Source organism: Globicephala melas, chromosome 1 (assembly GCF_963455315.2).
Source record: "Globicephala melas chromosome 1, mGloMel1.2, whole genome shotgun sequence".
In the NCBI taxonomy this organism is placed as follows: domain Eukaryota; kingdom Metazoa; phylum Chordata; class Mammalia; order Artiodactyla; family Delphinidae; genus Globicephala; species Globicephala melas.
The window spans coordinates 78,425,371-78,569,549 of record NC_083314.1 but is presented as its reverse complement, the minus strand read 5'-3'; the positions used below and the strand labels follow the sequence as shown (position 1 = coordinate 78,569,549).

Sequence of the window (144,179 nt, the reverse complement as noted above, 5' to 3'; positions counted from 1 at the left end):
GGCTCTGGTTATGCTGTAGTTTGTCAACTCCTCTCATAAAGCTGGCACTCAGAACTCATTAGTCACATTAATTCATGTTTATTTATTCAACAAACATTTATGCGAGCTTGCTCTGTGCTGAGTCCTGGGCACGTGTCTGGGGGATGTAAGGTCAGATTCAGTTCCTGACCGTGGTGCTGATCAATTTAATAATCAAGTAATCAGACTCATTCTCTCACTTCCAGTCTGTCTGTCTCACCCCCTTTTCTTCTCTTTGAGGAAGACGCAGGCAGAGACAGGCCAAAGTTGCACAAAAAGAGTCTTGGCAAAGGCTCTGGAGGAGTTTTGAGGCACATCTCTCTAGACTCAGCCAGTTCTGGGGAATGTCTGGGCGGCCGTTTTTCACAGATGTCACGGGGTGCCCCTCAGTTCCCTCTAATGTCTTTCCTGGCCCCAGAGCATCAGTTTGAACCAAGGCGGGATCAGTTGTCCCAGGCTGGCCCACTGGCTGAGTCTCAGAGTTCTGGCTCCACTGTGGTTGGAGATGGTGCAGGTCAGTGTGGCCCCTCTTGCCAGCCTCAGTGTAGTGACAGCTCGGGTGCAGACCGCATGGCAGTAGCGAAGGAGGCTTTGCTCCGTGGAAACTTGGGCTCCTCCCCTGGGCTCATAAATAACAAAAGAGGCCAACTGATAACAGTATTATTGTTACTCTTTTTTTTTTTTTACCTGAGTGGCACCTTTATTGCACTTGGTGAACCTACATTGACATGTCATTATCACCCAAGGTCCATAGTTTACATTAGTGATTATTGTTACTCTTGTTGCTCATGTTTCATTATTGTTATTACTGTGCACTCATTGTTCTGATCATGAAAAATCTAATGAGGAGTTTCATCTCAGCCAGACACCCTGGGGCCTGGTAGTTCACCCAGGTCAGAAGAAGCCAGAGGGCATTCTGAAAGGGCCATACCTGAAGAGTATGCCCCCCCTCCCCCAGGTGACAGAGCTGGAGCTGGAGCTGGAGCTGGTGGCAGGGTTCTGACTTTACAGAGGATGAGGCACATTGGGATGAGAAGACTGAACGGCCCCTTAGTCAGACTTGAAAGGAGTTTAATTTCAACCTATCTCCCACATGGTAGGTCAGGCAGCATGGGGCCCACCCCCAATGTTCCTTCCTGCCCGAAGCACTGAAGACCGGGATTTGGACTGTGACCCAGTTATTAGAAGGGAAGTGGGTTATAAGGTCAAAAGAGCTCAAGATCGAGGCCAAAATTAATAGGCACAGAAAGTCTGGAAGATAATAAAAGGTAGAGGGACGGTGATATGATGGAGTCTTAGGTTCCTCCTGGGCCTTGGATTCTTGCTTTGAAATCTGTTTGTCCTCCTAGCCCTGGAGCACTTTGGAGCTGGGGTTGAGCACTAATCAGCCACTCAACCCTGGGTTCTAGTGCAGAGTCCTTCACTGCCAGACCATCTGCCCTTGGGCTAATTATTACCTCTCTGTTCCAGCTTCCACTTTTGTTGACTCAGGAGCCATAGAGGGGAAGTATGAGTGTCTATAGACACCTGGTGAAAGTTCAGAGGAATTAAAGCCACTGCCGTCAGGGAACAGAGCCCTGTATACATTGCTCAGGTGTGTTTCACGTGCCCCAAAGCACAGCCTGGGTTTGGAAGCTAAGTTAGTCAATCTGATATTTGTCTGAGGAGTTCATCCTGGGAAGATGGTCCTGTTTTCTAATTCAGGTTTGTCTAGAAATTTATCCTTGTTCCTGGCTCAAACGTTCACATTTGGTTTGATTTTACTATTCTCAAGACTTCTGCAAAACACTTCCTTTCTTGGTCCCACAGATTTTATTCTAGAGATAAAATGCTTGTGGATCTGGGACTAACACAGCATGTGAAACATACCAGAAGTATTATGGTGTTTAGCAAGTCTTTTGAGTTCCTATTATCATCCCCATTTTATAGATGAAAAAACTGCGGAACAGAGGTTAAATGACCTACCCAAGGTCACATAGCTAGTCATGGAGAGGGAGAGGATTTGAACACAAACGGTATACTCTAAATCTCTACTTTTTTTTTTTTTTTTTTTGCGGTACACGGGCTTCTCACTGTTGTGGCCTCTCCTGTTGCGGAGCACAGGCTCCGGACGCGCAGGCTCAGCGGCCATGGCTCATGGGCCCAGCTGCTCCGTGGCATGTGGGATCTTCCCGGACCGGGGCACGAACCCGTGTCCCCTGCATCGGCAGGCGGACTCTCAACCACTGCGCCACCAGGGAAGCCCCTAAATCTCTACTTTTAACTTTGAATAAACCACTGACTGATTGACAGTCATGTATGTTTCCTGAGGGATCCCGGAAAAGGTCTTACTCCAATATATGTTTTCCATCAAGGGTGTATAATTGTATAGTGTTTACCATCAAGCTTTGCCCCTTCTCAGTTTCTTATAGTACCTATGAAGGGTTACATCAATCCATGAAAGAGAATTTATTCATTAGATGTCTTCATCGTCTTATTGAATGGAAGTGGTAGAGGGGCTAGAAGGAATTGTTGCACTGTACAACGAAATGTCAATAAATCGCATCCTACCCCCTGCTCTATTTCTGAACAGGGTTGGAAAATTAAACAGGAAGAAAGTGTGGTAGCCAGAATGCCACTTTCTTGCTGATAGACATTCAGTTATAGGCTGTGGCTCAAGGTCTGTTGTTAGGGCTTGCTCATGGTAGACCCCATGGTTAGGCAGAGTTACCCACCTAATGCCAGCCCTGGGCTGGGGCAGGCCTCCCTGCACAGATGTAGGTCCCTGTTATGGCATGGAGGATCTCTGCAGCTCCCAGTAGAAGAAGGGCAGACCTGACGCTTACAAAATTTAGCAATCAGTTAAGTCTTTCTACCATTTCGGGGGCAAAGACAAGAAAGGGGTGGAAAGAGGTCAGGCGTGGGGAAAGGCACTCACATCCTGCAGAGACCTTAGACCTTCTAGTCATGCCCTCTTATCCTACAGATACAACAGAATTCCAGGGAAGGGAAAAGACTCTGATAAGCAAGTGCTGCAAGGTCATCAGGGAGAGGAGCTAGGAAACTAGATATCCTAAACTGGGGACAGAATCCACCTACTTTGCATTACTTAGTTCTCCAGGAAGAATGAGCAGTGGGAATGCCCCAAGACCTGGTGTGCAAGGGCCCTGGTGGGAAGGGGAAAGAGGACAGAAGCAGTGAAACCGGGGTGAGTGTGCCTACAGAATAGGGCATAGAGTGACCCCTCAGCACTTCAGAGCATCGGGTATTGGAGTCAAACTTTCTCTCCCCTGCTGTCCTCCTCACAGCTCCACCTAGTGTCAGTGTGGAAGCTGGAAGGACTGCTTGAGATGACCCACTCTATTGGTCAGAGTTCTCCAGACAGACAGAACGAGTAGGATGTGTATATATGTAGGAAAAGGTTTATTGTAAGAAATTGGTTCATGCAGTTATGGAGGCAGCCAAGTCCAAAATCTGCAGCTTGGAGACCCAGGAAATCCCATGGTACAGATGAAGTCTGAAGGCATTCCACTGGAGAATTCCCTCTTGCTCAGGTTGGTGGCTCTTTTTATTCTATTCAGACCTTTAGCTGATTGGATGACACCCACTCAAAGTGCACTGATTTAAATGCTAATGTCAGGCAAAAACTCCCTGCAAGTTGACGCATAAAATTAACCATCACACCCACGTATTCCCCTCATCGTCCTTGTAGGGCTGATAGTTTTCCCGGATTTACGTCATTTGAGTACCACTACCATGATTTTTTAGTGCAACATCTGTTTATTTTTTATTCAATATCTCCTTTAAACCAATGTTAACCACTCACTTTAAAAAAGTTAGCCTCATAGCAAAATAATATTCAAGAAAAGGGGTTGTTGTACTCGTAATTTCTTTCTAAAACACCCAAGAGTAAATAAGTCAAGCATTTCAAAAAAGCGTACTTAGCACCTAAAACCATCTTGCATCCTCCTTTTGGGAAACACTGTAATCAGGGCTGCAGTTGAGGAAAGAGCTCGAGGCCCCGCCTGACCACCAGGGGACGCAGTTGTTCGCCTTCCCGGAAGCCCGGGCTTTTATCCCACCTGGGGGTCTCCCCCACACCCCTCGGGGCGCTGTGCTCTCTGCCCTGGAGTGGCTGCCCCGGAGCGCCCAGACCCGGGCCTCCTGAGAGGCCCAGAGCTGAGCCCTGCGGCGCCAATGGGGAGGGGCTGCTGGGGCTTGTCGGGGTGGTCAGGCCTGGACTAAGCGCGGCGTCCTCCGAGATGCGGAGGATCCTCGGAGCAGGGGCCTCCCCGCGTCGGAGGTGGAGCGTGCGGGGTGGGCGGGCAGCCCGGCGGCCTCCTGCGTAGCCCTTCGCCCGCTCGGTGGTGCGCCTGGAAACTGCGAGAGGCCATGCCTCAGGCATCCGCCCTCAAAAGCGCTGGTGCCCGTGGCGTCCCCCGGCCTGGCCTGGCCTCGTCTCGGAGGAAGTAGAGGAAGCTGCTTCTGGGAAGAGGGATTGCACTTCTGGAGAGGGGGCGGGGCCCACCCTCTCAGCTGAGAAAGGCAGGTGGGAGCGTCTGAGGCCTGGAAACAGCTTACATGGCCTTCTGGGGAGCGTCCTCCTTCTTCTCTGAGGTGAGCAGGATGAACCGGGCGGCCCTGGGAGCCAGAGCCCAGGACTGAGGTCGTGCCTGGCTTGGGGGGTGGGCTGGTTGGTCTGGCACACCTGCCGGCACAGGTACGCTAGGCCTCCCCAAGCGCCGCGTGCACATCACGTCTTGGTTTTTCTTATCAATATTTTAATTTAGATGGGTTCACTGTTTTACTTAAACGAAAACATTTATTTTAAAAACAAACTTTCTGGGACTTCACTGGTGGCGCAGTGGTTAAGAATCCACCTGCCAATGCAGGGGACACGGGTTCGAGCCCACGTGGCACATCTGCTGAAGCCCGTGTGCCTAGAGCCCGTGCTCTGCAACAGAAGAAGCCACCGCATTGAGAAGCCCGCGCACCACAACGAAGAGTAGCCCGCTCGCTGCAACTAGAGAAAGACCACGCTCAGCAACGAAGACCCAACGCAGCCAAAAATAAATTAATAAAAAACTTTCTTCAGTTATAAAATGGTAGTAATGGTATGAGCGTCAACGGCTTGATGACGTTTAACAGATTAAACAGAATAGTACATGAAAGTTCTTTAAACAGTGCCTGACACATAAGAGCTTAGTAAGTAGTACTTACTGTTATTATCGTAAGTGGAAAGAAGTTCTGGGAAACACTGGGACATATGGTCCTTCAGAGAAATTTTAACTCTTTCTTCCAGAAACTTGGATGCTCCTGATTTGTAGTCTAGCTTTCTTCTTCCTTTTTTTTAAAAAATAAATTTATTTATTTTTGGCTGCACTGGGTCTTTGTTGCTGCACGTGGGCCTTCTCTAGTTGCAGCAAGCAGGGGCTACTCTTGGTTGCAGTGCGTGGGCTTCTCACTGTGGTGGCTTCTGTTGCAGAGCACGGACTCTAGGCGCGCAGGCTTCAGTAGTTGTGGCACCCGGGCTCAGTAGTTATGTCTCACAGGCTTTAGAGCACAGGCTCAGTAGTTGTAGCGCACGGGCTTAGTTGCCCCGTGGCATCCCAGATCAGGGCTTGAACCCGTGTCCCCTGCATTGGCAGGCGGATTCTTAACCACTGCGCCACCAGGGAAGCCCTTTCCTTTCTTTTTTATCTGTAGCCTGAGTGTGCTCAGTGGCTGAAGGCAGACGTTCCCTGCAACTCCATACTCCACTGGAAATTCCTGTCAGTTTAATTGCTGAGGTAGCTACTAGGTAGAGCTGCCAGCAGATGGCCCCAGAGCACTGTGGACGTGTTTGCCTTTTTGGGTTCCCTCAAGAGGGTATTAAGGAATTTTAGGGATGCTTGAGGATGTGGGCAGATTTGTTATTGTAGTTTTTTTATTTCACAAGATTTTGGCCTTTAATTGATTTGTTCATATATTCATTCTTCAAATATTTATTGGATGCCTACGCTGTCCCAGGTGCTATTCAGAGACTTGATAATATCAGTGAACTAGAACAGACAAAGATCCTTGCTGTCATGGGGCTTACACTCTAGCAGGCAGCAATAAAGACAATAGATAAATTATATAGTGTGTTAGAAGTGTTATGGAAAAGAAAAGTGTAAACCAGAGTGTGTGTGGGTGGGGTGTTGGCATGGGCTGGTTGCAGTATTGAATAGGGTGGCTAGGATAGGCCTCATTAGGGATGCAGGATTTGATCAGAGATTAAAAAAAAAAAATGAAGTTAGCCAAGCAGAGAACTGGGTGAAGAGTGTTTTAGATACCATGAAAAATTTGAAGCAATTACATTTGCCCTCTTATAGATGGGGTAATTGTGGCTCAGAGAAGTGAAGTGACTTGTCTAAGGTCTTACAGGAGGTTGCTGGCAAAGTTGGTGTAGTTTCCCCTCATTTCTAGCCCCATCTTCCTTCACCACATCACATTACTGCTCTGTGTTTGCCACGGTGATGGAGGTTTCTTGTAAACCTGCAAAAATACATAGCTTGCTTAAGTGATGACTCAGGTTGGCTTGGCTTATTTCCTCAACTGGGTGACACCAGACTCTCTGTGATCTTCCTTTTTTATGTAATCAATAAATATGTATTTGCTAAGTGCTGTGGAGGATAGAATTGAGGCTTGGGCCCTGCACCCGGGGGACTAGTAATCTATCCATGGACATTTTTGGCCTTCATTTCTTCTCTTTCATCTACTTTCTGTACTTTCCCCAAACAAGTCCACTGATGATCTCCACCTACAGCTTAAACTTTGAATTGAGCCAGATTATCAAATTTAGTCACCCAGTCTTGGTGTCTAGGTTCCTGAATTCTCCCCCAGATTCCTTTTGTTGCCAGTTGATATGTGGTGCCCCTGGTTATCCCCCGGTCACAAGTCTGTGCTCCCTCTAGCCTGTGTTGGACCAGGTCTGTGAGACCAGGCTTATGCTTTATCCTCTACTCCTAGGCTTTGATTACATACCCCACCTGGCCTTTTAGTCTCCCCCTAGAACTGTCTCCTTGCCACCTGTATTCACAACTATAGAGATCTCTCCACTTGATTGGAGACTCTGTGTCTTGCTATTTGGAAATTGTGCTTCTTGGACACTGATATGTGGACTTGTGGACTTGGACACTGTTCTTGGTCCCCTCGAGCTGCTTTTCTGAGCCTGAGTCCATTCTCTCAGCCTCTGGCTCTGAGAACTCTGGACGTATACCGAATCCCCTTCCCTTCCTGCCCACACTTGTTGCAAGGAGATGGTGGTTAGGGTCTGTGTTAAAGTCCTTGGTTATGGTGCTTGTGAAACAGCAGTTAAAGACAGCAGGCTTTATTTGGAGGTAATTGTTTGCAAACTAGTAGTGTAGAGGAGAGGGAAGCTTGGTAAGCCTGTAGTGGATAAAAATGAGGAAGCCTGGTCTTGAAGGGTGGGTAGAATTAATAGGTGAAGGGAGAGAACAGGGTGGGTGAACGTGAGGTGTTGCGGGACAGTGAGACATTAGCCTAAATGGAATGGAGAGGGTGTGTTCGGAAGTGGTGGTGGGAAGAGGTAGGTAGGTAGGTCGGGGCTGCAGCAGGGCCTGGAGCACCAGGTCAAGAAGTTTGCATTACAGTGTCCTAAAGTATTCTTAGGGAAGTTCCTGGGAAGTTGGCATAAAGTCATAAAGTGGGGCATGTCATTAGGACCTATATATCCACCTCCCAGTCTTTGAGGATCTCAAATTTACTATTTACATTTCTGAACGCCCGTATAAAAGAGGTTCCCTGGGTTATTTTGTCATGGCATCCTGGTTCTTACGTACTGTTTGCTTGTTTTTTCTCAGTCTCCTCTAGCATATCCTGCAAGGAATGCTGCCAGACTCTGGTTCCCTGTTGTGTCCCCAGATTCCCCCACAGTGTCAGATACTCAATGCTCTGAAAATACTTGTTGACTGAATAAACTAAACTAAATATCTGTTTCTCCAAACCTGCTCTGCCCTCTGAATGCCTGAATCTGTTAGTGCTGACATTGTCTCTCTGGTCTGCAAAGTTGGAAACTTGGAGTCACTCTTGGTGAAGACATGAGCACATGACCTGACTGCTCCTGAACTTGGCATGGGGACGGTACTCCCACTGAGATCTTGTTTTCTACTCCATTATGACAAGATAAAACTACATACCCTGTTGCATTTTAGATGTGAAGCCTGAAAGCCTCAAACGTAAACATTGAAAGGAGTGAAAACTCATTGGGAGGCAGGGCTGCAAATTGTAGATTACATATTTCTCAACGTAACAATCATATTAGCTGTTCTGAATTCCTCCAAAGGGCAGAATCACACAGTGGGTAAGAGTATGGGCTCTGGAATCAGGTTGCCTGGGCTGAAATCCTTGTTGGGACACTTACTAGCAGTATGTCTTTGGGAAAGCTGCTTAACCTCTCCATGGTGTAGTTTTCTTGTGTGTGAAATATGGGTGAAGATAATACTTCCCTCACACAGTTAGAGTGATTGAGTTCTCAGAGCAGTGCTACCATGTATTAGTGCTCAACAAGGCTTGACTATAATTACTAGTTCTGGGTATTTAATGGGCCATTGAGACAACCTCTGTTCTCTTGCCATTTGGGGGCTGCTGCTCAGAGACAGGCAGCCTGGCTTCATCACGATGTGGCCAAGGGTGTGGTAGGAAGGGATGTTGGAATTTGTTGAGTGAGGGGTGAGCTCCTGCAGGAGATGACAGTGGCCTCAGAGGGAGGCCCCAGGTGCAGACAGGATTATTTCAGGTGGAATATACACATAATTCCCTGACACAGTGAAGGACGTGTTACTGCCTAGCTCTGTATACGCAAGGCTGCACAGAGACAGAAAGATCTGTGCTTCTGCCCTGGGTTTGCTTTGTAGGAGGATAAGGCAGCCAAGTCTGAAGACTGAGTGTTAGGTCTCATCGCAGTCCTGGTCTACTTCCCCATCCTCTCCTTCCTCAAATGACGCTCCCCAGCTCAGTGAGTATAGCTGGACAAGAATGGTGCTGTTGTCAAGGTGGCCCAGGAGGGTTTGGTGCTTTCACCAAACTGGTGAACCATGAAAAGTTACTTGTCACCACTGGGTCCTAGTTCCCCACCATATCAGGCATTTAATTCTCTTACTACTTCCCTCTACAAACAGAGCAAAGATGGATTTGATAACCAGTTATTTTACACTATAGAGTGGTTTTATTGTGCTGACTTTTGAAATACTTGGAAGTGAAACATTTTATAGGTACAGAAACATCCATGTAGTAATAATGAGGTCTTTCCCAGCTCCCTGTGGGCTTCACAAAGTGTACTCTGAGGGCCCCTCAGCCCAAACTAAAGGACCTGAGGAAGAAGACATCAGCATTCCTCTCTTCTAAATGCAAAAGGCAAGGTGCAGGTGTGAGACATTCAAATTTGAAAGAAGATGCTATTGCAAGGAACCTATATATTTTTTTCTACTCTACCTCTATGCAGAATAGAAAAAAGACTGCCTAAACAGGGATGGAGGGGAGTTGGAGAAAAATAAAGAGGAGGATGCAGCATGTGGGTCTGTGCTCTTCCTCTGCCCCAGAGTGAGTGTGATGAATTTTTTTCTTTTTTAACAGAAAGGCATCAGTGTATTTTGTGAATAAGGTCTTGATCAAGGTAAACAGTTCTTTTTTTTTTTTTTTTTTTTGCGGTACGCGGCCCTCTCACTGTTGTGGCCTCTCCCGTTGCGGAGCACAGGCTCCGGACGCGCAGGCTCAGCGGCCATGGCACACGGGCCCAGCCGCTCCGCGACATGTGGGATCTTCCCGGACCGGGGCACGAACCCCTGTCGCCTGCATCGGCAGGCGGACTCTCAACCACTGTGCCACCAGGGAAGCCCAAACAGTTCTTTTTTAGCACATTGTACTCTGCCCAGAAATAAAGGAGTCTCTTTGAATGAACATTTCCAGTGACAATGAACAGTCCCCTCTCTCTAAGTGTGGGCATCCTAGAGCTGAGGGGACATGGGCCTCCATTAGTGTCTCCAAGGTGAGGCCCTTCAGTGCTGGGGAGGACAAACATGGTTTGGTATGCCTTGGCATGCATGAGGGGACTGACTTTCTCCTAGCCCAAAAGTGGCATCAGGGGACATCTGCAAGTTCCATCCAATTATTCCTGTTTCCTTCCTGGCTACTTGCCTGTCTTCCTCTTCACCATTCTGACCTAGTCACTCTTTTATTCTATCTTGAAAAGATTTAATTCTTAGGATATGGTTTTACCTTGTCTGTATGGGTCCATCTGGACTCTCAACCTCACATCCCTTCACGTGTGGGCCCCTCTCTCCATTCATCCCTTGACACTTTCCCAGAGCTGTTTCCAGAGCCAGAACCACTTCCTGAGCCAGAGTCATCTCTTCATTGACAATATTCTGAAATATCTCTATCTGCTCCCTCAGGTCATTTCACTCATTCAGTGCCAACTTGATTTCCCAGGACTGAGTAGTTTACTGCCCGTTTGGCCTTTGCTTTGTGATAATCTCCTTCAGCCTTCTGTGCTCCTTGATGCAGTTGGCAGCTTGATTTCCCAGTATAAGGTGTCCCTAGCTCTTTTTTGTTGGTAACATCAACCACTCCTCTCTGACTGAACCCATAGTTTTGGATCAATGAATTAGAAAGGTAGAGTCGGTAGAATTTTTGAGGTAACTACCTCCTCACCTGAACTGAAACCAGACTTTTCCTGAGTGACATGACTTTCCAGCAGTTCCGGTGCAGGGTGCTCATTCTCTCTCATTGTGTTGTGGCTGGAGATGGGCTGAGCTTGCCTTCGCTCACCACCCTGGCTTCTTTCAACGACTACTCCCCCCATTGATGCATACGTACTCCACCCTCTTTCCAACCTCATTTTTCCGTTGACTAATCTTGCCCTATAACCGTATTCAATAAGGACTTTGGCTCCTTTCCATTGCACATCAGCCACCCATTCAAATGGCCACACCCTGAACCTTGCATTCACCCATAACTACTCCACCTCTTGGGAAGCCAGGACTCCCAGAGTTTCGCATAGCCTTCTTACTCTTCTATTCCTTAGGTTCCTACTAAGCCCATTCTTAAAAACTAATCTTTATTTTTATTTTGAGTAATTGCATGCCTGTCACCCAGAATTGATAGTGACAAATATTTTGTCACGTTTGCTTCAAGGCTTATTAAAAGGAATAAAATATTACAGGTACATTTAAGTCTCCTATGCTCTTCCCCAAGTTATGATCTCCTCCCCTTCTCAGAAGCAATCACCAACACAAAGTTGGTGAATCTGTGTATGTGTGTGTGTGTGTGTTTATAAAATGTAATCTTTCTGGGTTTTAAAATTTACATAGTATACTGTATATAATTTACAGCTTGATTCACTCAATGTTATATTTAAATAATCAATATATATATAACAAGTAGTTCATTCCTTTTTAAGTGTTCCATAGCATTCCAGTATAAGTATATTGTGCAGTTTATCCATTTCCACATTCATCGCTACAAGCAGTGCCTCATCAAACAGCCTCATAAATATCTTCCCACGCAAAATAGTGTGGTGCTGTGGCAGGTAGGTAGGACCACAGCTAGACTCTGGCACCTTTGTGTGAGTTAGAAAGGCTTCCTCTTTGCATGGGCCTAGTCCTCTGGACACATAGCTTGGCAAATGGAGGGTCCCTGGGGAAAAGGAAAAAGTACTCACATGGCTGTAGCGTTGTGCTAAGGATATGTGGGTTGTTACGTGGACATGCATTGGATTTCTTGGACTTGCTCCCTGTGGGCGTCTCTGGACAGTGGACAGATTTCATAGCCATGGTTGGTGCCTTATGTTAAGAAGAAAAACTTTAGAGTCACACCACTGGGGTTCAAATGCTAGCTATGGTGACCATAGCCAATTGTGCAATTGCTGTGCCTCACTGTCCTCATCAGTGAAATGGGAATATGGAATTATCGCTCTCATGGGGTAATTGAGAGGGTTGCATATAATATAGTAACATATAATAAGTTTGACTTATACTAAGTTTTATATGAATGTTAGATATTATTATTGTCATATATGTACACCTTCTTTTAAGATACAAGACTAGGAGTGGAACTGCTGGTTGGTTGGGTGTGCATTTTAAATAAACTTATTCTTTATTCTGTCTCTATTTGTTCAGCCTGCCAGTCTCCGTCTTGCCTTCTTTCATATCTGTCCTGGATTCCATAATCACACTTTTGAAAGTGTAGGCCTCAGTTATGTTATAATGCATCGTGAGTTTGTCAGCAGTGGGTAAGCATCTCAAAGAGGCACAAATCTGGTCACCCAGATTGCTCCCAAAGTGGGCAGAAGAAAAGGACTGGATTAAGGGTGCAATGAGATCAGCTCCTCCTGCTAGGCTCAGTGACTCCTCATCTAGACAGGGCCTCCACCTCCACTGAGAGATGTCACAGATAATGATCATGATGGGCTGAGCTTGTTTTCTTCCTCTCCCTTCCTTCTCCTCCCTGTGTCCTCCCCCTCACGTCCTCCAAATACATACGCCTTCAACCAGCAATCTGATATACAATCTACAGCTACTTGTTGCCTGTTACTTGCTTTCCTCCCTCTGGTAATTCTCCTACATTTTTCTTCTTTCATTTTCTTTAGTTCTGTTGCCAAGAAAGGTCCCTATATCCTTAATTCTTCCTTGAAAGACTCCCTGCAACCCCGTATTCTATCAGACATCTGGTTTTCTATGATGCTGTTTCCCTTTACTCTGTGGAGTGGAGCCTGCTGCTCCTGAAGTTAGTGTGGGCTAGTGGATTGAGAACGAGTTTTGTGGTTGGTCCCTTCTGCCCTACATCATGACTGATCTGTGTGTCCTTGGACTCATGTTTAACTTCTAAGAACCCCAGTTTGCACACTGAAAAGCTTAAGGATCTCTGCTCCAAAGAGTTGTGAGGTTAAAAAGGGATACGTGGCCTGGCATTGATACATAGGTCCTAGTATATTCCATATCGTTATTTACCTTTACCTGAAAAGCTGCTGCTGCTAGGAAGGCCCATCTTTACTACATTGGGGGAAATTTGACTGTAAGATTATCCCTCCCTTCACACACACAGTTGGGGCCCAGGAGAGATACTGTAAGATGTCTCTTTCTCCCATACTTGTAACCCTCACTAGGGGTCGTTCAGTGCCTTGGACCCTTCACTTGTCCTCACACCTACCCTGCTGATTTCATATCTGCCATTTTCTTTGCTTATTCTGCCAGGCTGTTGGGTGTTGGCGATATCACGTGCTGTGGTGCATTCGCTTCTCTCTACACCTTTGTGATTTTTCCACCTTATCTAATCTCTGAATCCTACCTGACAGTCTTTCCTCATTCCTAGTTGATGCCCTTCCCAGACCCCTCAACAGGTGCTTCACTCCTTTCCCACTCCTTTCAAGCCTCCCTCCCTCCCTATATGCCTTTTAGCAGATCACTTCACTTCCTTCTTTGTTAAGATGGTGGAGTGTCTAAAAAACCATTAGGAGTCCAGTCTTGAGAAGAATGTTTCTTTGAATAAATGACAGAGACATTTAAAGGAAAAAAAAAATCATGCGGTTACCAAGGTTACAGTTGGTCCTTTCTTGTGGGTAAAAATCAGTGATTTCCCCATGTGATTGATTATCATACTTGCAGATGTCAGTATGACGAAAGTCAGGGAGAAACATTTTTCATGAGGGAGTCAGCAGTTTACAGGAAAGAGCTCAAGTCTTCATTGACTTGGGGACACTAATTTTAGGTAGAATCTTCTTCCATATTTTCAGGTTATCTCAGGGCATAAAGATTTTTTTCCCTCTGCAACAGTTGGATCTGTTGTACTTAGTCATAATAGTGATGGGCAAGGGGTCAATTTTGCTTTCTCCATAGGGGCAACAGATGTGAATTCTCCTAACTTCCATTCTTCTCAAAGGAATCCAACAGATCATTTAAATGCAGGTTGCTGGATCCCATCTCCTAGAAATTCTGACTCAGTGGGTCTGGGGGGGAGTCCAAGAATTAGCTTTCTGAATAAGTACCTCAGGTGATAATTCTCACCCTAGGCACCTCTTTTAGTAACACTGAGATAATAATATCTTCACTCATTTTTACCTCCTTTTACCCTCAAGCATATAAGGAATCCTATTCCTTTCTAGGGCTGATTTTGCTATATGTGCTCTTGCTTCCATTTCTGTCATTTCTTCCAGATCCTTGAGCCAGCAATGAACCCCCTTTTTGGTATCAAGCATCTCTTTCTTTTCAGTCTCCTTCTCCTTAGCTTACAAATATTATTCACTCATTTAGTAAACTTTATTGGGTGCCTCCTAGGTTTTCAACCCATACTTTAATTTCGTTCTTCGTAAAGGCTTCTTCTGTCTTCCTTGCTTACTCTCCTACTTCTCTTTCCTACCAAACTTCTTGAAAGAATCTGTCCTTTCCATACTGATTTGGAATAATGATAACAGCAACAGCAGCAGCAGCAACAACAAATAATAATAAGGGTAGCCACTAACATTTACCAGAGGATGTCTGTGGATTAGGCACGTCTCCAAGTGCTTTACATATGTTGAGTATGTAGCAGACACTCCATGTGTCCTTTAAAAAAATACATATATATGTATATATATTTCTGGACTGTTTATTCAGATATATCGATCTATTTGTTTACTCTTCTGCCAGTTCTCTCTGGTTTTATTTATTGTAACTTTTAAAAATACCTTTTATATTCATGCCTGTTACTTACCGGAGTTCTCTTTTTTGGCTTCTGGAACAGCAGTTTCCCCTGCTTCTCCTCCTACTTTGATTCATCTTTATCAGTGTTCTTCCCTGACTTTTCTTTTCTGTGTACCTCACAGTCCACTTAAGCCTTTCCCGACTAGCTTTTCCAGGCGCAGTTCCTGATACTCTTTGCCTACATGCTTCAGCCAAAGACATCTACTCTTTGGTCCCTGAACATATTACTTCTTTGATGTCTTTGCACATGGAGTTTCGTTCTCTGCCTGTTGCAGTCTGGGAGTATTGCAAGGCAAATTTGTCATAGCTGTGTCTCAGATTACCTGATGATATAATATCTTCAACATCTGGAATGTGCTCTGACTAGGACTTGTAGATAAGGACCAAGCAGGAGCCGGGAGGGCTGCTCAGGGATCTTTCATATATGGGGTAGAGAGTACAGAGTGAGGGAGTCAGAGGGCACAGGAGTGGGTGATGCGGGCAGGGCAGAGACAGGGAATTCTGGCTGTTGGGGGAATTGATGTAGGATCTTTGTTTTTAAAGAGTGCTAGACTGTGGGAGGTTGTTGATAAGTAGTCCCTAGTGAACCTCAAATAAGGCATGCACTAGGGAGGACTAGGTCAGAAATGCCACCCTCTGGAATTGAACCTAATGAGAAGCATTAAATGTGATCAGATAAATAAAATGTGAGGAGATGAGTTATCTGCCGCAGGGCCCTCCCTTAAAATTTTTCTTATGTATGTTGCTAATGAGCAAGGGTGTTTCTCAAGTGTCCCTCAAGGACATTATCTTTGCATGGAGGGTAGGAAAAGGAGAGTCAGAGGATGAGTACCAGATGGTGTGTCTCCAGCGGTGTCCAGACGAGGGGGCTGCTCTGGTCCTAGAAGTTTGACTGTAGTTGTTTAAAGAGAAATATTACTAGGGTGGAAGACATATGGTAACTTCACATGTGTTTTTGAGTCAGACTGGTTTGGGTCTAAATCCTGTCTCTACTAACGTAAGCAAGTCACTTGACCTTTCAGAGTCTCAGTTTCCTCTTCAATAAAATGAGTGTAGCTCCTCTAGTTGCAGGGTTGCTATGAGAGTGAAATTAAGCAATAAATAATATTATTAAATAATATATGTACAGCACATAATTTAGTATTCCCAGTTCATAGAGAACTCAATAAAAATGTTAGTTTCATACTCTTTCCCTTTTAAGACAAATTGTTAAATCATGATAGGGCAACACTTTGAGAATCAAACTCCTTTGCTCTAAAGGTCATCGAAGAAGCTCTGATATTTCTTAAATGAATCTATCCAGTGGGAAGGAAGTTCCCATGATAGACAACTGGTTTCTGTTCTCAATGCATATCTATCTTTTGTTAAAAATTGGACTGTTAAGACTTTGCTTAGTATGAATCTGTCTCCCAGAGATTAATTGCATATTGAGTGCACAAAAAAAAAAATTGACTTTCTTTATTTTCTGAATTGGGATCCAGACCCTGGATAAGTTATTAAGATCCTGTAAGATCCTGCCCCAAACAGTTAGTCTACCCCTCTCTCTTAGGTGAAACACTATGGTTCTTAGATTTTGGAGTCATAACAAGGAGAAGAGGAATACTATGAAAAACTTGGCTTATCTGTACAACGAGGCATTTATTTGAATTTCTTTTTGCTTTATCTTAATTTTCTTTCTCCTGAACCCTGAAATTTGGAAGAGGCAAAAAGTAAGGTTGAGTTATTGCCTGGTAAAAGGGTTAGAGTTTGGTCCTCATCCTTGTAGACTCAGATGTACACTGATATCAGTGTCTCAGAGATGATTAGACTTAGGAAAGCTGTTTCTTTGTAACTAAACTAACCAGGGTGTGAAGCATGAAAACTAGAATGCCAGCTTATTAATTTCCAATCAGAAATGTGCTGTCAGAAATACTAGGTGTCTTTATTAATCTGGCTAGTGAATGCTTTGGCCTTTTGGGAAAATTATAGGAAGCCAACATTTCAGAAGGTTCTCTGGTAAGTTTCAGGTCTGAACCAGGCGGTTGTGTGATTCAGTTGATGAATCTTATCAGGCATTGAGCTGCTGATACGTTTATTTCAACTCCCGGGACACGCTGGACCATGTATGTCAGTGGAGTAGCTTGTCAGAACACTTTCTCCCTTGAGCGGTCCTTGATGGCATGCTCACATTGATCTTTGTGTCCTCCTTTTGTGAAATAATTATGGTTTACAAATAAGTGTAGGGAATAATATAATAAACATCAACTGGCTTAAGAAAACTTTTGGCCTCATTTATTCTTTCAGTCCCATTTTCTCCCCTCTCTCCAGAGGTAACCGCTATCCTGAATCTGGTGTTTAACATTCCCATAAAGATTTTTATATTTCCCAAGTATGTGTTAACTACAAATAATATATGGTATTATGATGTATATTGTAACACTTTATAAAGGATAACACACAACGTATACATGCTTTACAATTTTTTCACTTTATATTTTGGGGACTTCTCCCTATTGAGATACATCGACAGTCCCTGACTTACAGTGGTTTGGCTTACACTTTTTCAACTTTGTGATGGTTTGAAAATGATAAGCATTCAGTGGAAACTGTACTTTGAATTTCGAATTTCGATCTTTTCCTAGGCTAGTGACATGTGGTACAGTTCTTTCTCTTGATGCTGGCCAGTGGCAGCGAGCCACAGCTCCCAGTCATCTATGCAATCACGAGGGTAAACAACTGATGCACTTACAACCATTCTGTTTTTCACTTTCAGTACAGTATTCAATAAATTACATGAGATGTACTACAGTTTGTTATAAAATAGGCTTTGTTTTAAATGGTTTTGCCCAACTAAAGGCTAATATAAGTGTTCTGAGCATATTTAAAGTAGGCTAGACTAAGCTATGATGTTTGGTAGGTTAGGTATATTAAATTCATTTTCAAGTTAAGATATTTTAACCTTCCAGGTTTTATTGGGATATAACTCCCATGATAAGTTGAGGAAGATCTGAATATACTTAGGGGCAGAAAACTTTTCTCTTCTTTCCTTCTAGGTTCTTTGGCTAGTCTAATAGTTAAATTGATGTAAGACAGATTAACTTGAGAAAAACAAATTTAATTTCATACATATGAGAGTACCATAAAAATATGAGACTCAAAGGCAGTCAGGCAATTGAGGTTTATATACCATTCTGAACAAAGGAGAAGGGGGTAGGGGTCCTCAAAGGGAGGAAGAAAAATCACAGGAAGTTGAGAAGAGCAAATGTTTGGTAAACAAATGTTTTCCAGGCCATGTAGGTAAGTCTTTCTGATACAAAAAGTTATCTCTGCTAATAGCTCTGGTCCTGGTATAGGCCCCCTACCTAAACCCTTTTAGACAGTTAAGGGAGAGGCAAAAACAAACAAACCTCTGAAACAAAACTCTTCCTAAGTCTGCTAGGCCTTGATTGCCTTCAACTCAAAACAATCTACATGCCAGCGTGGAATATTTTTTGGTGTTGTATTCTGTAGTCCCCTCCCCTCCACCCCAGGTATATCTCATTAATTTTAACTGTTGTATAGCATTCTAGTATATGGATATGTCACAATTTATTTATCCATTCTTCTGTTGAACTTTTAAGTTATTTGCAACATTGTCTGACTCCTGTGTCATTGCCAGATTGCTTCCTAAATGGTTACCAATGTAGACCTTCATTGCTCCAGTCCTCCCCAATGCTAGATATCGCCAGAATTTAGTTCTTTCTAACCTGATCTGTATGAAATGGTATTTCATTGTATGTTAATTTTATGTTTCCCTAAGCATTGTTTTTAAAATGTCACTTGGCTGTTCGAATTTCTATTTTGGTAAACTTTCTTTTTGTAAGTTTTGCCATTTTTTCCTAATTTGATATTTATAAGTTCTATGTACAGTCTAGCTATTAATTACTTGTTTATAGGCCTTGCAGAAGTTTTATCCTCATCGATGGCTTGTCTTTTTTACTTTTTGAGAATGTCTTTTGATTTATGGGCATTTATAACTTAATTGGGTCTGTTCTGGATGTTCCATTGCTTTTTTTAAAAAAAAATTTATTTATTTATTTTGGCTGTGCTGGGTCTTAGTTGCGGCATGCGGGATCATCACTGCAGCATGCGGATCTTTAGTTGTGGCATATAGACTTCTTAGTTGCTAGCATGTGGACTTCTGAGTTGCGGCATGCAGACTCTTAGTTGCGGCATGCATAAGGGATCTAGTTCCCCAAACAGGAATTGAACACTGGCCCCCTGAATTGGGAGCGCGGAGTCTTACCCATTGGACCACCAGGGAAGTCCCTCCATTGCTTTATATGTCTGTTTTTACAACAATTCCACATTGTCTTAGATAATATAACTTTGTAACATAGTTTGATATCTGTTAAGGTGACATTCCTCCTCCTTATTTATCTTATAAATTGCCCTGGCTATTTTTGATTCTTTGATCTTCTATATAAATTTTAGAATTAGTGTATCAAGTTTCACAAAAAGCCATGTGGAGATTTTAAACAAAATTAACTTTATTGTGGTATTGAAATACACCATTTTAAGTATACTATTTTATGAGTTTTGATGTAAATATATATCAATGTAGAATAAGTCCATCACCCTGGACTGTTCCGTTGGGTTCCTCTTTCCAGCTAATTCATAAGTTCATAAGTTCTGTTCCCTGCCCTAGACAACCACTGGTCTACTTTCTATGTTTTGTATTTTAAAATTTGTCTTTAATAGTTCCCTATAAATGGAATCATATAACATGTACTTTTAAAAAAATTAATTAATTAATTTTTTGGCTGCGTTGGGTCTTTGTTGCTGTGCGCGCGCTTTCTCTAGTTGCGGCGAGCGGGGGCTACTCTTCATTGTGGTGTGCGGGCTTCTCATTATGGTGGCTTCTCTTTGTTGTGGAGCACAAGCTTTAGGCATGAGGGGTGCAGTAGTTGTGACACACGGGCTCAGTAGTTGTGGTTCTCGGGCTCTAGAGCGCAGGCTCAGTAGTTGTGCCACACGAGCTTCGTTGCTCCACGGCACATGGGATCTTCCTGGACCAGGGCTCGAACCCATGTCCCCTGTATTGGCAGGTGGATTCTTAACCACTGCACCACCAGGGAAGTCCGTATGCACTTTTTTTGTGTCTGGATTCTTTTGATCAGTATAATGTTTTTGAGGTTCATCCATGTCATGTATATGAGCAGTTCATTCTTTTCTCTTTGCTAAATAGTGTTTCATTGGATGGCTATACAATTTGTTTATCTGTTCATCAGTTGTGCACATTTTGGTTGTTTTAAGTTTTGGGTATTATTATTAAAGCTGTCGTGAACATTCATGTAAAAATCTTCACGTGGACATGTATTCATTTCACCTAGGAGTAGAATTGCTGGGTCATATACTCGTGTATATTTAACTTTATAAGACATTGCCACGCTATTTTTCAAAGTGAATATATCATTTTACTTTCTTCTTTTTTTAAAAAATATCTTTATTGGAGTATAATTGCTTTACAATGTTGTGTTAGTTTCTGCTGTACAACAAAGTGAATCAGCTATATGTATACATATATCTCCATATGGCCTCCCTCTTGAGCCTCCTTCCACCCTCCCTATCCCACCCCTCTGGGTCTAGGTCATCACAAAGCATTATCATTTTACTATCCACCAGTAATACCAACACTTGGTATTGCCCGTATTTTTAATTTTGGCCATTCTAATGTGTGTGTAGTAGTATCTCATTATGTTTTTGTTGTTGTTGTTGTTGTTGTTTTTGTGGTACGCGGGCCTCTCACTGTTGTGGCCTCTCTGGTTGCGAAGCACAGGCTCCGGACGCGCAGGCTCAGCGGCCATGGCCCATGGGCCCAGCCGCTCCGCGGCACGTGGGATCCTCCCGGACCGGGGCACGAACCTGCGTCCCCTGCTTCGGCAGGCAGACCCCCAACCACTGCGCCACCAGGGAAGCCCCTCATTATTTTTCAATTAGCGTTTCTCTGATGACTAAGGACATTGAGCGTCTTTTCAGGTGCTTATTGGCCATTTGTACATCTTGCTTGGTTAAGTGTCCAAACAGATCTTTTGCTCATTTTAAGATTGAGTTGTCTTGTTTTTGAATTTAAAAAATTATTTACATATTCTGGGTTATCTGTGAAGGACAGGGCCTTGGAAAATAACTATTTAAGTTAGTTTTTAGTCTGACCACCTGTGTGTGAGAGTGAATTGAAGCAGAGATGAGACAAACCTCAGTATTTGATCACCATTATTTATTGTCAGTTTTAATGCAGTCCAGTTATTTGAATCCAAAGACTTGAAACAAATATGCGACAGTCAAACTAAGAAACTATGAAGCAGTGGCTGACAGTGTTTTGTTCAATCGCTGTATAAATGGTATTGTCCTATGAGGCAGGCCAGTGAACTACAGAAGTAGTTTAGAGCCATTGTATTTTCACGCTATTGCTCTTATAAATTTTTTTTAACCTGGAGAAAATTCTTAGTAGTAGGGGTCAAGATCTCTCTTGCTGAAACCAGGTCAGAGCCCACATTTGTTTTTTTTTTGTTTTTTTTTTTGGCTGTGTTGGGTCTTTGTTGCTGTGCACCGACTTTCTCTAGTTGTGGCGAGCGGGGGCTACTCTTCGTTGCGGTGCGTGTGCTTCTCATTGCGGTGGCTTCTCTAGGTGCGCAGACTTCAGTAGTTGTGGCATGTGGGGTCAGTTATTGTGGCTCGTGGCCTCCAGAGCATAGGCTCAGTAGTTGTGGTTCATGGACTTAGTTGCTCCGCGGCATGTGGGATCTTCCCAGACCAGGGATCGAACCCCTGGCCCCTGCATTGGTAGGCAGATTCTTAACCACTCCGCCACCAGGGAAGTCCCAGAGCCCACATTTGGATCTTTTAATCCTGACCTGATTCATCCCTGCCCTTTAAGAAAAAATTGCTCTCACTCACAGGTTAGGGAGAAGCACCTGGTGCCACTTTTTAATGCCTCTTGTTAGTTTACTCATTAAAGATGCAGCTAAGAATAGGGGCTTGGTGGTTTTGATAAGCAAAGACACTATCAATGCTGTGTCTTTGCTTTTAGGGTCTTCTTTTTTCTGCTGTCATCCATTGTGGGGCACACAAAAAATTATGGTCCATGTTACTATAAGAGAAGCTTTGGCTCCAGAACTGGTAACACATTTATAATTTTTTGCTCTTTAGAGATGAAACATTAGTTTTGGCATCATATGGTGAGTAAGGAGCTCTCAAAAAGACACCTCAACTGAACCCCAGGCTCCTCAAATGCTTTGCCTTATTCTTCCAAATTTATTCCCACACATTATTTATTCAACTCAGTATTTCCTAACTAAGTAGCCCCCATACTGTACATTCTTTGGAAGGAACCCAATAACAAGCAATTGAGTACAGTTACATGTTTAAAAGGCAAAGACAGAAATAGATACATCCAGTGTTAGAAAGAAGTTTCATAATGAATTGCTTGTATATAAGTTTCATATTTCTTAAACTACTACTTGAGTTAATTTCACTTCTATTTATTATTCATTCCTTGAATTAGCACTTCTGCTCTTGGACATATTCAGAGAGTGGAGTGCTGCTATGGAAATTGTGGGAATTTGAGTTTGTATCTCCCCCTTCATAGTTACCTCCTTCTCTCTGGTAATAATAGCCACCTTGTCTATTATCCTCCTTGCAAATTAACAATGTATTGGTAGTGTTGGATCTAGACTGTCCATAGGAGGGTGTAAACTGTCTAAAGCCACAACTTGAGGAGCTTTCATCTTGTCTATAACTGCTTCCTGTTTGCCCTTCATTACAATTTGAATGGCTACAGCCGGATTCCCTTTGACCCAGGCTCTGTCCTTGGCTTTGTTGCCTACATGTTCTTGATTGTCCATGAATACTCTCATATCCATTCGACTTGCTACTTAATGGGCTACAACTCCTACTTCTTTCTTTCTGGCTGTACCCTGACCATTCCTGGCTGTTTCTTCTTGACTGATTGGGGGTTGAGCCTATTTGGGGTCTACTATACCCTTCATGAGTTCCACTTGAACTTGACCTACATCTCCCTTGTAATTCACGTTGCTCATAGCTAGAACACTGACCAAATCCAGAACCACCTTGTTCAGAGCAAGATGAGTGGCACGAGCCGGACCCATATTGTCCAGAGCTAGAACACTGACCAGATCAAGAACCATATTGTCCAGGGCTAGATGAGTGACATAAGCCAGGGCCGTATTGTTCAGAACTGGGACACTGATCAAAGCCAGATCCATGTTGACTCTGGGTAGAACACTGACCCATGGAAGATTTGTGTTGACCATAGCTAGAAGACTGACTCCATCCAGATCCAAACTGGCCATGGCTAGAGGACTGACTTGAGCCAGAGTCACATTGGACATGGCCAGAAGACTGTTCTGATCCAGACCTCTGTGGATTATAGCTAGAAGATTGACCTAATCCAGACCCACAATGGCCATAGCTAGAAGACTGGCATGATCCAGATGTATGTTGACCACAGCTTCATGATTGTCTTGAAGCAGAACCATGTTGTCTATAGTCAGAGGATTGACCATATCTAGATTCACGCTATCCAGAGCTTAATGATTGATCTAAGCTAGATCCGTGCTCAAAGGCAGAAGATTCTCCTGAGCTAGACCCATGTTGCCCAAAGCTAGACTGACCTGATCTGGGCCCATAACGGTCATACCTAGAGGACTGACTAGAGCCAAACCTATGTTGGCTGTAGCTAGAAGATTGGCTTGCTCCAGACCTAGGTTGGCCATAGCTAGAGGACACACCTGAGCTAGACTCATATTGGCCATAGCTTGAAGACTGTCTTGAACTAGATCCATGCTGGCCACAACTAGAAGACTGACCTGAGCCAGACCTGTGTTGGCCATAGCTAGATTGACCTGATCCAGACCGTTTTTGTCCAAAGCTGGAGGACTGACCTGAAGCAGAACCATGTTTTCCATGCCTAGAAGATTGACCATATTCAGATTGGTATTGTCCATAGCTTGATGACTGACCTAAGCCAGATCCATGCTGACCAAAGCCAAATGACTCTTTTAAGCTAGAACCATGCTGACCAAAGCTAGAAAACTGCCCTGAGCCAGATCCATGTTGGCTGTGGCCAGAAGACTGACTTGAGCCACATTGACTTGAGCCACGTTAACCATAGCTGGAAGACTGACCTAAGTTAGATCCGTGTTGGCCACGGCTTGGTGACTGTCCTGAAGTAGAACCATGTTGTTCATAGCTAGAGGATTGACCTAAGCCAGATCTATGCTGACCAAAGCCAGATGACTCTCTTGAGCTACAACAATGCTGACCAAATGTAGATGACTGACCTGAGCCAGATCCATGTTGACTACAGCTTGGTGACTGTCTTGAAGTAGAACTATGCTGTTCATAGCTAGAGGATTGACCTATGCCAGATCCATGCTGCCTAAAGCCAGAAGACTGACCTGAGCCAGATCTGTGTTGTCTGTAGCCAGAGGATTGACCTGATCCAGACCCACATTGGATAGAGCTAGAAGACCATCCTGAGTCTGACCTGTGTTGGCCATAACTGGATACCTCACTCGAACTAGAAGTAGAACAGTATCCTTGTTCTTCACAGGTTCCTGATTGATATCCTTCATTTGATTCATGCCATCTCTGTTGAGAGGGCTGGTCTGAGCCACAGCCATGACCACAACCAGTGGTCTCATTTGAATTTGACCAGTGGTCTTGTCCTCCACAACTCCTTGTGATGACTCCACGATGCTGCTTACTAAGTGAATGGCATGATTTTTTCTTATGTTGTCTCTTCCCTAAAGATTCATTTGAGTCAGACCAGTGTTGGTCAGAACTGGAAGACTGATCCTCTGTGTGGCACACGTGCCCTTGTTCTCCATAAGTACCTGACTGATTTGCTGAGTTTGATCTTGTGCTACAGTTCCTTGAATGAGTATAACCAGCTTATTCACTCCTAGACCTTTTGTGCTGTTGAGAACCATGCTTATTTTTCTTACTATTCTTGAAGTAGCCTGAACTTGACTCTTTCTTTCCCCAGAGCTTTGCCTGTGCCCAGAACTAGACAAGCCTCCTTGATGCCCAGTTCTTCTGGAGCTGGACCCAGACCTGTGTTTAATGCTGCCCCTGGAGCCTCTGGAGTAAGAATCATGTTTTCCTTCACTCCAACTTGAATACTAGAAGACAGTTCTTGCCCTTCATCCTCCTTTTCTGTTTCACTCTGTTCCTCTTGGTGCTGGTGACTGTGATCTTTTTGCTTTGACCCTGAAGCTTGGCAGTAGTCTTTGCCGACGATTTTATTACAAGCCTGAGCCAGCTTGAACATCATCAGAGGGTACTCAGTAAATTCTATCTTCTTGTTATGGTCTCAATCCAGATTTTGCATGATGGTATCTACAGTGTCTGGGTCATCTGGATTCTGTATAGGAACAAGGTACAAAAGGAAGCTCTGTGAGTATGCAGCGCACACTGAGCTAACCAATTGAAGGAAGGCTGTAGAAATATGAATGTTTAGCTTACTTAGGTGGAGCTCAGCCTCATAGTCCTTTAGGCTGGACTGCCCTATCTCATGCAGAAAGAGAAAAAGGAATATGCAATGAATAGCTAGAAGAGGGTGCAACTGGAAGATGACAGGGAACAGGGAATTGATTATTTTTTAAGGAATGGGTCAAATATATATGACTAGCTAATTTATAAACAATAATTTTGGATAACTGCTTTAATTCTATATGGCTTTTCTTTATTTGTCCAGCTTTTAATTAATTAACTACTTAATTAACTCAACAACAAACATTTATTGTGCACCTACTATCTGCCTAGCATTGAGTGAGGTTCAGGGATAAAGCAGTGAACAAGTTTGGTTCCTGACAAAATGGAACTTAACGTTTACTGGGCAAGACACACAAACTTAAAAGTTCCATGTATGGTGATAATTTCACGTGAAACATTATACCAGAGGACAACCACTGGGGGTTCAAGGATGGTTAATGAGAGAAAGTGGTGTGTTTTGAATTATGGGTTGGAATTAGCCAAATAAAGGGGTATGGAAAGAGCATGAGGGGCAAAAGATTGTTGCAGGCAGAGGGAACAATATGAACAGAGAGCCAGAGGTGAGGGGAAGCATGGCTCATACAAGGAACTGAGAGATTCAGGATTGCTAAATATAGAGTCTAACAGTCAAGAGATATGGCTAGAAAGATAAATAGGGACGAGACCATGCCTTTTTTTTTTAAAGATTTTTTTTTAAATTAAATTTATTTATTTATTTATTTTTGGCTGTGTTGGGTCTTCATTGCTGTGTGTGGCCTTTCTCTAGTTGTGGCGAGCGGGGGGCTACTCTTCGTTGCGATGCACGGGCTTCTCATTGCGCTGGCTTCTCTTGTTGCAGAGCACGGGCTCTAGGTGTGCGGGCTTCAGTAGTTGCAGCACGTGGGTTCAGTAGTTATGGCTCACAGGGTCTAGAGCGCAGGCTCAGTAGTTGTGGTGCACAGGCTTAGTTGTTCCGTGGCATGTGGGATCTTCCTGGACCAGTGCTCGAACCCGTGTCCCCTGCATTGGCAGGCGGATTCTTCACCACTGCGCCACCAGGGAAGCCCCAGATCATACCTTTTAAGTTGTGTTAAGGAACTTGAAGTTTAAGAGCTGGGAACTGTTGAAGGATTTTGAGTTGAGTTGTGAAATGATTAGATTTGCATATAATGTTGAGATTGGAAGTGGAAGGTGGCCTGACCCCAAAGACTAGCAATAGTGATGGAGAGAAATGGGCTGTTTTGAGAGACTGTTGGTGAATTTGATAGAAGTTGGAGGGTGGAGGATCCTGCTGAGAGAGGAAATCAAGAATGGCACCAGATTATGCCTTGGTCGGAAGAGGAGGAGGGTTATTTAAAGGGGAAGATGATGAGTTTCGCATCCGACGCTGAATTTAAGGCATCCATAGAAACCCAAATAAAACTATTCAGTAGACAGCTTGATTTAATGAATTGAAGATCAAGAGCTAGATCTAAGCTTATGAATATTTATTTCCTGAGCTAACATTTTAGGGTGGTAGTCACTCTATTTTATGATTTAGGAGTAAGATGCTAATTTCCTGAACTCAGAGGCCTTATAGTGCCAGAATCTCAGTAATGGACAGTGGTCAGGATGTTCTGGGTCGAAGAAAGACAAAGGGAAGAAGATGCATTTCATCTATTTTGCGGTTTTTCTGAGAACCAGCTCATTTTCTTTCCAGAAGAATTACTCGCATAGGACATTATTTAATCTGTGGATTTTCCCCTGTTGTTTAGTAGGATCACTTCCCTTGGTCATGTTATGGAAACATTATGGGTCAACTTTTTTTTTTTTTGTGGTACTTGGGCCTCTCACTGTTGTGGCCTCTCCCATTGCGGAGCACAGGCTCCGGACGTGCAGGATCAGCGGCCATGGCTCACGGGCCCAGCCGCTCCGTGGCATGTGGGATCTTCTTGGACCGGGGCACGAACCCGCGTCCCCTGCATCGGCAGGTGGACTCTCAACCACTGCACCACCAGGGAAGCCCATGGGTCAACTTTTGACTTTATTTCAAGCCCTTTTTTAAACACTGTTCTCTACAACCAAGTAGGGAAAGTTCTCCAGGAATTTGACGTATGCGACAAAAAGGTAGAAAGAGGTGACGAAAAGAATTGCAGCTGTCTTCAGTCCAGACGTGGAGTTCTTACCTTCAGAATTTGATCAAACTCATTTTCCAAAAGTTCTTTCAGTTCTGCCTTGTTCAACATGTCACACTCCCCATCCTGGGTGGCATATTGGTAGAAAAGATTGATAATAGTGACAGTGCTTTGTAGGAGTTTAGGCATCTTTCTGTAAATTCAGTTAACCTAGAGGGGAAAAAAAGACAGAGACCCACCTATTATTATTCTTTTTTCTTTCTTAAATAGATAAATAGTTTGAGTCATTTGTAATAATTGTTCATTAATTAGCCATGATTAATTTCATTCTGTTGTAATCAAGAACCAATCCAGAGTTGAATGAGTTGTTCAAGCCATGTAGCAAGAAAGTGATGTAATTTGGAACAGAATCTATTGATATATCTCTTCTTTCCATTCCTGAATGAATGGAGCAACAATGACTTTCTGTTCTGGGCTCCCTGCCTCTACCAGGGATAATTTTCATAGCTTTGTTTGGGAGCGGTAGGAATCCTGAGTGCGCCAATCCATCCACTTCCTCAGTTTCGCTCTAGGTCCCAACCCTCAAACTAGGGAGGGACAGGTCTGTTCACATGCATGCCTGACTCCAGCTGGGAGGCACCAGGGCTCACCTGGATGCTCAAGACTGTGGGCCAGAGAAAGTAGACAAAGTGGGCAAAGCCAGCCATAGGCCTATGTGATATGGAGCCAGGGACAGCTGCTATGAGGCTCAGCTTCTGTTTTCATTCTTTTTTTTTTTTTCCTTTTTTTTTTTTTTTCTGCGGTATGCGGGCCTCTCACTGCTGTGGCCTCTCCTGTTGCGGAGCACAGGCCCCGGACGCACAGGCTCAGCGGCCACGGCTCACGGGTCCAGCCGCTCCGCGGCATGTGGGATCTTACCGGACTGGGACACGAACCCACTTCCCCTGCATTGGCAGGTGGACTCTCAACCACTGCGCCACCAGGGAAGCCCTCTGTTTTCATTCTTTAAGCAGGGACTGACCCTCAGGCTTTACTGATTACACATCAAAGAGAAAAGGCTCAGAGTAAAGGATAATTTGAGCCTTGTGATCTTTAAGGAAATGACCCCAAAGAAAGGAGGTACTACCAATCCCGACTATCTCTTCATTTTCCTTCTCAATAAAGCTAAACTTATACCAAAGTTCCCCAAAGTATGTATGTTACAAAGGAGCCTGGTGCCCAGAGCTTCTTTGCCTTAGAGCACATCTTGGATTCTCATAATTTATAACCCTAAGTTCTCCTGTTCACTTAAATGGTTCAGCAGAGGAACAAGTAGGATGGAGATTGAAGCAGCTTACAGGGTGCTGCTAGTTGGGGATAGTGGCCTTTTTATAGAACGAATAGTAGTCCATCTTAGGGACGAGCTGCTCTCTTTGAGATGTCCTAATTCACTTCCAAACAAGCCCAGATCCACCTACATTTCCACCTCCCAGGTGTTTTTACCTTCTTGCTTCCTTACCTGTTCACCTGAGATTGCGTTAGCAGTTCCCAAATCTGGGCTAGTATCAACCCCACCTGCCAGAGTCTCTGGACACTGCAATGAAAGACCTCTGTGCTGTTCAACAAGATGTCTAGCATAATGCATTGATAACAAATTATGTGGATTTTAATTGAAGTTGAATGGAGTGTGTGCAGGGACATCACGGACCAGATGTCAATGAATCATGGAATCTGATGTTTAGGAGCCGTGAAGATCATCTAGTCAAACTCTCTTTTTTAAACTTAATTTTCTTATACAGGACTCCAGCCAAGGTGTCACCCATGATATTATTGCCTCTTGGAACGGATAATGGCCGCAGAGGTCCTCTTGTTTCTTTACCTAAGTCTATTTATGAGACCTTAGTGACCATTCATCAATGTTGCTTTCACTCAACCACTATCTAACATTGGGAAGAAATCCATGCTCTTTAGCATGGTATCCAAGGTTCCTCATGATCTGTGCTGTGGCCTCTCTACAGCCATATCTCCTCACTCCCTATCCTTCTTTGTGCTCCACTGGTAATTAACTTCATAAACCTTCCTGAAGATACCATACTATTTTACGTATTTTTCTGGAATATCTTTCGTCATTATCTTCCTGACAAACGCGTACTATTCATTTTTCAAACTCACCTTTCATATTCTGTAGGAAATCTTTCCTGAATTACTTGAGAGAGAGTTATAATTATGTCCCTTATTCATAATTTTATTTTAATATCAATCACACACTATTATAGTCTTTTAAAATTGTCTATGTAATTAATATTTAATACAAAAAATTAGAAAATGTAGATAGAGGAAAGTTAATGAAAATACATGTAATCCTACTGCCCAGAAATAGTTACTGTTAATTGTTTCGTGTATATCCTTTACACACACACACACACACACACACACACACACACACACACACACACCCAAATGTATTTGGCTATGTGCCTATGTCACTTCTAGATTATTAGCTCCTTAGAATAGAGAACAGGCCTTATATAATCCCTATGTCACTTGGAGACACAGCACATTGCATGGCACATAAAGGTCCCCAATAAACGTTTGCCAAATTGAATCGAAATAAAAGAGGAGTAAGGGTCATGACTACAGTGCTCTGCACTGACCACCTCTGTTTTTTCACAGGATTAGGATCTGCCCTTTCTCTTCCCATGTTCAGCTCAGAGGACATGATTTCACCTGGATATAAACTGAATCTTACATTAGGAATCGTCCCTGAGGACCTTGCTGTACACTCCATCTGTTGTGAATATGTAGCACAAATCTCACTGAAGCTGGGTGAAGTGACATAGACTTACAACTTGTGCAATATGATCATCAGGGTTTGGGAAGGGGTTGTAGCAACTACTGGGAAATGATAAATTATGTGATCCCAAATTTTACCATTATTAGGCTACATGTTTTCTTCTCAGTGTTACTCAGAGGGCTGCAGAGTCAGTATCCATTCTGTGGCCACGTTTCCTCTGGATGCGTGATTTGGGCCTGGTTGTCATGCTTCATCAGAGGTGTGACTGAGACTGTGGGATTGCAGTGGGGGTGGAATTTGCTGAGTGAGGGCTAATTTCCTGCAGGAGCTGGCTGTCACCACAGAGGGAAGAAAGGGTTGTGGGTAAAACATGTTTTTGGGGCCAGTGCTGTCCTACAGGAGGGGTTGGCAAACATTTCTGTAAAGGATCAGGTAGTAAATATTATAGACTTGTAGGCCAGATGGGCTTTGTTGCAATTACTCAACCCTGCTCTTGCAGCATTAAAGCATCCATAAATGATGTGTAAACAAATGAGCACGACTGTGTTTTGATAAAACCTGTTGATCGACCTGACCCTTAAATTTCATAATTTCACATGTAACAAGTTTTTTTCAACCCTTAAAAATGTAGAAAGCATTCTTAGCTTAGGGGCCATTTTTAGCAGATTGGTGATGCCCTAGATATGGCCTCCGGGCTGTAGTTTGCCACCCCGCTGGCCCTCTTCTATATTTGCTCGTCAGGAAGATTCACAGGAGAGGAGAATCTAGAGGGAAGAGAAGGGCTGGGAAGTGTGGACATCGGAAGAACTAATTCTTGCGAGAGAGAAAAGTATGCATGTCTGTGAATGCTGGCATATGTGAGGTGGTAGGAAAGGGAACAAGCGACCATGAAAGGGAGGTAAATTTTGACTTGATGTAACGAAGAAACTTTTAATATCTCTGTTGGCTGAAAATGCAATGAGGTCTTTGCAAAGTAATTGTATTTATTGTCGGGGCATTAAAGGAACTTTCCTGTATCGTGTAAGCAGTTTTAATCCTTTCAGTGCTTTATTTTCTGATTATCCTGCAAAATCAACAATCAGAGTTTGATAAGCTTTGTTTCTCGGTTTGTGTCATGAAAACAACAGGCATGTTGAATGTGCCTTTTGGCCTCTTGTCTCCCCTTTGAGAATTACTAATGTAAGAGTCAGACTAGATTATCAGAGAAGTCTTTTCTCAAACTGAGATTCATGATTTTACCAGAGTACGTTCCCCACATTAACAGAGTGGGCATGAAGTCTGCACCCCCCGCCTTCCGCCATTAGTTTAGCTAGTGGTTTATGCCCTTGAAGGTGACAGCGTTCAGGAGAAGAGATTTCTTAAGGTATGTGACATGTTCTAGGATTTTCAGTGCCTTATGTGTTGGCAGAAGAAAGGAAATTACGTTCCCCTTTATGCCAAGCACAGTGCTCTGTGCCCTTCTGTACATCATTCTGTTAATCCTCACAACAACCATATGATGTAGGAATTATTACCTCTATTTTGCAGATGAAAAACCAAGGCTCAGAGAAAATACAAAACTTGTTTCAAGTCAGTTATTAAGTGGAGAAAAAGATTCAAACTCAAATCTGTTTCTTCCTAAGCATAGCCAGGGAATGGGGGACTATTCCTGTCTTGGAAGGGTTTGGGGGACAATTCTTAAGGAATCTAATTTTGACTTAAAAAAAACCAACCAACAAACAAATAAGATTGGTGAGGATAAACAGTGAAGCTTTCTTCCCACCTCTGTTCAGTCACATTTTCACTCTTGTCTGGAAGGCACTGTTCCTATAGCACCATCTGCTGGGTCTTAGGGAAATGCTAGGGAAAGTCTCCCTCTTGTCCTTTCTTTTACCCTCAACTCCCTGTGCAGTTTCTGAGAGTTGTTTGTACCTTAGTGTCTATGAATGAGGAGACGGTAAAAAGCAGGGACATAACAAACAGAGTGTTGATGGTCATGATTTGGGGGTAAATGGAATCAAAAAGAAGTCAGCTATAATATAAAACTGGCCAAGAGGTGTTCCCCCTCCTGCCCATATCTTTCTCCCCAGGTACAGGGGTCATTTTTTCTCTTATCTCAAAAGAATCAAAAATGGATCTGATGTAATTTTATACCTTAACATGTGTTACCTGGGAGGTGGGCCAGGCACGTTGATATATCTTTCAGCTCCAGACCTAGGCCCTGGAATAACTCTGCTTGAGGATTTGCCTTCCTATTCAGTTGTTTCTCTCTCTCTCATCTTAGTATTCTCCCTTTTCTCCTTCAAGTTCTCAAAAACACCCAGATGCTGGGAATCCAGAGCTCATTCTTACTTGTATCCTCTTATTTTTTCTGTCAATATCTTTCACTAGTGTGTTTCCATCTCCTTAACTTGCTGTTTGATTCTCCTATTGGCATGGCCATTTATAGCCTGTATCCCTTTGTTCCTACCTACTTGAGGCTTTCTGCATGTAGACCTGGTCTCTCAAAGTGGGCAGATGGAGAAAGCGTTTGGGAGTGCTCCTTAGGGATCCTCCAGATGTTACAGAGGTGGCATAAAAGACCTGCTAGCATGGGAGACATCAGAGGGGATGTCCGAGCTTTAAGTATGGGAGAGGAAAAAGCGAGACCTATAGACCTTGGTTGATGGGAGTCAGATCCAGAACCTTTGCCTTTTAGTGTGTGTGTTTTTTGGGGTGGGGGTAGGGGAACGGGTAGGGGGAGGGGCAGGGGGAGAGGGAGAGGGACAGGGAGGGGAGAGGGAATGTAGCGAATGTAATGAGTGTGAAGCTAATTGGGCCTCAGTTTCCTCTCTGACCTTTTCTCCTCCTACTTTCCCTCTCCTCATAGACTCTGCTGAAGCCATGCTGCTTCCTTGCTGTTCTCCAAAACCTTCAGGCACACTCTTTCCTTAGGAATTTTATTTCAAGAACGTCTTCCCTCAGATATCCATTTGGTTTAATCCTTTATCTCCTTCAAGTCTTTGCTGAAATATTACCGTCTCACAAGGCCTCCCTGCCTTTTCTATGTGATACATACATCTAACATACTAGAGTATTGTTGGCTTATGCAGGGTTTTGAGCAGAGGAGAGACATGATCTGACTCACTTCTATGTTGATACTAGACCATAGGGAGATGAGGTAGAATAAGGAAGATCAGTCAGTTGAGAGATGAGGGAATGGAAGTAACCAAGGCTTCTGGCTTGGATGATTATGTTGTTATACACACTGAGAAAAGCAATACGTCTTAAAGGGAGGGCTTGAGATGGGGGAAGGATGATGACTTGTCATCTAAGTTATCACCATCATCTAATTCTTTCCACCTCTTCATAACTCACTTTTTAAAAGAGCAGTGAGCACTCCCTGTCTCTGACTCCCTTATCTTCCATTTACTCATCAGCCCTTTACAACCTGAGTTTCACGCCCTCTTTCAGGCTTTTTTGAGGGCTCGTCTTCCATGGTTGTGCTTAAATGCTTCTGTTCTGCAAAGCATCCTTAGTTCTCTGCCTGTTTGGGTCAGTTTTTACCATTTATATAGTAAGATAATGGAGAAGGGAAGAGGCAAGACATAGTGTTTATACTTTTATATTGGCAATTTTTATGCAGTAGATAGTCTGAAACCAAAGACTTGAAAGCTCTGTCTATAAACTCAAGGTATGGCCGTCACAGTAATCTGATGATGCTGTAAGACCTAATATGTCACTTTTGAGTCACATGCAATATCAAACTTGGCAGAAACTTCAAAACTTAAGTGCTCATATTTAACTCTTATTGAACCCTACGCAGCAAAATTTTTTGTATTATATTATTACTTTTAAACTTATATCACTAACATATAGCTGAGGGGGAGGAGTATATACTATTCTTTAAAGGAAGATTAACAGGAAGTATAATGATTAAAGTAGAATTACATTTTTAAAGAAAATAATAGAGACAGATAACTATCTTTAAAAAGCAGTTTTTCACTACAAATTCCTGTGCTTTATGTATTTTTCTCTTGGTGTTTCACTTATGGTAATTGTCCCTTTGCTCGTGGATGTATTTATAGAGTGGAGTGTTGCTACAAAAAGTAGTAAAAACTTGGTTTTCGCTTGCTTCCATTGTTACTTGTTGTCTCAGAACTGCCATCTTGATAAATAGCCTCATCCTGGCTGTACCTTCCACTGTCCCATAGCTGAGTATGGCTAGGTTCCTTTTTATACCTTCCATTGAACCCTTTGATTTTGATACTGAATGTGTAGCAATAGTTGCATTCTCCTATTTTTTGGGGGGAGGTGGGGCTTTGCTGTCACCAGATTTGTAAGAACTGGAGATGTGATTTTCACTTTGGGGAACTTGATTGTCCTTGTTCATACCATGATTGCCTGGATGTATCACTAGATTGGACATTATTATCCTGCTTTCCATTTGTACTGGACTCAAAATGATTGTAGATGTAACTTGCTTGGGTGGGTATTATTGCACTCCTGTCTTCCAGTATTGTTGAGTTGAATCCTGGTCTTTCATGGCCAGAAGTCATCTGTCCACTAGTAGATGATGATTTTCTGTTTGATTATCCTGACTGAACTTCAGAGTTACTAGAATGTCTATTGTTAGCTGCCTGTTTTCTAGTTGAAGTGAATTATGGACAGTAGGGGAATTAGTTAGAAAATGACTAGATTCTAATAGTCTAAGGTCATTCAGGGGACATGCTCTAAGCAGTTGATGGTCTTACACCTCTGATAGATTCAGACTGATCATAGGTATCAAATTAAGTTTATAACTTATTCTTGAGTATCCAAAATTAAATCCTTGCCTTTCTATGTTACCTGTTGATCTGGACTCTGAATGATCAGAAGCAGATCCTGACTGATCAAGCCTAGGCTTGTTTGTACTTTTATTCCCAGATTTCAGTGGACTGGAGTCAAAGCTAAATGTTCTGTTCTATTGTTTTCAGATCATCCATAGTCATATTCAGCACTTCCATAGCTGCCATGTTTGCAATTATAACCCAAATCCTTGCCTTTGTCTCTACTAATGACTTTCTGAATATGATTAGACCCAAACTGACCTTGGGTTTGATGTGTCTGGCTTCTGAGTGTGCTATCTCTTGCCTGATTATGACCATGACTTTTTCCTGGAAAGAATTTGTTGTATACATTATTCTTTTGGTGTTGGATTCTGACTGCTCATGGGTAGTTGACTAGACTCTGAATTTCTAACTTGGTCTTCAGAAATGTTCATGAATGGGTCTTTTGGGGGGCTTATTTTTTTGGGCTCTGATTGTCCATGGGTTTATGTTGACTCTGTATTTGGGTCTCCTTCACCACCACTAAACTGACAATAATTGTATGCTCATTTTCTAGTTTTACTAGGGTCAGATTGTATGGATGAAGTTTGTAGGCTGACCCTGAGTGTCAAGCTATTTTCTGATTGTTGATAGCTGGATACATGTCCTTCTGTTGTATCCTCAGATCTCTCTCATGGGTGTACCCAGACTGTCCATTGGTGGATATCTGGGCATGAGGAGATTGTGAATATCTAGCGCAGTCTCCTGTGTGCTCCTAGTTAGAGGCTTATCTGCTTGCTGGGCTGAATCTTGACTGTCCCTGGGTGGCTTTCTGGCTCTTTTGAGATTCTGACTGTATGGACCTATCTCTTTGTCCTCCTGAATGCTATTTCACATGTCTACATCCAGACTGTCCGTGAGTTGATGCTGATGCCCTCTCTGAATCTTCTGATTTCCCTTCACTATCACTGGCCTGACCGGAACTGGATCCTCGATGTCTGCTTGCTGCATACCCAGGCTGAGACTCTAGAACTGTGTCCTGTATGTTCATGGAGGATCTTTCTCTTTCTCCCATGCTTGATCTTGATGATCCATGGGAGGAATCAGACTGTCCATAAATTGTCATCAGCCCTTCAAGAGACCCTGAGTGTCAGAGCTATGTCTTGACTGCTTGTGGCAGGATCCTTGATTTATTCCTCTGCTGGATTCTGAGTGTCCATGGGAAGGCTCTCTGGCCTTGATGAGACCCTGAATATCTAGATTTGTGTAGTGACTGGCCATGAGTGAATTCATACTGGTTTTTTGAACTGGGCTTTAGACCACCCATGGGTTTATTCTGACTGTCTCTCTGAATCTTCTGATTGCCCTTCACTATCAGTGGCCTGACTGTAACTGGCTCCTTGATGTCTGCTTATTCCAGATCCAGTCTGTGTAGATGATGATTGCCTGTGGGATGACCCAGATTGTCCATAAAAGCCCCATATCTTTCTCTTGTGTTAGACTCTAATTCTGCATGGGTAGACCTAGCTTGCCTCTGAATAAATGTCCATTTTTGATAGAACCCTGGCCTATCTCCAGATTTCCCGTGGCTAGAGTAATTTATTCCTCATGTGCTACTAGATCCATACTCAGACTCATGATGGGAAGGTGAAGACTGTTGTTCCCTGTCTTCTGATTGTCCTTCAATATACTGGACTGACTATAACTGGATCCCCCTTCTCTGCTGATACAATAACCAGACTTTGTAAATGATTGTGTGTGGGTAGATCCTGAGTGTCCACAGCTATCTCTTGATTGTCCATAACTACCTTATATGCTTTTGGTGCTAGATCTGGGCTGTTCATGAGTAGGTCCAGACTGTCTTCCAGTGTGTGTCTGTCCTTGTGAGACTCTGAGTATATAAACCCGTCTTCTGACTTCCTGTTTCTGAACTGTCCATAATCATACTCAGACCATGCATGGACTAATGTTGACTTTCTATGTGAGTCTCCTGATTGTGTTATCAACTAACTGGATCCTCAATGTCTGCTTATACTTGATTTAGACCTTGTATTTTCAGATTGTCTGTAAGCAGAACTGGAGTATTCAGAGCTATCTCCTGATTTTCCATAGCCAAATACTGTACATGTCTTCCTGTTATAGTGGACTCAGATTCTCTTTGGGTAGACCCAGAATGTCCATGAGTTGCTGTCTGGCCATGTTGACATTCTGAATGTCTAGAGTTGTCTTCTAATTCTCCTTGGTAGAGCCTTGTCTTCCTCTTGTGCTAGACCAAGATTGCTTATGACTACACTCAGACTGACCATGAGTGGAAGCTGTCTATTCAATCCCCTGATTGCCTTTTACTATCACTAGATTGATTATAACTGATGTCTGTTTCCTGCTTACAGTGGTAGAGGCTGTGTGGATGTAGACCCTGAATGTCCACTGCCATCTCCTTTTTATGGCTAGATACTTGTCTCTTTTTTATGCTGGACCTAAACTTTTCATGGATTAATCCTCACTCTCTATCTGAGCCTCTTCATGACTAGACCCAACTGTTTATGAATTTTTATGTGGCCATGATGGGACACTGATTTTCCAAAGCTCTCATGTCTGTTTGTGGTTGGATGTTTGTCTCTTTCTAGAGTTGGATCCTGAGATTTCATTTGTAGATTCAGAGTGACCATTAGTGGATATCTGGCTCTGACAAGCCCTAGAGTTCATAGGGTTTATAGAGCTATCTTTTCTGTTTCTAAGACTCAATCCTTGTTTTTCTCTTGTGTTAGAGCCCAACTATCTTTGTCTATACTCAGACTGCCAGTGGGTTTATTGTGATTCTTTCTCTGTATCTCCAGATTGTATTTCATCATTACTGGCCTGGGTATAACTGTGTCTCTTGATGTCTGCATCACTGTTAATGTCTGCAGAATATTAATGGTGCTTGTCTGTGAGTTGACCCTGAAGTTCCAGTGCTGCCTTTTGATTGTCCATAGGTGGATCCATTTCTTTCTCATGTGTTGAACACAGATTCTTCATTGGAAGACCCAGATTGAGTGGATACCCATCTTTGATGAGTCCCTGGCCTATCTTTTAAGTGTCCATGGCTGGAGCCATTTCTTTTTCTTGTGCTAGATCCAGACTGCCCATGCCTATATTCAGGTGGCCTGTGGGAAGAGAGTGACTGTCTATCCAGTCACCTAACTGTCCTTCATTACCACTGGACTGAGTAAAGTTATATCTCTACTGTTTGTACTGAATCTAGACTGCAGAGGTGATGATTGTCTGTGAGAAGTATTTGGAGCTTTCTCCTAAATGACTGTGGCTGGATCCATGTCTTCTTGTGTTGGGCCCAGATTCTACATGTGTAGATCCAGACTGTCCATGGGTAGATGTTGGTCCTGAGAGTCTAGCACGAGGCTAGAGCCTTGTTTTCCTATTTTGTCAGATTTTGATTGTTTATGGCCACACCCAGACTGTTCATGGGTTGATGCTAAGTTTTCTGATTGTCTTTCACTATCACTGGATTGACTATACTAGGCACCATTGTCTCTTTATACTGATTCTAGACTCTATATATAAAATGATTTGCTATGAGATGATGCTAAATGTCTGGAACTCTTTCCTGACTGTCCATGATTGGATGCATGTCCTCTTATACTTGACCCATATTTTCTTGCATAGAACCAAACTATCCAAGACTGAGTATTTGGCCCTGCTGAGATCCTGACTGTCTAGAGTTGCTTCCTCTTTGACCATGATGAGAGTTTTGTTTTCCTCTTGTGCTGGATCCATATTGCCTATTGCCATACTAAAACTGATCATGGGGGAACACTGACTATTCTTCTGCATCTTCTGATTGTCCCTTACTATCACTGGACTGACTATAGCTGTCTCACTGACATACTGATGGCAGGCCAAATGACTAGGTTGAGACAACCTAGTAGATGTGTAGCTGTATAAGGAAAAAAGCCAAGGATAGAACTGTGGAGACCGTCAACCTTTAGAGGTCAAGCAGAGCCAGCCAAGCAGACCCAAAAGTAGTGACAATGAGGTAGGAGGAGTCCATGAGAACATGGTGTCATGGGAGCCAGGAGGAATCAGGAGGGACAGGTCAACTGTGCTAAATGCTGCTAAGGTATCAAGCAGTAAAAATGAACACTCAGTTTGACACATGGATGTTATCCAGCTGCCTTTTTGAATTTCCAGGTGTTTGTAGGCATTGAAACTTAACATGACCAAAATAAATGGAACCAGAAAAGGCACCATCATCTGTCAGCTTGGTCAGACTAAATTGTTAGAAGTCATCCTTCATTCCTGTTTTCCTCATCTTTAATGTACATCAACAAGTCCCATTGACTTTCCCTTCAAAATATCCTCCATTCATCTCCTTTTTTCCATCTTTACTGTCACCAACCTAGTCCCAGCCACCATCCTTTCAACTATACTGTGCAATTAGTCTCCCTCTTTCTTTTTGCTTTATTCCACGATCTACTATCAATACAGTAATAGACTGAAGTTTAAAAAATGTAAATCAAAATGTTACTTTCTTGTTTAAAGCACTCCAAGAGCTTTTCATCATACTTAGTTGACAACTTCTTACCACTACTCACTTTGTGATTGGACCCCCATCTGCCTCTGTGATCTCATTTCGTACCTCTATTCTCCCTTTTTTCACCATGCTGAAGACACACTGAGTTCTCAGCTCAGAAGAATATCGTGTCTTTTTCAGCCTGTACCTTCCAGAAAACCTTGTTCTCTGACTTGGTTATTGGTTCTTTGTTCTCCACATAGCTGACTTCTGTTTGTAATTCTGGTCTGTGCTCAGATGATGCCTCCTCAGAGTAACTCTCCTTCCTGCTAGATACTCTGACACATTTATTTCTTTACAGCATTTATTACCATTTGAAATTTGTGTAGTACCTATCTCCCGCAGAAGAATAAGCTCTTTGAGAGAGTGATTTTATCTGTTTTGCCATCTGCAGTAAACCCCAAACCTAGAATAGATTCTGGCTTAGAGTAGGCACTTATTAATATCTGTTGCATGATTGTACAAAAAATACAAATTAATTGAACAAATTAATCTGTGTAGGATCTCCTTCCTTCATTTATCCTTAGCACACTGTTCATACTGTGTCCTTTTCATTCTACACGTCATGTAATATACTAAATTATAGTTAGCATTTTATGGGATTGTCTCATGTGGTACGTGATCTTTGTGAGGCTAGTTTACGGACTTTTGTATCTCTACAGCTTATTCATCTTTGTATCTCCAACATATATGAAAGCACCTGTTCAATGGTAGAACTGAATAAATATTACCTGAAAAAATGGAATCATTGAATTAGGATTAGATGAATCATTGAATTAGAATTTAGCTATCATTAATCTAGATAATAGAGAGTCATGGGATTGGTCTTCTAAGATCAGCTTCTATCTCACTGAAGACTTGTCTAAATTATCATATATCCCAAAGGTTGTAGGAGGACACAAGAATTCCCTGCATCTTTAGATTCAACAGTGCAGGAGGCAGTAAGAGCTGTATGACATTTAGATAAAGCTCTCTGAAAATAGTAGAGGCTGTCAATAATGCTGACCCTCTTATGGCCTCCCATGTCTTAGGGCTGTACAATGCAGCACTGCAAAGAGAGTACTGAGTAATCTCAGAAAAGGTACATTTCTGTCCTTAGTTTCCTCTCTATATGGAATCTTATGATAATAGGGAACATAAAATAAAGAAAAAAAGCTAAGCTCCCAGTGGTATTATGCCTTAGAGCACATTCCTAGATTTCCATCTTGGGTAATACTAAGTAGGAATAGTTGGATAGATTTTTTTCTTACGTAGTTTGCCAAAAGTACAAGTTAGGGTGTGGACTGAAGGAGCTGGCAGGGTGCCGAACGAAGGTCAGGAGAGTGGCCGTTTTATAGCAACGAAAGCTTCATTCTCAGAAGGCACCATCCTTTATGAGATGGTCTAATTCATTCACAATCATATTCTGATCCACCCTTATCCCCACCTTTCTTTCTCTACTGTTTATTTCACAACTTCTTTAAGTACTCATTTCTGCTTATATTAGCAACTTCCAGATTTAGATTAATATTAGTCCTTTCTACCAGAAATTTTACAGAAGAGTCTCTTTGGAAATCACACGTTCCTTGTATACATCTGTCATCCCTTATACGTTCTTGTGTCTGCTGTGGTGACTTAACAATGCTTGATATATATATTTGCTGAAGAGCAGTGATCCTTGAACTGAGAGTGATAGAATATGCATATGTAAGAGGGCTCTGAAATCCAAGAGAGGTGAAGAGTGTAAAAAAAGAGTGTGCCCACCTAGGATTTAATGTGACCTCATTGGTTACTGTGAATTCCATCTCTGAGTATTGAAGAAACCTGCCTATGAGATAATTAAATCACTAATAGTAGTCTTTGAAGTACTGTGGTAAATGAGAACAGAGAGGACATTGGAGGTGCAAACATTTAGTTATCCCAAGTTGGGAGGAGGGGTCTACTTTTCTCTTTTTATCATTGTTATTACCCTGGAATATCAGACACGTGCCATACACCGTGTGTTCACTCCTATAAAAACACTACTATCTCTCTGCAGAACATGCTCAAACTTGCACTTTTTTTTTCTAGATCGTTATATCTCACTGCCTATATGATCTCTTCACGTATTTAGATATCCCTGTCATCTGAAACCTAAGAGGTTCAAAATGATTCCATTATAATATATAATGAGAATTATCTTTTCTCCTGTTGTCTACTGTCATATCAGTAACATCATCGTTCTTGAGTGTCTCAGGCTAAGAACTTCTTCATTTCTCCCCCTTTTTCCCGCCCTCATCCACAGATGACCACCACATCCTATCCTGTCAGTCCTACTGCAGACTTGTCTCCTGGACCCAGCCCTCTTCTGTCCTAGCACTACTGATCTGATTTTGACCCTGGTCACCTTGCATCTTGACCATTTCCAGCAGCTTTGTAATCAGTCTTTCTCTACCACCAGGATATCTTCCTACTATCCCTTCTATACTGCTGCCAGGTTCATCTTCTTATAAACAAACCTTATCATGTCATTTCCCTGCCTTAAAGCTTGTGGCGTCTCTTTTGCCTATAGAATAAATTCAAATTATTTAAAATTTGGGCCCACAAGCCACCTTGAAATCAGACGGGAATCCACTTTTGTAGCCTCCTCTTCTACGAACTGTCTCTTATGGGATTGTCCCTTTGAATGTTAACTACTGTCCTTGATCATACCACCCTCACTCTTGATCCCATGTCATTGCACATGCTGTTTCCTCTGCTGTATTTCTTCTCTGCCCAACAAGCTCTCCTATATATACTGTAAGATCTTCCTGAAATGTCATCGCTTATATGTGACTTCCCCTGAAGTCATTTGTTCTACTAAAATCACTTGTATCTACATAGGGTTTTCCCATGGCTCTTGTCACATTGTATTCTAATTGTTTGTTCATGGATCTGTCATCCCATTACCCTCATTGCTGTGTCCCCATCTTCATGATAAAGTCTCCTTTTTGCTCATCTTCATACCATCAGGGATATAGGGTATTAATAGGTACTCTGTGAGAAATAAGTTATAGTGTTCGGACGTTAGGGAAAGCACACACAATTCTCTTGGAGGTACAATGTGCATTAGACTATTAAAGGCTCTGACTCTGAGAAGCTGTGCTGTACCTAAGACCCTTGTCTAACCAGGGTTTCCTAAATGTTTTTCCCCTTGGAATTCTTCTTTTGAAGAACATGTGGGGGGCAAGGACCATAAGGTTCTGCTCTGTTTCAGTTTCAGGTGTACAACATAATGATTCAATGTTTGTATACACTGCAAAATGATTACCATGATAAGTCTACTTAACATCCATCACCATATATATTTACACAATTTTTTTTCTTGTGATGAGAACTTTTAAGATATACTCTCCTAGCACTTTCAAATATGCAACACAGTATTATTAACTGTAGTTAACATACTGTGCATTATATCCCCATGACTTACTTATTTTATAACTGAAAGTTTATAAGTTTTGTCACCCTATACCCATTTTGACCACCCTGCAACCTCCACCAACCACCAATCTGTTCTCTGTATCTATGAGCTTGTTTTCTCTTTTTATTGTTTGTTTCTTTTACGTTCCACATGTAAGTGAGATGATATGGTATTTTTCTTCCTCTGTCTGACTCATTAACCTTAGCATAATGCCCTCAAGGCCCATCCATGTTGACACAAATGGCAAGATTTCATTCCTTTTTATGGCTGAATAATATTCCATTGTATGTATACGTGTGTGTGCATATGTATGTGTGTGTATGTATGTATGTATGTATATATATATGCCACGTTTTCTTTATCCATTTATCTACTTATGGACACTTAAGGTTGTTTCCAGATCATGGTTATTGTAAGTAATGTTGCAATGAACATGGGGGTTCATATATCTTTTTGAGTTAGTGTTTTTGTTTTCTTTGGATAAATACCCAGAAGTTGAATTGATGGATTATATGGTAGTTCTAATTTTAATTTTTTGAGGAATCTCCATACCATTTTACATAGTGGCTGCACTGATTTACTTTCCCACCAGTAGTGCACAAGGGTTCTCTTTTCTCCACATTCTCACCAACACTTGTTATCTCTTATCTTTTTGATAATAGCCATTCTAACAGGTCTGAGGTGATAGCTCACTGTGATTTTGATTTGCATTTTCCTCATAACTAGTTGTGTTGAGGGTCTTTTCATATATCTGTTGGCCATCTGTATGTCTTCTTTGGAAAAATTCCTATTCACATCTGCCTATTTTTTACAAATTGTTTTTTTTTTTTTTTTTTTTTTTGCTGTTGAGTTGTATGAGTTCTTCATATATTTTAGATATTAACCCCTTATCAGATATATGACTTGCAAATGTTTTCTCCCAGTCGGTGTGTTGTCTTGGATGAATCTTAACTTTAAACTGATGGTATTCAAGCTTGACTTCTGTCCTTGAGTCCCTTAGATTTCATGTTTGAGCCCACACAGATTATCCAATTGTATTCCAAGTTTACACATATTCCATTACCTCCAGGAAGCTGGCCTCTCTTCTGTCTCTCATACTTATGTTCTAATTGAGGGATTCACTTACATTCACCTTTAAAATTTTTATCCTAGAAAAACTTGACATTGTAAGTGTAGTGGTTTTGAAACACATCCTCAAATTGTTTGGCATTTCTCTCTTTGAAAGGTGGCGGTCCTTCTGTTTGAATTTGGGTCAAACTTTGTGACTTGCTTGTAACCAGTAGAATAAAGAGGAAGTGATTCTGTGTCATTTCTGAGGCTAGTTCAGAAAAGACCACTCAGCTTCCACTTGGTTTTCTTGGCATGCCCTCTCTGGGGAAGGCTGGGTGTCTTGTAAGACATCAGACTTCTTTGGGATTGCCAGGCTGGAGAGGCCACATAGAGGTGCCCACAGTCAGTGGCCAAGCTCAGCTCCCAGCTGACAGCTAGTATCAGCTGCCAGTCATGTGGATGAACCATCTTGTACGTTTGATCTAGTTGAGCCTTCAGATGATTGAAACTCCAGATGACATCTGACTATTACTTAAAACTGCATGAGAGACCTGAAGTGAGAACTGTTCAGCCAAGCTCTTCCAAGCCCAAAGATCTGGGAGTCACCCTTGAATCTACACTCTCTCTTATACTCCAAAACCAATCCATCAGCAAGTTCTATTGATTCTGCTTTTAAAATATATACCAGGGCTTCCCTGGTGGCGCAGTGGTTGAGGGTCCGCCTGCCGATGCAGGGGACACGGGTTCGTGCCCCGGTCCGGGAGGATCCCACATGCCATGGAGTGGCTGGGCCCGTGAGCCATGGCCACTGAGCCTGCGCGTCCGGAGCCTGTGCTCCGCAACAGGAGAGGCCACAGCAGTGAGAGGCCCACGTAACGCAAAAAAAAAAAAAAAAAAAAAAAAATATATATATATATATATACCAATTATAACCACTTCTTACTCCCTCTATTACCTCTGCCCTCATCCCAACTACTATAATATTTTGTATTGACTCCTGTTATTCTTTTTCCAGTCTTGCCTTTAATCCCAATGGAGATAGATCCTCTATCAGACAGTTAAAATGTTTTTAAAATAAAAAATCAGATTATTATCACTCCACTGCTCAAAATTCTTCAAAGACTTTCTATCAGATCAGAATAAAATCCAGCCTTCTGCACAGGCACCAAAACCAAAAATAGATAAATGGGACTACATCAAACTTAAAAAGTTTGTGCATCAAAAGGTAGAACAGAATGAAAAGGCAATCTATGTTATAGGAGAAAATATTTACAAATTACATACCTTATAAGGTGCTAGTATCCAAAATATATGAAGAAGTCCTATTACATATCAACAACAACAACAAAAACTAATAAAAAAATGGGCAAAGGACTTGAATTGATATTTACCCAAAGATGATGTAAAAGATCAGAGGTGCAATACCACAATTATTAGAGAAATGCAAATTAAAACCATAATGAGATACCACCTCATACTCATTCGGATAGCCACTATCAGAAAAACAAAAAATAACAGGTGTTGGTGAGGACCTGGAGAAATTGGAACACTTGTGCACTGTTGGTGGGAATGTAAAATGCTACAGCTCCTACGGAAAAAAAGTATGATAGTGCCTCAAAAAATTAAATATGAAATTACCATATGATCCAGCAATCCCATTTCAATCCAAAAGAATTGAAAACAGGGTCTGAAAGATATATTTGCACAACGAGGTTCATAGAAGCATTATTCAAAATAGCCAAAAAGTGGAAGAAACCTAAATGTCCATCCAACAGACAAGTGGATAAACAAAATGTGGTATACATACAGTGGAATATTATTCAGCCTTAAAAAGGGGAAAATCTGACATGCTACAACATGGATGAGCCTTGAGAACATTATGCTAAGCGAAATAAGCCAGTCACAAAAAGACAACTACTTCATGATTCCACTTATATGAGGTATCTTTAGTAGTCAAATTAAGATAAACAGAAGGTAGAACGGTGGTTACCAGGGGCTGCAGGGAGGGGGGAAATAGGGAATTGTTTTTTAATGGGTACAGAGTTTCAGTTTTGCAGATGAAAAAGTTCTGGAGGTTGGTTGCAAAACGATGTGAATATACTTAATACTACTAAAATGTGTACTTAAAAATTGATAAAATGATAAAATTTTATGTTACGTGGTTTTTTTTAACTACAAATTAAAAAAGAAATCTAATCTCTTTCCTGTGGCTTCCAAGATATTACATGATATGATCCCTACTTAATTCTCAAAAATTATCTCCCACAGACTGTTTTCCCAGCCTTCACCCCCAGAATCTCTCTATCCCAGGACACTTAGTGATGGGTAAAACCTAAGGGATTTGGTTGGAAATTAATTTTTGGCTTTTTCACAGGAGAAGTGTGGTTAGATATTTACGCTGAACTTCCTTTATTGTTTCCAGTTCTTTAAAAACCAACTCACTTGTAAGCTTTCCAACAGAGTTTACATCATCACCTCTCCACAGAAATAACTGTTTCCACGTTGCAAATGTCAAGTTACCAAAATCAATGAACGTATTTCATTCTTCATTTTACCTGAAATTTGAACTATTGAAACTTTGATAACGCTCTCTCCTTTTCAGTGAGAAGAACTTATACTTGGAAGATAGAATCGGGTTTCAAATTTTGTTTCCACTGCCTACTTGTTATGTGACTTGGGCAGAACTTTTAATGGTGGGTTTTCTCAATATTCTTTCCTTGGTTCTCACTCTCCATCCCCTCATTCAATCATGCCTATAATTCCATCCTTAATGGCAAACATTTACTGGATGCTGATTGTGTTCTTGGCACTGTCTGGACTTTGCAGCTTTGTAGGGGTATTTGGGGATAGTACTTCAAGTAGGGAAGCAGGATTCCCATTGTGGGTGGTGCTCCCTTCATTTGGCTAATGGAGCACAAACATAGACATAATATTGTTTGAGACTAATTAGAAAAATGAGCTTGCTGGTTGCTTTTCACTCAGTCCTGTGTACATTGCAGATCTTTTTTTTTTTTTTCGGTACGCGGGCCTCTCACTGTTGTGGCCTCTCCCGTTGCGGAGCACAGGCTCCGGACACGCAGGGTCAGCGGCCATGGCTCACAGGCCCAGCTGCTCCGTGACATGTGGGATCTTCCCGGGCCAGGGCATGAACCCGTGTCCCCTGCATCGGCAGGCGGACTCTCAACCACTGCGCCACCAGGGAAGCCCCATTGCAGATCATTTGAACTTTGACAGGTAATTTAGGTTTAGCTTAATTTATTTAACTAAAAGTCAAAGCAAAGCAGCTTTTATAAGTGGTTTTATAAAACCACTAAACTCAGAGTTGGGGACTTGAGGTATTTGGTATGGATTATTTCTGTGATAGAATCATCTGCAAAATGCAAACATTGGACTAGATATTGTCTAATATTCCTACTGGTCTGATATCATGGAGAAGGAAAACTTGGGGTATGATTCTCACAGAGAGATATTCCTTTTAATGGTAGAAGCTTGTTCACAGTTTTACTAAAATTATTAAATCTCCTGCCTAGTCATAAAATATATGAATATATGTTTTCTTTCCAGGACAGGAGACGATTTTCTTTATCGCTTTTCCTTTGTCAAGAAACTTCAGCATGGTTTTTCTGCTCTCATTAGTTTCCATTGGAAAATATCTCTTTGTATCTTTGTAAGAAGGACCTATGATCAGTATTTTGTTCCCTGATCTTGGTTTGACTTTACTAATAGCCACTGGGTTGATGTTTTTTGTTTTCTTTTTTTTTGCGGTACGCGGGCCTCTCACTGTTGTAGCCTCTCCCGTTGCGGAGCACAGGCTCCGGACGCACAGGCTCAGCGGCCATGGCTCACAGGCCCAGCTGCTCCGCGGCACCTGGGATCCTCCCGGACTGGGGCACGAACCCGTATCCCCTGCACCGGCAGGCGGACTCCCAACCACTGCGCCACCAGGGAAGCCCCGAGTTGATGTTTTGTAATAATTATGATGCTATCTATGATTGAGCTAAGCCTTTTTTCATCCTGATGGTGACTACATGGAACAATGACTATGTTGGAGAATGATATAGGATTTGATTAAATTTTTTCTTCTTTGGACTCCTTATTTCTTTTGCATGGTGAATATCTGCCATTTGGACATATAGTTTTCAGTGACAGAGGAAAATATGTCATTCTTACTATGGGGAGATAAGTCTTTTTGGGTCTATGAGAAGCATGGAAGAGACACAGTATGATATATGATCAATTTTTTATTTTCAGTTTTCATGCAGTTCAATTTTTGTGGATTCTATGTGCCCAAGGTGATTAATGAATGAAGAATAATACAGAGTTCCAATAGAAGGATAATAGAGGCAAGTGTGATGACCCTTAATATTAATATAGCAGCTTTGGCTGACAGAACAGTGATTTTATACTATTGGTTCCTTTGATTTTTTTTTTTTTTTTTACAAATATTAATGTACCAATCTGGAGAGGTTCTGAAACTTAACCTCTCAAAAGAAAAATCCTTACTTAACCCCAACCTCCCCCAATACTTATGGTTTTCCAAATTTAGCACTCCATGATATTGCTTTCTCCCATTAACCAGTTCCTAACTATAAAGTTCAAAGCTTCCTATAGAATGAAAAGAAACTATCACCAATGTAAAGAAATAGTGTAACTAATTTTTAAAAAAATGACAAGAAAAGATAACCTCACTGAAAGTATAATGAACATTTTCTTGACTCAAAGTTGTCTTGGTCATTCTCCAATTCTTTGGGTTAATACTTTATTTAATAGTTTCTCACTCATAATAATAGTGTCTGTGTGACTGTCCAAACCCCAACCGTTTTGAAATATAATTTGAATGGCCATATGTTGCAGGGTGTCTGTTACTGCCTGTTATATTGGATCCCATAAATGCTCCTATATTCAAATCTGTCCCTGGCTCCCATATGGCTGGAATCATGACTGACACTTCCATCCTGAGAATGACCAAACCCTGACTGTCCATAGTCATAATCTGCACTGCCATAGCTGCCATGTCTCCAACCTTGATCTGAACCATGACTTTGGTTCCTTGAATAGAATGCAGACCATCCTTGGGTGGTCAAAGGCTGTCTACCTGAATCTCCTGAATGTCCTTCTGTGTTGCTAGCCTGACTGATATTTGATTCCTTGTGTCTGCCGCTACCAGAAATAGTTGAGGTATGTCCATGTCTAGTTCCAGAGTGTCTGGAGCTGTCTCTTTCCTGCTCGTGGTGGTGCCCCTGTCTCTGAGTAGTGCTGGACCCTGACTTGCTGTGGCCAGATTCACTCTTCTTGTGTGTGTCTGTCCTACCTTGATGTGACTCTGAGTGCCTAGAGCTGTCCCCTGACTGGCCATGGGAAGACCCATGTTGGTTTCTTGAGCTGGACCCAGACCTTCCATGAGTGGTCACAGAATGTCTACTTGAATCACCTGACTGCCCTTCACCGTCGCTGGACCAACCAACACTGGATTCCCTGTGTCTATTGCTTCCAGATCCAGTTGAGGTGTGTCCATGTCCAGTTCCAGAGCATCTGGAGCTGTCTCTTTCCTGCTCATGGTGGTGCCCCTGTCTTTGAGTAGTGCTGGACCCTGACTTGCTGTGGCCAGATTCACTCTTCCTGTATGCTGATCTCCCTTGATGTGACTCTGAGTGCCTAGAGCTGTCTCCTGACCAGCCATGGGAAGAACCATGTTGGTTTCTTGAGCTGGACCCAGACCCTCCATGAGTGGTCACAGAATGTCTACCTGAATCTTCTGACTGTCCTTCACTGTCACTGGACTGACCAACACTGGATTCCCTCTGCTTACTTTTTCTGGATCCAGTTGAGGTGTGTCCGTGTCCAATTCCAGAGTGTCTTGAGTTGTCTTTTTCCTGCTCATGGTGGTGCCCCTGTCTTTGCTTAGTGCTAGATCCTGACTCTCCATGGACAGATTCACTCTTCCTGTGTGTGTCTGTCCTCCCTTGATGCGACTCTGAGTGCCTAGAGCTGTCTCCTGACCGGCCATGGGAAGACCCATGTTGGTTTCTTGAGCTTGACCCAGACCTTCCATGAGTGGTCACAGAATGTCTATGTGAATCTTCTGACTGTCCTTCGCTGTCACTGGACTGACCAACACTGGATTCCCTGTCTTTCCCACTTCTGGATCCATCTGAGGTGTGTCCATGTCCAGTTCCAGAGTGTCTGGAGCTGTCTCTTTCCTGCTCGTGGTGGTGCCCCTGTCTCTGAGTAGTGCTGGACCCTGACTTGCTGTGGCCAGATTCACTCTTCTTGTGTGTGTCTGTCCTACCTTGATGTGACTCTGAGTGCCTAGAGCTGTCTCTTGACTGGCCTTGGGAAGATCCATGTTGGTTTCTTGAGCTGGACCCAGACCTTCCATGAGTGGTCACAGAATATCTACCTGAATTTCCTGACTGTATTTCACTGTCACTGGACTGACCAACACTGGATTCCCTGTGCCTACTGCTTCTGGATCCAGTTGAGGCGTGTCCATGTCCAGTTCCAGAGGGTCTGGAGCTGTCTTTTTCCTGCTCATGGTGGTACCCCTGTCTTTGCGTAGTGCTGGATCCTGACTTTCCATGGACAGATTCACTCTTCCTGTGTGTGTCTGTCCTCCCTTGATACGACTCTGAGTGCTTAGGGCTGTCTCCTGACTGGTCGTGGGAAGACCCATGTTGGTTCCTTGAGCTGGATGGCGACCTTCCATGAGTGATCACTGGTTGTCTACCTGAATCTTGTGAATGTTCTTTGCTGTCGCTGCCCTTACTGATACTGGAAACCTGCTGTGTACTACAACCGGACTGAAAATCCATAGTCACAGTTTCTTCACAAACTTGATATGAGCCCTTAGGCTCTGATCCTATCCATTTTTCACATCCTCTATCTTTATTTTCGTAACCACGTTCTTCTTCTTTTCCTTCATATTCCCTGATGGGGCTAACACTTGACATGTGACTTCTTTCTTTTAGTTCAGTAGAACTCGCTCTCCTTTTCTTTTCCCTACTTGATTCATGACGTTTCTTCCCAGATCTATTTCTGTGTCTTCCTTCCCTTCCAGAACTAGACCCATGTCTGCTTCTTCCTTCTTCCTCTTCCTCTGTTCTATCTTCTTTCTTTCCATCACTTCTTGAATGACTGGACTTTCTTTCTCTTTCTTCTTTACCCTCTTCTTCTGTATCATCTTCATAATGGTATCTATTCTTTTTCTGCTTTTTCCCTAATGTCTTGAAATTCGGTCTCTGGGTATAATAATATGCTTGAGCCAACTTGAATACCATCAGGAAAAACTCTGTAAAGTCTATTTTATGGTTGTGATCTACATCGAGGATATGCATGAAAACATCGGCAGTATCTGGGTCATCTGGATTCTGTATACAAGGAAGACAGAGAGGGAAAATCCATGAGACTGACTCAAATGGGTAATTAAATAATTAAAGTTAACTTAGGGAATGTGAATTCTTGGTACAGGAAAGTAGAACTTAATTTTTTCTTTAATAATATTTATCTTATCCTGACTCAGCAGGGAGCTGTTGGTACTGTCCTAAAAAAAATAAATCTTGGACTTTCCTGGTGGCGCAGTGGTTGAGAGTCTACCTGCCGATGCAGGGGACGCGGGTTTGTGTCCCGGTCCGGGAAGATCCCACATGCCACGGAGCGGCTCGGCCCGTGAGCCATGGCCGCTGAGCCTGCGTGTCCGGAGCCTGTGCTCCTCAATGGGAGAGGCCACAACAGTGAGAGGACTGCGTACCACAAAAAAAATAAATAAATAAAAAATGAAAAATAAATCTTAAACACTAGTATGGTGACACAAAAAATTTGATGGGGCAAGTTCTTTTTACTTCTTCAAATGTCAGTATTTTATAAATTCCTTAACTGAATTGTCGTTTAGTTGTACCCTCTTTACATTCTTGAAATTAGGGGGAATATTACAATGAATTAACTAACTGGTTTTCACTTATTTGTCACTAAATATTTATATATATTTTTTCACAGTGTGTGTGTGTGTGTGTAGTATATATAGAGATATAAAGAATTTGAACAAATTTTATCTGTTTTGAAATAAGATTACATTTGTTCCTCTTCCAAAAGAAACAACTCCTAAAGATTTCACAGTAATATTTTGACAGATTGTTTGATGCAGAACAAAAATGATACACCCTTTAATGCTGGCAAATATCTTTTACCTTCAGGATTGGCTGAAACTCTGCTTCCAGAAGTTCCTTCAGCTCTTTTGCACTCAATGTGTCAGTCTCCTTATCTGTTTTTGAATATTCGTGAAATAGTTTGATGATGGCAGTGATGTTTTCCAGGAGAGTAGACATCTTTTGGAAGTATAGGTGAACCTAGAAAAAAATTAAAATGTACTTTTCTTATATTTATTTTATTTTGTAGGTCATATCAGTTATTGTGATGAATTTCCACATTTATAAACCTACATCTTTCCCTATGTAGTCCAGCTTTAAAAATGGAAGATGGCCACGAAAAACTTCTATCTATTATCTACATGGTGAATATTAACACAGAGTTTGACTGAACTACTTACTAAAAAATGCCAACATTTTGGCCTTGAACTCATTCACAGCAGGATTTAGACACTCTCACAGACCTTAGTGTGCTGTACATAAGACACCCTTTTCTGATCTGGCCATTGTCCATAACAGGATTTTAGAAAGGCTACTCGTCAGAAGCAGGAAAATTTACTCATACCAATTTGCTAAAAATCCATTCTCCAAAAGCTAATTTGCTAAATGTATGTTGAGAGACTATTTTCTGCAAGCCAGTTTGTCAAATGGCTGAGACAGTCAATGAACAAACATCCTTTCAGTTTACTTTTTTTTTTTTTTTGGTTTTGATTGGATAGAATGGCTTAATACCTTTTCAATATTATAAAAAAGGTTTGATTGGATCAAATGGCTTTAATAAATTTTCAATATTATAAGAAATATTTTCATTGCAGAACTGTTTACAGTAGCCAGGACATGGAAGCAACCTAAATGTCCACCAACAGAGGCATAGATAAAGAAGATGTGGTGTATATACACAATGGAATATTACTCAGCAATAAAAAAGAACAAAATAATGGCATTTTCAGCAACATGGGTGGACCTAGAGATTGTCATACTGAGTCAAGTAAGTCAGACACAGAAAGACAAATATCATATGATATTGCTTATATGTGGAATATAAAAAAAAGGGTATAACTGAACTTATTTACAAAACAGAAGTAGAGGCATGGATGTAGAAAGCAAACTTGTGGCTACCAGGGGATAAGAGGGGGGAGGGGATAAATTGGGAGATCGGGACTGACATGTACACACTACTATATATAAAATAGATAACTAGTCAGAACCTGCTGTATAGCACACGGAACTCCACTCAATTCTCTGTAATGGCCTATATGGGAAAAAAAATCTAAAAAAAAAAAAAAGAGTGGCTATACTTATATGTATAACTGATTGACTTTGATGTACACCTCAAACTAACACAACATTGTAATAAATCAACTATACTCCAATAAAAATAAAAAATAAAAAACAAAACAAAAAAAATATTTTGTTGACTAGCTTTCATTTTGCCATTTAAGGAATAGCATTTAAGGAATGTTCAGTTTATCTCATTGAACAAAGGAATTACTAAACATGTCAACAAATCTAAACAAGCATTTATTATATAAAAGCATTATAATGACTACTTTAGGACTTACAAAACCAGGCAGAAGATGTCCTTGATTTTTATTTCACTGAGAATTTGGAAGTCATAGAAAATAACAGCATGAAAGGCATTACTGTAGTAGTCAGATCTATAGCATTTATGGACCTTAGATTGTTTGGTAAGAGGAAATAGGTACTGATTAATTTTTGACATGGTTAAATATGTATTTTGATAAGTTTATGGCTAAGAACTAGAAGGATAGAATTTATAACTTCTAAACCATTAAGAGAAGAAAAAACGGGAATAAAAAAACCTTGATCAATTCAATAGAAGCCAGGGGAAAAGAAAATAAAAAGCATAGAAAAGGCAGGGTAAACAGAAAATATAAAAGAGTAGAATTAAATATAATTTTATCATTAGTTACAGTAGATGTAAAATAGGTCAGACTTTCTGGTTAAAGGGCAGATTATAAAGGTTGAATTAAAAATACGGTTATAGGCTTTTTACAAAAACACACCTAAGATTTTAAGTTTTTTTTCAGCTACTGTTATTTGTGGTGATATTTCAGACCTGGACTTAATTGTAATGGCACTGTCTCCAAAATCTCACTCTCAAGGATTTACTCTCTGACTTCCTCTTGTACCCATACTTCAATAATTCTTTAACCTCATTTTTTACTGCTTTATGTACTCACTTCTCTTTTTACCTTGGTTAGACATTATAGTTAATCTCCATCATTACTCCTTGCATACACCCTCTGTTTCTTGTCCCACTCTTTCTTGCACTCATTGGCAAAGCCCCAACAGCTTCTTCCTTTCCTTTATCTCAGAAGAGGGCCTTGCTTTTTATTTCACTGAAAACTTGGGAGCCATTAGAAGATAATTTCGTTTTCCCAATATCTATTCACCCAACCTATTGCATTTGTATCCACATACCTTAACCTTCACTACTGTTTTGGTGGATAAACTATGTGTCTCTCCTCTGTTTCAGCAACGGACCTCACTCTCTTGCCTATTCAAACAATTTGCTTTTGCAGTTGTCCACTTTTTCTCCTACATCATCAATTTCTTTTTCTCTGCTGGATCACTCCCTTCAGCATATATTTATGCTGAAGTGTCTCTTATTAACATCCTCTCTTCCCATCCTACATCTTCCTTTAGAAACCACCTGATTTATCTTTTCACTTTTATAGCAAAATCCCTCAAAAGATATGCCTGTAGTTCTTCTTTACTTCCTATTTTCTTTCACTCAAATTATCTTTCTCTGAAAAAATCCACTAAATCTCTATGAAGATAAAAAAAAAGTCCTTTATCTTACTACATCCAACTATCCATTTTCATTTCACATATGCTTGACATATCAGCAGCATTTGATGCAGGTGGCTACATCCTCTTTCAGAGACCCTGTGCTCTCTTGTTTCTCTTCTAACCTCACTGCCTATTTGCTCTTAGTCTCCTCTTTCAGCCCCTAATGATGTGCCTGAGATTGACTCCTTAGTTTCTTTTCTCTATTTATGTTCCCTTGAACAGGGTGGAGGGGGTCTCATCTAGCCCTGTAATTTTAAATCCTATGTATAGGTTGACAACTCCCAAGTTTACATGTCCAGCTATAAAGTCTCCTCTAAGCTTGACACGTGTATATCTAAATACCTATCAAATATTTCTATTTGGGCCTAAGAGAGGTCTTAAACCTACCATGTTCAAGATAGAAGTCTTCATTTCCAACTACTTTACCCCACACCCTCTCCTCCCCAGTTATCCCTATCTTGCTGATTACTCAAGCCACAAACCTGGGAATTAGTCTTGGTTCTCCTTTTTCTCACATCCTGTATTTAATTCATCAATGTTTTATTCAGTGTACTTTAAAAATATCCCTGAAACTGGTCACTTTTCCTACCTCCATCCTATTGCCTTATCTAGTAATTAATTTTGACCCATAACAAAAACATGCTGGAGTTTGTATCATCTTGAAGACAAGTTTGTTCCCTTGAACAGTATTTCTCCCTCAACCAAGATGTTCCACCCCATCCAGCTCTCCTAATGAATTGTTTACTTTCTCACCAAAGAGTCTTCAAAGAGTTTTCTGTGCTTTCCCTCATTTTATGTTTACCATTCATTTTAACCCAGTTCTCTCAATTTTCTGTCTCCAAAACACTTGAAACTGATTTGTGTCAAATAACCTATGATCTCCAGGTTGCTAAATACAGTGTTTGGTTCCATCTCATCATCATCTTACTCAACCTCTTGGTGGTGTAAAGTAGAGTTAACCTTTCCCTAACCATTCATGGAATTTTGTTTGTTTGTTTCTTGGATCTCAAGACTACATTCTCCTGATATACCTCTTATCTATTGGCTGCTCTTTCTCAGTATTCTTTGCTAACCTCTCATCTGCTTACTCTCCACATGTTGGAAATCCCCATGGCCCATGTCCATGTATCTATGCACTTCGAAATCTCATTGGATCCCTTGACTTCAGATACTATCTATCTGATGACTTCCAGATTGATACCTCCAAGCATGACGTTACCTTGATTTCTACACTCTTTCATTCACACCTTAATTTATTTAACAAATATTGAACACCTACCACAGGATTAAGTACTATTTTATGCTTTGGGGATATACTAATAAGATAAATGAGGTGCCCATTCTTATGAAGACAGTAAACAAACGAATGAAGTGATTAGATATTGAGGAGTGATATACATTACCATTAAAATAACAATGGTGCTATATAGAGTTATTATGGGGAATGTACTTTAGATTAATCAGAGAAGATTTTGCAGTAAAGAGGATATTTGAGCTTAAAATGGAAAAATAAGAAGTAACTAACCTTGTTGACTAGTTGAAGAATTTTAAGTAAAAGGAACAGTGCAGTAATCCCAACATGGGAATCAACTTGGAATGTTAGTGATACAGAAAAAATACAACTCCAGAACAAATCAGGAGTGATACAAGTTAAATTCAGATTTACAGAAAGGGGTCAGAAAATGATGATCTTCCAAAGAGGGTAATATTTGTGCATTTTATTCTAAGTGATGGGAAGTCACTAAATGATTTTTTTTTTTTGTAACAGAGTAATCTAGTATAATTCAGTTTTTAAGGGATCACTTTGTGGAATGGCTTAGTAGGTTGTTTCAGAGTAAGATTACTTTAAGAATTGAAGGAGGAAAACCATATGATCATCTCAATAGATGCAGAGAAAGCTTTTGACAAAATTCAACACCCATTTATGATAAAAACCCTGCAGAAAGTAGGCATAGAGGGAACTTTCCTCAACATAATAAAGGCCATATATGACAAACCCACAGACAACATCGTCCTCAGTGGTGAAAAACTGAAAGCATTTCCACTAAGATCAGGAACAAGACAAGGTTGCCCACTTTCACCACTCTTATTCAACATAGTTTTGGAAGTTTTAGCCACAGCAATCAGAGAAGAAAAGGAAATAAAAGGAATCCAAATCAGAAAAGAAGAAGTAAAGCTGTCACTGTTTGCAGATGACATGATACTATACATAGAGAATCCTAAAGATGCTACCAGAAAACTACTAGAGCTAATCAATGAATTTGGTAAAGTAGCAGGATACAAAATTAATGCACAGAAATCTCTGGCATTCCTATACACTAATGATGAAAAATCTGAAAGTGAAATCAAGAAAACACTCCCACTTACCATTGCAACAAAAAGAATAAAATAGGAATAAACCTACCTAAGGAGACAAAAGACCTGTATGCAGAAAATTATAAGACACTGATGAAAGAAATTAAAGATGATACAAATAGATGGAGAGATATACCACGTTCTTGGATTGGAAGAATCAACATTGTGAAAATGACTCTACTACCCAAAGCAATCTACAGATTCAATGCAATCCCTATGAAACTACCACTGGCATTTTTCACAGAACTAGAACAAAAAATTTCACAATTTGTATGGAAACACAAAAGACCCCGAATAGCCAAAGCAATCTTGAGAACGAAAAACAGAGCTGGAGGAATCAGGCTCCCTGACTTCAGACTATACTACAAAGCTACAGTAATCAAGACAGTATGGTACTGGCACAAAAACAGAAAGATAGATCAATGGAACAGGATAGAAGGTCCAGAGGTAAACCCACGCACATATGGTCACCTTATCTTTGATAAAGGAGGCAGGAATGTACAGTGGAGAAAGGACAGCCTCTTCAATAAGTGGTGCTGGGAAAAATGGACAGGTACCTGTAAAAGTATGAGATTAGATCACTCCCTAACACCATACACAAAAATAAGCTCAAAATGGATTAAAGACCTAAATGCAAGGCCAGAAACTATCAAACCCTTAGAGGAAAACATAGGCAGCACACTCTATTACATAAGTCACAGCAAGATCCTTTTTGACCCACCTCCTAGAGAAATGGAAATAAAAACAAAAATAAATGGGACTTAATGAAACTTAAAAGCTTTTGCACAGCAAAGGAAACCATAAACAAGATGAAAAGACAACCCTCAGAATGGGAGAAAATATTTGCAAATGAAGCAACTGACAAAGGATTAATCTCCAAAATTTATAAGCAGCTCATACAGCTCAATAACAAAAAAACAAACAACCCAATCCAAAAATGGGCAGAAGACCTAAATAGACATTTCTCCAAAGAAGGTATACAGACTGCCAACAAACACATGAAAGACTGCTCAACATCATTAATCATTATAGAAATGCAAATCAAAACTACAATGAGATATCATCTCACATCAGTCAGAATGGCCATCATCAAAAAATCGAGAAAGAATAAATGCTGGAGAGGGTGTGGAGAAAAGGGAACACTCTTGCACTGCTGGTGGGAATGTGAATTGGTACAGCCACTATGGAGAACAGTATGGAGGTTCCTTAGAAAACTACAAATAGAACTTCCATATGACCCAGCAATCCCACTACTGGGCATATACCCTGAGAAAACCATAATTCAAAAAGAGTCATGTACCAAAATGTTCATTGCAGCTCTATTTACAATAGCCAGGAGATGGAAGCAACGTAAGTGTCCATCATTGGATGAATGGATAAAGAAGATGTGGCATATATACAATGGAATATTACTCAGCCATAAAAAGAAACGAAATTGAGCTATTTGTAATGAGGTGGATAGACCTAGAGTCTGTCATACAGACTGAAGTAAGTCAGAAAGAGAAAGACAAATACCATATGCTAACACATATATATGGAATTTAAGAAAAAAAAATGTCATGAAGAACCTTGGGGTAAGACAGGAATAAAGACACAGACCTACTAGAGAATGGACTTGAGGATATGGGGAGGGGGAAGGGTAAGCTGTGACAAAGCGTGAGAGAGGCATGGACATATATACACTACCAAACGTAAGGTAGATAGCTAGTGGGAAGCAGCTGCATAGCACAGGCAGATTAGCTCGGTGCTTTGTGACAGCCTGGAGGGGTGGGATAGGGAGGGTGGGAGGGAGGGAGACGCAAGAGGGAAGAGATGGGAACATATGTATATGTATAACTGGTTCACTTTGTTATAAAGTAGAAACCAACACACCATTGTAAAGCAATTATACTCCAATAAAGATGTAAAAAAACAAAAAAACAAAAAAGAACAACTAGAAAGCTGGTGTGTGTGTGTGTGTGTGTGTGTGTGTGTGTGTGAAGGTGTCATAATGCTACCAAAATTGTGACAATTTATTGAAGCCTACATTCAGACTGGAAGGGAAGTACAGTAATTTGGGGGGTTAAGTAACTGCAGTTTTAAAAAAACTGATGAAAGATATCAAGCCACAGAATCAAAAACTATTATCAACTCCAAGCAGGGTATATAAAAGAAAACCATGCCTAGACACATAGTAAAAACCTTCTGAACACTTAAGACAATGAGGAAATCTTAAAAGCAGCCAGAGGAAAAACACATTATCTTCAAAGGAGCAACTGTAAGACCGACAGCTGACTTTTCAAAAGAAATAATGGAAGCCAGGAGACAAATGTTTTCCTCATCTTTCTGTAGAAAAGTAAGTTCTGTACTAGAATTCTATACTCAGTGAAAGTATAAAAGAAGAAGAAAGCTTAACTAAGGATATTTTCAGGCAAACAAAAACAAAACCAATCACCAGCAGATCCGTAAAGGAAATAGTAAGGAATGATCCTAGTTGGAAGCACGGAGAGGCAGGAAAGAATGAAGAAATGTCAACAGAGTAAGTGTGTGGGGAAATCTAAATGGGTATTGATTGAAAACAACAACAATAATATATTTTTTAGGATTTATGGTCATGCATAACAATATCACATAAGGCTGGAGGGGGTAAATTGAGTTCAAGTACTATAGGATACTTGAATTGTTTGAGTAGTGTTAAAGTAGTTTTTATAATATATTCTAATAAGTCAAGGATAGGTGTTGTAATCCCTAGGGTAAGCAGGAAAAGAATAGTAAAAGAATGTATAATTAATAAGCCAATATGACAAAAATTAACTGACAAATATGTAGTTCATTCAAAAAAGTCAAGAAGAGAAAAAGAAATATAGAACCGGTGGGATAATAGAAACCAAGTAGTAATATGGTAGATTTAAACAGTAATAATAGTATGAGTGGACTAAATACTGTAATTTAAAAACAAAGATTGTCAGACTAGATTGAAAGAAAACAAGTACATGATGCCTACAAGAGACACACTTAAATATGATATATGATGGGAAAAGGATACATTATTCAAATACTGAAGGAAAGCTGTTGTTGCTATATTAATATCTGTAGAGTAGACTTTAAGACAAAAAGTATAACTAGAAGAATACTTCATAACAATAAATGATTAGTTCATGAGGAAGATATAAAAATCTAAATTGATATGTACTTAATAACATAGCTTCATAATACATACAAAAAAATTACAGAATTATAAGGACAAATTGACAAATCTATAATTATAATGGGTAAAACACTTCTCTCAGCAACTGATAGAACAAGTAAATAAAAATATTGTAAGGATGTAGGAGAGCTCCACAAAATTATTCATAAAACTTTAATATGTATTGAACATTGCATCTAACAAATCTAGCATACACATCCTACTGAAATGAATATGAGACTTTAAAAAATTTACTATATGCTGGTCATAATGCAAGTTTCAACAAATTTTAAAGGATTGAAATCATGCAGAATTTGTTTTGTACCACAGCGGAATGAAGCTAGATTTCAATGATAGAAAGAAACCTACAAAAATGTCCAATGTTTGGAAATTAAGCACAAACTTCTAAATAACAAATAGGTTATAGAATAAATTACAATGGAAATTAGAAAATATTTTGAACTAAATGAAAATGAGAAAAATATGAAATAGCAAAACTTGTGGGATACATTCATTCCATGCCTAAAGAAAAATTTATAGCTTAAATACATATATTAAAAAAGAAGAAAGGCTGAAAAATCAATAACCTAACCATACACCTCAAGAAGTTTGAAAAACAACAAATTCTGCCCAAAGAAAGTATACTAAAGGAAATAATAAAGGTAAGAACTGTTATTAATGAAATAGAAAACAAATTTAGGGAACCAAAAAGCCAAGATTTTTTTTTTTTTTTTTTTAACGGTACGCGGGCCTCTCACTGTTGTGGTCTCTCCCGTTGCAGAGCACAGGCTCCGGATGCGCAGGCTCAGCGGCCACGGCTCGCGGGCCCAGCCGCTCCGCGGCATGTGGTATCTTCCCGGACCGGGGCACGAACCCACGTCCCCTGCATCAGCAGAAGGACTCTCAACAACTGCGCCACCAGGGAAGCCCAAAAGCCAAGATTTTTGAAAAATTAGTAAAACTGAGAAACCCTGAAAAATTAAGAAAAGAGGAGAAAGGCATAAGTAACCAATATCAGGAAAATAAAAGGCGACATTGCTTTAGATTTTACAGATATTAGAAAGGTAAGTGCATATTATAAAAAACATTAACCAAAATTTTTGAAAATTTAAATGAAATAGACACATTTCTAGAAAAATGCTTATGCAAATGAAAACAAGAAATAGAAAACCTAAATATTCCTATATCTATTAAAGAAATTAAATCTTTTTAAAAAAAGAAATTAAATCTTAAATGAATACATATTCCATGTTGGGGGGAGGGGTGACTACAAATCAGATGGCTTTACTAGTGAATTTTATTTAATGTGTAAGAAATAAATAACCCTAACATCACACAGATTGAGGGAAATGGAAAAGGGGGAACACTCATTTTATGAATCCAGCATAACCTCAGTACCCATAACCTGGCAAGAATATTACAAGAAACAATTTTCAAGACAATTTCCTTCATAAATATAGATGCAAAAATCTGAAAGAAGATAATAAACTGAATCCAGTGTTGTACAAAAAGAATATACATCATACTTAAGAAAATTTTAATCCAAAAATTCAAGTTTGGTTTAACATTTGAGAACTGATTAACTACTCTGATAGAATACTGAGGAAAAATTCTATGAACCTCTCAACAGATGCAAAAACACATTTGATAAAATCCAATATTAATTTTTCTTTATAAATAAAAGATATCAATTATATCTATGAAGATGCTATAGCAAACATCATACTTAATGGTTAAATGCTGAAAACTTTTCTCTCTGAGTTTGGGGATGAGATCAGTACACCTGCTAATATCCTATTCAACATTGTATTGAAGGTCCTAGCCAGAGCAACAGTTAAGACAAAGGATGAAAAACAGAATAATTGGAAAGGAAGTAACAAAACTGTCATTACTGAGAATGATGTGTCTTCTGTATATAGAAAAGTTTTCTACAGTGTCTAAAATTTATATTAAAATATGGGGGTCCAGGATTAGCCAGGTCAACATTGAAGAAAACCAAGTTTGTGGACATACCGGATGTCAAAGTACATTATAAAAGAAGACAGCGTGACATCAGTGCAATGCCAAGCAAATGGATAAATGAAAGATAAGAGTCCAAAATCAGACTTATATCATTATGCACATTTAATTTATGAAAAAGATTGTGGTGAGAGTTGTCAGGGAAAGGATGGTCTTTTGAATACATGATGCTGTGTTAATTGAATTCCCATATGGAAAAATGAATTTGTTCCCAGGTGGATTTTATGTATAAAAAGATAAAGGAGACAACATAGGAGAATATCTTCAAGAACTTGGGGTAGAGTAATACTTCTTAAATAGAACTCAAAAAATATTAATGATAAAAAGATGGATTAATTGGACTGCATTAAAAATAGGAATGTCTGTTTATTCAAAGACTCTATTAAAGGAGAGAAGGAAAGCCATTGAGTGGGAGGATATATGCAACACATTTAACCAATAAAGGACTCTATCCTGAATATAAAAATAACTCCTATAAATCAGTACAAAAAATACAGACAACCCAATAAAAAAATGGGTAGAGAGCAGAGGATATCGAAATGGCTAATAAACACAAAAAGTTAACCTTGTTAATCATCAGGGTAATACAAATTAAAATTACAGTGTGAGACAGTAGTACCCCCACCAAAATGACAAAATAGACAAAAGGGAAAAAGAATCCTAATTCCAAATATTGGTGAGAATATGGAGAAACCGGATCTTTCATACACAGCTAGACGGAACATAAACTGGCAGAAGTACTTTCAAAAATTGTTTGGTAATACCTAAAACCAGTAATTTACTCCTAGGAATGTTCCCAGTAGAAATATATACACATTTGTAACCAAAAATCATGTACAAAAATGTTCATAGCTCCATTATTTATAATACCTCCCCAAATGGAAACAACCCAAATATCTATCAATAAAAACAATAAATAAATTGTGGTATTTTCATATAATAGAGGTGGGAGTGAAGGATAGCCTCGACTAGGATGGTAGTGGTGGACAGGGAGAAAGATGGATTGGCACGTCTTATAGTCAGAGTTGGTTGGTCAGGGTGATGAATCAGTGTGGTGTAAAGGAAAGATTGGAATCCTGCATAACTTCTAGATTTTGGTTTGAGCAAAGAATTATTTCTCTAGGTCGGCACAAATCATCGAGCTGATCTCCGTGTGCTATGCAACAACTTCCCACTAGCCATCCATTTTACATTTGGTAGTGTATATATGTCAATGCCACTCTCTCACTTCGTCCCACCTTACCCTTACCCTCCATGTCCTCAAGTCCATTCTTTACGTCTGTGTCTTTATTCCTGCCCTGCCACTAGGTTCATCAGTACCGCTTTTTTAGATTCTGTATATATGCGTCAGCAGATGGTATTTGTTTTTCTCTTTCTGACTTACTGCATTCTTTTGTTTTTTTTTTTTTCGGTACGCGGGCCTCTCACTGTTGTGGCCTCTCCCGTTGCGGAGCACAGGCTCCGGATGCGCAGGCTCAGCGGCCATGGCTCACGGGCCCAGCTGCTCCGCAGCATGTGGGATCTTCCCGGACTGGGGCACGAACCCATGTCGCCTGCATCGGCAGGCAGACTGTCAACCACTGCGCCACCAGGGAAGCCCCCTAACTTACTGCATTCTTTATGACAGATTCTAGGTCCATCCACCTCACTACAAATAACTTAGTTTTGTTACTTTTTATGGCTGAGTAATATTCCATTAGGGAGGCACAAGAGGGAGGGGATATGGGGATATATGGATACATATAGCTGATTCACTTTGTTGTACAGCAGAAACTAACACAACATTGTAAAGCAATTATACTCCAGTAAAGACATGGGGAAAAAAATTCTCACTATTTCTATTACGCTGTCATCTCTCATCTAAACTGCAGTCCATCTCCCTGCTCCCAACATTGCCTATTATCCTATTTTCCACATAGCAGCTCAGAATGATCTTTTTACTCCTCCTGCTTAATACTCTCCAGTGGCTTCTCATATACTTAAAATGATGTACAAACTCTACTGTGCCCCTGTTTACATGGTCTACCCCTGTCTAGCTCTGTGACATCACCATATACCACTGTTCCTCCTGTTAAACATGCTCTAGGCACACTAGCTTCTTTTTGTCCTTTAAAGCAAGTTTACTCCTGCTTTAGAATCCTCTCATTTGCCTTGACTGGTTTCATCTATCATTAAGATCCCTGCTCAAAAGATAATTCCCCGAGGGGCACTTTCTAGCCCTCCAATCTAAAGTACTCTCCTCCTAACTTTACTATATCACTCTCTTATTTTCTTCATTGTTCTTATCACTATTTGAAATTTTTATTCATTTATTGTTACTGAAAGTCTCCCCCTACTAAATGTAAGCTCCCAGGAGTAGGGAGTTTACGTTGTCCACTGCCACATAATCAGCCAAGAGCAGCACTGGGCAAATAGAAGGTAGTTAATATATATTTGTTCAGTGAATGGATAAATAGATAATCCAGCGGTATTAAGAGAGTAGCCTTGCGGAAAGCAAAGTTGTGCCCTCATTTTCCTTCTATGTCAAAATAAACTTTTAGTAAAGTTGCCACTAAAAATAAAGAACCCCAAACATCCAGAACTTGTGGCCTCAGACCACACATACATCCAGATCTCCACCTTGCTTAAGAGCAAGTAGACAAGGTTAGATGTATTTCCTCTTACTTACTTACTTCCTTCACCAGAAGAGCAAGTAGAATGTAGCCTGAAGGAGCTTGCTGTGTGCTGAAGTCTGGGATAATGGCCTTTTTATAGCAGGTCCATCCAGGGAGGAGCCATCTTCTGTAGGTTGGTCTGATTCATTCCTAACCAAACCCAGATCCACCCATATCTCCACCTCTATTATTTCTCTAGCAATGTGTTTGCTTCCCAACTTCTTCATGTCCTCATCTGTACTTGTCTTGCCAAGTTCCAAATTTAGCTTTACATTATTCTCGTATACTGGAGATTTTATGGAAGGTACACTTTGGCTAGCATGGGTTCTTAGTGTGCAGGGTCCACACCTTCTAGGTTTTGTTGTGGTTGTTGTTACCCCTGCTTTGAATGGTGGGTGGTTGATAACTATCTATTGATAAGTGTACTTCCCCATCCTTGTCTCTAGAGGAGTAGAATATACATTTCTGAAAAACTTAAATTCAATTTATATTTAAGCAAACATCACAAGCACCTACCTGCATGTCCCTTTATATCTATGAATTCCATCTCTGAATCCTGAGAGAACTTGCCATGATGAATGTTGATCTTCTACAGAGTATGCAATTCAGAGAAGGTAGGCAAATTTAATTTTGACTTTCCAAAAGAGAACAAGAAAGTGGGCTCTTGAGTTAGAAGCAGTGATCACTCTGAGCTGGCATGAACTTATTGGGCAAGAATCATTAATCGTATTTTCAAGTTTATTACATTGGGGTATCAGAGACATGCTCTATTTACTCTTCCTGTGGGTTAAACTGTGGGTTTTCTCATTAACCTCGTAAATATACAGAAGACACCTATCTTTGGCCTCTCTCTTAATTTCCAGACTGTATGTTGAACAGATTACGTTTCCATTTGGATGTCCCCTAACTAGTTCAGTCCATACTGTTCAAAACTGAACTCATTATCGTGCCTTATACCAAAATATACCATCCTCCAGAGGTCCACATATTGGTCAATGACATCTCCATCCACTGAGTGTCTAAAACCCCGCAAAGTCATTTTCCATTTCTCCCTGTCTTTAGCCCTCATGCGAATGTCATGACATGTCACTTTTACTTAGACTAGTATTCTTAATATGCAGGCCTGTTCTCTATATCTAGTGCAGCAATTTTAGTTCTAGACCTCACCATCTTTGGATTGGACATTAATAAAAAGTGTCCTAACTAGCCCCTCCATTATTAGCCTGCCTGATTCATCTTTTACTCTTATCATATCATTCCTTCTGGTGACTCCTGCTTGCCTGGAAAATTCCAAATTTCTTTACTTGACATATAAGCCCCTTCACAGTAGGAATGAATTTGTATCTTTTTAGCTGCTTCTCTTATCACCTGTATTTTATGGGAAAGTCACTCTAGCCTGATCCACATTCCTCGCATGTTATTTTAATGGTCCACCACTGTTCAGTTTCTCTACATGCTGTCCTTACTACCTGGGGGAGTCCCTCAACCTTAGCTTCTCTTTATCCTTTAAGATCCTCCAGAATCACCACATCCTTCATAAAGCCTTACCTTACATCTCCAGATGGATCGCTGTTCCCACACATACTCTGTATTCATCTCTCTTGTAGCACTGGTGATATTTTATTTTAATTATTTACTTATGTGTCTGTAGTGCCCAGAGCCCCATTTTTTTTTTTTTTGGCAGTACGCGGGCCTCTCACTGCTGTGGCCCCTCCTGTTGCGGAGCACAGGCTCCGGACGCGCAGGCTCAGCGGCCATGGCTCACAGGCCCAGCCGCTCCGCGGCACGTGGGATCCTCCCAGACCCGCAGTGCTCCATTTTGTGTTTCTTCTCACCCTGGTATTGACTAGGTCTTGAATCATCTTTTGTGTTCTTGGGCCCTGTAATAGTTCCTGAGACATGATCAAATAAATGCAAGGGTGGGATGGTTGTGGGGGTGGGGGTGGGTGGAGAGGTGATCTTGTTTTAGAGTTAGTGAGGTATTCATATGCCTGAATTTTAAAAACTTTGTTTAATGCCCTCGTTTTTAACCTTAAGAGACCACCAGTTCTTTCTTTTCTTTTGGGGAACATTAGTTAACATCCACAGAACACAGGTCTTCATTTTCTCCTCTTTTCTTCCTGGGTTTAATTGTCTTTTTGTGCCAGGAGTTATTGTGATTGTCTCTCTCTTACCAGGCTATAATAATGGTAGTAATCTATATTGCATGCCCATCATGTGCCAAGAATGTGCTAAGATTCTGCACGTATTTCTTCTAACCCTCAGAACAACCCTGTGAGGGCATTATTATTACCCGTAATTTTGAGATGAGGAAACTGATAATGATGGGGTGCACAAGGTTACCCAGCGAGTAAGTTACAGACCAAAGATTCAGTCCCAGGTCATTCTCACTCCAACTCCCACATTACTTCCAGTACACCACATTGCTTTGGGTGTAAGCTTTTCTTCTTTTTTTCTTAGCTTTATTTATATTTTTGATAATTTAAACTGGTTTCTCTCAAAGTGCCCTATGTCCTGGGTGACCTTAACTGTGGAAATCGTTTGCAGGGCCAGCAGTGTGAGTGAGCTGAGAAAAGTGGAGTCTAGAGAGTGGCAAGGATGGGGTAATCTGGGATCTGATGTTTCACGCCCAGAAGACACAAATCTTACAGATTCCTATCAATGTAGAGGGCAGTCCTAGTAGTCTGCTCCAGGATTGTTTTCTTGACCATGTTATGATCATTATATTCCAGCCAATAACTTGCATGAAAATGTGGGCAGAGGGACTTCCCTAGTGGTCCAGTGGTTAAGACCCCACGGTTCCAATGCAGGAACCGTTCAGGTTCCTTCCCTTGTCGGGGAACTAAGATCCTGCACAGTGCAGCCAGAAAAAAAGAAAAAAGAAAAACAAAAGAAAATGTGGGCAGATGGCAAATATTTTTAGGATAGACTGAAGATCCAAGGAGATTTTAGCATGTCACACAAATAGCTCAAATTTAATAAAAGTGAATCTTACTGAAGTAAAAGTAAGATTCTGACTTTGGTTCTAAATTAAACTTCCCAAGGACAGGGTAGAAGCCATTAGTAAAAGAAGGGATATTGTGGTAGTGGCAGTGTGATGTAGTAGCCCAAAAGGTAATGCTATTTCAGACTGCATTAAAAGCGCACATTAATTAGAACAAAATAAGTGATGGTGTTCTTCACTCAGCACTTGTCAGATTGTTTCTGTAGCTTTTTAATTCAGTTCTGACACCCACTTCTCAATAGGGATGTTGTCAAATTGTTATGTGTTCTGAGTGAAGTAAATAGGGTGATTGGCTAGATAGGTGGTAAAGGGAACCGAGTGAGAAGCAGATGGTGGGAGAAGAATATCTGTTTTCAATGATACGAGAAGCTCTTATTATGCTTGGGTTGTATAAAAACTCAGATAAATAGGTAGAAACTGTAGGGAAGCGTATTTTGGCTTAGTATAAGTAGGAACATTTTAATAGTCAGAATTGTCCAAACATGAAAAGAATTATCTTTGGAGATGTTTCTCTGTGACTGCGTAGAGAATGTGGAATTGGATGAGCTGCTGGCAGTCAGTTAGCCTAGGCTCCTCACATTGTGGGTGACGACCAGGAGGTCAAATGTTGCATGGCTGATTAATCAGCAATTCAAGACCTGGCCTCCAACTCAGATTTTTCACTCCAAATGCACTTTGTGTTGCACCAGGTTACATCTGTTACTGGGAGATGAGCATGAGACAGGGATATTTCGGAGGGTCATTAAGTAGAGGAGCACTGGGGGGATGTCTGATAAATCCCTCTTTCCACCTGAGAGCTGTGATTCTATGATTCAAGTAAATTTCTTTGCCTGACTTGATTACACTCAGCTCATACGGCTATTTGATCAGTGCAGTTTACTAACTGCAGGGGTAACAGGACTATCAATTCCACTTTATAGTGGAATTTCCACTGTACCCTATATATACATGGGGTATGTTTTCATATTCCACTTCCTGCAAACAGACCTGATCCCTCTTGCATATTAGCTTTTACCTTTAAATACCAAAGGATTTCCCCCCAAACCCTTAAAATTACTGACCATGGAATAGTAAACTCTGGGATGTGGGGCATCTTCTCTATCCTCAGAGAGAACTTATCCTTTGCCTTTTCGTTACCAGACAGTGAAATGGTTTCAGAGGCATTTTAGGTGTCCACAGTTACATCTTGTAGCTACAAGGATTTGTTATGGGATAAAGAAAATGCCCCAAATGTCAGAGTTATTGACAAATCAGAAATTATAGGATTTCAATTGCAATTATTCATTAGTGGTTTTCCCTCCCTTTTCCTATCCAATGGGCTAGAAAGGCATTATGCTGCCATATGGCTTCTGGGCTCCTTATGTGGGTCAGGTTGTCACAATTCAAGGGAACAGCCCTTTGAGATGTGTGACTGAGGCTGTAGGAGTGAAGGGGAGTTGGAATTTGTGGTTAAATGATTTCCTACAGGAGTTGTAGTCATTTCCTGGGAGGTGCTGTTTTGGAGGTGAAGTCTTTCCAGGTTGAATATTCTCTTGAATTCCTTGGTGTAGTTGTAGCTGATGTTCCTGCTTAGCTATCCAGTGGTGGAGCAGTATCTCCACCTTTACTCATAGCTTGTATTTACCAAGACAATAGTAAAAGAAAGTAATGTTGAGCCCAAGGAAAAATTTCAAGTTCCCAATAGTGACCTCAGGTTCTTCTTACTTTAATCTTGTGTGTGTGTGTGTGTGTGTGTGTAACACATCATTCCAGCTAATGCAGATGCAAGAGTCACACACACACACACAAAAATGAGAATATGTGTGAGAGAGACGGTCACAGAGAAAACAATGATTAAAGACATGTCTTTTGAATAGTGGGGAAATGTTTCCCAGGAGCACTTACACCAATAAGATGTTACTTTTCAAAAAATCATGGTGATTTATTACACCCCTCAAGTACAATGCAGAGATGGCCAGAAGCTTTCTAGGGTGAGATGGGAGTAGCATCTATGCAGTACTGTGTTATATGAAAGTTTTCTCTAACAATTAGGGACAAAGTAAGAAGAGAAAAAAATAATAGAAGAGATGATACAAATGAAACTGATCATCTCATTGTAGTTAAAGAAAAAGCCTTCATGACTTAATTTTTGAATGGTTATGAACAGAGAGATTATGAGATCTTCAGAGTGGTCACATCGGCAAAGACTAGTATCAGCACTAAAGGATTGACTAGTCCCCTTTCCATGTTCCATAGAAACTGAGTTTTGATAACAGGGTGGTGCAGTATTAGGAAACTGGAAAAAAAGAATCCAGGAGCAAGCTAGGACAGAGACATTATAGCCATTATGACCAGACTTCACCAATATCACCTGTTCAGATGGAGTCTAGCATACGCCAGTAATTACAGGAGAATGTGGAAGATCGGGAGAGACTAGAACTTGGAATAAGCTCCTACTCCCCTTCTTACATGCTCCCTTTATATATAGGGATATTATAGACAGAAGATAGATTAGAGTGTATTCTGGAGGGACAATTTCTGCAGGTGTCAGAGGGAAGTTCAGATGAAGAACAGGTCACAGTATTCAGGGATCATTCAGTCATTCAACAAACATCTGTTACCAGCTGACTACCTACCAGTCATCATACCTGTCATGGGGTCATCAGTGAAGAAGTCATGCTCCCTGTCCTCAAAGGGTTCATAATCTAATGAAGAAAACATATATATACAATGTGATATATGTTATGGTGAAGGTATTTATAAACCATAATGGAAAGACAAATGAGGAAGCAGTTCATTTTCTTCCACTTTTTAACTTTTCCCCAAACCTTATTGAGGAATAATTGACAAATATAATTGTATATATTCAGGGTACAGTGTGTTGATCTGATATAAATATAAACTGTGGAGTGAATACCAAGATCAAGATAATTAACACATGTATCACCTCACATAGTTAACTCTTTTCTTTTTGTGGTGAGAACACCTAAGATCTACTCTCAGCAGGTTTCAATTGTACAATACCGTATTAACTATAGTCACCATGCTGCACATTAGATCCTCAGGACTTATTCTTCTCACATCTGAGAGTCTCTATGCTTTGACCTACGTCTCCCCATTTTCCCTATTTCCCCTACTTTCCAGCTCCTGGCAGCCACCATTCTGTTCTCTGTTTCCATGAACTCAACTTTTTTTAGATTCCACATATAAGCGATACTTTACAGTATTTGTCTTTCTTATTTCACTTAGTGTAATGTCCTTTGCTTCATCTGTGTTATTACTAATGGCAGGATTTCCTTTTTTTATGGCTGAAAAATATTCCATTATATATATAATGTATAAATATATATATTTTATATCAAATTTTCTTTATCCATTCATATGTTGAAGAACATTTAAGTTGTTTTTATATCTTGGTATTGTGAATAATGCTGCAATGAATATGAGAATATCTCTTCGAGATACTGATACTTCAGTTAAATACCCAAGAGTGGGATTGCTGGATTATATGGTAGTTCTATTTTTAGTTTTTTGAGGAACCTCCATAATGTTTTCCACGGTGGCTCTATCAATTTATATTCCTACCAACAGTGTATAAGTGTTGCCTTTTCTCCACATCCTCAAAACTTATCTCCTGTCTTTTTCATAATAGCCATCCTAACAGGTGTGAGGTGATATCATGGTTTTGCTTTGCATTTCTTTGTTTATTAGTGATGCTGAGCACCTTTTCGTGTACCTATTGGCTATTTGTATGTCTTTTGGGGAAAAATATCTATTCAGATCCTTTGCCCACTTTTAAATTGGATTATTTGCTTTTTTGCTGTTGAGTTGTGTGAGTTCTTTATATATTTTTACATTAACCCATTATCAGATATATGATTTGTAAATATTTTCCCCCAACTTGTAGGTTGCCTTTTCAATGTATTATTTGAAGTTCTAGTTTGATGTAGTCCCTCTTGTTTATTTTAGCTCATTCTCCTTTAGAGAGTTGCAAAGGAGATGACATCTGAGCTGAGTTTTAAAGATTGCATTTATTGGATTTTGTGGGACAGAACATGGGAAGATTGACCTGAAAGGCCATATGGAAAGGTTTCAAAAGCCATGCTAAGTCATGTGATGTTATCTTATTTACATTGGAGAACAACTGAATTTTTTTTAAGTAGAATTTTTAAGTAGAATTTTAAGTAGAAAAGTGACAGAATCAGATTTTTATTTAGTAAGAATAACTGTAGGAGTATGGATGGTGAATTGAATTTGATACAGGCAAGGGTGCAGCCAGTTTGAAAAAAGAGGGGAGATAATGAGGTACCAAACTAAGGTGTTGGCAGTGGGATTGAAGAGAAGAGACATTTCAGAATTAGAGCTTGACAATGCATTGGACACAGAAGTTGAGGGAGGGAATAAAACAAGAGGCAATAGGTTAGAGTTTTGGCAACAGCTGGTGTAGGCAGACAGGTTAGGGAGGGGCAGCCTCAGTGAAGTAGGGTCTGACAGGTGGACAAAACTCAATGATTGAGAAGCCAGGAATAGGAGATTTAGATGGAGAGGTGATGGGGAGTTGGTATCAACAATATCAGTTCACGGGTAGCAGGATTTTAATTTTGGAAGTAGGGAAGGCAGAAAAATAAAGAAGAGCTCCTAACATGGGACACTCAAGGACCAGGAGCCAAGCAGAGACCTAGTTATCACTACTGAGAGGGATCAAAGCCAGAGTAGTAGAACAGGTGACCTGATGTTGACTCCTGAACTTTGGGGAACTTCCATTCTTAAATTCCTCCTGCTGAAGGTCAGCACTTGTTCTGGGTGATGAGGGATCTCACTGAACTTCCAGTACCTGAAGACCCCTCTAACTGCTCTGCACCCACTTTTTTATCAACTTGGACATTGGTTTCCCCTTGCAAATCTTCTGGTTACTCATAATTCACCACCTACACTCTGTAGATTAGGCACATGTTTGGCTAATAATCTCCGTGACTCTTGGTGTAGCCCAGCTCCAGATACTGACTACATCACACCCCTATCACCCAGGTGTAGTTGGGGGAGGGCCCGGAATAATGTATGCGGCTTAGCTATAGGGCCAGAAGTCTAATAGTTTGGGGACTGATGGGTTCAGAAGGTGAACATCAGAACCACTCTGGCATATTATTTATAATTTCTGCTTACAGCAAAAGTTAAAAGCAGTCATTCAGACTCTAAATTACCGTATGTCCAGAATCACTGAGACCGAAGGCTCCAAAGTCCTTAAATGTGACTTCGTGAGATGAATAATGCTCTTTTAACCTCATAGATTTCCTCATCAATGGTGATCTTGCTGAAGTAGAGATGGACTCTTGGCCCACCAACATTTCTACTTGTTTTACCAGTGTTGCCTAAAGTATGACCAGATTTTCTCAATTTCTAAGAGCATTCATTTCAAGGGATTTATCTCATTTTAGGATATCTTAACAACTTGAGGCAAAGTCCTCCAGGGCTGTATCAGACATCTTTTCTTGGCATCCTACAGTGTGGATTATCAAACCAGTGTGTTAGTCTGGAACCTAGATCTTCTGTCTTTGGCTTTTTTCAGGATGACTTTTCTGCTCTGCTGTGGCAGTCCTTGAGAAATTGAAGTATTTTTTGTTCTCAATTTGTGTTTAACCATTTAAACCCATATTTCCCAGATTCTGCCTCTTGAACTCATTCTATCATTTTTCTAACCCGGCCATCAGTTACACTTGCAAAGTATACTCTGGTAGTATTTCATATATATCTGTGCTTAAAGCAGTTCATAGAAGACTATTTGCAGTTCTTTTTATAGTATGAATTTATTAATCCTCAACTAATCACTTCATTTTCTCCATGAAATTCCTAATTATAAGAACTTTTCAGATGAGGTACATGAAAGGATTGCATTGAAATAACACTGTGGTCACAATATTGGTGCCTAATTGGTGCCCAGATCCCAAAGTCCATGGTATAGTGTTGAGAGCCCAGTCTCACAAGTCCTACAGACTGCCTTTGACTATTGGCTCCTCGAAGTACCAGCTCTGTGATTTTGAGCAGATTTCTTAACCACCTTTTTTTTTTAATTAAAAATTTTTTTAAATTTATTTTTTACATATTTATTTTTGGCTGTGTTGGGTCTTCGTTGCTGCACGTGCCCCCCCACCCCCAAGCTGCGGCGAGCAGGGCCACTCTTTGCTGCCGTGTGCTGGCCTCTCACTATGGCGGCCTCTCCCACTGTGGAGCACGGGCTCCAGGTGCAGGGGCTTTAGTAGTTGTGGCGCACGGACTTAGTTGCTCCGCAGCATGTGGGATCCCCCTGGACCAGGGCTCGAACCCATGTCCCCTGCATTGGCAGGCGGATTCCCAACCACTGCACCACCAGGGAAGCCCTTCTTAACCTTCTTGACTCTGTTTCCTCATCTTTAAAGTAGGGATAATAATACATAATATGCATGGTTGTCAAGAATATTAAGTGAATTATATGTCAGTGGTCTGGCACTTTGCCTGACATTATAGCAGGTGTTTAATAAATGACAATTACTAATATTATGTTATTATGAAATCTTAACAGAATTGATAACTCAATGTGACACATTCTTATTTTGATTTTTTACACGTTTTCATCAAGAGAGAAGAGCATGATATATACCTCTTTTCATTTTTCTTCAATATTTGATCCCCTTTCCATGAGAATGTGGAGGTTATTGAAAGATGCAGGGTGGTCTGTTGGATGCCTTTACTAACTCTGGGAGATCAGGGAGAAGGTTTTCATCTGTTTTAGGAAAAGAGTAGCTTTAAGGGAACAGTGAATGATAAATGAAAATACTAAAAAAAAAACTTGGTGAAAATTACTCTAGGTACATTTATTATTTGTCTCCTTTCTGTACATTCCACCTGCTGCAACAGCCCCTGATTTTCACGTCAGAATTCACCCATTTCCCATTCTTATTCCATGTGGTTGGGTGTGGTGGAAGGTCTAGCTTTGACTCTGAGGTGAAGAATGTCTCTTGGATATAATTGGTAACAGTAGGTGGGCATGTAACCTGGGCTGATTCAGGCAGAGTGAATCTCAGGACCCTTGTGGGAACCACTAGTAAAGAGACATCATTCCATGCTCCCCCACCCGCTACACCTTGAGCTTTGAACCTGGAAGCATGTAGTCTGAACTACTGCAGCCATCTTGCAACTATATGTCAGCAGTCTGCCTGAAAATAGAGTCAGCAGAGAGGAAAGCAGAGCTAGAAATGAAGAGACTCCCTCAACCCTGATGATACCATTTGAGCCTTGGATTGAGTACTGTCTGCAAGACCCATGCAGAACTTTTAGATTACATGAACCAATAAATTCCCCTTTTCATTTAATAAAGTTTGAGTTGAATTTTTCTGTTACTTCAGATGGAAGTAGAACTAACTGCTATAATTGCTATTTGCTTTTTACTGTGTTCTGAACATATAATAAATATAAAAAACATAGCAACTAGGGCATGTTAAGGAAAGAGTGATAATAGAGAAAGGGGAGGAGGAGGAAAAACAAGCCCTCCCTGCCAACTCTTTCATGGCTTCCTTTTCCCTCCAAACCAAAGACTGAACCAATATTCGTCACATTATACTTTTTTTTTTTAGGATATATTCTTTTGTGAGCAAGAGTAGGGGCCTGCCTGAGGATGTTGGAAACCTGCTTCTGGAACCCCTGCAGAAAGAGGAGTGTGTGTCTGTGGCTCCTGCCCTGTCCAACATTGGAAGCTACCTGGCAGTCTAAGCATGGTTCCCATTTAGAAGATGATTTAATTTTCCCTTGTCTAACTTTCCTTTTATCTTCTGAAGTCAGAGATCCAGAATCCATTTGTTCTTAGGTCTTTTATTCTTTCCTGTGCCTTCACTCTGCCCAAGGTGTTTTCCCCTTCTCATAGACAGTTTTGTGATCTTATAATATTACTTTTCATAGACTTTGACCCCAGACTTTCTGCTGACTTGAGACCATCAATGCCCAGGACACCAAGGACTTTTTTCTTCTTTTTTCTTAAATTCCAGTTGTAGAGATTTGAGTTAATCATGTTCCTCACTTCATGGCATATTATCCTTTTTTTTTTTTTAACAAGAAAAATGCTAAGCAGTGTGTTCATGGCCAAGTACAAAGTCAAATCCTCAATTTCAATTTACCACCATGTTATCAATTCTAGGATATGGTAAGGCTGTTATATTTGGCTAGAAAACCAGAATTCCAGTTCAATAACAAATTGTGTTGAATTTTATTGTAAGGATTAAAGATGTCTAACTCTAAAGGTCTAGTAACTGTCCTGTGAAACTAAGATAACTCTTTTAACTTAAAAATTTATATTATACATTGGATCAATTTATTTATCCATGCATTCATTCATTTAATTTATATTTGTAGACCAATATCCTTATTGGTCTATGCAGAGTTTTTTGGAATGGTTGATTGATTGATTAACTTATATCCCCATTCTTCAGTCACATTCCTCTGTCCCTCACCCACTAGACAATTGTTCTAATGAGTTTACTGTATATCTTTTAATTTTGTATATGTTCTTTAAAATATGCATTGTTATTTTTGTGTGCATGTAGTTTTCTTTTATGTAAGTGCTATTATGTGGTAGATCTCATTCTGTTTCTTACCTTTTTCACTTAGCATCCCTCCTGCTCTATGTATATCTACCCCATTGCTTGTAACTGTGCCACCGATATGTACCTATCTGTATATTTATGTGCTTCCCCAGTAATGGACACTCAGATGGCTTGCAATTCCCCAGTATGAAAAACAATGAATATCCTTTTATGTTCATTAGGGATGTTTGAGAAGTGTTTTCTGAGGCTCTAAACACAAAAGTAGAGTTGCCTGGTGGTAGGGTATGTGTATGCTTGATTTGACAAAATACTGAGACCGCTCTTTGGAACAGCTGTACTACTTTACTTTTCTACCCAAAGTGTTTCCTAAACCCACATACACCCCAAGCGACACCTAGCTTATCTAGTCTATTTCACTGTTATTTCCATTTGTGTTTCCCTAATTAATAAGTTTGAGCATCTCTGTGTATGTTTCTAAAGTAATTTGATTATCTATTCCATAAATTGCCTGTTCAAATGTATTTCCCATTTTTCTGTTAATTGTTTTAGAAAGAGTTCCTTGTATATTCTTATATTAATCCATTGTTGGATGTAGACCCTGCAAGTAATTTCTCCCAATCTGTTACTTGTCTGTTAACTTTGTCATGGTGCCTTTCACTGAACAGAAATCTTTAATTATGTTTTCATAAAAATAATCACTATTTTAAAAAATGTGTGTATATAAAGTTCTGTCGACAGTGTCCTTTCCTACCCAGAGATTACAAAGTTATTTTCCTCTATTTACTTTATAGTTTTATGTTTCTCATTTAGATCTTTATTGCATTTGCAGTCTACCTTTGATGTAGTTTTAGGTAAAGATCCAATTTTATTTTAATCTATAGCATGAACTAGGTTTGCAACTCCATTTATTAAGTAATCTGTCCTTCTCCCACTGATACGTGGTACCTGTTTTATTGTATATTAAATTCCCATATAAGCAAGGTTATATTTCTAAGCTCTCCATTATGTTTCACTGATTTATTGGTTGCAATAATATCACACATTTTTATTATTCTGACTGTGGTATTTCTCAATACCTCATAGGACATATTCTTCCTTTTTGCTCTTTTTTTGAAATGTTGACATACTTATTCATGGATCTTTATTCTTCCATAAAAATTTTAGATAAAGTTATCACCTTTCTCAAAAAACTTCAAAAATATTTGAGGTATTTATGATTGTATTAAAATTATAGATTAATATGGGATAAATGGATATATTTATAATATTGTCATCACAACCAAGAGATGGGATGTCTCTTAATTTATTCAGATGAACTTCTATGTTCTTTATTAGATTAAAAAATTTTCTCCCTGAAGGTATTATGTATTATCATTAATTTCTAGTTACATAGTATTTTTGTTGCTAGTCTGAATGATATCTTGTTTTTTAATACACTTTTTGATTGGTTACTTTTGGTGAGAAAGAAATGCTTTTAATTTTTGTAAGTTGACCTTACTCATAAACTTATTGAATTATTTTATTAATTGTAATAATTTGCTGATTGTATTTTTTTTCTAGCTAGAGGATCATATCATCTGCAAATAATGATGGTTTTCTCTCTCTCATTCTTTCCCCCAATCAATATACTTCTCCCTTCTTTTTCTTTATAGCATTGGGCAGGATACCTCATATTTTGTTAAATACTAACAGCAATATTGTCCCTGATTTTATTTCTGAAACGAATGCCTCTAAACTTCCTTCATTATTATGAGATATACTGTAAGTTTTTGATGTGTAATCTTTGCCAAGTTGATAAACTTCCCATCTACTTCTAGTATGAGTTTTTAACTCTGATATGCATTGAGATTTTTCAAATACATTTTCTACTTTATTGAGATAAACAGATTATTTTTCTCTTTTAGCATATTAATGTGGCAAGTTACAAAGGTAGATTATCTGATTTTGAATCACTTTTGCATTCTTGGTATAAACCTTGGTTGATCATGATATTATTTTAAAATGTGCTGTCAGATATGGTTACCTAATATTTTATTTATAATTTTTTGGATATACTTTTATAAATTATATGGGATTATAATTTTCTTTTATTGTAATACTCATATCTAGTTTTAGAATAAAGATTATACTATTTTATAAAATTAGCTGGGTAGCTTTTACTCTTTTCCTTTTCTGAAAGAATTTGTATAATATGAACTAAGTCTTTAAAATTCTGGTAAAACTCACTAAATATCTTGTTGTGAATTTATTTTAAGGTAGGAAGAAAAGACTTTCAATTATTATTTAAATTTTTTCAATACTTATTGGCCGACTGAATTTATTCTTGCATCAGTTTTGGCAATTTATATTTTTCATAGGAATATATCCTTTTAATCTCAATTTTCAAATGTGTTACCTTATGTTCAGTGGTCACGTCTTCTTTTATATATTTGCTATATTTGTATCTCATCTTTTTTAGTGTTATATCAGTGTTGGCAGAGCTTTGTCCATCTTATTAATCATTTCAAAGAAATAGCTTTTTTAAATTAATCCCCAATCCCTTTGTTCTTTAATTCATTGATTTTTGACTTTATTCTTTTGTTCCTTCTTGCTCTTTTCCCATGCCTTTATCTGAATGTTTAGCACATTTATTTTTACCTTTTTTTTTCCTGATACGTATATTTAATGCCATGAATTTCCCTCTAAGAACTGTTTGATATCTGTTCCACAAATTTTGATATGCAGTATTAGCATCATAATTTAGTTCATAATTGTTTCTCCATTCTCTTCATAATTTTTTTAACCCAAAAACTAGATGGATTTGCCTGATTGAGCTATCAGTTTCTGAGAGAGCATGTTAAAATTTGAAAATCATATTTATTTATTCATCTATTTTTCCCTGGAATTGTTTTAGTTGTCTGTTACATTTTAAGCCTGATTATTAGGTACCTATATATTTTGACAGTTATGTCTCCTTTGTTTTTTTATATTTTCCAAAATATCTTTTTCATATACTAAGAATTCTACTCCAATTTTATTTGGTCCATATTTGCTTGATTTATTTTTTATCATTTTATTTTCAACCATTCTGTGCCTTTGTCTTAAGCATGTCTTTTGTAGACACCATGTGTTGAATCTTTTTTGTGTTATCAAATCTGAAATCCTCTGTCATTTCATTGGTTAGTTTAGACCATTTACATTTTTGAAATTATGGTAATAGTAAGACATTTCTGCCATCCCATTTCATACTCTTCCTTTGTAGTTTTTTCCCATGATAAAATGAGTGGTTTTAAATTATAACCTTTTATATTAATGGATATAAACGCTGGAGAAATAAATAACTGATATTTAGCCATATATTATTTACTAGAGATATACATAAAATAAAATTATAAATAAAGGATAAAAAGAGAGGGATGGAAATGATATGCCACATAAACATTAAAATTAGTATCAGATAAAATAGAATTAAAAGTGGAACATACTGGTAATTAGAGGTATAACATATTGGTGAAAGGAAAAATTCACAAAAATATCTGCGAAGAACTTTTAACACCTAATACTTTGTTTTGAGGTATATAAATTAAGAACTAATTAAAATAAAGAAAAAAATGGAGAAGTCTACAATTATAGTAGGTGGCCTTCATACTTTTGTTAGAAGTCAAAATCATCAAGTGAAAAAGATACAGAAGACTTGAATAATACAGCTAACAAGCTTTTATAGGTTAGGAGATATATATTAAACTCTGCTTTCAACAGAGAATACACGTTCTTTTCAATAGCACATGCAAAATTAATAAAAGTTGATCATATACCAAATTACACAGGGAGTGTCAACAAACTGCAAAAATTGGATATAAAAAATACCACATTAATTTACTACAATAAAAAAGTAGAAATCAACATTGAAGAATAGGTAAAACAAAATAAAAACCAAATATTCCATATATCTGGAAATGTTAAAATCGCACATATAGAAAACAACATATAGAATTCTAGGTACTTCATGAGACACACAGAAAATAAAAATGGAGATGAAAAAATATTTAGAATAGAATGACCACTAAAGCAGTATATTTAAAATCCATGAAATGCAGGTAAAAAACTCAAAGGAAAATTTACTGCCTTAAAGATATTAACTGCAAAGAAAAGTGTAAGAACGTAAACTAAACTTTCAAGTAGAAAAGGAATGGTGAAACAAGCCCAAAAGAAATAGAATGAGGAAAATAATAAAGATAAAAGCAGAAATTGATAGAGAAAAGTTATATTTCTCCCCCAAACCATGGGCATTCTTTTAAAAGAATAATAACATAAATAAAGAGAAGAATAACCATAAAAATGACTTTAAAGAACAGTAAAAAAGCTAAGGGGGGGGGGTCTTTCCTGGTGGTACAGTGGTTAAGAATCCGCCTGCCAATGCAGGGAACATGGGTTCGAGCCCTCGTCCGGGAAGATCCCACATGCTGTGGAACAACTAAGCCTGTGCACCACAGCTACTGAGCCTGCACTCTTAGAGCCCGTGAGCCACAACTGCTGAGCCTGCATGCTGCAACTACTGAAGCCCACGTGCCTAGAGCCCGTGCTCTGCAAGAAACCACTGCAATGAGAAGCCTGCACATTGCAACGAAGAGTATCCCCCACTTGCCACTGGAGAAAGCCCTCGCCAAGCAACGAAGACCCAACACAGCCAAAAAGAAAAAAAAAAGCTAGCAGGAATAGCTACAGGTAAAATAATGATTTTAAAATAAGGTGGTATGAGCAATTAAATACTAATAAAGTTGAAAATGACATGGATACTTTTCTAAGAAAATATAAACCACCAAAGTTAGCCCAAGAAACCTATTTCTGATTCTTTCTATTTTGACTATGAGAGACTGACTATTCCAAGCTCTCCGAAGGCAGGATGCCCAGTACTTTTTTGAGCTAGATTTGCTAAACCTTCAAGAAATATTGTATATGAACTATTCCAGGGCACAGAGAAGAGTGAAAATTTCTCAACCAGCTTTTTCAGTTAGTATAACCTTGACATGAAAATTATAAAAGCCCTAGGAAAGAAAACTATAGATCAATTTTACTTATGAACACAGAAGTGCAAATATCCTAATAAAATATTAGTGTATCAAATCTAGGAGAGTATCAAAAATATTTAATAAGGACCAAATGAAGTTTACCAAAAGATTGAAAGATCAGTTCAGTCTTTGAAAATCAATCATACAATTCATAAAATAAATTGAAAAGAAAGGAGAATATCTATATAATCATCTCAATAGATTGAAAAAAAGCATTTGATAAAATTCAAAACTTATTTATGGTAAAAATTTCAGCAAACTAGGAATAGAAGAGAACTTCTTTAATCTGATAGATGTTATTTAATAGAAACCTATGGCAAACATTATACTGAAACATACCATTGATAAGACAAGCATGCCTGCTATCAATACTAATACTTCATAGTCTTAACCAATAAGAAATGAGTTAGCAATTCCACTTCTGAATAGATACCTGAAAGAATTGAAAGCAGGTTCTCAAAGAGCTATTTGCATACTTAAGTTCATAGCAGCACTTTTCACTATAGCCAAAATGTAGAAATAACCCAAATGTCCATTGACAGATGAATGGATAAATAAAACACAGTCTCTGCATACAATGGAATATTATTAAGCCTTAGAAAGGAATGAAATTCTGACAGAATGCCAAAACATGGATGAATCTTAAAACAATATGCTGAGTGAAATAAGCCAGACACAAAAGGACACATATTGTATGATTTCACTTATATGGGGTACCTAGAGCAGTCACATCCATAGAGACAGAAATAGTCTGTCTCTGGAATAGTATGTTAGAGGTAGCATTTCAAATACATGGGGAGAGGACGTTATTGAAAATGGCATGATGCAATTTTCTATTGGTATGTTAAAACCAAATAGATACATCTATAGAATGGTGGTTGTCAGGGGTTGAGGGGAGGGGGAATGGGAAGTTATTATTTAATGAGTATAGAGTTTCAGTTCTGGCAAATGGAAGTGTTCTGGAGATGGATGGTGGTGATAGTTACACAACAATGTGAATGTACTAATTCCACTGGACTGTACAATTAAACTCCGTTAAAATGGTAAATTTTATTTTATGTATATTTCACTACAATAAAAGTAAGAAATGAGGCATAAATATGGAAAAGGTAGATAATTCACTTATCAGTTTCAGACAAAATGTACCCAAGAAAATTAATTGAAAAATATTCAAAGAAAACAATAAAGTACAGCACATTAACTAAATATACAATTAGCATAAACAAATTAGTAGCTTCCTAAAAATTACCAATTCAAAAATATAATAGAAAAATCCCATGTACATTAACAACAAAAATATAAAGTGTCCTCAAGTAAACCTAATGAAAAAGTGCAATATCTTTATAGGAAAAAAAATTTACAGAGGGATATAAAAGAAAACCTGAATAAATTGAGAAATGGTTAAATGGTCAGTTGTCTCCAAATTAATAAAAAAATTAAATGCAATTCCTTTTAAAATCCTTCAAGGATTTTCAGTAGAATCTGACGAAATGATTCTATAATTCATGTACAGTATAAGTATAAAGGAAAAGTCAATATATCTTTGGAATAGAAGAACAAAGTGTGGAGAAATTGGCCCCTAGTGATCTAGACATTTTAAAGTTTTAATTGTTAAAGAATGGTGTGGAAGGGCAAATAAACAATGGGGTAGAGGAGAAAGCCAGAAACAGACCTACCTATAGGGATTTTGGAATAGTGTGTTAGAGGTAGCATTTCAAATACATGGGGAGAGGACATTATTGAAAATGGCAGGATGTAATTTTCTCCTGGTATGTTAAAACCAAATAGATACCTCTATAGAAAATCAGATCATGCCCCATACAAAAATAAATTCCAGATGGATAAAGGACCTAAACCACAACCACAACCAAAACAAAACTAAGAAAATAAAACTCTTAAATTATTTGAAGATGTAAAGGAATGAAAAATATCTTTTGTTTCTAGGAGAGAAGGTTTTCTTGAATATGTCCCCCAAAGCTGAATTCATAAAGAAAAGGGTAGGGCTTCCCTGGTGGTGCAGTGGTTGAGAGTCTGCCTGCCGATGCAGGGGACACGGGTTCGTGCTCACCGGCTAGGACCGTGAGCCATGTCCGCTGAGCCTGCACGTCCGGAGCCTGTGCTCCACAACGGGAGAGGCCACAACAGTGAGAGGCCCGCGTACCGCAAAAAAAAAAAAAAAAGAAAAAAAGAAAAGAAAAAGGTAGATATATTTGGTTACATAAAAGTTCCAAATTTGTATTTGACAAAAGACACTCTAAGTTAAAAGAAAGCTTTGAATTGGAAGAAAATACCAGCAACATATTTAACAAGTAATGTGTTGGTATTCAAATTACATTGAGATAACCTAGATAAGATAACCTAATAGTAAAAGGATCAAGGATTAAAATAAGTATTTCATAGAAAAGAGAACTCTTTACACGTCTTTTCACCTTGTGTATCCCTTAGCTAATATTGTAATCATAGTTATTTTTACTACTTTTGTATTTTAACCTTTATACTAGCTTTATAGATGGTTAATCAACCACCTTTACTATATATTTACCTTTCCAGTGAGATTTATCCTTTTTTATGTTTTATTATTAGTAATTAGCACTGTTCTTTTCAACTTAAAGAAATCTCTTTAACATTTTTTTTGTAAGGCAGTTTAGTGGTAATGAACTCTTTTAATGTTTACTTGTCTGGAAAAATCTTTGTCTCTTACGTAGTTGTGAATGATAAATTTGTAGAGTAGAGTATTCTTTGTTGGAAGTTTTTTCTTTCAGCACTTTGAAAATATAATGACACTCCCTTCTGGCTTGCAAAGTTTCAGCTGAAAGAAAAACCTGCTAATAGTCTTATGGGAGTTCCCTTGTACATAACAAGTTGTTTTTCTCTTGATGCTGTTATGATTCTCTCCTCATCTTTAACTTTTGATATTTTAACTATAATGTATTTTGGTGTGGGTCTTTTTGGATTCCTTTTAATGTGACTCTCTGGGATTCCTGGATCTGGATGTCTGTTTTCTTCCCCAGGTTAGGAAAATTTTCAGCCATTATTTCTTCAAATAAGATTTCTTCCCCTTTAAAGATGTAAAATGTGACATCAGAAACATAAAATATAGGGGCAGGGAGATTAAAACTGTTGAGCTTTAAAATGGGATGAAACTTAAGTTGTTATAAAATTAAAAAGGGCTGTTAAAGATACACATTGTTGTATGTAAGCCTCATGGTAACCACAAAGCAAAAACCTATAGTAAATATATAAAAGAGAAAGAGAAAGAAATATAAGCATATCACTAAAGAAAATCATCAAACCACAGAGGAAGAGAGCAAGAGAAGAAGAAAGGAACAGAGAAGATGTACAAAAACATCCAGAAAACAATTAACAAAATGGAAGTAAGTACATACTTAACAATAATTACTCTAAATGTAAATGCACCAATTTTTCCAATTAAAAGACATAGAGTGGCTTAATGGATAGAAACAGGACCCAGCTATATGCTGCCTACAAGAGACTCACTTTCATTTTTTAAGTTTTATTTATTTACTTATTTATTTATTATTAGTTATGCCACACAGCATGTGAGATCTTAGTTTCCTTACTGGGGATCGAACTCGTGCCCCCTGCAATGGAAGCTCAGAGTCTTAACCACTGGATCACCAGGGAAGCCCCAAGAGACTCACTTTAGATGTAAGGAAACACACAGACTGAAAGTGTAGGGAAGGAAAAAGGTATTACATACAAATGGAAATGAAAAGAAAGCTGGAGTAGCTATACTTATGTCAGACAAAATAGACTAAAGCAAAGACTGTAATAAGAGACAACAGCACACACACACCCCAAAAAACAAGCTCACAGATTCAGAGAGCAGATTTGTGGTTCCCAGAGGTGGAGGCAATGGGGAGGAGAGTGAGAGAAATGGGTGAAGGGGGTCAAACATTAAAAAAGTTTAAAAAAAATCTATCTATGTTCAAGCTCAATGAATAGTAACTGTTCAGGACTTCCCTATGTTTTGGATGACTTCCCTTATTTATACCCAAGAATTGATGGAAATGACAAAAAAAGCAAAGAAAAATAAAAGAAAACACAACAAGGCAATACAATTTAGAGAAAACACTTAACCTGCTGGTATTCAGGAGGATACCAATTAAAATGATGATAGATGCTATTATTTACTCCTAAGATTATCAAAACCTCTAAAGCTGATAATATTAACTTTTGGCCCAGTATTGGGGAAAGGGAACTTACATATACTTCTGATAGGAGGCTAATTTGATACAGTTACTTTGGAGGATAATTTGGCAATATCTATTAAATTCAAAATTACACACATCCTATCTGCCAATAATTCCATTCTAGGTTTCCACCCTAGAGAAACACTTACATGTGTGAACAGGGAGACAAGTGCAAGATACTAATTGCAGCATTGTTTGCAATACTGAAAAACTGAAAACAACCTAAATGCCCACCAATAGATGGATGGCTAAATAAAATTCAGTGTATCTGTATCATAGAATTCTATAGCAATTAAAAAGAATAAACTAGATTTCTGTAAATCAACATCTCCAAATATTATTCAGTGAAAAATTTATAATGCATAAATGTAAACGCAATATGACTTTTTTTATATAAAAATGCATAGTAAATGTAAAATATTTTCTCTGTGTACTGGTTTATGTGTGTAAAAAATAGCTTTAAGTTGTCTGGAAGGAATAAGCTCAACTTCCCAGTGATTATCTCTGGGGAAGGAGGAGAGGGATTGAATTTGGGATGAAGATCAGAAAGGACTGTAGTTTCATCTATAAATATTCTACTTTTAAAAGGAAAAATATATTCACATATCATTTTATAATTAAAATTAATTTTAAAAACACTTTCTATTACTGTGGTATGTCTTTGTTGAAAGAATGCACTGTGTGAACTAATAATGATGTGCAGTCATTTTTATTCCTATGATTAATAGAGGCCAGGATAATTTGATGTGAGTTTTGTTTATTTATAGTAGTAAATTAACTCACTATACTAGTAAACTTGCATGTTTATGTAACATGCCAATAATAAAAAATAAGAAAAAACATTAAGACTACTTAAAAAGCTGGGCTCTCATGTTGAGTTCTCCTTAAACCTTAGTCTATACCGACATGAATCCATTTTCCTTTGGTTCTGTTTCCAAAAGACAAAAGAATATGGTAGAAAAAGAACTGGGCTGGCATATAGTCTGCAGCTTTTTTTCTGATTAAACAGTCAATATATACTAATTGTGTGCATTGGGATTCACTTCCCACAAATAATAAATAAAAGGATTATCATGAGGTTCCTAATCTGTCAATATCTATGAGCAGACTTCAGTTGGTCTGCAAAGTCCTTGAAATTACAGGAAAAAATTTGTGTGTAGGTAGGTATGTGCATTTTTTTAATGGGAGGGCATTTGGGAGAAAGATGCTTAAATGGTTATGGAACAACAAAAACAACAACAAAAGGTTTATAGTCATTGACCTAGATAATCTTCAGTGTCCTTTTCAGCTGTGAAATTCTGTTAAAGGTAAATACTGAGACTTTTTTATACTGTCCTTTCTTTTTCTCTTTTCTCTCATCAAACAAACACCAAGACAAAAGCAGTTAACAAGTTTTATCAACCATAAAATGATAAAAATGCCTAATTTTCAAAATTAATATGATTATTAAATGGAATAATCCATGTAAAGCCCGAAGCTAGCTACAGTGCTGGGGAGACGTTCATGAACAGGCTTGCGCATGTCCAATCCAAAATGAGATCACAGCTGCTCAGATCTGGCTGATTATTGAGAGGAGGATGTTGACCCAGGCTGGATATTTGGCTTAAGAGAAATCAGAAATCCAGGGACTTTTTTTTTTTTGGTGTCATCTCCCAGTTTCTAAACATTGTTAACTAATTCATATTTTAAATAGTGTGAACTAGTGGTGTGCTGGCTAAATGAAACATATCAGTAGACTATGTATAACCTGTTGGTCGCTTTTGAACTTCTAGGTTTCTGTATATGACCAATGGCCTGAACCAAACAATACCATGTAAAGAAAATATCAACAAAGTTTACTCTCTCATCAAAGTCTCATTTTTTTTCCTTCCTACAAAGTTGGTCTATGACTCAAGCCAGAAATCTAGCAATATTAGACACCTTCATCTCAGTCACTGTATACTATCTAACCACAAATCTCAGCAATATGTTCTGCATCCAGCCCCTTTTATGTACCCCATGTTGCCTCTGTCATCTTTTACCCAGATTATTATAGTAGCTGCTGGATTGGTCTTCACACCTCAAGTCTTGCCCCTCTGCCATAAAAAAACAAAAAAAACAGGGCTTCCCTGGTGGCGCAGTGGTTGAGAGTCTGCCTGCCGATGCAGGAGACACGGGTTCGTGCCCCGGTCCGGGAAGATCCCACATGCCGCCGAGCGGCTGGGCCCGTGAGCCATGGCCGCTGAACCTGTGTGTCCGGAACCTGTGCTCCACAATGGGAGAGGCCACAGCAGTTAGAGGCCCGCATACCGCAAAAAAAAGAAAAAAAAACAAAAAAAAAAACCTTTCTGAAATGAACATATGATCATGTGATTTTACAAAAGCCCTTTGATGGTTGTTCATTGCTTATAGCTAAAGACTAAAGTTCTTAGCAAGTTTTATCAGATTCATTGTTATCCAACCTCTGCCTGTTGTTCTGACATCATTTCCTGCCATGCTGCCACATACAACCTGTGTCTTACCTGTGCTGAATTATTTTCGAGTTCCTTTAGCTCACCATCGTCTTTCTTACTTTAAGACTTTAGGCACACTTAAAGATATATATTCCTGGGGTAGTCTACCCAAGTAAACCTGGATAACTCCTGGCCACTTCTGGAGACTCATTGCAAAGTTCCCCTCTTAAGATTTCTTTGAATACTGTTTCTTCACTTTTAATCAGAGTTAAAATCAGTTGATCACTTCACTGCAAACACAGTCCCTTAATCATGTCTATTATAGCACTTGCCACAGTATTCATCTATTGCTTTCTCATATGTTGGTCTCCCTAATTACTATGTAAACTCCTAAAGGACAGGGACTATGTCTTTCTGATATTTGTAACTTCAGTGCCAAGTATAGCATCTGTCAACTAAGTAGTTACTAACTTGCCTCCAATGAATGAAATGAGTGAACAAATGATCCTTATGTTGCATTGACAACACCTACATCATCTGGATCATCTGGATTCTGTAGTTAAACTAATCAGAGAGGGATTGCTCATCAGCCTAGCCCACATTCTGAGATTGCTTGTTGGAGAGCTGTAGAAATGTGAGTACTTTGTCACACATAGGTGGAGCTCAACCATTTCTTCTTACAGGCTTGGCTAGCTGAGTCTGACAAAACTTGTCAGGAAAGGTGTTAGGAAGAGTGAGGCAAGGATTTGGAAAAAAAAAAAACAATAGGAATTAGATAGTAATGTTGCTGGAAAATAAAGGGTGTTGGGTATTCCCCAACTCCCCCAAATATTCAAATCTAGGGCTTATGTGGTATGCTTTGGGAGCAACATAATCCTTGTCCAGCCCCTGAAATTGCACCAATTGGAAATAATTTCTCTAATGCATTTTTTAATGCTCCTTGGAATAAATTAGTGTAAATGAGATGTGATTTTGTTTGTGTTTTGGTTGATTGGGTTTTAAGACACCCAGCCAACCAAGCAATTCAACAAACAACATCAGAGCTGACAAAATTCATCTTGAGAATTTGAGGAAGAAGAAGGGTTGAATTTTTGTCTTATTAAAGCCCTCTTGACAAGGGAAAGATACTGCTGGGTGAGGTATGGCGAAGACTTTAACATTTAAAAAATTCAAAAATCTATCTATCATCTATCTATCTCTATATCTATCTCTATATCTACCTACCTATCTATCTATCTATCTATCTATCTATCTATCTATCTATCTATCATCTATCTAGCTATCTCTATCTAAAAGAAGAGATGTGAGCTGATTTTTAGAGGAAAGAAAGGGAAACCAACATTTGATGTGTGCTCTCTGGGTGTTAGGGTTCTGTGTTGGGTAGTGTGAGGGAGTGGAAGACACCTGGGCTTTTGCGTGAGTGGGGTCTGACTTTGCTGCTTAGCTGCATACAAGCTATGTGGATTTGAGTAAGTTTTTTTAAACTTCTCTAAGCCTAATTTTGCCTGTAAAGTATGGATCATTTTTGATTTGCAAGGTAGGTGTAGGGAAAGTATCTGAAGCACAGTAAGTAGGCATTCAATATTTTAATTTTCTTTCTATTATCCGCAGTGGGATAAATAGCACAAATATTGCATGATTTGTATTAACTGAAGTAATAGAAGTAGACTGGAACTCAATTTTTTGACTCCCAGCACTAGAGGAATCTTGAAGTAATGACTCTAAGTTGGGTCATTAGAGGAAGGGGAGAATTTGCCTACACTGGAATCTAAGTTATTTAGTCCTTAAATCGTGTCCCTGCAACCCCCTCAGCAAATCACCGATTTGTAGATTTCAGATTCTCCCTATATTTCCTCTTCTCTAATAGCCTCACTATGGGAAACTGCTTCTCCTACACTTCATGACTATGTTCTAATGAAGGACTGATAACCAGTCAACCCTTAAAACTTTAATCCTAGGGAAAGTTGGTAAAGCCAGAAACACATCAAAGTATTTGGGAACAGAGAGTGATTCTCCATTTCATCCTTTTCCTAATTACTTTATTGTAGGCAGTAGGAGGTCACAAGATCTTCATCAGTGTTCATCATGGAGAAATGAAAAAAACAGGCAATATAAGAGACAATTTAATATATTTAAATAATTTTAAAAATGGACACAATGCCTTGCAAATTCTATACTTCCTCGTGTTAGATGGCTTCATAATACAAAAAGAATACTTATAAACTTCTCCTACTGGTACCTCTGTGTACTTCATAAGTAGAATTCTCTCACTTTCACTTAACATACTCCCCAAATATGGTAAGATGTCACTTAAAATAGGTTTAAAAGTCTGGGTTAGTGGCCTTTTAATCGTGCCAAGTGGTTTATTATTAGAGAGGAAGCTGCCCTCTGTTTATTGGCTGGGTTCATTTCCAGTCGAATCCAGCATTATCTCAATCTTCATCCTTTTCTCTTCTTCTTCTTCCTCTTGCTCATTGCCCCCACAGCTTATATACTCACCTTTGATTGCAAGTAGTATTATTTTATTTTATTTTATTTTATTTTTATTTATTTATTTTTTTGCGGTACGCGGGCCTCTCACTGCTGTGGCCTCTCCCGTTGCGGAGCACAGGCTCCGGACGCGCAGGCTCAGCGGCCACGGCTCACGGGCCCAGCTGCTCCGCGGCATGTGGGATCTTCCCGGACCGGGGCACGAACCCGTGTCCCCTGCATCGGCAGGCGGACTCTCAACCACTGCGCCACCAGGGAAGCCCTATTTTATTTTTTTAACTTTTATTTTATATTGGAGTGTAGTTGATTTACAATGTTGTGTTAGTTTCAGGTGTACAGCAAAGTGATTCAGTTATACATATACATATATCTATTCTTTTTCAAATTCTTTTCCCATTTAGGTTATTGCAGAATATTGAGTGGAGTTCCCTGTGCTATACAGTAGGTCTTTGTTGGTTATCTATTTTAAATATAGTAGTGTGTATATGTCAATCCCAAACTCCCAATCTGTCCCTACCCCCCACTCTTCCCCCTCTGGTAACCATAAGTTTGTTTTCTAAGTCTGTGACTGTTTCTGTTTTGTAAACAAGTTAATTTGTATCATTTTTTTTAGATTCTGCATATCAATGATATACAGTTTTTGTCTTTCTCTGTCTGATTTACTTCACTTAGTATGATAATCTCTAGGTCCATCCATGTTGCTGCAAATGGCATTATTTCATTCTTTTAAATGGCTGAGTAATATTCCATTTTATATATATATATATATATATATATATACACACACATATATATATATACACCACATCTTCTTTATTCATCTGTCAATGGATATTTAGGTTGCTTCCATGTCTTGGCCATTGTAAACAGCACTGCAATGAACATTGGGGTACATGTATCCTTTCAAACCATAGTTTTCTCTGGACATATGCCCAGGAGTGAGATTGCTGGATCGTGTGGTGGCTCTATTACATTCCCACCATCAGTGTAGGATGGTTGCATTTTCTCCACACCTTCTCCAGTATTTATTGTTTGTAGATTTTTTGCTCATGCCCATTCTAACTGGTGTGAGGTGATATCTCATTGTAGTTTTGATTTGCATTTCTCTAATATTTAATGATGTTGAGCATCTCTTCATGTGCCTCTTGGCCATCTGTATGTCTTCTTTGGAGAAATGTCTATATAGGTCTTCTGCCCATTTTTTGATTGGATTGTTTGTTTTTTTGATATTGAGCTGCATGAGATGTTTGTAAATTTTGGAGATTAATCCTTTGTTGGTTGCATCATTTGCAAATATTTTCTCCCATTCTGTGGGTTGTCTTTTAATTTTATTTATGGTTTCCTTTGCTGTGCAAAAGCTTTTGAGTTTAATTAGGTTCCATTTGTTTATTTTTGTTTTTATTTCCTTTCCTCTAGGAGAGGGATCAAAAAATATTGCTGCAATTTATGTCAAAGAGTGTTCTTGCTATGTTTTCTTCTATGAATTTTATAGTATCTGGTCTTACATTTAGGTCTTTAATCCATGTTCTTGGATTGGAAGAATCAATATTGTCAAAATGACTATACGACCCAAGGCAATCTACAGATTTAATACGGTCCCTATCGAATTACCAATGACATTTTTCACAGAACTAGAACAAAACATTTTTTAATTTGTATGGAGACACAAAAGACCCTGAATAGTCAAAGCAATCTTCAGAAAGAAAAACGGAGCTGGAGGAATCAGGCTTCTTGACTTCAGACTATACTACAAAGCTACAGTCCTCAAAACAGTATGGCATTGGCACAAAAACAGAAATATAGATCAATGGAACAGGATAGAAAGCCAAGAAATAAACCAATGCACCTATGGTCCATTACTCTATGACAAAGGAGGCAAGACTATATAATGGAGATAAATGGTGCTGGGAATACTGGACAGCTACATGTAAAAGAATGAAATTAGAACATTCTTTAACACCATACACAAAAATAAACTACATGTAGTATTATTTCGGAAGGGCTTTTCTGGTTATCATAAACTCTCATAACACAGAGGACTATGACTTACATTCCAGCAGAACAACCAGTGTATGTAGTGTGTCCAGTACAAACTGACCTTCAATTTCCCACATCCAAAGGTCATCTTTATCTAGAAAGTTTGGGGAAAGAAGAATTTTATCTTTGTTCCTCCTAATTTGGCCATTCAGAGTTTCTCCTCAGTGCCACATGCTCCTCCCTGACAGTACAGACATGCTTTGAAGAATGCTTTGACCTAACTTAGTGTTCCGTGGTACAGAGATGTTTTATCCATAGGATGCTGGCACACATGTGGTGGTAGAGGGAAAATCTCTAGTCATACATACCCTATGACTAATTTCCCAGCAGAATTGCATCTAAGAAATTCAACTGTTCATAGGGGTTCCATATGGGTGCAGTACATTTTCTGTTTTCCTTGTAGACCATACCTGCTGTCTTGCTTTTATCTTTCCTTTTATCTTAGAAGGGGAATATGTAATTCTTTTTGAACTATTTTAGAATACTTTTGGTGTAATTTATAAGGGACAGTTGCCTTCAATTTGACTAAAACAAAATTATTGATGGTTTTAGCAGTCTGGAATATAATTTTTTCATTATATTTAAACTCAAATGAGTGTGGTCAAGGGATTATGGGAATCACTGATAAATATTTGATCCTATGTATTTATACACACACAAATACAATAAAGGCAAATTAACATTGATTCAGGGAACTGGTGAAGTTTTTGATACTCTTAAATTTTATAATTGGAGATTAAAGAATGTGGAAGTTATAAATGAATGGAATGAGTGCAGAGCCCCTGGCAGAATGGAAAGAGCTTTGATTTAAGAATCAGAAACCTATACCCTAGTCGTAGCAGCACTTCTAATTATCTGCATGATATGGGCAAGTTAATCTCTGAGTCTCATTTACTTTACCTACAATAGAAATTGACTGGATGAGATTAAGCATAATATTTAAATTTCTAACTATTCTTTCATAATTAGCATTTATTCAATGAAAGTATGATGATGGATAGATTTGTATGAATTGGTTACCACTTAGGGTTAACTACCATATACTCAGTTATTTTTTGTGTGTATCATTAATAGTAGAACAATAATTTTATTTTCTTTCACTAATAAACTAATATGACTAGTGTTCTATTTATGACATAGCATGATTTAAAGTTTGTGTAGTTCTTAAAATGAAATATTAAAAACTAGATGGAATATGTTCTAAGTCTAATCAGAAGAATGAGACTATTTTTTGGTCTTTCATATAACTTCTGTCCCCAGTAGTGGCTGCGATCTTGAACACCCATTGATGAACTGTACTTTAGTTTGAATTTCAAATGAGAAGGTTGAAGAAAAGTAGCTTGAGTTTTTTGGGGGAGGAGAAGATGGTGGAGCATCAAATTCTGATTTAAGGAATTATCACTCTTTTTGGTTAGATTAAATATGCTTTGCTTTTTTTTCTTTTAATCTGTAAATTAAGGGGATGATCTTTAAAGTCTACTAGTTCTCACATTGTGGACTTTTCCTTTTGATTTTACAGCAGTAAACTTTCTACTGAAATTAGTATCTTTTGTACATATTTTTCTACTCCTTGTTATGTCTCTTTCTGTTTATAATAAATTCACATATTTTCTTCCTCCTAGGGAGGAGTATATTTTTAATTGTTTTTATTTGACTGGAAACTTCAGGACCCCATCAGCCTCCACTCCCATTAGCTTCCATTGCTAAGGGATATTTCCGTTAATATATTTGACAGAGAAAGTCTGTGACTCAACTCTTATTTTCAGAGCTTGTGTGGTCTCAGGAAATATCACTTAGGGTTATGTTTAATAATGATTGCTTTGATGATCATGATTAACCAAAGTATCTGAGATCAACTCCTCAGCATAAAACATTTCTTACTATAAATGCTTTGGACAGTGATTAGATTGAGGAAAAGATCAGACGTGATTGAGTTTTGCCTTCTTTGGACTCCCTATTAATAGTATTCAGGTATTTTCCTGCCATCTAGGTGTCCAGAGGTAGAAGAAAGAAATGTGCATCTGACCCCATGGGAGGAGACTATGTTTGTTTTTGTGAAGATAAAAGAGGAGACAAAATATACCTTGATGGAAAGTTTACTTCAATATTTACACAATACAATTTTCTGGATCCTATATCCAGGCAGTCATGACAATAAGTTCAAAAGTAGTAGTACAGAGTTCCATTGGTGGCACAAAAGATGCAAATATTCTGAATCTTCAAGTACTACAACATTCTTTGTTCAGGACATGGAATGTATTATAATGTTATTAGGGAAATTTTGGCTCCTAAACCATGTCTCTTAGCTTCCTGCTTAGGTTTGTTAACACTCAATTAAAACAATCTGGAATATCCAAAATTTAAGTCTCAGAAATTTTTTAAATGCTCACTTTATTCCAGAGCACCCAATCACTTTGTCATATCATTCTAAATGTAGTCCCAAATTCAATTTACTTCTTCCATCCACTATTTTCTAACCAAAGAGCTTAATGATTATGGAGCCTTACAAAAAAGCTTTGCACCAAACAAAAGAAATAGAATACAGTGCTACAGTTAAAATAAAAGATCAGACATATACCTCCACTACCAAAAGAAAGGACCATGTTAAATATCTTAATCCCATGTTGTGTGTCTCATTTCTCCTTTGGGTTAGTTCTTATCTTGAGTTAGTTTGTTTTCCTTTGGTTTCAAATTATTATTCAAAGTAATAGCACCTTTGTTCTTGGACATATTCACAGAGTGGGGTGTTGCTATCTAAGTAAAAGGAACCAGAGTCTGTTCTCTCTCTTCCATGGTAACCTCTGGCCTCAGAGTCTCTTGTCTGCTTATCATCGACATCCTGACTCTATCTTCTCATGGTCCCTGACTGACTCGATCCAGACTCTTGCTTTTGCCTTTCCCCACTCCATGTGTTTATACTGCTTGATAAATACCTATATCTATACTCTTCAGTTACCATAGGGTCTTGGCTATCAAGTGAGTGACTGCCACTTGACTGCTCATAGCTGTCACTTGATTGACCATGACTATATACTTGTCTATCATTGGTGCTGAATCCAGATTGACCCTGGATATCTCCTGATTGTCCATCACTTGATCCCTGTGTTGCTAAATTTGTGCTGGATCATAGCAACTCATGAGATGTATCTCCCAAGAGCTGCTGGCTGGATCCATGTATACCTATTGTATTGAACTCTGATTGTCTATGCCTCAATCCTAATTGTTCATGAATCTTTCCCCCACAATCTTCTGAATGCCCTGTACTATCACTATGGGATCCTTGACTCCTAGTTGAACTAGAATCTGAATGGCTGTGAGCTGCTAAGGATTTTCCATGGCCAGATACAGAGTGGTCACTTGGCTGACTGCTATGAGTGGATCCCTGCCTTCCAGATTGAACATGGATGTCTCTTGACTGTTTCTGAGTTGGTACTGAATTCCCATGGCTAGATCCCTGCCTTCTAGTTATACTGAATCCAGAATGATTATGGGAATCAGCTGACTGCCTTGTCTTTGACTGTCCATGACTTGAATCTTGTCTTCTTGCTCTGTTGCTTTTGATCCTGTATGGTCAAAACTAGAAACTGATTGTCCATGTCTAGACACTTGCTTGGTTGTAGCTCTATCTGTTGACCTCAAAGGACTAGAATTACGACTCCTTGTTCTGCTGGCCCCAGAAGGTCCATACCCAGACTGCCCATAGTCATATGCTGCACTTCCATAACTGCCATGTTTCCACCCTTGACCTGATCCATGTCTTTGTCTTCCACTAATCTGTGACTGAGAATGACATACCAGATTGAGCATGGCTGCTACTTGACTGTTTTTAGGCTATCGCTTGACTGCCTATGTGTATCATGTGACTGTGTATGGCTGGACCCATGTCTCTCTATTGTGCCAGATACTAAATGTCCATGGGTAGATGTGGTCTGCCTACGAGCTGACTGTGAGTGTGTAGATTTGTCTCCTGTGTGTCCATGGAAAGATACCTCTTTCCCTGAACTTCTGGATCCTGATTGTTCATGAGTCGACATCTGCCCTTGATCTGATACTGAGCGCTTAGATGTATCTCCTGAATGTTCATGTGCTCTGCTTGTATTAGTGACTGAATGTTTGGGGGCAGACCCAGAATGTTCATGAGTGTATTCTGAGAGTCTCTGTGAGACTTCTGAATGCCTTTCACTGTCACTGGACTCACTGTGACTAGATCCCTGTCTTCCAGCTGTACTGGATCCTGACCATGTGGATTGTCTATGACTAGAGTGGCCGTGTCTAGTGGTATCTCCTGACTGTTCATGAGCAGTTCCCTGTCTCCCTCTAACTGTGGATCCTGACTGTCCATGTTGAGGTCCAGCCTGCCCATGAGCGGATCCTGAGTGTCTCTGAGACTTCTGAATGCCTTTCACTGTCGCTGGACACTGTGACTAGATCCCTGTCTTCCAGCTGTATCAGACGCAGACTGTGTGGACTGTGTGGTGTCTCCTGACTGTCCGTGAGCAGTTCCCAGTCTCCCTTTACCTGTGGATCCTGACTCTCCATGTTGAGATCCAGTTTGCCCATGAACAGTTCTCTGTCTCTCTCTAACTGTGGATCCTGACTGGCCATTTTGAGATCCAACCTGCCCATGAGTGGATCCTGAGTGTCTGTGTGAGACTCCTGAATGCCTTTCACTGTCACTGAACTCACTCTGACTAATCCTTTTCTTCCACTTCTGCTGGATTCTTCTTATGCAGAATATTCACGACTTGTCTCGTTATGTGTCATGGTATCCCTTGACTCACCATGAGTAGATTCTTGTCTTCTTGTGCTAGATTCTGATTGTTCATGGGTCATTGCTGTATCTCCGTGACCTATACCAGAGTGTCTACTTCTGTCTCCTGATTGTCCATGGGTTGTATTTTTATTTCTACTTGTATTAGATCTCGATTCTCTATGGTCGTTTCCAGAATGTCCATGGGTAAATGCTGAATATCTTTCCCAGTTATCTGACTTGCCTTCACTGTCATTTGACTGGCTATGTGTTGTTTCCTACCTTCTGGACGGTCTCCTTTCCTGACCTGATCCTGGCCTTTTCTGGCTATGTCCATGAATGCTGTCATTATCGTCAGTGTGACTTCCTGGTATCCTGTGACCCCTGTTTCTTTCATTATCACTCTGAGTAGTTCTTTCCTGACTGCTTCCTCTTGTTTGACTGTGGGGTGAATTTGATGTTGGTTTTCTACATATTGGACACTTTTTGCTTGAACTAGGCCCATTGCTTCCTTGTCTACTTACCCTAGATTTATTTTTGTCATAGCCAGAGGATTGACCTGGGCTAGACCCATGTTGTCCAAAGCCAGAAGACCGACTTGAACCGACCATGTTGGCTAAAGCCAGATGATTGACTTGAGCTAGACCCTTGTTGGCCATAGCCAGATTGCCCTGATCTAGACGCATGGTGTCCAAAGCTAGAGGACTGACGTGAGCCAGATCCATGTTGTCCAAAGCCAGAGGACTGACCTGGTCCAAACCCATGTTGTCCAAAGCCAGGAGACTGACCTGAGCTGAATCTATGTTGACCACATTTAGAAAATTCATTTGAACCAGGCCCTTTTTGGTGAGAATTTGAAGAGTATCCACGGGAACCAGATCCATGTTGAGCATAAATAGAAGACTGACGTACTCCAGACTCATATTGTCCACAACAAGAGGACTGACTTGAATTTGTTCCCTGTTGTCCTCCACAGTTCTGTGGCTGACCACATGCTCTAGATCCATATCCTCTCTGACTAGAAGACTGGCTACAGGAGCTAGGCTCATGTTGACCATATCCAGAGGACTGACTTCCTGAGATATATCTGTGACCTTCTTTTCCACTACTTCCTGATTGATAACCTGATTGGGTATAGCTAGATTAGTTTCCTTGCCCTCCAAATCTACCTGCCTGACAAGAACTAGAAGCGTTTTGTAGCCTTCCACACCCACCTGAACTGCTGGAACCACATGCGTGGCTTTCCCTTCAACCATTTCCTGAACTTTTAGAGCTAGACCCAAGTTTTTGTCCTGCACTCCTTGACTAAGTAAAGTTTGATTCATGTTCACTATCATCTAATCCACATGACAGACCACCATGACCTTTCCTTCCCCCGCTCTTTGATCCAGATTCAGGTTCATATTCCTCCCCAGATTCCCTAGAGGGGCTAACATGTGACTTGTTTCTTTTTTCCTCCAGCTCTCCAGAGCTGGAACCATGTCTTTCTTTGCCACTACTCTATGAGTGACCAGAGCTGGACCCAAGGAGCCTTTTTTCAGATCCCTTTTGGCTCTCTGAGCTAGATAAACCACATTGCCTTCCCAGCCTCCTAGAGCTGGACCCACATCTATGTTTCACAGTTCCCCTCGAGCTCTCAGAACCATAACCATGCTCCTCTCCCTCACTGCAACTTGAATATCTGTAAACTGATTTTTGTCCGGATGTATCCTCTTCTTCCTCTTCTGCTTCATTTTCTTCCTCTTGGTGTCGGAGACCATGTCTGTGCTTCTTTGACCCTGAAGCTTTGCAGTATTCTTTGCTGAGAACCTTGTTGCAAGCCATAGCCAGCTTGAATACCATCAGAAGAAACTCAGTAAAGTCCACTCTTTGGTCATGATTTCGATCTAGCATATGCATGATGACACCACTGTGTCTGGATCATCTGGGTTCTGTATACAAGCAACACATCAAAGGAGACCTGGTCAGCCTAGTCCATATTCTCAGCTAAAATATTTGGGTAGAGCTATAGAATTGTGAATGTTTGATGTTAGATATTTTAATCCAACCAAGAAATACTTTAGGCTAAGGCAGCCTAACAGCACCTAGCAGGTGTGAAGAGGTGATAGAAAGGAATAAAAGCTATTAGGATCCTCAGCAGGATACAGTTCAAGGACCTAAGCTAGAAAACTAGGTACTCAGGTATGGCATACAGGAAGGAGCTGAATAAACCAAGTTCAGTACCTGGTGTATTTTAGTTTTACATACATTTTAAGTCTTGCATACTAATATATTCTATGTTACGATCTATAATTTTTTTTTTTTTTGCAGTATGCGGGCCTCTCACTGTTGTGGCCTCTCCTGTTGTGGAGCACAGGCTCTGGACGTGCAGGCTCAGCGGCCATGGCTCACGGGCCCAGCCACTCCACGGCATGTGGGATCTTCCCGGACCGGGGCATGAACCCATGTCCCCTGCATCGGCAGGCGGACTCTCAACCACTGCGCCACCAGGGAAGCCCATGATCTATAATTTTGAAGCTAATAGTTGATGGAAGTAGATGAAAAAAATGCTTGTATTTTGTTTTCAGATTTTAGTCACCTTGGCTACTTGATTGACTCCCCTTATAGATGTTTTCCCTCTCTTATACCTTTTCTTCCTCGTTTACTAGGGTAATTTATAAATTGATATCTTAGCACAAATTTATTTTCTGCTATTTTAGAAGGAAAAACCTGGGGGCATGAAAAAGTCTGAAGGTCTGCATTGTGGGAGTGTACAGGAAAGTGAGGAAGAAAACATTCACCTTTCTAAAAGTAAACACTGCCTCAACAGACTTTTGGATGTCCTCAAAAAGTACTGCTCATAGAGTTAGCTCAAAGGCCATGGGGACTGTGCACTTTTTAGCTACTCTTTAGTCATATAACAGAGAATGTACAGGACCCTAGCAGCTTTCAGTCCTGGCACATGGTCCTCACCTTCAGAACTGGACGAAACTCTTTCTCCAGGAGTTCCTTTAGTTCATCCTTGCTCAGTGTGCCACACTTCCCATCCTTCTTGGTGTATTTGTAGAAAACATCAGTGACAGTGACAACACTTCTCAAGAGGTTGGTCATCTTTTTGCAGCTTTAAGTGAACCTGAAGGAAAAGAAAGGATCCTATCATTCATTTTATTTTCTTTTAAATTCTAAACAGTTCTGATTTTAATAATAATCATCATGATTTTTCAAATATCTTGCCTCTTTTAAACCTAAAATACATCAACAAGTAAGGATAGGTCACGGATGATACAACACACTTTAACACAGTGAAAACTAATTTTGTTAACTTTGAGTTATGTTGCTAAGATCAAGTCATGGTATGTTACTGACTGAACTGGGACTAGATCTCAGATCTCCATGTCCTGGATGAATATATTTTTAACACAGTATCTCTACACTTTGTGTACTTTGGTTTTCTGGGTGTTAGCCTGGAGCTTCCAAGTCTTCTAGAACTGCCGAGATTTATTTCCCCAGTCTCTCTGGCTAGTTTCAATGGTTTTCTTGAGTCAAAAATAACAGACCTTCTAACATGAATACCTACCTCCCCTCTGGGTACCAGAAGCTAAACTGGACTGTAAAGGCATTTAACAAATTAAAAATGGGCAAAGTGGGCCAACACTATCCTGGTGCTTCAGAAGCACGAGATAGCCCTCATCAACGCTCAGGAGGTATCCTAACCTACGCCTTGACCAAACACTGTTCTCTTTCAATAATCAGGGGGAAAGAATCAGCAATGTAGGCAGTAGTTTGACTAGCGGATGATTAGATCTTGGAGCTCTGGAAATTGACACTGACCAAGGATGGGACTCTACAACAGTGCTGGTCTTTTCCCTATTTGAGCTAGACAACCCAGAAAACATGGCATGATAAATAATTAGGAAGAGGGTATTGGAATGGCCTAGAAGAAGGCAGATTTCTACTTACATTATTCTTCTCCAAAACAAAGACAGATTTATTCTAAAAATACCCTGGAATAAACTAAACTGACCAAACAAATAAGCAAATGAAAAGAAGAAAAAAGAAAGAAACAAAAATGAAGGAAGGCAGGGCTTCCCTGGTGGTGCAGTGGTTGAGAGTCCACCTGCCCATGCAGGGGACATGGGTTTGTGCCCTGGTCCGGGAAGATCCCACATGCCGTGGAGCAGCTGGGCCCATGAGCCATGGTCGCTGAGCCTGCGCTTCCGGAGCCTGTGCTCCACAACGGGAGAGGCCACAACAGTGAGAGGCCTGTGTACTTCAAAAAAAAAAAAGAAGAAGAAAGGCAGAAAGGCCAAATATATATTAACTCTGCCTTAGCTCATACCCCTGGATTTCTACCATGGGCAACAACCAACCAAATATCCATTGATATAGCTGGATGAATTTTCTCTCATCTGGTTCACCAAAGGAACAAGTAGGATAAAGCCTGATGCAGCTTGCAGGGTGACAACGGATTGAGCTAGTGGCCCTTATATAGCTAACATGTCGGTGCTGCCCTCTGTGGGATGGGCTGATTCATTTCAACAAACCTAACTCCACCTCTGTGCATGTTTACTTTCCTACCTCTTCACATTCTCATCTCTGAGATGATTGCAGAAAGGCTGGTACCGGCCCACCTACCAGTATGAGGACACGTTGCACGACACTTTTATCAGGGTCATACACTTGTGAAAAGCAGAGATTATGTTTTAGAGGACAAATGTAGTTCCATCCCTGTAGTACCCACCAAAAGTAGCAAAGTGTAAGATACTTGGCAGGTGTACGATAGATGCTTATTTAATTGAAAATGAACCTGGGCCATTAGGATAGCCTAGTTCACATCTTTTTGCAATAATAATAGCTATTATTTATTGAGAATTTACTATGTACTAGATATTGTGTTGAATTCTTTTCACATATCATCTCATTTAATCTCCACAACAATTTCTATGAGGTTTGTACTGTATTCCATTTTACAGATGAAGAAACATGGTCAGAGATCATAAGAGTCCTCTCCAAGGTCACACAGCTCGAAAGTGGAGGAACCAGTGTTTGAACCTATATCTACCTTATCATAATGCCTTTTCTTTTTTTTTTTTTTTTTTTTTTTTTTTGTGATACGCAGGCCTCTCACTGTTTTGGCCTCTCCCGTTGCGGAGCACAGCCTCCGGACGTGCAGGCTCAGCAGCCATGGCTCACGGTCCCAGCCGCTCCGCGGCATGTGGGATCTTCCCGGACTGGGGCACGAACCCGTGTCCCCTGCATTGGCAGGCGGACTCTCAACCACTGCGCCACCAGGGAAGCCCAATGCCTTTTCTTTTAACCATTATACTAGCGTACCTCTGCGTATCTATTACATACACCTATTGCACAAAAAATTATGCACTGTTTTAGGAAATACATGAAAGAGTAATAAAAGGAGTGCTATCAGCCAGGAAGAGAAGAAACATACTCTCTGGCCCTGTGAAGGCTTTTTTCTAGGCTATAAAATTATGTCAATGGGCTATACATAAAAGTAATTTTTTCGTAAGTGTTCAGGGTGAATTTAGAGTAGGCTTTCTTCTAGCATCCTGCTATCCATTGGTAGTCTGGCGGCTTTGGGCCCAGACCCTTGGGAAAATGTCATTTATATACATAGAGTATATCAAATATAATGCCTGAGGGAATCGCCTGACATGGCAGTTTTACATGCTTATATATTTATTCTTCACAATAATCCTGTGAGGTCAGTATTATTATCATTCTCATTTTACAGATAAGGAAATGAAAGCATAGAAAAATTGAAAAATTTGTCCAAAATCACATCTAGTAAGTGGCAGCACTAGGATAGAAACCAATACTGTCCAATGCTAAAGCCTGTCACTTAATCACGTATATACCACATATTTTGGGTCGATCAATTCCTATCTGGGTGCTCCTTCAGGGAAGCCATTAATCTTATTTACCTCACTGTCTAGACAATGCCTAGAACTTAGTTAACACTTAGAGAGAGTGTCTGCTCAAAAAATGTTAATGGATATACCACTGATGTATCCATTGCTCTCATAGCCAGGGAATCCCAGACCAAAACAACGACACAGAATGTTATGTTGTCTCTTGGATATTATGGTCATTTTCAATTGTATGCATTTTTTGGAATTGTGCTTGTTTTTGTTGAGATGACTCTTGTGTCAGGAGGACTTTCAGACCCCCAGACTCCACACTGAGGTAGACTTTTAAAGCCATCCTTTCACTGCAACTTGATTCTAGTTTAGAACTTTGAATCTAGTTCCATAGTTTGCCTGCTCTCAGAACTCTGCCACTCACGCTTTTATTTTTTGTGCTCTGATTTCTCTTCCTCTTTTGACTTGCAGATCATACTAAATAAAAGTATAGACTTAGGAGTCAGAAATATTTGAGTTCAGATTCCAGCTCTGTCTTTTACTGGTTGTGTTCCTTGGGCAATTATCTAATCCTCTGAGCCTCAGTTTTCCAATTTTTATAATAACACCTACCTCACTGGTGGAGATTACTTAAGATAACATGTGAAATTGTTTAGTACCTATCTGGCATATAATAAAGCTTAGTAAACGATATAATTATTACAAGATACTTTAAAAATATTTTATAGCATCTATCACAGTGTTTTACACCTAGGAGGCACTCAATCATGTTTGATAAAAATAAATTAGGAGCTAACAATTGGCTTTTAAAGGCAGAAATACTACTTATCTGTCAAAAGCATTGCCCCAGAAGATGTCATGATTTTTTTTAATAACGATTTTTTGAGACAAAATTAAGATACCATAAAATTCAGCCTTTTAAAGTATATAATTCAGTGGTATTTAGTATATTCACAGAGTTGTGTAACTAAGTCATGGTTAGTTAGTGTTCTTAAGTAAGTTTCCTCACTCCTCAATGCTTCTGTTTCCCCTCTGTAATAACTACAAGGTGTTATTAGTGTCAGGGAATAAGTGGGCACATGTCAGATCATTTCAGCTGCAATTCTGGAGAACAGTTATGGTCCTACCAGAGGCCTAAGCACTATTTGGAAAGAAACCAAAGTGATGGTTTCTAAGGATCAATTTGATGACACCTGCAGAGAATTTTGCCTGCCTGGGTTCTGAAAGGTTGTTTAGTCCAATGAAGCAGAGGCCTGGAGTCAGGGGCTAGGGCACAATCTCAGCTATACTATTTCTCCAGGTCTGGACCTTCTTCTTGCCCTGTTCCACTCATCTCATCATCCTCTGCTCATTCAACATCCACAGTGCTCTGGGTTCTCAGGACCTACCAGACTGTTCGACTTTAGGTCCATTTGGTGAAGCTTGTGCACTATTGGCAAATGGGCTGTCTTGAGGGCGAAGCAATACCTTAGAATATTAAAAACAAATTTAATTGTATCTGTGAAAGTCCCACCTTTTGGTTTTTCCTCTGAATATCAGCTGAATTTTGTTTCCACATCTCATTCTATTCAAGGGGGTCCTTCTCCAAGTTAAAGTAGTCCACTTTAACTTCCTGTTATGTTCAAAGGGAATTCCTTAAAGGACTTGCTTTAGGACCTAAATGGGCCTGTGCCTATCATTAAGAACCAAACATTTTCTCTGTGCTGGGACTCTTAGGAACCCGTATTTTGGGTTCACAGTGAACTCAACTTAGAACTGATACCTGAGAGTTGCTACTGATACCTATCAAATTCCTCTTTTCCGTAAAAACAATCTGGGGAGCTGTTCTTGGCTTATGATGCAGTAGGAAGAATACTGACTCTGCAGTAAGACTGATTGTTTTTGTTTGTTTGTTTGTTTTGCAGTACGCGGGCCTCTCACTGTTGTGGCCTCTCCCGTTGCGGAGCACAGGCTCCAGACGCTCAAGCTCCGGACGCCCAGACTCAGCGGCCATGGCTCACGGACCCAGCCGCTCCGCGGCATGTGGGATCTTCCCGGACCGGGGCACGAACCCGCGTCCCCTGCATCAGCAGGCGGGCTCTCAACCACTGCGCCACCAGGGAAGTCCAAGACAGATTGTTTTTATATTACAGCTCCAACATGTGCTACCTATAACACCTTGGGCAAGTTTCTAAATCTGAGTCTCTTTCTATACCTGTGAAATGAGGATAATGCCAGACATGTGAGAATTAGATGAGATAATATTAGGATAATGTTGACCACATGATAAGAATTTAATATATCTTTTCTTTCCGTCTTATTTTCAAGTTTAATCTGATTGGTAGAGGGTTATCAATAAATTTGGGGGTGATGATTCTTGGAGATGGTTCTTAACTCTGTTACCTCCTGGTATTCTCTCTTCCTAGGTGAAATCAGAGGCCAAATGGGTTGACTGTTGGAACCTAACCTTCAAAGGAACTTAAATTTTCTGTTATGAAAAGTTCATGGGGAAAATGGAACCTTAGCCACACCAGCTGAGAATGCCCCCACCCCCAGATCCACTTGTTTTCTCACATCACTGTTGATATCAAGATTCATGAACTGGTACAACAGAGTCTTACAAAGAGATGCCTACGGACACACGCAGGCTTTCAGTCTGTAATATGAGGCTTCAGTGACTCATTCTGTGCAGATCTAAGTGAGGTGTACAATCTGGGGCCTCCAGATGCTTGCTGAAATCTACTCAGGGCCACTTCTGAAGGCTGAGTCTCAGAAACTCAAATGGTTTTTACAGTCACAATATCTATCACCTGTAATGACAATATGAAGAAGAGGCTGCTCCCTGATGGATTTGGAAACTTACTGGCTAGTTAAACCTGACCGAAGAGGAAGGGACTTGGATTAGCCTTGGAAATCTAGGATTCACTAGATGATCTAGAATTTGTATTTTGACAATTTGCAAGGTACGATTATTAAGTAAAGCAGGAGATTTTTTCCGTAAAACAGCCTAGAACCTGTACAATAAAAGTAATTTCCCTGAAAGGCTGTATGCATATGTGCTCAAAATGTTAACAGGAGTTCTTCCTTCAAAGCATTCAGAGCCTTACTTCCTTTTAAATATCATTTGGTAGATGAAAATATTAGCAGTTTAAGCATGAATTGGATCTTTGGAATCATTTATAAGCATTTGGAACCAAGTTTGATAACAAAGAGAATAACTCATAAGGTTTTTAAAAAAGGGGGAGTCCATTGTTACATATGAATTTAAAGTAACCAAACTAATTTCTTCAGTCCAGTGGCTCTCAGCAATTCATGTGACTTCGGCAAGCATTTTTTCAGGACTTGCTATGCTCCCATGACCCTTTTCTTTGTGTGAATCTGCTTCCAATGGTGAGGCAGTCCAAGATTGTGTGAAATAGTATGATGAAGCTAGATCAGAATTGAAGCTTGGCCTGGGGTTTTGGCATCAGGAAAACTGTTAAAGATTTATGTATGCATCACACACACACACACACACAGTTAATATACACTACTGAAGAGCTATAATATGCAAAGCCCAGTACTAAGGGTGGTGTCTTCAGTCAGGTTATATTGGTTTGGGATTATTTTTGAGCCTGGAATTTTCTACCACTTCCTTTCAACAATCTTGACACACTCCTATTTGAAAGGGTATTGAGGATTTGCCATTGGGCTTTCTCAGATTACATTGTACGTGCGTGCATTTGCACACATTTACACAAATATATAGATGTATATATACATTTTTCCATCCCCAGATCATTAAATTTTGACAAGGGACAGACTTGCTCTACAGTACCAAATAAGGCTGATTTTTCATGCCTTATGGATGAGGAGAAAATTAACAAAAAATATCTTGGGCTGCCTGGGATGACATCTTTGTTTTTTTTTTTAAATTTTTAAATTTTCTTTAATTTTTAAAAATTTATTTTGTATTTTTTTTACATCTTTATTGGAGTATATTTGCTTTACAATGGTGTGTTAGTTTCTGCTTTATAACAAAGTGAATCAGTTATACATATACATATGTTCCCATATCTCTTCCCTCTTGCATCTCCCTCCCTCCCACCCTCCCTAACCCACCCCTCTAGGTGGTCACAAAGCACCGAGTTGATCTTCCTGTGCTATGTGGCTTCTTCCCACTAGCTATCTATTTTACGTTTGGTAATGTACATATGTCCATGCCACTCTCTTGCTTTGTCACAGCTCACCCTTCCCCCTCCCCATATCCTCAAGTCCATTCTCTAGTAGGTCTGTGTCTTTATTCCTGTCTTACCCCTAGGTTCTTCATGACAAATTTTTTATTGAAGTGTAGTTGATTTTTAGTGTTGTGTTCATTTCTGCTGTACAGCAAAGTGGCTCAGTTATACATATATACATTCTTTTTCATATTCTTTTCCATTATGGTTTATCACAGGATATTGAATATAGTTCCCTGTGCTATACAGTAGGACCTTGTTGTTTATCCATCCTATATATAATAGTTTGCATCTACTAATGGGGTGACATCTTTGAATAGGACTAGGGCAAAATAAATCCAGGACCTCTATGAGTTACAGCTATCAGGCTTAAATTTTGTTAATTTTGGAGTAGTTTTATTTATTTATTTATTTAACATCTTTATTGGAGTATAATTGCTTTACAATGGTGTGTTAGTTTCTGCTTTATAACAAAGTGAATCAGCTATACATATACATATATCCCCATATCTCTTCCCTCTTGCGTCTCCCTCCCATCCTCCCTATCCCACCCCTCTAGGTGGTCACAAAGCACCGAGCTGATCTCCCTGTGCTATGCAGCTGCTTCTCACTAGCTATCTATTTTACATTTGGTAGTGTATATATGTCTATGCCACTCTCTCACTTCGTCCCAACTTACCCTTTCCCCTCCCTGTGTCCTCAAGTCCATTCTCTGCATCTTTATTCCTGTCCTGCCCCAGGTTCTTCAGAAGCATTTTTTTTTCTAAGATTCCATATATGTGTTAGCATACAGTATTTATTTTTCTCTTTCTGACTTACTTCATTCTGTATGACAGTCTCTAGGTCCATCCACCTCACTACACATAACTCAATTTCATTTCTTTTTATGGCTGAGTAATATTCCATTGTATATATGTGCCACATCTTTATCTATTCATCTGTCGATGGACACTTAGGTTGCTTCCATGTCCTGGCAATTGTAAATAGAGCTGCAGTGAACATTTTGGTGCATGACTCTTTCTGAATTATGGTTTTCTCAGGGTATATGCCCAGTAGTGGGATTGCTGGGTCATATGGTAGTTCTATTTGTAGTTTTTTAAGGAACATCCATACTGTTCTGCATAGTGGCTGTATCAATTTACATTCCCACCAACAGTGCAGGAGGGTTCCCTTTTCTCCATACCCTCTCCAGCATTTATTATTTGTAGACTTTTTGAACCCATCTGGTTTTGATTAGGAAAAGGGAGCCAATATGAGTATTATGGGAATAAGAGATTTAACATAGGAATTCAAGGTGATGTGAATGTGGGAGGAGCTGACAGAGTGAAGGCCTCCAGAGGACTGGAGAAAAAGTCACCTTGGGGAAGTTCTAAAAACTATCATGTCTGGCCACATTTTCCTCCTTGGAATAAGGGCTTCCTCTTTGCTCCCACCTTCCAAACTTCACACAAGTCTCTTTCATTGGCAAACTGTAATTTTGAAATATATTGGAAGGGGTTCTGGGAAATGTAGTTCTCAGACTTGGAAAGGCATGGTGGTGGTGATGGTGTGAAGTTTGTAGCAGACAGTGTGGCAAACCTGGGATACAATCTCCAAGGATGCAAGGCTCCAGTGATGAAGAGAAATCCACCAACTGCTTTCACCTACATCCTCTGCTTTTGACCTTCCTCCTTATACTACACTTGCTGCTCAGAATTCTTATTTTGGACCAGTTTTACCATCCACACCCTCCCACTGTCTACATACAGAAGAAATCACTCAACTCCAGATTTATCCCTACGTATATTTTCCACCCCCGGTAGCTTTACCACTTTCACTGAGCTAAAGTCAAACACTAACCTCATTGTCTACTTTTAGAGAAAATAATGATCATTTCTTAATTTCTGTTACACCTGTAAAAATTTACCTCCTTCTGCACTCACTTCTCTTACAGTGGGAAAAGGGTCCCAGCTCTGGTCCACAGCTAATCCTTATTCTTAATCCTTGATCTTAATCCTTGATGTCCTGGATCCCATCATCTCCCATATTCTCATGGAACTTCCTTCCTCCATCTGTCAATCTGGCTCTTTCTTTTCAATATTTCTGTACATTTCCCTTTTCTCCTTAGCATAATAACATGGTCAGGTTTCTGCCATCTTAAAATAACTTCTTCCTTGATCTCACTCCATTTCTTCATTTTTCTGCAGAGTGAAGCTTCTTGAAAGAATAATCTCCCCTTGACCCTTCTTCCTCTCCTCTTAATTTTACTACATCCATTTTGGTATGACTTTGTCTCCCTTTCTGCCACCCTCCACTGTAATATAAAATCAAAGTCACCTTAACTGCTAAATTCAATGACCATTTTCAGTTCTGACATTTTCTTGGTCTCTCATTTGACAGCACCATCCTTGATACTGTCTTCTCTCTTGGCTTCTGTAATAGACCATTACCCTCTAATTCTCTTATTATTCTTTCACACTTCATTGTGATAGTGTCTTCTTTCCCACATGCACACTTTAAAGATTGTATTCCCGTGTTTCATCTGAAGTCATCTTTATCTGTACACGTTTGATGACTTATTCATATCCATGTCTTTGACTTTAACCCAATTTGATTATCTTCCTTTGTGATTCAATGATTTTTTTGTAGTGATATACATCGATTCTTTTCTCTTTATCTTTTTTTGTAACTGCTATAGATTTTTTTCTTTCTGTGTGTACCACGAAGCTTGCATAACACTTCTTATTGTTATAACAGTCCATTTTGAGCTGATAACAACTTAAATTCAATCACATACCAAAAAACTACACTTTTATCCCCTCCTTCCCACACACCATGTTATTCATTTACTTTTTTGATTTGAATTTTATTTTATTTATTTATTTATACAGCAGTTTCTTATTAGTTATCTGTTTTATACATATTAGTGTATATATGTCAATCCCAATCTCCCAATTCATCCCACCACCACCACCATTCCTACCCCCCTCTTTCCCCCCTTGGTGTCCACATATTTGTTCTCTACATCTGTGTCTCTATTTCTGCTTTGCAAACTAGTTCATCTGTACCATTTTTCTAGATTCCACATATATGCGTTAATATACGATATTTTTCTCTTTCTGACTTACTTCACTCTGTATGACAATCTCTGTGTCCATCCACGTCTCTACAAATGACCCAATTTCGTTCCTTTTTATGGCTGAGTAATATTCCACTGTATGTATGTACCACATCTTCTATATCCATTCGTCTGTTGGTGGGCATTTAGGTTGCTTCCACGACCTGGCTATTGTAGATAGTGCTGCAATGAACATTGGGGTGCATGTGCCTTTTTGACTTATGGTTTTCTCTGGGTATATGCCCAGTAGTGGGATTGCTGGGTCGTATGGTAATTCTATTTTTCATTTTTTAAGGAACCTCCATACTGTTCTCCATAATGACTGTATCAGTTTACATTCCCACCAACGCAAGAGGGTTCCCTTTTCTCCACACCCTCTCCAGCATTTGTTGTTTGTAGATTTTCTGATGATGCCTATTCTAACTGGTGTGAGGTGATACCTCATTGTAGTTTTAATTTACATTTCTCTAATAATTAGTGATGCTGAGCAGCTTTTCATGTGCCTCTTGGCCATCTGTACGTCTTCTTTGGAGAAATGTCTATTTAGGTCTTCTGCCCATTTTTTGTTTGGGTTTTTTGTTTCTCTAATGTTGAGCTGCATGAGCTGTTTATATATTTGGGAGGTTAATGCTTTGTCCATTGATTCATTTGCAAATATTTTCTCCCATTCTGAGGGTTGTCTTTTTGTCTTGTTTATAGTTTCCTTTGCTGTGCAAAAGCTTTTAAGTTTCATTAGGTCCCATTTGTTTATTTTTGTTTTTATTTCCATTACTGTAGGAGGTGGGTCAAAAAAGATTTTGCTGTGATTTATATCAAAGAATATTCTTCCTATGTTTTCCTCTAAGAGTTTGATAGTGTCTGGTCTTACATTTAGGTCTTTAATCCATTTTGAGTTTATTTTTGTGTATGGTGATAGGGAGTGTTCTAATTTCATTCTTTTGCATGTAGTTGTCCAATTTTCCCAGCACCACTTATTGAAGAGGCTGTCTTTTCTCCAGTGTATATCCTTGCCTCCTTTGTCATAGATTAGTTGACCATAGGTGTGTGGGTTTATCTCTGGGCTTTCTATCCTGTTCCATTAATCTATATTTCTGTTTTTCTGCCAGTACCATATTGTCTTCATTATTGTAGCTTTGTAGCATAGTCTGAAATCAAGGAGTCTGATTCCTCCAGCTCTGTTTCTTTCCCTCCAGATTACTTTGGCTATTCGGGGTCTTTTGTGTCTCCATACAGATTTTAAGATTTTTTTGTTCTAGTTCTGTAAAACATGCCATTGGTAATTTGATAGGGATTGCATTGAATCTGTAGATTGCTTTGGGTAGTATAGTCATTTTCACAATATTGATTCTGCCAATCGAAGAACATGGTATATCTTTCCATCTGCTTGTGTCATCTTTGATTTCTTTCATCAGTGTCTTATAGTTTTCTGAGCACAGGTCTTTTACCTCCTTATTTAGGTTTATTCCTACGTATTTTATTCTTTTTGGTGCAATGGTGAATGGAATTGTTTCCTTAATTTCTCTTTCTGATCTTTTGTTGTTAGTGTATAGGACTGCAAGAGATTTCTGTGCATTAATTTTGTATCCTGCAACTTTACCAAATTCATTGATTAGCTCTAGTAGTTTTCTGGTGACATCTTTAGGATTATCTAAGTATAGTATCATGTCATATGCAAACAGTGACAATTCTACTTCTTCTTTTCCAGTTTGGATTCCTTTTATTTCTTTTTCTTCTCTGATTGCTGTTGCCAGGACTTCCAAAGCTATGTTGAATAATAGTGGTGAGAGTGGACATCCTTGTCTTGTTCCTGATCTTAGAGGAAATGCTTTCAGTTTTTCACCATTGAGAATGATGTTTGCTGTGGGTTTGTCATATATGGCCTTTGTTATGTTGAGGTGGGTTCCCTCTCCGCCCACTTTCTGATAACTTTTTATCATAAACGGGTGTTGAATTTTGTCAAAAGCTTTTCCTGCATCTATTGAGATGATCATATGATTTTTATTCTTCAATTTGTTAACATGGTGTATCACATTGATTGATTTGCATATATTGAAGAGTCCTTGCATCCCTGGGATAAATCCCACTTGATCATGGTGTATGATCCTTTTAATGTGTTGTTGGATTCTGTTTGCTACTATTTTGTTGAGGATTTTTACATCTATATTTGTCAGTGGTATTGGTCTGTAATTTCCTTTTTTTGTAGTATCTTTGTCTGGTTTTGGTATCAGGGTGATGGTGGCCTCATAGAATGAGTTTGTGAGTGTTCCTTCCTCTGCAATTTTTTGAAAGAGTTTGAGAAGGATGGGTGTTAGCTCTTCTCTAAATGTTTGATAGAATTCACCTGTGAAGCCACCTGGTCCTGGACTTTGTTTGTTGGGAAATTTTTTTTTAAACTCAACTTTTATTTTTATTTTATTTTATTTATTTTTTAACATCTTTATTGGAGTATAATTGCTTTACAATGGTGTGTTAGTTTCTGCTTTATAACAACGTGAATCAGTTATACATACATATACATATGTTCCCATATCTCTTCCCTCTTGCATTTCTCTCCCTCCCACTCTCCGTATCCCACCCATCTATGTGGTCACAAAGCCAAAAATATGGAACGCTTCACAAATTTGCGTGTCATCCTTACGCAGGGGCCATGCTAATCTTCTCTGTATCGTTACAATTTTAGTATATGTGCTGCCGAAGGGAGCACTGTTGGGAGATTTTTAATCTCAGTTTCAATTTCTTTACTTGTGATTGGTCTGTTCATATTTTCTATTTCTTCCTTGTTCATCTTGGAAGGTTATACCTTTCTAAGAATTTGTCCATTTCTTCCAGGTTGTCCATTTTATTGGCATAGAGTTGCTTGTAGTAGTCTCTTAGGATGCTTTGTATTTCTGCGTTGTCCGTTGTAACTTCTCCTTTTTCATTTCTAATTTTATTGATTTGAGCCCTTTCCCTCTTTTTCTTGATGATTCTGGCTAAAGGTTTATCAATTTTGTTTAACTTCTCAAAGAGCCAGTTTTTACTTTTATTGATTTTTGCTCTTGTTTCTTTGTTTCTATTTCATTTATTTTTGCTCTTACCTTTATGATTTCTTTCCTTCTACTAACTTTGGGTTTTATTTGTTCTTCTTTCTCTAGTTCCTTTAGATGTTAGGCTAGATTGTTCATTTGAGATTTTTCTTGTTTCTTGAGGTGGGATTGTATTGCTATAAACTTCCCTCTTAGAACTGCTTTTGTTGCATCCCATAGGTTTTGGATCGTTGTGTTTTTGTTGTCATTTGTCTCTAGGTATTTTTTGATTTCCTCTTTGATTTCTTCACTGATCTCTTGGTTATTTAGTAATGTATTGTTTAGCCTCCATGTGTTTGTGTTTTTTACCTTTTTTTTTCCGTGTAACTGATTTCTAATCTCATAGCGTTGTGGTCGGAAAAGATGCTTGATGATGATTTCAGTTTTCTTAAATTTACTGAAGCTTGATTTTTGACCCAAGATGTGATCTATCCTAGAGAATGTTCCATGTGCACTTGAAGAAAGTGTAATCTGCTGTTTTCAGATGGAATGTCCTATAAATATCAATTAAATTTATTTGGTCTATTGTGTCATTTAAAACTTTTGTTTCCCTATTAATTTTCTGTCAGGATGATCTGTCCATTGGTGTAAGTGAGGTGTTAAAGTCCCCCACTATTATTGTGTTACTGTTGATTTCCTCTTTTAGAGCTGGTAGCAGTTGCCTTATGTATTGAGGTGCTCCTATGTTGGGTGCATAAATATTTACCATTGTTATATCTTCTTCTTGGATTGTTCCCTTGATCATTATGTAGTGTCCTTCCTTGTCTCTTGTAACATTCTTTATTTTAAAGTCTATTTTATCTGATTTGAGTATTGCTACTCCAGCTTTCTTTTGACTTACATTTGCATGGAATATGTTTTTCCATGCCCTCACTTTCAGTCTGTATGTGTCCTGTCTCTTGTAGACAGCATATATATGGGTCTTGTTTTCATATCCATTCAGCCAGCCTGTGACTTTGGGTTGGAGCATTTAATCCATTCACATTTAAGGTAATTATCAATATATATGTTCCTATTATCATTTTCTTAATTGTTTTGGGTTGTTTTTTGTAGGTCCTTTTCTTCTCTTGTGTTTCCCACTTAAAGAAGTTCCTTTATCATTTGCTGTAGAGCTGGTTTGGTGGTGCTAAATTCTCTTAGCTTTTGCTTGTCTGTAAAGTTTTCGATTTCTCCATCGAATCTGAATGAGATCCTGGCTGAGTAGAGTAATCTTGGTTGTAGATTCTTCCCTTTCATCACTTTAAATATATCGTGCCACTCCCTTCTGGCTTGTAGAGTTTCTGCTGAGAAATCAGCTGTTAACCTTATGGGAGTTCCCTTGTATGTTATTTTTCGTTTTTTCCCTTGTTGCCTTTAATAATTTTTTTTTTTGTCTTTAATTTTTGTCAATTTGATTACTATGTGTCTCGGCATGTTTCTCCTTGGGTTTAGCATGCTTGGGGCTCTCTGTGCTTCCTGGACTTGGGTGGCTACTTCCTTTCCCATGTTAGGGAAGTTTTCGACTATGATCTCTTCAAATATTTTCTTGGGTGTTTCTTTCTCTCTTCTCCTTCTGGGATCCCTATAATGCAAATGTTGGTGCATTTAATGTTGTCGCAGACGTCTCTTAGGCTGTCTTCATTTCTTTTCATTCTTTATTCTGTTCCACAGCAGTGAATTCCAGTGAGTTTCTGGATCATCTTCACTATCATTATTCTGAATTCTTTTTCTGGAAGGTTGCCTGTCTCTTCATTTAGTTGTTTGTCTGAGGTTTTATCTTCTTCCTTCATCTGGTACGTAGTCCTCTGCCTTTTCATTTTGTCTATCTTTCTGTGAATGTGGTTTTCGTCCCACAGGCTGTAGGATTGTAGTTCTTCTTGCTTCTGCTGTCTGCCCTCTGGTGGATGAGCCTGTCTAAGAGGTCTGTGCAAGCTTCCTGATGGGAGGGACTGGTGGTGGGTATAGCTAGGTGTTGCTCTGGTGAGCAGAGCTCAGTAAAACTTTAATCTGCTTGTCTGCTGATGGCTGGGGCTGAGTTCCCTCACTGTTGGTTGTTTGGCCTGAGGTGACCCAGCACTAGAGGCTACAGGCTCTTTGGTGGGGCTAATGGTGGACTCTGGGAGGGCTCACACCATGGAGTACTTCCCAGAACTTCTGCTGCCAGTGTCCTTGTCCCCACAGTGAGCCACATCCACCCCCTGCCTCTGCAGGAGACCCTCCAACACTAGCAAGTAGGTCTGGTTCAGTCTCCTATGCGGTCACTGCTTCTTCCCCCTGGGTCTTGATGCGCACACTATTTTGTGTATGCCCTCCAAGAGTGGAGTCTCTGTTTCCCCCAGTCCTGTTGAAGTCCTGCAATCAAATCTCGCTAGCCTTCAAAGTCTGATTCTCTGGGAATTCCTCCTTCCATTGACAGACCCCCAGGTTGGGAAGCCTGACATAGGGCTCAGAACCTTCACTCCAGTGGGTGAACTTCTCTGGTATAATCATTCTCCAGTTTGTGAGTCACCCACTCTGCAGTTATGGGATTTGATTTTATTGTGATTGTGCCCCTCCTACTGTCTCATTGCAGCTTCTCCTTTGTCTTTGGGTGTGGGATATCTTTTTTGGTGAGTTTCAGTGTCTTCCTGTCAATTATTGTTCAGCAGTTAATTGTGATTCTGGTGCTCTCGCAAGAGGGAGTGAGCACACATCCTTCTATTCCACCATCTTGAACCAGTCTCCCACACACCATGTTATTGATGTCAGAATTTTCTTTTTTTATATATTGTGTTTACATTAACCAATTCTTGTGTTTATAGTTTTTCTTAATACTTTGTTTTTTAACTTTTATACTGGAGTTAAAAGTAACTTACACACCACTCAAAGTATTATGTTATTCTGCTTTTGTCTATATACTTACCCCTGCCAGTGAGATTTATACTTTCATATGCTTTCATGTTGTTGTTTAGCAGTTTTTTGTTTCAACTTGAAGAGTTCTCTTTAGCACTTCTAGTAAGGCAGGTATAGTGGTGATAACTCCCTCAGTTTTTGTTTGTTTGGGAAAGTCTTTATCTCACCTTCATTTTTAAAGGACTCTTTTGCTGGTAAAGCATTCCTCGTTGGCAGGAATTTTTCCTTCAGCACTTTGAATATATAATTTAGCTTGTTCCTGCAAAGTTTCTGCTGAGAAATCTGCTTATAGTCTTATGGGGGAACCCCTTGTATGTGACAAGTCACTTTTCTCTTGTTGCTTTCAATATTCTCTATTTTTTTAAAAAATAAATTTATTTATTTATTTTTGGCTGCGTTGGGTCTTCGCTGCTGCACGTGGGCTTTCTCTAGTTGCGGTCAGCGGGGGCTACTCTTCGTTGTGATGTGCAGGCTTCTTATTGCAGTGGCTTGTCTTTGTTGTGGGGCATGGGCTCTAGGCACACGGGCTCAGTAGTTGTGGCTCGCAGACTCTAGAGCGCAGGCTCAGTAGTTGTGGCGCATGGGCTTAGTTGCTCCACTGCATGTGGGATCTTCCCAGACCAGGGCTCGAACCCATGTCCCCTGCATTGGCAGGTGGATTCTTAACCACTGTGCCACCAGGAAAGCCCCAATATTCTCTATTTTTGACTTTCAACAATTTAATTAAATGTGTCTACTTGTAGACCTCTTTAGATTCAATCTATTTGAAATTTTTTGGGTTTCACAAATTTGGGTGTCCATCTCCCTCCCTAGATTTGGGAAGTTTTCCACCATTATTTTTTTTTAAATAATCTTTCTGCCCTTTTATCTTACTTTTCTCCTCTGGGACTTCCATAACATGTGTTGGGTTGTTTGATAGTGTCCCATAAAGTCTTATAGACTTTCTTTACTATTTTTCATTCATTTTTCTTTTTGTTCCTCTGACTGGGTAATTTCAAGTGTCTTGTTTTCAAACTTGCTGATTTTCTTCTTTAGCTTGAGCAAGTCTGCTATTTATCCTCTCTATTGAATTTTTCAGTTCAGTCATTGTGTTCTTCAGCTCCAGACTTTCTGCTTGGTTCTCTTGTATTGTTTCTGTCTCTTTGTTGAACTTCTCATTTTGTTCATGTATTGTTTTTTCTGATTTTGTTTAATTAGCTATCTGTGTTCTTTTGTAGCTCACTGAATATCTTTCACCTGATTATTTTGAATTCTTTGTCAGGCAGTTTGTAGATCTCCATTTCTTTAGGGTCAGTTATAGGAACTTTAGTTTTTTCCTTTGGTATTATCATGTTTCCCTGATTCTTCATGATTCTTGTACTCTTGCATTGGTGCCTGCACATTTAAAGAAGTAGTCACTTCTTCCAGTCTTCAAAGACTGGCTTTGGCAGGAAAATCTCTTCACCATTCAACCCTGCCAGAGATTCTGGGAAGGCCAGATGCCAGGGTCCATGGGTAGGCCTGCTGTCAAAGTCCACAGGTGAAGAGACCTGATACCTGGGTCTGCAAGCGGGTGGTCCTGGTGCCAGGGTCTGTGGACAAGTGAGTCTGGTTCCAGAGTCCATGGGTTGGCCTGGTGCCTGAGTCCATGGTGGTGATCCTAAAGCCAGGATCTACAGGGCCTGGCTTGACACCAGGGTCCACTGGGGTGGGCCTGGTACCAGGGTCAGTAGTGAAGCTGGACTCTCACTTTGCTCTCTTTTCCCCACAGGAGAACTCCTGAGCCAAGGGATCTCTCTTGGTGCTGCATTGCATGGGCTGGGGAGAAGGGTGACACAGGTAAAGTGATACTATCCTTCCTACTTTCTTAAATGCATCTTTTCTAGTTTCTGTGCTCCACCTGATCGCAGTAATCTCTCACCTGGATTCTGGGACTCTCATGAAGATATTTTGGTCTGTGGATAGTTTTCAGACTGGTATTTCTGTGGGAGGATGTGGGCTGGAAACTTTTGTTCCAGCAACTTGCTAATGTCATTCATCCCACCCAATGTGATTATGGCTGATAAATCTACCTCATAATAGTGTATGGTGTAGGCTCAGCTGCTGTAACAAAAAGACTAAAAATTTAATGGATTTGAGAGCAATAAATTTATTTTTCTATCGTGTAAACAACCTATGATTAGTGTTCTAAGTTAGCAGACAGCTCTGATGCACACAGGGACCAGGCGAACGGATGCTCTGCCATCCTCAACTTGTGACTTCCTAGGTCATTATAGTAATTACCATTCCAATGAATAGAAGAAGGAGAGGGCAGAAATCCAGGGCAAGAATTTCTTCTTAGGCAACTGAGAGGGAAGTTGCATACTTTGCTCCTGGCACAGCCACATGCTAGATACTGTTATGTGGAAAAAGGAGAAAATGGATTCTGGTAAACAGCTAGCAATCTCTTCCACAAATATCAACATGTACTAAATGGACTTCACAATTTACCCCTATTTTACCTGTCTCTTCTTCCTGTCGTCCTTTTCTCTGTGTATCACAATCCACTCCATTGCATGTACCAGAAACACAAGAATCATCCTAAATTTCGTACTTTCTCACTTCCCAAAGTGAGAGCATTCCCATCATAAAGAAATCCCCATCAAATTCTGTCAATTCTAGTGTCTACATACTTCCTGGAACCATGTCCTCCTTGTTCCCACTGCCATGGTTCTCGTACCTGGATTTCTGAAACAGCTTCCTAAGTGATCTCTACACGCCTCCAGTCTTGCCACCATGTAAATAATCCATTGTCCAACCTCCAGCATGAACTTTCTAGAATATGAATTGAATCATAATACTCTCAAATCCTCCAGTAGTTACTCAATACTGTTTGGATAAAATCCAGACTTCTTAGCCTGGATTAGGAAGCCCTTCGTGAGTAGGTACTTGATAAATATTCAGTGAATGGATGAATGATTCGGCCCTCGCCTACCTCTCTGGTCTTGTCAGCTACTACTCACCCATATCCACCTACGTACAAATATATGGAAGTTCTCACAGTTCTCTACCCGCTGTGTTGTTTCCTGCCCCCATGCATCCACTGGAGCTGCTCCATCTCCCTTCAATGTCCTCTTGTATTCTCTTTCTCCCATAAGGCTCAATTAGTTCAAGTGTTATTAGTTCACATCTTCCTTTTCTCCTGAAAACTGTGTTATATACAATATAGCACTTGTTATACTCTGCTTTAAATTGGTCTTTATGTGCATGATTCAACATGTTTATTAAGTGTTTATCATATGCCAGGCACAGCCCCTGAAGCTATTATGGAGCATTAGGAGACAGTGTAACACGGACACCTAATTAGATTGGGGGTCAGGGGCCAGGGAAAACTTCTCTAAGGAAGTTACATTTAAGCAGAAACCTAGAGTCTATCTTTGGTACTTGCTGTCATCACTTTCTTACCTCCCATTTACCTCTTTTTTCTTTTTTTATACATTTATTTATTTATTTTTGGCTGCGTTGGGTCTTTGTTGCTGTGTGCAGGCTTTCTCTAGTTGCAGTGAGTGGGGGCTACTCTTCGTTGCGGCGTGCGGGCTTCTCATTGCAGTGGCTCCTCTTGCTGCAGAACACGGGCCGTAGGGTGTAGGGGCTTCAGTAGTTGCAGCATACGGGCTCAGTAGTTGTGGCTCGCAGGCTCTAGAGCACAGGCTCCGTAGTTGTGGCGCACAGGCTTCGTTGCTCCACGGCATGGGGGATTTTCCCGGACCAGGGCTCGAACCCATGTCCCCTGCCTTGGCAGGCAGATTCTTAACCACTGCGCCACCAGGGAAGTCCCCCATTTACTTCTTAACCCACTGCTTTAATCCCTGCCCTGGGGATTCAAGTGTGTGTTGTTCCCTTTGCCTCAAATGACATACTCTGCTGGTGGTAAAATCCTTCCCATTATTTTTAAGATTCAGTTTCAGTCTCATTCCCTTCTGTGAAAACTTTCCTGACTCCCCCAGGCAAAATTCGTCATTTCTTCCCCATTTTGAATCTGCCTCTATCACAACACTAATCACCTAGTATGTGAGCTCCTTGAAATGAGAACCTATCCTATATTTTTACATCCTACTACTGTCCTGTTCCCTTCGAACCTTTGGGATGTTTTGTGTAGTCTAAAAATCCCTGCTTCCTTCAAACATTCCTCTTATGATATGGTTCATAATCCTAATGATTTCCTGTTTAAATACATTTCATTTTACCAATATCTTTCTTAAAATGTGTCACCCTTAGCTGAATTCTACTCCAGAGGTGTGATCTAGCTGCATAAGATAAAGGAAGACCACTACCTCCCTTATTAGACGTCTAAGCATCCTAAGATTATATTGATTAGGGGGACAATTATATAACAATATGAAATCATACTGATTTGACTGTGGGAGAGTGACTACTGCTAAACCAATCTTATCCTGCACTTGTGCTGCTGGTATATTGGAGTCAAAGAAAGAGTTTTACATTTGCCCCCTTTAAACGTCTTGTTTTATTCAGCATCAATACAACCTGCTAAGATATATATATATTTTTGAAAACCATTTCTTACTTGAAAGTGTTTATTAACCTTCCCAGCTTTCTATCATCTGTAAATTCGATTGGTCTGTTTTAGAAATCAGCATTCAAGTGATTAATAAAAATGTTAACTAGAATAAGATGTGGATAGGCTGCTGGCATCATACTATATGCTTTCTTAATAAAGATTCTATTTCATTAGTCATCACCTTTAGTTTTGGCAAAATATAATCATCCGTATATTCAAGATTCCTCTAACTTGTCCCAAAGATAGTGTAAGAGGTCTTGCCAAATGCCATGTGGAAGTTCAATGACATATCTTTTCAGCATAATATTCAATAGAATAATTACGATGTACATTTAAATTGGGAATGAAAACACTTTTATTGAGCTAAAATAGAATGAACAATGAACATGGCTTTTATGCCAAGCAGCTCCAAGGAAGTAGCACCAGAAACTCAGAAGTATGACTCTTGGGAGATAGGACTTTTAGTAGAAAAAGTTGAAAGTAGAGAAATTGGGACAACAGGCAGCAGTAAGAATGGCTGGGGATGGGACCATCAGAAGATATTTCAAAATGGGAATAAAGAACATAATAAGAACAAATTAAAAGAAGAGACTCAAACAATTTTATTACATATCTTCTTTATTGGGGCATTGTAATAAACCTATGAAATAGATATTAAAGACTTGGAAGGTTTAGTGACTTGACTGAAGTCTCACAACTAGAGGATCTGTGAATTTAACCCAGGTCTCTCTGACTCTAGAAGACTAGGAGTTTTTACTATACCAGGCTCCTTAGTTTAGGGAGGATGTTTTTAGGGGAATCTAGAAGGCTAACGCATAGTATTTTTGTGGCTTTGGAGAGAACAATTCAGAATAGGCTCAGAAGAGTGGATTCTGGACTCATAATGAAGAAACTTTTCTTCAGTGAATAAGAAAGCTAAGCCTAAAATAATGTTAGCCTAACCTTTTAAAGTGCAAGTCAAGTTGGAAACAGCAAAGAGAGGCTGAGCCACATTTTAGGTCCAAGACTAAAAGAATGACCCTTCCAGCCGCCCCATTACTTAGGGGAAAAGCCTAAGTAATAAATTAGTGACTGGAGTTGAGGCTTGGGCTTGAGACAGATGGTTTTTCACAGCAATGTAAGGTTGGTGAGAAAGCAGATGGTGCTGGCACCAGTCCTGGGAGTACGTTCCATAGACAGATCCTGCAGACTGCGCTGGCAGCAGAGATGATTACTAAGTAGATATTCTTATTGTCACTCATTTATGGATGAGGAAACTGAGGACCAAATACATTGAGCAACTTGCCCAAGCTTACATATCCAAAGTGTGGCAGAAGCGGGATGTGAACCCATGTTGTCCAGCTTCAGAGCCCACTCTGGCCACTGATACTGCGTTGCTTCTTTGGATGTCACCTCCTCTGTGAAGCCCTCTCAGACTCCCCATGTGAGTTCCCATAGTTAAGTTATACTTTCATAGGTATTCACATTGTACCTTTAATTACCTCACATTGCTGTTTATCTTTTTTTTTCATACAGATGTGAGCTCCTCATGAGCAGAATTGAGGCCTTGTATTCCCTCTACACCAGCACAGGTACCTGGAATTCAGTGACACTCAGCTAGATAAATACCTTATAAGATAAGATGATTGGTTTTAAGCAGCAGTCATCAACTCTGGCTCACTTTGGCAGAATAGCATTTCATAGGAAGGCTATCTAGTGGTTTATAGAATCAACTGGAAGGGTAAAGAACTATGTTAAGAAAATAGGCAGGAAACTAGAAAAGCGAGGCAGTAGAAGAAAAACCTGCTCAGGATTTGGCTATGTGCAAAAAAAAATGAGTTATTACAGGTAAGGCACTTAGAACATTATTAGTCACACCGTAAGGGACTGGTAATGTTTGCTGTTATTATGCAAGTTGGGTCTTGAAGGGTATCACATTCACTAGCTGGAGGAAGAAGGACCAGCGTATGAAAAGGCCCCTGCCTTACAGGGCATGGTATGTTAGGGAATTTCTGGAAGCTTGCTATAGCCAGAAGGTAAGGATACCAAGGGGGGCAGAGCAGGGATAAAGCAAAAGTTGAGTCTGGCAAAGGAAGACAGAAAGCAGACCAGATAGGGCCTTGTGACTATTTATCAGAATAAAGTCCTCATTTGGAATTTGTTTTAAGGGCAAAGGGGAACCAATGGTGGCTTCTAAATAGGGCAGAGGAAGTGCTCAGTACATGCAGGGTCTGTTTGTGAGTTGCCTGAGGCCCATTTAATTGCAAATGAATGAGATTCCCTGCTGGGAATGGAAGGGCAGGTGGGACTGGAAGACTTTGTGACCCTGACTCCTAGGCATTGTTATTTATTTATTGTCTTTTTTTTTTAAACATCTTTATTGGGGTATAATTGCTTTACAATGGTGTGTTAGTTTCTGCTTTATAACAAAGTGAATCAATTATACATATACATATGTTCCCATATCTCTTCCCTCTTGCATCTCCCTCCCTCCCACCCTCCCTATCCCACCCCTCCAGGCGGTCACAAAGCACCGGGCTGATCTCCCTGTGCTATGCGGCTGCTTCCCACTAGCTATCTACCTTACTCACATGAAAACGACTCAAGAACATACAGGCAAATCTCGACCACCGCTTTATAGAGGAGCATCTGAAGCCGTGACTGCTGAAGTGCCCCTAAGAGGCTGGAGGAGTTCATCAGCGAAGGCTCCCTGGGGCAAGCAAGGCCTGAGCTTGGTTTGAGGAAGGGGGTCGTGGTTTGCCTGATCCCCTCATCTTATCACTGAAGGAAGAAAGGGCCAGAGAGGGGGAGGGTCTGGCCGATGGTCACACTGCAGAATTCCATGGCTGACTCCTGTGCGGCACTTTTCTCACTGCACTGTGCTGCTGCCACACGCAGCCTTGACATGACTCTTGGCTGTTAAGTCAGGCAGGACAGTCCCAACATAGTTTCTGGGGCCAAAGGGAGGAATCCTTCATGAAACGGCCATAAATTCACCTACAAGATTCAAAGAGACCTCATAAGTCGTCTCCAACAATCTCTTGTGTGGGCGAGAGGCTATTTATGAGGTCTGCTAGCCTGAAACCCCCTTGAAAAGGCAGAGCACAGGCCTGGAGAGAAGTTCCTGCTGTGGAGCACGTGCATCTGCCTGTAGGACATTCCTCCTCCCTGGCCAAAGCAAGGAGGCCGTTCAAGGAAACTCCAATGGGTTTAAAGAAACACACTTATTTTTCCCTGAAAAAAGTAATATGTGTTCATGATAGAAAAATTGTAAAATGCAAGAAAATACAAAGAAGAAAGTAAAAATCTCTTAAAATTTCACAGTTCAGACTTCACAACTCACTGCTGACATCTGGCTTATAGCTTTTGTTTTAAATGGGCATGTTGGCTTTTGAAATTAATTAATTAATTAGGCTGAGTTGGGTCTTCGTTGCTGCGCGTGGGCTTTCTCTAGTTGAGGTGAGTGGGGGCTACTCTTCATTGCAGTGTGCGGGGTTCTCATTGCAGTGGCTTCTCTTGTTGCGGAGCACGGCAGTTAGGCACGCGGGCTTCAGTAGTTGTGACTCGTAGGCTCTAGAGCACAGGCTCAGTAGTTGTGGTGCACGGGCTTAGTTGCTCCGCGGCATGTGGGATCTTCCCGGACCAGGGCTCGAACCTGTGTCCCCTGAACTGGCAGGCGGATTCTTAACAAGTGCGCCACCAGGGAAACACTTATAGCTTTTTAGTGTTTCATTTATATATGCGTGTGTCTGTGTGTACATGTATTGTATAAATGTATACGTATGTATATATAATTTTTCTATTAAAATAAATACAATTTACCATTTTAACTATTTTTAAGTGTGCAGTTCTTTGGTATTTAGTACATTCTCACTGTTATGCAACCATCCCCACTGTCCATCTCCAGAAATTTTTCATCTTCCCAAACTGAAACTCTAGACCCATTAAACACTAACTCCCCATTCCCCCCTCCCCCCAGTCCCTGGCACCCCCCATTTTTTTTTTCTGTCTCTAAGTCTGACTACTCCAGGTACCTCATATAAGTGGAATCATATGCTATTTGTCCTTTTGTGACTGTCCTGTTTCACCCACCATCATGTCCTTAAGATTCATTCGTGTTGTACCATGTGTCAGAATTTCCTTCCTTTGATTGAATAAAATTCCACTGTATGTGTACAGACCATGTTTTGTTTATCCATTCATCCACTGATGGATACTTGAACTAATTCCACCTTTTGGCTGTTGTGAATAATGCTGCTATGAGCATGAGTTTACAAATATGTTCTGAGTCCCTGCTTTCACTCCTTTTGGGTATACACCCAGAAGTGGAATTGCTGGTTCACGTGGTAATACAGTGTTTTATATATTTTAAAAATTGATAATATACTCATAATTTTATATCAAATTGTGAGCATTTTCCAATGTCATTATAAACTCTTTAAAACCTGATTTTTAATGTCTGCCTAGTATTTACTCCATTACCTTGTAATCCGATTCTTAGATATTTTGATTATTTCTAATTTTTCACTGTTACTGTAATGAACATTCTATACATAAATATTTGAATATATCTGTTTATTTCCTTAATATGATAAATTCCTAGAGGTAAAATCATTATCAAAAGCTATGAACATTTTAAAAGCTTTTGATCCATATTCATAAATTCTTTTTTCATAAAATTTCTCCAATTTTATAACCTTCAGTAATGTTTTGCCCACTTTACTCTGACGTTTATTAAAAATAATTCCTTCTTTCTGCAACCTGGCGTCCCAGGTAACTGACCCACCAATAACACATTTCTGGTCTTGGCTTCGCAAGAAACTTACCTGGCTAAGGTTGTGGGTATACAGATTAGAAAGAAGATCTGGGAAGTATTATTAGAGGAAAAGAACAGAAACTGGCATTTTCTTGTATGAGAAAGCAGGAGGTAGATTGGTGAGGTGGTAGGGATAAGTGCAGATGGGAGAGGGGAGAGTTTGTTAAGCATCTCTATGTGCTTTATGTATGGTGTTGATTTCCCAACAACTCTGTAAGGGAGATATATATGATGATCCTCATTTTCCAATGAGGAAACTGAAGCTCAGAAAGAACCTGCGTTCTAAAGTTATGCAGATGGTAGGCGGTAGAGCCAGGACTCAGCCAATGTCTATCTGACACTCTGACCCTGGGGACTGGCAGTGGCCTCTTTCCACTGCACCACGATGCTCTCAGGAGAAGATCAGAACCCTGAGAGATAGGAGAGACAAAGAAGATGGGCAAGGTTGCAAGGTCAAAATGAAAAGCATAGGCAAATTTTATTGTTAGTTCCTAGATCCAGGGAGAGGTAAGGGCTGTCCTTCTGTATAAGGGGATGAAAGGTGCCTCCATTTGGTGGACGGTCATATTCCCCTATGGAGGTGTGTGGGTTTGGCACTTGTGACATGCTACTGAACTAGATAATCTGATTTATTTCAACAGATCCCACAAAACACAGCAGAGCCACCTGCAGGCCCCACATCCTCCTAGGTGAGGTGTTTATGTAAAGGTGGAGAGCAGAGTAATCAGCAGCTTATTCTGCTGGCAAAACTCTAAGGGGGAGGCAGATGGCCAGCACCAGCTAAGTGAGATCAGGTCATGGGTGGAAAAGTCATAAATCTGTGGTTTACCTCAGATTACTGCATTACTGCTTAAGTGGGGATAAATAATACCCTATGTTATGTTAAGGCGTGACTTAATCTTTCACTGTTTGTGGGAAAGGAGGTGCAATTAAATATTACAACACCCTTTCAAAATACAAACACTTCAACAATACATATGGCTACTGATCTTATCACAAAATAGATGGTAGTTAGAGCAGTGAGTTCCTGGCTGGTGTGTCATGGAAAATAGAAGTGGATTTTAGTCCTCTGTTTTATAAGGGTGACTATGTGCGTGCTGTGAGTGGTAGGCAGTGGAAAAGATCCCTGATGAAATAACAGAGAGTGTCTTTTGGTGGGGAGGGTGTTGCAGTCTTTGTGAGTAGAGTTACAAAACGTCTTTACAAAACATCTTTCTCTGCACCAGAGAATGAGGCCCAAAGAGCCATTTTCAGGATTGACGATGGCTGTAATGGAGCCACCTGGAATCATACCAAAGCTAAGGTGAGTTTAGGAGGGGCCCAAAGGTGACAGCATGGGCTTTTGCTCTCTGAGCTAAGGTTCTTTGGTTATTTCAATATATTTTCCATTATACCTACTAATTGCACGTTAGTTCCTTGACAGAGAGACAAGGTCTGGTTCATTTTATAATATGCCGAGCATAAAATTGGCACTCAGTAAATTTATAGTAATATACAAGTCAGCATGTAGCATAGCGTCCCACCTTTATTATTTGTGATTATTTATGTTTGGGATTAGGATTAAAACACAAGGTAGATTTCAGCCTGTGTAAGGGAATTTTTCCTCTGTGGATGGTGACTTTCCCTTGGAAGAAAAAAGCAGAACCCAAATGATGAGTAGGTCTCATAAAACAAAAGATTGATTTTTCTGGTCACTGTGGCCCAGCTTGTTCTAGTTTGTTAAACGTGCCTCTCGAAGTCAGATGCAAAAGTTGAGGCCCTAATGGTTGACTATGCCTTCCCCAACCACACACATCCTCTGGTCCGCTTCCTGAGTCTTGTGAAAAAATAAGCCAATTAGAGATCCACTCTCTACCCACTTCTTAGGTAACAGCCTACTAATCCTGAGAGGGAGAGAGATGGACCAGTGAGAAACTGATTTTACCCTGGTAGACTGGATAGGGGCTTGAGAGAGATGGGGGGAGGGTTGGTGTTACATGGGTACATTTGGAGTAATGCTGTGACATTCAGCCCTAATCCTTAGGTTTTCTTGGAGATGGAAATCTCCACAGTTGAGGCTTGGTCCAGAGCAACTGCTAAAAGGCATAATTATCCTCGTAGGAAGAAAGCCCAACCCGTGAGAATCTTCTATACTGGATCAAGGTCAAGCAGATTAGGACCATTTGCAGCTTCTCCTCCTACTTCAAACATCCTTTGCTTTATAAATAGCTGGCCTTAAAGAATGCTTTATTCCGTTCTTAACATTGTTGAGTGCTTACCATGCCGTGTGCCAAGCATACATGTAGTTTTTTATGTATGGATTTATCTATCCTCACAACTACTATGAGGAGATACGATTCTTTCTCCACTTTACGGGTGAGATAACTAACACAGGTACCTTGATCAAGCACACACCTCTCGTAAGGTGCACAGCTGAGGTCTGAACCCTGGCAACCTGGCTCGTTAGCACTCATCTCAATCACCAAACACTACTCACGTGGGATGCTCTAAATCGCTGGGAAAAGTCCATGGAAGCTATCCTGCAATCATATATCCTTGTATAATGCGTATGTGCATATATGTATAAATGTAACTTTCATAGAATTATAACTTTTATATGTTTTACATATAGATGTATAATTTACAAATATAATTTCCATAGTCATCTGCACATGTAATAATAAATGTACATTTTCATATAGCTATTTACATGGTAATTTGCATAAAGAGGAGGGTGTGGAAGGGATTTATTGTTGGTGTTTTTTGTATTCACCTCTTTGCTGTGTCTTTCATGATTTCTTTATGATAAACATATAATGGTTTGAAACGAAATTTTCTAAATTTGAAAAAGGATTTGGGGGCTCCCCTGGTGGCGCAGTGGTTGAGAGTCCACCTGCCGATGCAGGGGACACGGGTTCGCGCCCCGGTCCGGGAAGATCCCACATGCCGTGGAGCGGCTGGGCCCGTGAGCCATGGCCGCTGAGCCTGCGCGTCCGGAGCCTGTGCTCCGCAACGGGAGAGGCCACAACAGTGAGAGGCCCGCGTACCGCAATAAATAAATAAATAAATAAAATAATAATAAAAAAGGGTTTGGGAATTCCAGCGGTCCAGTGGTTAGGACTCCACCCTTTCACCACTGAGGGCCTGGGTTCAACCCCTGGTCAGGGAACTAAGATGCCACAAGCTGCACAGCTCTGCCAAAAAAAAAAAAAAGATTTTTTTTTCTTATTTATTTAAAAACATGCATTGACGGAGTTCCTACCTGCTCAGTAAGGGATGACACAAAGCCCAAGCAGAACTCTGGGTCTGGAACGGCACCAGGCTGTCTCATTACCATAATGGGTCTTACTTTTTTTTCCAAGAGAAGGTGCAGGCTTCCAATGGCTTGCATTACTATAACGACCTCCAGGACCCCAACAAGCATTCCTATTAGAGCTGGGTTCATTTTATCTTTGTGATGTCAGCTCTCTTCTGGAGAATCCCCAGATAAACTAGGACAACTATTCCTCCACATTTCAGACAGAGCCATGGGCCTCAAAACTGCCTCAGCTACCCTGGTGGCACCAGGGAATGGGGAGCCTCATCCCCTGGTCATCTATTTAGTGCTGTAAGAGGAGGTTCAGGAGCCCCTTTCAGCCCTGATGGATAGGAAGTGGTGCTGCCTTGAGAGTTTAGCCGTGTCTCTTTCAACGGGTCCCAGTCCTTCTCCTCAGTCCCTCCACAATCACTAGCCTTATGGATCCGCAGGCCTCTCACCATTCAGGCAACAGTAGAGGCAAAGCCATTTGGCTTTTTTTTTCCATAGTTTTTTTCTCTCTGCTAAATGGAAATACATAAGAATAGGATGTTCCTGCTCCACCCAAACTTTGCCCACTTCCTGGAGATGCGGAGAAGGGAACCACCATCTATTGCCTGTAGCTTGTGTAAAATGCGGAGCACTGAGAACACTCCACACACAGCCGAGTGGCCTAATCAGCCCTGGGAGATGAGTCCAGAGTGGTCCTGTGAGTGGCTAGGACAAGGGTGGGCTGCAGCCTTGGTCTCAGGGGCCCCAGGAGAAGTGCACAGACAGCTGTCTTCTGCCTTGAGGCGGGAGAGCCAAGGGACGTTTACCTCCCTGCCTCTCCGCATGGGCTGCTCCAGAACTGCACTTTCCCCGGGTGGGATAATCAGGCACGCATAGGGCCGTCCCTGCCCAGTGTAGCCACAGCCCTGGCAAGAGGTCTAGCTCTACAGAGCGATGAGGCAGCGCCTGCCCCAAACCAGATGCTGGGAGCCCATTTGTCAGTGGGAGCAGCTCTGTGAAGGGCATGCCCCAACAAACAGACACACATATACACGCCCACTATCATCCCTGCAGCTCAGAGAAGCCTGGGGTGGGTCACTGCTGAGATTTCAGGGTCAATTCCTCCAGATGCTGCTGTGCCCGGTGCCACACTACTGAGCCTGTCCGGGTTTCTGATACCATCTCCCTTTCCAGCATAAGCAAATGTCCTGCAGAAGCTCCTTTAGAGACGTCAGCCTTCAGTACCACCAGGGGGCAGCAGTGCAGTACACCGCCTTTCTACGTGAAGGGAAAGTACCTGGTGGAAAAGGTTTGTGGGGCATTTGGAATGGGGCTTCAGCCCTGCGTACTCAACTCAGGGGGACAGGATACTTTACATGCGACAAACCATATCACTGGGGCTTCTGAGCTTTGCAAAGGCCAACAAGATGTTTGAGTCAAAAATAAATAGATGTCATCCTATATGTGATATATGTATGTCTGCTCCAAAATACAAAATGTGCAAAATTAAATTCTGTAAATGTTTATAGATCTAGAAATAAAGCTTCATGAAATTTGTGCATTGTTAAATTTAGTAATCATAAGAAATTCTTACTTGTTAAGCAATTTTTTTTTTTTTTTTTTTTTTGCGGTTCGCGGGCCTCTCACTGTTGTGGCCTCTCCCGTTGCGGAGCACAGGCTCCGGACGCGCAGGCCCAGCGGCCATGGCTCATGGACCCAGCCGCTCCACGGCATGTGGGATCTTCCTGGACCGGGGCACGAACCCACGTCCCCTGCATCGGCAGGCGGACTCTCAACAACTGCGCCACCAGGGAAGCCCTGTTAAGCAATTTTTAATAGAGTTTTTCTCAAGAATACAAACTGTAATTGCAAAGAAATCATAACTAAAATCAGGTAAATGTATTACTTATATATAAATAATTTCAAAAACAAAATTATTAAAACTTTCCCCCAAATTAGTAAAAATTATACGTAAGTGGTCTGTAGGTGCCTTTTAATTTGTTTGATATGATGTGGAAGGCTGTCTTCCATCCTTCAAAGAGAATAGAGTCCATCTCAGGGAATGTGAAAAAATAAACTCCATTCCCATCAAGCACCTGTGTATATTCCACAAGTTTTCCCTCATGGCTCTAAGATAACATGCACATTGTTTGAAAGAAGCATCTATGTGGAAACTTTAAGCGACTGAGGAAGGCCAGTAAGTCCTGAGAGAAGGAGAGGCATGTTAGGGAGGGAGCAGCCTTGTTACCTTAACAAATGACCTGGTTCACAGGGGCTAGGACACATACACAGGTCCCCAGGCTCTGAATCTGGGAGGAGAGCCTTCTTGAGTGGCAGACTCACATTTGCCAAGCCCAGAGACTAGGACTGACCTTCACGATTTCAGTTGATTGATTTATAACAAGAAACATGAATGTTGAAAAGACTAGTCACTCATATCCCCTGGACAGTGCTTTCTCCCACAGGGACCCATATCATGACCAGAGGAGCAGAGTTCAGTTTTTGATTTGGAGGTTAAGGGCATCCATCCAGCCATTCACCTGATGGAGGTCCACTTACTGTGTTCCAGTTATTAACTCATTCAGTCCTTCCAGCATCAGTGAGAAAGGTACCATTATTATTTCTATAACAAATGAGTTAAACAAGGAACAGAGCAGTTAATTGCCTTGCCCAAGGTCACACAGCATTTAAGGGCAGTTTCAGACTGAGACCCAAGCACTCTGGCTCAGGATCTGGGCTTTTAATCACTTCATTATAGTGTCCCTGTATACATACACTTTTCTACAATATGAGGATTAGTCTATATACAGTATACAGTATACTGTTTATTTTTTACCTGCTTTTCACAATTAACTTCTTTAAGGTCATTAAATAATCTTCAACTTTTCCACGTCATATTTAGTGGTAGCAAAGGATTCTACTGGATGGAGGTGACATTACTTATTTAATCATTCCCCTCTTTAGCTTTCTGGGTTGCCTCTTTCTTTTTCTTTTGTAAAACACACCACATGAATTCTCTTAAACCTATTTTTGTGACTATTTTATACACTTTTCTTAATAAATATCTAGAAACGAAACTGTGAGGTCAAAGAACATCAATAACGTTAAGGCCCTTACATACCACAGACCAAACTGCTCTCTCAAAAGGTGGTTCAATTTATACTGCCATGAACGTTCAGCCTCTGCAACTGCCCCCCACCCCTATATCTATTATTTTAAAAAGTTCCCACTTTAATTGGTGGTGTCTCAGTGCTGTGTTTTGAATTCTTTTCATTGATTATGAGGAGAATGTTTTATTGGCCATTTGTAATTTATGTATAGCTTTTTGGTTCAATTCTTTTGTCCAGTTTTTTAGAGATGAAAACTATAGTCTTCCAAACCAAACTCTTTTATTTTGTTTGTTTGTTTCTCACAGTTTATAAAAACTTAATGATAGATGCTCATCAGATTAGAAGTAGACATGCTTCATTAAAAATCCTTGTAAGTCATTACTTTGTTGTATATTCAAACTCTTTTATTTTGAAAATTACTTCTAAACACTTCTTTCGCTATTGTTTGGTGATGGTTTTCTTTTTGTTTTCTGTCATCTCTAGACCCTGGAGCCTTAGTTGGTTTTTTGTAAATTCACTCACCTTCTTGATGGTATGAGCAGCCACGGTGGGCTCTGGGCAGAGACTGTGTGGATTCATCCGGAGGACGAGCTGTTCAGGGCATGAGGAAGAGGAGGGTGTGGGGCTGCTGACCCCTGCCTGATGCCCTGTGGCCCAGCCTGTGGGCTGGAGGCTGCTCGGGCCCAGTGGAGGCTCTCTGACCTGGAGCCACGGTGTCTGCTTCTCCAAGTCCTACCTCCCCTCCGGACCTCAGCATTCATCTGAAAAGCAGCGGTGGTGCTGGCTCTTACACAGGGGTGTAGTGAGCCTCAAATGCGGAGGTGTTTAGCAGATGGTTATGAATTATAATAAAGGCAAAGTTATTATTATTATTTTTGGCTGTGTTGGGTGTTCATTGCTGTGCGCGAGCTTTCTCTAGTTGTGGTGAGCCGGGGCTAATCTTCGTTGCGGTGCGTGGGCTTCTCTTTGCGATGGCTTCTCTTGCTGCGGAGCACGGGCTCTAGGCACGTGGGCTCAGTAGTTGTGGCACGCGGGCTCAGTAGTTGTGACGCACGGGCTTAGTTGCTCCGCGGCATGTGGGATCTTCCCGGACCAGGGATCGAACGAACCCGTGTCCCCTGCATTGACGGGTGGATTCTTAACCAGTGTGCCACTAGGGAAGCCCCAAAGTTATTATTATTTTGAGCTATGATTTTGGTTCTGGTTCTTCAGGGGAAGAGTTGTATGGTTCGGGGTAAACAGGTCCAAGTTTGTCATGTTTGTAGAAGGTTTGACATTTTGGGGTAGGATATGCTAATAGTCTCCCCACCTCACGCTCTCTGAGTCTCAGTTTCCTCACCTGTAAAATAAGGATAATAATAGTATCGACCTCATCGGGCTGTGTGAAGATTAAATGAGTTAATCTATATAAAACATTGAAATTAGCTGTTGGCACCTTGTAAGAGTTTTACATAAATTAACTCATTAAATCATCACATAATCCAGTGAGTTAGATACTACTTTACCCATACTTTACAGGGAGGAAGAAACTGAGACCAGATGGGTGAGGTGACTAGCCCAAGGTCACACAGCTATTAAGTGACTAAGCTAGGATATACATCCAGGCAGTCTGTCTTGAGAGCCTGCATTTCTAACCACAGTACTATACTGCCACTATTCTATCCTGGGATGGAGAAAAAGGTGGGTAAGGAAGGAGAGAAGGCTGGCCTTTGCCTCCCAGACATTAAATTAACAGCCAGGCTTTGGTCATGATTCTCAGCCCCACATTGCACAGCCTCCTCCAGCCACACTTCCTCCAGGAAGTCTTCCCAGATAAGCCCCACCCATATGATCACTCCTATTTTCTCCATATGCTTTGAACTTATGAACCTAGTTGTCTGCATGGTGCTTTGTAATGCTTTGAAAATTGTAATTCAATTTAATGGACATTTATCAAATGCCTAGAACATAGGGCTAAAATCGTGGGGTATGCAGACATGGGTAAAAAGTCCCTCTCTGCCAGGCATTTATAGCCTTGTCGGGAACATAATCAAAGACAGTCATATGAAATACCAATGAAAGAGAAATTGAGATGAGTGTTGTAAAAGAAGTATGAGCAGTGTATTATAGAAATATGGGGAAAATATTGTTTAATTCAGGCTGGTGGTAGGTGGCTCTGAGAGAGCTTCACAGATCACGCATTTGCACAGGGTTTTGAGGGATGGCTAAGACTTAAGGCAGTGTGGTGGGACAGCAATCAGAGAAAAGAGCAGGAACAGATCCAGCCTGTAAAGTGTGTCCTGCGATGGAAGCCAACCTTGTCAGTGCTACCATAGCCTGCTGTGGTCATTATTAGTAGGAGCAGGCACTTGGGCTTCTACTTCCTGGGGTCTGCCCAGGTTCCAGACCCTCAGGTTTTGATCAGTGGACTCTGCCTTTGGGAGAGAGAGGCTGAGAGTGAGAAATAAATCAAGCTTTCCTCCCTCTTTGGTGTTTTATTCACTTCTCTGGAAGCTGTTGCAGGGAGGCCAAACAAGGCTGGGGAACACATGAAAAAAGAAGACTTTGCCCTGTGTTTGCATCTCACTTGTTTTTGTTTTGTTTTGTTTAATAGGTGAATATTTTTTTAAACTTTTTATTTTATATTGGAGTATAGTTGATTAACAACGTTGTGTTAGTTTCTGGTGTACAACAAAGTGATTCAGTTATCTATTCTTTTCCAAATTCTTTCCCCAATTAGGTTGTTACAGAATATTGAGCAGGGTTCCCTGCGCTATACAGTAGGTCCTTATTGGTTATCCATTTTAAATATAGCGGCATGTACATGTCAATCCAAAATTCCCTAACTAACTATCCGTCGCCCCTCACCCTCCCCCCCAACCCCGGTAACCATAAGTTCATTCTCTAAGTCTGTGAATCTGTTTCTGTTTTGTAAATAAGTTCATTTGTATCAATTTTTTTTACATTCCACGTGTAAGCGATATCATACGATATTTCTCTTTCTCTGTCTGACTTACTTCACTCAGTGTGACAATCTCTAGGTCCATCCATGTTGCTGCAAATGGCATTCTTTCATTCTTTTTAATGGCTGAGTAATATTCCATGGTATATAGGTACCACACCTTCTTTATCCATTTTTCTGTCGACGGACATTTAGGTTGCTTCCATGTCTTGGCTATTGTAAACATCACTGCATCTCATTTGAATTGTCAATAGGGGTCCTGCCTTCTGTGCGCTTGTTCTGGAGTTCCCCAGGCTTGTGTGTTGCTCAGCACTCCCTTCTTCTGCAGGGGACAAACTGTAGAGAGGTTGGCTTCATCTTCTGGTTAAGTGCTTAACTGCATTGCTCCCATCTCCCTGGTCTGGCAAGGGCATCCCTCTGGGCCGAAGTGAGAGTACAGTTGGAGCCCTGCATTGGTTGCATTCTACTCAGCGCCTAAACTTTTTGGTGGGAACCTGGGGAAGATGTTCCCACCCGCTGCTCCCAGGGAAAGCTCTGTGCTGTGCTGCTTTGGGACATGCTGAGGTCTGAGATCTGGCTTCATGTAATAGGTGCCAGACGCTTGGGGTTAAGGTGAGAAGTCTAAACACCAGACCACGTCTGAATAATCAGGAAACGTTTCCTGGAAAATAATTTTTCATTTTCCATCCATCCATCTACCCATCCAACAAATATTTGTTTTACCCCTTCTCTGTGTCAGACAGTGAACTTGGTGCTGGGGACCCAAAGACCAAAAAATCACAGTTCTTGTCCTCAAGCTTAGCGTCTAGTGACATGTGATCACACAAAGTAAATAAAGGAAGCACAGAGAAGGGGCCCCCAATACAGCACTGGGGTTACAATTCTGAACAGAATCCCAGTGGACAAAAAGGAGGTAGGAGAGGACGTACAGACAGAAGGGATAGTAGAAGGTGAGGGCGTGGGATGTCCAGGGACACTTTTGCGGGGGCAGAGAGATGGAGAGAGAGTTGCGGGAGTGCAGGCCACCAAGCTGTGTGGCTAGAGAAGGCAGGCAGATCCAGGTCATGAAGGTTCTTGCAATAATATTTGGATGCTACCCTCAGGGCCCTGAAGGGTTTTGAGCATAGAAATGGCTTGTTTAGCTCTGCATTTTATTTTATTTTATTTGGGGGGGTGGTATGCAGGCCTCTCACTGTTGTGGCCTCTCCCGTTGCAGAGCACAGGCTCCGGACACGCAGGCTCAGCGGCCATGGCTCACGGGCCCAGCCGCTCTGCGGCATGTGGGATCTTCCCGGACCGGGGCACGAACCCGTGTCCCCTGCATCAGCAGGCGGACTCTCAACCACTGCGCCACCAGGGAAGCCCTAGCTCTGCATTTTATAAAGAACGCTGAGTGCGGTGAGGAGCTGCAGTGGTGGCAGCAGGAATGAAAGCAGGGAGACCAATTTGGAGCCTGTTGTAGTTGTTCAGGAAAAGAGGAGATGAGGACCTGCCTGGGCAGGGGAGGGACTGTGATGGGGAGAGGGCTGAGAGGTCCCCAGGCGGCAGAGTGGACAGCACGTGGCTATCAAGCGGCTGTGGGGAGAGGAGGGACAGGGAGGGTCAGCAGTGACTTCCAATGGTCTGGCTCTGGCCACCACTGGGTTGCTGGTGATGCTCTTCACTGAGACAGAAAACAGGAGGAGGAACATGTGCATCAGGCCTAAGGCAGAGACAGGAGCTCAGTCTCGGGCGTGTTGAATCGGCTGGAGATGGGGCACTGGAGCCAAGAGGATGCCAGGTCCTAAGGCAGAGATTTGAAAATCTTTGGGATATAAGTGCTGGGTAAAAAAATGAGAGCATTAGGTTTGAGGAGAGTGTATGGAGCAGATCAAGAAGATCAACCCATTTTACAGTGGCCTGGAGAAGAACAGAAAGAGTTGTATCAAGGAAAGGGCGTAAGTGGGGTCAAAGAGATGCGCCAAGGTGAAGACTGGAAAGGGCCCTGGAGTTGGCGATATGGCAGCAGGGATGCAGACTTTGAAGGACAGAGGAGACGTCAGAATATAGCAGGTTGAGGCACGAATGGGAGGTGGTGAGGGGAGAGGGAGTGAAGACAGCTTTTCAATCAGTTTGGCTAAGAAAGGAGAGACCAGATGAGGAAGAACTGTTTTCGAATAAGAACGCCTTGATCACACACAGGTTGAGGGGAGGGAGTGGTGGAGGGAAAGGCTGAATGTAGGAAGCTTGTGTCCCCAGGCTCGGTGGGATCCCAGAGGGCCCTCTGGGTCCCAGGGAGCTCCAGGCCCTGTAGGTAGAAAGGCTGCCAGGCCAGGCCTCTCTGTGGCCACCCAGGCCTCAGCTCCACCAAGGGCTGTGTTGGACATTTGTTCTACAGAGGTAGCCCCAGCTGGCAGAAGAGCTGACTTGGGACCTGGCCCAAGCCTCGTCTTGTCTCCATGGCGGCTTCAGCCTGAATGTAGCAGCAGGAAGCTTTCCCTGGGTTTCTGCTGCCAACAGCCATGGTTGTGGGATAGGGCGGATCATGAGATGTGCCTGCGCAAGGCTAACCCAGGTGAAACCCTCAGGCGGGGCGGGGGGTGGGGGGCTGGGTGGCGGGGTGGGGGGGTGGGGGGGGTGGGGGGTGGGCAGGGCTCATCCAGCAAGAGCCTGTGGTCAGGCTGCCACCTAGTGTTGATCTGGGTGTATAGCAGGAAGGCCTGAGTGGAGGACAGGCAAGGAAGCGAGAAAACCTGCAAAAAAGTCGGGCTCCGGAGAGGGGTCCACCATCCTGAAGCAGACACACAGTGTATTTCAGGGGAAGACAAACAACGAAGTCGGCCAGGGACCAAGAAAACGAACAGCGCAGTTGTAGTTAACAAGGTGCTTTTACCTGTACTGTCTTTCCTTTGATTCGTTGCGTTAGTTATGCTCAGTTTCCCTATTTTACAGATGTGGCTTATCCCTGGAAGGTTCAAAAGACTTGTCCCTGTCAGGCGCCTGTTAAATGGCAGAGCTGAGATTGGAAAAGGGGTTTACAGACTTTGAGAAGTGGGGTAGGGGGTGAGGGTGCTGAGTTTCGTTTCAGGAGCAGTGGGAACAGTCTAGGCAGGTGTGAGCATGACATGTGGAGGGTCCGGGGCGAAACAGAGCAATACAGACCTGTGCTTGGTTGCGCTTAAGGTCGAGAGTGAGGCTGGGAGGTGCGGAGCCCCACCAGTGCCCAGATGTGCCCAAGTGGCTGCTGGGCCTGAGGTTTGCAGGGAGACGAGCCCAGTGAGTCCTGCGCAGGAGCCGGGGCAGGGGGCGGCACCAGATGTCAGGGTCCTGGGGAGGGGTGACTGACAGGACAGTCAATGACAGGCCCAGTGAGCATTTGACCTGCTAACCGGAACAGAGGACCCAGGATGAGAGACATGCACCAGCGAGTAGATGGGGCCCTGAGAGCAGGCAACATGAGGGGAGTCTGGGCTGGGGCCTCTCCCGGTAAGATTACAGAAGAGAAAACTTCAGCCGGCTCATCTGCTGGCAGGTACCCGCTAGGAAGGGAGACCAAGGGGCCCCTGGGGATGCTGGTTGGGGTGGGTGGGTAGAACTGCCTTCAGTTCAGAGCCCCCAGGTGAGAAACAGCAAAATGTTTTCTTCTCGCCTGCCTGGACCATGTTGGTAAGGTGTGGAGGCAGCACCTGGGAGGCAGGTAGCAGATCCCTGGTGAGACTAAGAAGGCAGAGCCCTGGGTTGCACGTGCCAGCCAAGCCACTCTGCATCTTCAGTGCTGCAGGATAAGGAGTCTGTGCCTGGTACAGCTTTTCACTTCTACCACTTTCTAATTAATTGCTTTTCTTTTATTTTCCTCTTGGCTTGTCAAAGTTCCCTTTGAAAAAAATTATACCACCCCCCCATTTTTTTCTAAACAAGAAGGCAGAATCATTTGTTCCCAGGCAGGGCAGGTTAACTAAAGAGACAGAACTGCTCTAGGGGCCCAGGCCTTAGGGTTCAAGTTGGAAGGACGGTGAGCTGAGGTGGGAGAAGGGCAACTTGGGAAGAAGCCTGGCCACGTGAGGTCTGTCCTGTTGATGACATCACTGCCCTGACAGCACCCTTCAGAGGCCTCTGTAGTGCCGCTCCCTCGACCCTCCCAATGCCCCCACCAGCCCTTCTCCTTTCCACACGCTCAGTACCTCCTTGCTTTCCCAATCATGGCTAATAACTAGGTATATAGCAAATTGGAGCCTATTGGTAATCTATCAATAAATATTAATCAGAGACTATGTTCCTGAAATCTTCACGACCCCTACTGATTGTCTTAAAATTTTCTTCTTAATGAAAGAAATCTAGCTATACAAGTAAGACGGGCCCACTACGGGAAGGTCAGGAAAGTATATATAATGAGGATGATATCAATCAGATTGCCTTTTCAATGAATTAAAAAGAAACAACCTTAATCTCATCTTCAACGACGAGTAAACACTTCCCACTTTTCTTCCCAGCTTCTAAAGGGTCCTGGTGCTCTGATGCCTTGTATGCAGTGAGGGCTCAGTCAGTACTTGTGGGCGGCTGACTGTTGACTGGTGCCCAGCAAGCTCCAAGTTTCGTATAAACATTAGAAACTATGCTGTGTGTTGGAGGTGGCAGCTGGTCTGCGGCACACTGGCTGGGGAGCTGGCTGGATTCCACATGGACTTATTTTTCCCAAGTGAACTGATGGATTCCTGCCATGCCCACAAGCTCAGCCTTGCAGGAAGTGGGTCAGGATGGTGCTTCTGGATCACCTGAGTGTGAGTCCATCCTGGGAGGAGTCAGACTCTCGACAATCAGATGTTGAGGACTTACTGTGCGCCAGGCATTTTGTGGGCTACTGGGGACATAAGGTGGTAGGATTCACAAACTAATGGGATGCAACCTGATAAATGTGGTCCCCCACTTGGGGAGCAGAGGGGCCTGGCTCTGGGGCTGGGTCATTCCAGGAGAGCTTCAAGAGTTGGGCCTTGAAGCGTGAGTGGAGTGTAGTAGGTTGGGGAACACTGGGGCCAGGTAGAGAGAAGAGAAGCTATTCTAGACAAAATGAAGAAAGAACAGTAACCTGGTGGTATGACAGCCTTAAGTGTATTCCAGGAACACCAGGAGGGCCTTCTGTGGCTTACATTTTCAACTCTGAGCTGCACTGTTAAAGAGGGTCTCGGAGGCCTTGTGTGAGGGCCCTCTCCCTTGCTTTTCCATGGGTTGATCTATCAGGGAACAGCCATGTCTGCTTGTGTTGTCCAGGCCCTGTTCTAATGCCTCCTTCTCTAAAGCCTCTGGGATTATCTAGACAAATGTGGCTGCTCCTACTTTTGGACTCTCACTGCACCCTGTTTTGGCCGCTTGCACACTTGTTGTCAGTGTCTTAGGGTCTGTTTTCTCCCCTAGACTGCGTGCCTGCAGGCAGGAAGTGTGCTAGGTTCATCCCTGCATTCCTAGCACCCGGCACTGGACCTCACATAGAACACACGCTTGATAAATGTTTAATTCTTTAGTTTGCTCTGTGAACACGGCCCAGTCAGTCAGCAGACCCTGGCTCGGTGTCCCCATCTAACCTCATTAGGGATTAAGGTAGAGCTCTAAGCAGTCTGATGCAGAGTGACAAGGTCCAGGGTAGCTTGTTCTCATCAACCCCAATTAGCGCTTGATTGAGAAGGTCACAGTCCAGGCTCGTGTAGCGAGCGCCCATTATTTAATTGATTAAAACAGGTTTTTAGTTGGCAGCTTGACAAGTGCATACGGCACAGCCTCTCCCACTCCATCTACAGGGCTAGAATGTGACAGATTTAGCTGGCAAATACTTGGGATGCTTTGAAGATCCTGTTCCAGCCAGCCAACTGAGTGCTTCTGGGACAGGGAGGACACTGGTGAGAAATGTGACCTGATTACTGAGGCCCTTTGTTCCCAGGATGGGCCTTGAGAACCTTCCCAGTGGCTGAACCAGCTGTTAAACAGCCCACCGGGGACTGAGAGAAGATGAGAAGCCTGTCTCCTGGGTCCTGTCCTGTTGCCTCATTGACCCCATTTGGGAACACGGACCTTGCCCTTTCATACCTGATTTTTCAGCTGAAGAATCGGGACATTTTTATAAGTCCTGTAAGGGAGTTTTGTGATGATATCCTTCCAAGGAAGAGTAGATGGGTAAATGGCAGAGGGATGGGGTATATGGATGGACAGATAGTGAATTGTAAAATGGATGGAGAAGTAGATAGTAGGGTAAGTGGATAGATGGATGGGTGGGTGGATGGGCGGTCAGCCTGTGCTGATGACCCTCCTAGAGACATAGAACCCTCCAGTTGTTGACGTTGGAGCCGGCAGGTGCTGCTGTAACAGTACCTTAGGTGCTGAAGGCTTGCTATGAACAGTTGAAGAGCTAAATATAAAGGGGATAGCTCTTCCATTTATTTTTCAGGAAACAGCAATTAATTGAATGCAACTGATGCCTCGTCAAAGATTTGCTGCCTACCGAGACTCTGAAGCATGAAAATATCTTTATCCTCCCCTCTCAGAATTGATGGGAGGCCAAATAGGACAGAGTGAAATAACCAGCAAATAGAGTACCTTCAGCAAAGTACACCTATCACACCAACATAACAAACAATGAAACGACACTGCAGGTAGTTTGGGAAATGGAGAGCAAAAGAATCATCTTCATCAACCCATCATTCTAGAGCGAGCCTTGCTGTTTTATGTGGCTGTGTTTGAGTAGGAATTGTACATAGCTGCAATTGGCATCCGCATGCCCACACTCTGTAACCTACTTTTTCCAGATAACATGATGTCATGAGCATTTCTCTGTGTTGCTACATAGACTTTATAATTACTTTAAATGACTGTAAACTATTCCATTAATTATACTGCTGCTGAATATTTAGGTTGCTTCTTTTTTTTTCCTTTGCTCATTTTCATGAGGTAACAAATGTAAGGTATTTCACCCAGTACCTCGCAAAATGTATACACTTAGTAGGTGCTTTCTTTCTTTCCCATCTCTCTCCTTCATATATAATCTTCGTCTCTGGGCTTTTCCTTAGGATAAATGTTCCTTAGGGTTCAAGAGTTTAAACAATTATATGGCTTTTCACACATAGTGCTGCCATGTTGTTTTATTAATTACAATGAGCTTGTGGTAAAGAGCTCCACAATTACACGTATTATCCTATAAAATTCTCCCAACATCTCTAAGGGGTAGCCATTACCTCATTTGAGATGAGAAAGCCGAGGCCTGCAAGTTTAATTTGTCCGAAGTCCATGTCTGTTCTGTTTCCTTCTTTCTCCCCAGGGTCTGATCCAGTGTCTGGTGCATAGAATGACTTCAGCAAATATTTGCTGAATGAAGTTCGCAAGTGGATGTGTCATGATTCAAACCCTGATCTGTTTCCCTTCAAAGCCTGTGCTTTTCACCTTAAACCTTACCAATAGCTCTTGACGTTCATCTGGGTGGGGGTGGAGATGCAGGTGTTGCCAAACCTTGGACTCAGTGCAGCACTCATTCAGTCTCAGGGCGAACATGCGACAGATGTGCTGTGCTGTGCGTGGGAGTTTAGGACACTAATTGTAGTTGCCCTAGAACTGCACCTGCCTGACTTTTCCCTGAGATCACCCATGTAGACTTATTATGTAGTTCTAAGAACAGTGCCATGGGGCGTGGTCCTAGGTGCTTGGTGGCCACATTGAATTCAGAGGGTTTGCTGTTGTCTTGTGGCTGTGTGACTTGATTCTGCTTTTACAGAAACGCTGTCCTCATTGGAACCCCTGTCTAAAATCAACTCCATGAGCTGAGGAGGCAGAGTGACCCCCTGGACTGAATTTCCCTTGGCCCTGTCCTTCCTAGTTTCATCCCAACAGGCAACAGCCCCCAAGTCTTGAGTAGTCATTTCCTAAGGTCATGTCCTCCTGGCATAAAGCAGAAATCTGTGTCCCATTTCTTTTTCTTTTTTTGCGTTATGCAGGCCTCTCACTGTTGTGACCTCTCCCATTGTGGAACACAGGCTCCGGACGTGCAGGCTCAGTGGCCATGGCTCACGGGCCCAGCCGCTCCGCGGCATGTGGGATCCTCCCAGACCGGGCCACAAGCCCGTGTCCCCTGCATCGGCAGGCGGACTCTCAACCACTGCGCCACCAGGGAAGCCTCTGTGTCCCATTTCTGTTGCACAGGATGTATCCCATTTCTGTGTTCCATTTCTGTTGCACCATTGAGTGTCAGAATGGTTCATCAGAGACCCTTTAAAAAATAAGGTCTGTCCACTGATGCTGCCTGGCCAGGTAGAGGGTTGGAGAGGTCAAGGACAGGGCTGGCCCCCAGACTAAGGAAGAGTCCCAACACGCAGGACTTCCTGTGTGCTGGGAATTGAAGAGCTGTTTAAAACTCTGACGCTCTGTGGAATAGAGTGCAGAAAAATACCAGGTTTGAGAGGAGAAACTCAGGAAGTTTCACATGCAGAAGCTAACAGAGGGGAGGAGTCATTGAAGGGACGAAAGACAGTCCCAGAGCTAAGAGATCACATAATAAAGGGCCTCCCACGCAGTTCCACTCACGTGTACTGAGCACCTACTCTGTTTATGTGTACTGGTAAGTCTTGGGAATATGATAGTGAGTAAGACAGATCCCTGTCTTCAAGAAGATGCCATAGTCCACCTGGGACCTAAAGGGAGGGATGAGATGTCGGGGATCTGCACACGCTTCAAAGACGTCATGTTTGAACCTTGCACTGAAGGGTGGATGAAGGTTCAACTGGTACAGAAGTATCGGAGGAACATATTGGTCGGAGGGAAAAGCAAAGCCCCAGAGGCTCTCAAGGATGTGAAGTAATTGGCCTTGTGAGAGAGGAGGTGGATTCCCCGTGGAGAGGAT

The 144,179-nt window shown here is 40.7% G+C and overlaps 3 protein-coding genes, 2 long non-coding RNA genes and 1 other non-coding gene across 9 annotated transcripts in view; 2 read left to right on the top strand and 4 right to left on the bottom strand.

The window, feature by feature from the left end:
* Window positions 1-4,402, bottom strand: part of TCHH (trichohyalin) — a 17,138-nt gene extending 12,736 nt beyond the window's left edge. Inside the window, 1 exon segment of the mRNA XM_070045079.1 lies at window positions 4,080-4,402. Within this exon segment, the coding sequence (XP_069901180.1) occupies window positions 4,080-4,402 (323 nt within the window).
* An 18,735-nt stretch (window positions 4,403-23,137) lies between these two features.
* Window positions 23,138-27,532, bottom strand: LOC132595664 (hornerin-like). Its single transcript, XM_070045078.1, is given in 5 exon segments — window positions 23,138-23,235; window positions 23,561-24,273; window positions 24,750-24,900; window positions 24,903-25,119; window positions 27,395-27,532. Coding segments are annotated over 5 exon segments (1,317 nt in total).
* An 8,236-nt stretch (window positions 27,533-35,768) lies between these two features.
* On the bottom strand, window positions 35,769-100,686 carry LOC115846991 (filaggrin-2-like). The gene is given in 13 exon segments (XM_070045077.1): window positions 35,769-35,964; window positions 36,224-36,328; window positions 36,800-36,872; window positions 37,132-37,197; window positions 38,182-38,262; window positions 49,016-51,287; window positions 52,104-52,262; window positions 96,836-97,080; window positions 97,628-97,874; window positions 98,121-98,395; window positions 98,505-99,503; window positions 99,506-99,527; window positions 100,549-100,686. Coding segments are annotated over 13 exon segments (4,878 nt in total).
* Window positions 100,687-105,359: 4,673 nt separating this feature from the next.
* LOC132597350 (uncharacterized) lies at window positions 105,360-128,805 on the top strand. 3 transcript variants are annotated; one of them, XR_011377014.1, is made up of 4 exons: window positions 105,360-105,613; window positions 118,431-118,498; window positions 122,733-122,788; window positions 123,716-125,152. It is a non-coding gene; the product is annotated as an uncharacterized lncRNA (long non-coding RNA). The 3 variants fall into 3 exon arrangements; XR_009563989.1 differs by lacking the exons at window positions 105,360-105,613; window positions 123,716-125,152 and adding exons at window positions 105,634-106,393; window positions 126,654-128,805; XR_009563990.1 differs by lacking the exon at window positions 105,360-105,613 and adding an exon at window positions 105,634-106,393.
* On the bottom strand, window positions 113,342-113,448 carry LOC115847043 (U6 spliceosomal RNA). The gene has a single exon (XR_004037152.1). It is a non-coding gene; the product is annotated as a U6 spliceosomal RNA (small nuclear RNA).
* Window positions 128,806-131,048: 2,243 nt separating the features above from the next.
* LOC132597351 (uncharacterized) lies at window positions 131,049-133,246 on the top strand. Of its 2 annotated transcripts, none has more exons than XR_009563991.1 (3): window positions 131,049-131,170; window positions 132,693-132,757; window positions 132,871-133,246. It is a non-coding gene; the product is annotated as an uncharacterized lncRNA (long non-coding RNA). The 2 variants fall into 2 exon arrangements; XR_009563992.1 differs by lacking the exon at window positions 131,049-131,170 and adding an exon at window positions 131,585-131,885.
* The last annotated feature ends 10,933 nt before the right edge of the window (window positions 133,247-144,179 follow it).